Genomic DNA, 144,179 nt, shown 5'->3' on the forward strand with positions numbered 1-144,179 from the left:
GGCAAACACTAACCAACTAAGTATTTACTTAGCTCCCTACAGAGAAAGGGCTGGTGTATGGTTATAACATAGTCCTACTTTTCTCTAAGGCCTGAGGTTGATGTGTCCTATGCTATATAGAATAAATGAGGGGTGACAATGCATCTAAATACCAGGGTCTCTGAGGGAGGATCATAGGACTTGGCCTTCTACATTGTGAAATGTGTTTTACTAATGGGAATACAGCTGTAAACAGGTTGAGGGCAATTGCAATTCAGAAGGAAATGGAAATTAGACTAGTGGCTCACGCCTATGATCGCAGCATTCTGGAGGCTAAAGCCGTGAATTTGGAGCTAACTTGGACTAGACAGTGAGTTCTAGACCAGCATGGGCTAGAGTGTGAGACCTTACTTTAAACAAGAAAAACAAAAAAGTAAAGGGTATTTCTGCAGTAAGATTTACCTTAAAAGATTTATTCATAAAAATGAAGTGCAAACATGTACCTTATACTTTAATTCAAGATGAAGGTAAAGGTGTATAGTCACATCAGCTCCATGGTGGAAAGATACTGTGTTCAGGGTCAATACTATCAGAATGGAATATGGCTGCTTCCTGTTCTCCTCTGCTTGTAAATGAATCCCATGATCCTCCTGCCAATGGCATCGCCCATATGAGTTATACAAAACAGGCCTAATAGGTGTTTTTGTTCTCAAAATAAGCTTTGTAAAACTTTCAGAATGGAACATTTGACCCTGGAAAGAAATTCCCCACTTAGTACTGCAGAGTCTACCAGCAGATACCAATGTTAAGGATATTGCTTAGTAAGATAATTACCAGAAATAAACATGTAAGCCTAACTCAGATACTCATCTTCACCCAGTGTTAACAGTGTTTTATTCTCAAATCAAGTGGCATGTTAACTTCAATTCTTGTAGTTTACTCAAGTTTCAAGTGTAAGAATTGCCTGTTCTCAAAACCAAGATAACAGGTTTGTACATGTAAGTACATGTTATTTGAGCATTGAACAGTAACACTGCTTTCTATATAGCGAGTAAGGCACTAAATGGTGGTAAAATAAACAAAGGTATGATGATTTACAACTTCTTTAGAATCCTAAAAAAGGCGATCGCTTAGAATTGATACTATTAAGTCTTCTTCACAAACAAGGCATCCTGTTGGCAACAAAAATAAACAACACAAGGTCATGAACCTCATACATTCACTGTATCAGCTAAACCACTTGAAATGCTATCAAACGTAAGAAAGCTACACTAGTGTGTGTAAGGGTTAAAGGCACCAAAATAGAAGTCCACTTCCAGTTCTGAGAGCTACGAGAGCTGTGTGTAACACTGCATACCACCTGTGTGTGTGTGTGTGTGTGTGTGCGTGTGTGTGTGTGTGCATGCACACATAGGCGCACGTGCACATCTCCACGCGCATGTACATAACTTCTGCAGAAGTTGGCTCTCTTCTTCCACAGTATGGGTCTTGGAAATCAACTCAGGTTGTCGGGCTTGGGTGCACATGCCTTTACCCACTGGGTCATCAAAATGTAGTAGTAATTAATTTTTTTTCTTGGGAGAGGGGGAAACAAGGTCTCAGTATGTAGTCCTGGCTGACATGGAGCTCACTATGTAGACCTGGCCGGCCTTGAGCTCACAGAGATCTATCTGCCTGCCTCTGCCTCCCAAGGGCTGGGATCAAAGGCATGTGCTACTATGCCTGGCAATAGTTAGTTTTTACTTTGACAAATCAGTATAAATCAAGTGCTAGTTTGGTAAGAAATTTATTTTATGAAGTATGAAATTAAATGCAGTGTTTCACACAGTCCTATTTATAAAGCTAAACTAATTCTAGCACCGAATGAATATTCTGAGTAACACGAGGGCAAAACTGTATCAACAAAAATGGTCACTTCAAGACAGAATCTCCGATGCTAACGACATGTACCTACGGAGGGTTTACTGAAAACAATGAAGTACAGAGAGAACAATTAAAACCACATTTTCTTTGTGAAAAATACAACTATTAGTAAAATAAAATGTACAATTGAAAACTCTCCAAAGGAAAAACACTATTAAAAAAAATACTTTTCTTTGAAACTGGGAAAATAGTACATACGTCACTTTCTCATCACAATTCAACTTGACACAAAAAGCAGTCACAGGATTGCACAGTTCCACACCCAGTTTCCTGGACATGTTAAAGGAGTCCATGGAGCAGAGCACGGCTTCTGAGTTCACGTTTTACACTGAAGACATTCTCCTACGGGATGCCACAGCATACCAGATCTGTTCACACAATGCACAACGCTTTCTGCATTGTGGCCAGACACAAATGCTTTATGCCACCTTTCATTCTGATACCAGTCACAGGGGAAAGTCCAGTCACTTCAATGTTATTTCTCTAGCAATAAAATTATACTTAGTGCATGCTTTATCATTTGCCAAAAGATGTTTCTGAAAATAAAAACTCAATCACCCCACAGCTTTGAAAGTAAAAAAATCATTCATTAGGATAAAAGGACTGGCTTCCATGGCAGCACTACTGTTCTCACCAGAGGTCTGGTCCAAGTTCCCCATGCAGTGGGGATGCTGAAAGAGGCCACTGCAGGAGATTTGATTATCTGTGACACTATCCCTCCACATTTCATTAGTGCTATAAAAGGTGGGATTTTGTGGAAATGTTAGGAACATTTCTGTTGTACATGATTTAGAAGTTCTCCAAATTTTTCAAATAGGTCCTCCACCCACTTTACATTTTTCATACAAAGCTGAACAATTTCTTCCTGTCCTAAATCTTCATTTTTTTTCTGCACAGATGATATCTAAAATAAATAAATAGTTGTATTAGTTTATGCATATCACTTGAAACTTAAATCCTTTCTAAGACCTTACAAACATACCACAGGTACTATCTTTGTTTTGTTTTAATGAGACAGAAGGACAGGAGAAATGGCTCAGAGGTTAAGACCACTGACTATTCTTCCACAGGTCCTGAGTTCAATTCCCAACAACCACATGGTGGCTCACAACCATCTATAATGAGATCTGGTGCTCTCTTCTGTCGTGCAAGTGTACATGCAGGCAAACTATTGTATCCATAATAAATAAATCTTAAATAAATAAATGAGACAGGGCCTCATTATGTAGTCTGTGCTGGTCCAGAACCCATTATATAGACCAGTGTTTGAACTCACAGCGATCCTCTTGCCTCTGCCTCCTGAAAGCTAGGACTAAAGGTGTGAACCTACTTTTGGACTGATCATTTTCATGCACCCCAATTCCCAGCCACAGCAAATGATTTTTTTTCTGATAAATTTAGATGAGATCAATTCCTGTTATTCTGGCTACAAAGGGCAGAATAAAATCTTAGAGAAGTACTTCATGCTCTTTTTTCTTTTGGCTTTTTAAGACAGGGTTTCTCTGTGTAGCCCTGGCTATCTTGGAACTAGCTCTGTAAACCTGGTTGTCCTCAAACTCACAGAGATCCTCCTACTTCTGCCTGGGATTAAAGGTGTGAGCCACCACTGCTAGCTACTTCATGCTTTCTTAATTCCTTCCAATTTTATTAAAGGGCAATGACAAATACTACTTTATATAAATGGGTGTTTTGTCTGCATACAACTATATGCATTTATGTGCTTATAATGTCTACAGAAGCCGTAGGAGGATGTCAGATTCCTCGGAATTGGAGTTATACATGGTCGACACATGGGTGCTAGAGAACCCAGGTCCTCTGGTAGAACAACCAGTGCTCTAACCCTCTGAGCTATGTCTCTAGCACTCCCAAATGACAAATGCTGATGTCATCTCTATCTCAGGGCACTATAAAAATAGGCAATATCGTTTGCATCTCCTTTAGATTTAAGAGCTTCTTTCTATTCAAGGTTGTTACCTAATATGTCAGGTACAGCGCTGTGTTAATGTAATCTGATAATTATTAAACTCAGTACTATGAAGCTGGAGAGGGCTCAGCAGTTAAGAGCAGTTGTTGCTCTCAAAAACCTGAGTTTGGTTCCCAGAGCATCACAACTATTTGTCCTCTAGTTCTGTAGGATCTAATGACCTCTTCTGACCTCTGAAAACACATTGCATACACACAGGCATATATACAGGCAAAACACTTAAACACGTAGAATGAAATTAAATCTTAAAAACAAAACAAAACACCTTATAGTACTGATTGGAATAGGTTTTACTGAGGCAGGCAGATCTCTGTGAGTTTTAGGCTAACATGGTCTAGAGAGTGAGTTTCAGGGCAGCCACCCAGGGTTCTCTACACAGAGAAACCCTGTCTCAAACAAACAAACTAACAAACAAACAAACAATGAGATTTCAGAAAAACATGTTATTTCATTTTAAACAAATAAAAAATTACCTCATTCTTACATATCAGATAAACATGGTATTTATAATGATGGAGTGAATGATATAATGAATACAACTGTATTTTCTCTGGATCAACAGCAAACTCCTGAAAAAGAAAGAAGTTTACAGGAACTTTTCATACAACATCAGAGCTAAGAATCCTAGAGCCAAAGTTGAATGACAACCTGGAAAATGTCTTATATGGCTAGGACTGAGGCTGTATTAATATACATAGGAGCTTAAATTAATTTTAACTCATCTTTTGTTATATACGCTATTTGAAAAACAAACTAGCATTATAAGACACTCTAAATAGAAACATTTCAGGTAACAGAAGAGAGAAGCTACCTCCTCCTGCTGGGACTCAGATCCACCTGCCTCTGTGAGATCTCTGTCTCCTTAAAACAGCCATGAAGCTGGGTGTGGTGGCGCATGCCTTTAATCCTAGCACTTGGGAGGCAGAGGCAGGTGGATCTCTATGAGTTCGAGGCCAGCCTGGTCTACAAAGAGAAAACCTGTCTCAAAAAACTTTAAAAAGCCATGAGAGGTTGAGGCTGGCCTTGAACTCCTGATCCTGCCATTTGCCTCCCAAGTACTTGGATTATTAAGAATGTAATTGTAACCAGACACTATCATTCCAGGTGCAGAGTAAAAGATTTTTCTTATGGCTTTAGAGATAAATGTGGCTGATGGCATGTTACACAGCCTTTCCTCTTTTCCTCTAGGCTAGGTTTAAATATATACATTTAAGTAACATTAATTTTCTGACGAGAAAGGAATCACTCAGAACAAATTGACCCACAACATCCACTTTACACTAGTTCTAACGTATTTTTCACCTACCTACAATCTGGTTAATTTTGTGACTATTGAACATATATCATTCCATCCTTATCCCCTAAATAGAAATTATATTAAAGCATGGATTTTTTTTTTACCAGCTTTTACTATGGTACCCCTAGTGCTTTGGATTTATTATTTTTGATTATGTATAAAACTGTGACTGAGCCATCTCTCTAGTCCCCCAGTACTTAGAACTGTATTTGACACACTATAAATACACAAAGTATTTTGTTGTAGTTGTCTGAGAGACAATCGATGGGTCTATTCTTCTTTGAATAAATTAAATACTTTTGAAACAAGGGTGGTATATAGCATATGAATCCCAGCACTCCAGAAGCCTATCTGTGAATTTTAAAGCCAGCCTGGTTTATACAGCAAGTTCCAGGCTAGCGTCTTAAGACCTTGTCTCAAACAAACAAACAAACAAAAAAAAATAAACACCAAAGTTTTGTTTTGTTTTCTAAGATAGGGTCTCTCTACATAGCCCTGGCCTGTCTTAGAACTCACAGAGATCCCACAGTCTCTCTCTGGAATTAAAGATGTGACACACCAGGTCTAGCCCTCTGGATCTTTTTTATTTTGGCCACCCTGTTTACTTTATTGAGTCCACAGTAGACAGATGTGTGAGGGTAACATTTGCAAATGTGTATGGTCAAGGTCTGAGGCTAAGGATAGGGCCAGATGTGGACAGTGGAGCATGGGACAGGATCAGAATCCAGAATGTGGTTTCTTTGTGAAAAGGCTTGAAAGCCTGCCACAGAGGTGGCGGGGACAATCACATTGCAGACAACGATGCCGAAGATTAGGGAGCTGATGTTCAGGCACTTGGCAGTGGAGGCGTAAGCCTGGGCTCCATTCACGTTGCCCACATCCTCCTGTCTCTGGACTTTACAGATAGGACAGGCAATGAAACCCAGGCAGCAGAAGTTCAAGAAGAGTGCGTTGAACAGGCCCAGACTACACAGTCAGGCACAGAGACCTCTCTGGATATGTTGACCACGGTGGTTCTCACAACAGCTGAGTTGTGGGGTTCCCCCAGCTCAGTCACCCCATGCTTTTTGATTGTCTCAGAGCTTGGACGAAGTTCACCATTGGGGGTCAAGAAGGCTCATAGCAAAAACTCTGGAACCTGGATTGTTGTCCATATAAACTATTTTGCAGTAACTTCATACCTTTTGCATTTGTAAATGTATTTCTAAAGAAAATAGGGGTTTTTGTTTTGTTTTGTTTTGAGACAGGGTCTCATATAGCCAAGGCTACTCTTGAAATTATTACATTGCTGAGGCCATCGTGAAACTCCTGGTCTTTCTGTTTCCAGCTACCAAATGCTGGGATTCAGGCATGCACCACCATGCCTGGCTTACAGAATATTCATTTTATTGCTGTTCATTTTTCTATTTTAAGACATGGTTTCTTTGTATAGCCCTGGCTGCCCTGGAACTCGCTCTGTACACCAGGCTGGTCTCTAACTCAGAGATCCACCCACCTTTGCATCCTGAGTGCTGGGATTAAAGATGTGCCCCACCATCAACCAGCCCTGAATAAATTTTTTATACTTCAAAACATGTTACACAAATATTTTTAATAAATTAAAAATATTTTAAAACTATACAAACACCTAACCTTCAACATGGGATACTTTCACTTGCAGTCACAATTTGCCAGGTACAGTTCCAGGCATACACAGAACAGAAACAACAGTGTGCCTCTTCCTCACACCGCAACTGCATATTCCTGCCTCACAGACTTGACCCTTCATGGTAACATATTTATTTGTTTCAGTGGGTTCATAGGAGCTGTGTTAAGTGGAAAAGGTATACATTCATTAAGCAGTATGTTCTTACCTGTGCAGACTTAGTGGTTGTTTTAGAAGTCCTTAGAGTTTTCTTATTATAAGTTTTGCCATTCATTTTGATTTTAGAAATAGCAGATCCTCCACTTTTTGCTTTAGAGTCTCGAGTAATAATTGTTAGTTCAGGAAAACTTTCCAAAGCATTCTTTAAAATAATGAAGGATAATGGACATCAGAAGAAATTGAACCTGACTTTCTAGCGAATCACAATTTATATACACACAAGCACACACATACACACATGTGGATGGTTACAGCTGGGAGGCAGTTACAAATTCACTGTGCCTTCTCCCACAGGGTGTGGATTCTGTCTCCCCACTCCTTGAATCTGGACTAATTACATGGCCTGAATCATTAAACAACAATAGCACAGCATGCTGAAGAGCTCCTGAGTTACTGCTAATAATGCCTCTCTGATTAGAAACTAGGGAAACCAGGGGCATTCACATTTCTTCAAAGCACACACCACTTAAACCATGACTAGCACCGCAAAGTAGCTACAGTGAAGTCATCGGATTCTAAATGAGGATGAGGACAGAAGACAGTGAGACTAAGGCTGTATTTTTCCTGCACTGCTTTTCTTGCTTCCATGGGCTGCACAGAAAGCACTTGTGAGGTAAGATCGATCCTGAACCAGAATTTGATGGTATTGTGTCCACTGCCAGGGAGCCACCACTAATGTACAGTGGCCACATGGCAGAACCAGTCTTGGTCTGTTCTTTAAAACCCACTGACATTTATGCCCTTACCTGCTGGGTAAATCAGTGTGACCTGAAAAACTGTACACAACAACAGAATAATCCCTGCAGACAATTGTGACTACTTTGGTCAATTTTCTATGAGTCCATTTAGTTAGCAGCAGTAATGGATTACACGTGCTGTTGTTATACTTAAATCACAATGCAAATTAACTTCCACTGTTCTCTTCCAGACTGACACTATCTATAAACTAGTATTGTGAACCTGAAAACAGTACTTTTTTTTTTTCAAGACAGGGTTTCTCTGTGTAGCCTTGGCTGTCCTAAACTCACTTTGTAGACCAGGCTGGCCTCGAACTCACAGTGAACTGCCTACCTCTGCCTCCCAAGTGCTGGGATTAAAGGCGTGCGAAAACAGTATATTTTAAAAACGAAAATATTTCTTAGGTCTAAGTGTAACTGGGAAATGTTATTTGAAAAACATAAAACTTTTGATATCTACTAAAGTGCTATCATCAGTTTTCTACCTCATTCCTTTCTCACGTTACTTGTGCTCTGCACTTAAAAAACAAAAACAAAAAACACTGCTTAAGGCAGGCATGGTGGCACATGCCTTTAATCCCAGCACTTGGAGGTAAAAACAGAAAGATCCCTGAGTTCAAGGCTAGTCTGGTCTACAGAGTGAGTTCCAGGCTAGCCAGGGATACACAGAGAAACCATGTCTTGAAAAACGAAAAAACTAACAAAATAACAGAAATAAAACAAGTCAAAAGCAAACAAACCAAAACACAGACTATAAATTTGAAATCTATTGGCACTAGGCCATTGGAGACAAAAGGAGAAAACTTCTATTTTCCAACAAGGACAAGATGCTTAAGATCCTGAAGGGTGAAGACACAGTACCACTAACTCTAGAAGATGCTTAAGATCCTGAAGGGTGGACAGAGCACCACTAACTCTAGAAGCTTTAGGACATACTTTTAAAGTTACAACCTTGGCACTAGAAAGGTGTCAGTGGTTAAACACTACCTGCACAGAGGACCAGGATTGGTTCCTAGCTTACACATGGAAGCTTGCAACTGTTTGCAATTACAGTTCTAGGGAGATCAAACACTGTATTCGGACCTCGGAGGGCACTGCATGTCTGTGGTGCACTTATATGCATGTAAAGTAAAACACTCAGAAACGTAACAGATAAATAAATCTATATTGAAAAGGCACCAAGTTTATCATAGCAAGTGGTGTTAATATTTTACTTTTCTTTTCTTTACTTTATTTGGGAGTTGTACAGAGCATTGAACCTGGAACCTAATGTATTTTCGGCAAATATTCCACTAAACTATATACCCCTACTCTATTCTACACATTTCTTTAGTTTGTTTGTTTACTTTTTAAAGATAAAGATTATGGAGGCCACTCAGGCCTGGAAGCCATGGTCATGCTCTTGCCTCAGCCTCTGAAATGCTGGACTTACAGCTGTGATCCAACATGTTCTCATGATGCTAATTATTTCTAAAGAAAATGTTTCTTAATTTTCTATCTGAAGCATTTCAAGATTAACTTTTCTTACAAATGAATGTAATTACCACCAATGGAGACAATAACAAGCCTTTGCCTAAGAAGATATATCCAGATAGTTTATGGTGTTGTTACACATGAAAAAGGAAACCTGCCAAGTTTTCTGGACTGAGTAGCTTTTATGATAAATTTTAAGAGTTCAGATTATCTTTCATTTCTGTATTCCAGGTAACAAAAATAGCAACTTATGTTGCTAATATACTTTGATAGTAAAAACTAGAATTCCTCATCTTACTGCTTCCACCTTGCAAGTGTTAGGATTATAGGTATGTTCCCACATACCCAGTTAACCTTTAATTACAGATACAGTGTTAAGTTTTAAATTTCTTAAACTTATTTTTAAGATTTTATTTTTACTATTTTATGTATTTGAGTATTTTGCCTGAATGTATATCTGTGTATCATGTGTATGGCAGAAGAGGGCATTGGATCTCCTGGAGACTGGAGTTACAGATGGCTGTGAGGCACCATGTGGGTGCTGGGAATCCAGCCCGGGACCTCTGGAAGAGCAGTGGGTGCTCTTATATGCTGAGACATCTCTCTAGCCCAAAATATTGTTTTTAGAAATTTTATGAGAATTGCACATACATTTTGCAGAAAGTACTTGTAAGCAAAACACCAATCCATACACAGAAAATAAAAATATGTCTTTGGAAAAAAAAGATATAAAAGGAATACAAGACTTGAATTAAGAGAATTACTTTTGGGAAACATGAAAATATTTTATATTACATTACATATAAATGACTGAAAAATGAATTTAAACATAAAATACACACAAAAAACTAAAAGCGTGCTAAACAGACTCATTATGAATAAATAGCATATCTTGTTACATTAAAAAAAAATTGCAGGGAGCTGGAAACATGGCTCAGCGGTTAAGAGCACTGGCTACTCTACAGAGGTCCTGAGTTCAATTCCAAGTACTCACGACCATCTATATGGGATTTGATGCTCTCTTCTGTCATTCAACCACACATGCGAAGAGAGCACTCATATGCATAAATTACATAAATCTTTTAAAAATGCAGAAATGAGAATGACTTTATAGTCAATTTATCTTTCTATTTGTTTGGGACTGATTGCCCTGAGGTTTGGTAATGCATCATCAAGTGGAGGTACCTTGAATGACTGGTCCAAATGAAGATTCACAAGAAGTCTTTTCCGGTTATCATTCAGCATTCCATCTATTTTTTTCATATGTGGTAAAAGTAGTTCATCTGAAATGTCAATTTAATAAAATAAACTATCAACATAAAAATGTGCTAACACTCTCCTTTCCCCCTTCAAACCGTATGTATCTTAGAAGACACTACGTTTGTTGGCTTATGTAAAATACAGCTTTTAAGACACAGGCATTTAGCTGGGTAGTGGTGGCGCATGCCTTTAATCCCAGGACTTGGAAGAGGCAGGAGATTTTCTGTGAGTTCGAGGCCTGCCTGGTCTATAGAGTGAGTTCTAGGCCAGCTAGAGCTATACCCAGCCTTGACTAACCCACTAGCCCTCAAACGAAACAGGCATTTAATTAAGCTGGAGGTGGTGGCATAGGCCTTCAATAGCATGCTGGAGGCAGAGGCAGGCAGATCTGTGAGCTTGAAGTCAACCTGGTCTACAGAGTGAGTTCCAGGACAGCCAGAGCCATACCGAGAAACCCTGTCTCCAAAAAACAAAACAAAAGGCTTTCAGAGCAAAGGTCAGCCTGCAAAGCAGGTTTATCAAAACAACAAGAAAGCAACTCTGCACAATAGTGGCACTGTTGCCAAAGTTCTGCTTTTTACTTCTTTTTTGGGGGGACAAGTTCTCATTTTGTAGCTGGCGGGCACAGAATATGCTATGTAGATTAGCTCCCATCTATCTGCTTCTTCCTCTCAAGTGCTGGGATTAAATTTGTACACCACCACACCTCACACCTTAGCTCACTTAATATATATATGGGGAGAGAGGAGACAGAGGGGAGAGAGAGCGGAGAGGAGAGAAATGGGAGAGAGAGGAGAGAGAGAAGAAATGGGAGAGAGAGGAGAGAGGGGAGAAATGGGGGAGAGAGGGAAGAAATGGGAGAGAGAAGGGAGAGAGGAGAGAAATGAGAGGGAGAGGGGAGGAGAGAGAAGGGGGAAGAGGAGAGAGAAGATGGGGGAAGAGAGAGAGAGAGGGAAGAGAGAGAAAGAGAGGGGGCATGGGGGAGAGAGGGAGACCACTAAGGTGATGATTAATTTCTCTAAACCTCATTTATGATCTAACAATAGCACTGCTACAAAATACAAACAAACTAAAATTCTGTAAAACACTGAGTATGAACAAGACTTGTTCTTCTGGCTAGTACTAGAGACGGAGGCAGGGCCTTGACACACTAGTTAGTAAGTGCCTTGCTATTCGTTAACTACAGTCCCACTCAAAGACTTCATTTGTTGTTTGAGACCGGGTCTCACTATGTAATTCCAACTGGCCTAGAACTCACAGAGATAACCTGTCCCTGACTCCTAAATGCTGTGACTAAAGGTGTGTACCACCACACCCAGCTGAGATATTCTTAGTTCATTCTAATTTGGGGCAAAGACAAAGTAGGGGAAGAAAAATAATTATAGTCCATTGTCAAAAATGAGTCAAAAAATGTTAGAAAAGGGGAGAGTAAAAATGACAGTAATAAATTACTCATTTTTGATAATGTATTAAATACTTGCAGTTATTAGACTGTTAATTTACCGGTACAGTGCTGGCATATATTACATATACCATATACATATAAATAAGTAACAGGCAAGCATTAGGGGGGAAACGTCAAGTATGGTGGCATACACGATACCTAGCACTTGGGAGGCAGAGACATGGGGATCTCTGAGTTCAAGGCCAGCCTTGTCTACACACAAGACACTTTTCCAAAACAAACTTAAAAAAACACGAAAGAGACAATAGTGAGAAAATTCAATTAACAAACAAAGAAGTTTTGAGTGTGCCTCTCAACAGGCCATACCATTGCTCTTCTCTAGGGCTTGCATGGTGTCAGGATCCAGAGCAATGCTAACAAGCAATTCCATGTAACTTTTGAAAGTTTCCTTCATAGCTCTTGTGTTCAGAAATCGAGTGACAAAGGGAGCTGGAGGATCAAATTCTAGGATGAATAAGAGATAGGATACTAAATTTTTCCTTCTGTGTTGTGGTTAATTTATAACCATGGTCTAATAAATGTTTATTATTAGGCTAATTATTGTCAGGGCAGTATTTTCTAACCCATATCAATCAATGAAAACACAGACACCTGATGTATTTTATAACCAGCTTTTACCTGGGGCAAGGCAGATGCTACCTCCTAAGCCATCCTCCAATAACTCCCAGTCTCCATCCCATTCCATCTGCTTCTAATGATTTCTTTCTGGGCTAACTCCCATCCATAATCCCAAAATACTTGCTAATGTTCTGCATCTCTTTCCATGTGGAGCTTCAGATCCATTCTCTGGGCAATGTGGCTCTATTTTGGTCCCATAGCAATTCTCCTCCATCCTCTTCCTCTGTCCTGTCTCTCCTCTCTCAAGATTCTCTCTGTCCAAAGAACCTTTACTCTGCATCCTTCTTTTGCCTTGCCCAGGTATAGTTATTCAGCCAATCAGGAGGCAAGGTTCCGGGCAGTAACAAGATCTTAGGAGCCAGCAATTAGCATCAGAATGCATCAGACCCATCTCCAACACTTTCTGACAATTTTAATATTATTTTTCTTTATATTAGTAGCCTGAAGACAAGACTGAAGACATGATTTCTCCTATTGAGCCTTCCTGATTCTTTGTGTAGGGATAACCGAGGCAGGGTTGGGGAGATGGCTCAGTCAGTAAAGTGTTGTCCGTGAGGCATGAAGATCTAAATTCAGATCCCCAGTTACCCACATTAAAAAGCCAAGGGTAATGGCACACACTTTTAATCCTAGTGCTGGAAAGGTGGAGACAGGAAGATCCTTGGAAGTTTGCTAACCAGCCAGTCTTGCCCAATCATTAGGTTCCAGGTTCAATGGAAGTCATAAAAAATAAGGAGACACCAATCTCTGGTCTACATGTGCACATCAACACACACATGAATATTCAAACACAGAGACAAAAACATCACAGATGAATTGAATTGTGGTGGTGCACACCTGCAATCCCAGCACTTAGTAGGTAAGGCAGGAAGATCAGGAGTTCAAGGTCATCAACAGCAACTTACCAAGTTTAAGGCTAGCCTGGTATATATAACACTCACATTCACTGCAGGGCTTGTTTTGTTCTGTGCACTCAGCAGTCTTCAAAAGCATCAACCTCCCAAGTGCTGAGATTATAGGTGTGTGTCATCAGGCCAGCACTGTGGAGCTTGTAATACAGAACAAAGCCCAGACTGGTAGCTTTCAGAAACGGAGCATTGGTAGTGGTGGAGTTAAGAATGGTGTTAAAGCTTATCCATATAAAAAGCTTCCCAGGTGACTGAGGCCTGGCACCACTGTAGCATCTGTCACAGGCCAGGTGAGAGCCATTTTCTCTTCTGACCTGTCTCACCACAGACACCTGGCTGTAGTCTCAATGACTTGTCTAGTACAGAATCCAAGAGTTGACATGGTGATGGGAGGCAGAGGCAGGAAGAATTCTATAAATCCAAGGCCAACCTGGTTTGCATGAGTTCCGGCCAGCTAAGACGCTTGTTTCAAGAAACCAAACAAACAAAACACTACCAGCCACCCACAAACAAAGATATTTCTTCTTTATTTCTACACTTAAAATTATTACAGAATCCTAGTGACATGTATAGCCTATTCATATATAAATTCCATGGCAAAACTTCAGGGTTAAATGGGATTGGTGGTGCATGACTATAATCCCAGCACTCAGGAGGCCTCTAGAGACACGAGGATTAAGAGTCCAATAAAGGCCAGAACTGGAGAGATGGCTCCGCGGTTAAGGGCACTGGATGCTCTTCCAGAGGATCTGGCTGAAACTGGAATTCTAAGAGAGCCAATGTCCTCTTCTCACCTCTGTGGGCAGGAGGCCTGAATGGTGTGCATATAAATAAATGCAAGCAAAACAGTCATATATATAAAATTAAAATAAATCGTAAAACAAGACAAAAACCAGTACAGGAAAGATAGATCAGCATATACTGTTCCTGGAGAGCATGCAATTTTGGTTCATAACACCCATGGTGAGCAGGTCACAACTGCCTGTAACTCCAGTTCCAAGGGATTCAATGCACCCTTTTGACCTCTGCAAGCACAGTATTCAAATGCACAAACCCATATTTGGACACCAGCCAATCATGGATAAGAGACACACACACACACACAGCAGTGAAGTTCATTATAATACTGATATATACACTTTTACCTTGAATATTTAATTTACACTTATCTCAGATGTGTGCACACACTGCATGTTTGTCATAACATATATGTGCTGATTGGGGGACAGCTAAAAATAACACCACCACAAACACACTTAATCCCAGCATTCAGGAGGCAAAGGCAGAAGGATCTCTGTGAGTTCTAAGACAGCCTGGTTTACATAGTAAGCTCCATGACAACCAAAACTACTTAGAGAGACTCTGTTGCAAAACAGAACATTTAAAGTAGATTTCAATACAGAGGATTTTATATATATTATGGCTCTAATTCTAATCAAATATCTTCCATGAATAGCTCTCAGACAATGACACTTGTAACTCAGAAGCCATTCTAGATATCAACTCCAACTATGTCCCAAACAACCAATCAATTCCTCGTTTAAGAACTAGAAGAGTATGCTCTCAACTTCAGTTGTCTCCTCTTCCATTCTGTTTTCACTACTTAGGTTCTGGCACCATTTATGCCTGAAACTAGGTCTAATAATTAAATTTCAAATTTCATCATGTTGCTTTCTACTTGAGTTCCTCCAAAAATTCTTCTTTATTTATAAAGATCCTAAACTTTTCAGCTTTGGTATGGCTTGAATGGCCTTTCACTTTCCCTTCATCTTTCTTCACTATTATGATTTAGAGGAATAAAAGTAAAATTTCCTATAGTGGATACTTTTTGTGTTTTTCTGGTCAAATGGTCTCTGTAACAGCAACTCAAAGCTGCAACTATATAAATCATGTATTTCCAAACAGTGTCTGTGGGGTTGTATTCCAATACAATTATTCATGAAAGTTGGATAACAATCAGACATGCCTGCAAACCAGTCTGCCAACTTCTGTCCTCTGCTGAACTGTTTGACATTTCTTATTTATACTATATTCTGTGTTTTGGTAGCTAATGGAATGCGTGCTGTATATTCTTGCATTGTACATGTTTTAAATTCTAATATAGCAAATATTGATAGATATGCTTAATATATCATGCTATCATATTATATTAGTTAATTATAGCTTGGATTGTTTCATCCTAGATTTGTTTCCTTTTTTCTTTTAGCATAAACACAGATATAAAATTTAGGGACTAAGGATTTCTTTCTTTTTGTAAAGATTTATTTGTTTATTACACACACACACACACACACACACACACACACACACACACACAGAGTGTTTGGCCTGCATTTACACTTTCCTGCCAGAAGAGTGCAACAGATCTCACTATAGATGGTTGTGAGCTAGCATGTGGTTGATAGGAATTGAACTCAGGGACCTTTGGAAGAGCAGCTGGTGCTCATAACCTCTGAGCCATCTCTCTAGCCCAAGGATTTTTTTAAAAATTTATTTCTTTTTGCTTATGTGCATATATATGTGTGCCTCCATGAGTTTATGTGCACCATGTGTGTGCAGGAATTGGAGTTATAGCTGTTGTGAGTTGCCTGATATGGGTGCTGGGAACTCCACAGCTTCTCTTGGCCACTGAGCCATCTCATCAGTGTGAGGACCAGACAATTCTTAGTAATCCCCAGACACAGAAGATAATTGGCATTCCTCAAGCTAGAGCACACCAAGGTGAATTCTGCCTTTCTTACTTTACAGAGCCAAATGTGTTCTATAGGGTGTGATTTGTACAAAGCATAAGGAACTGTACAATAGCATCAATTTGCTAGTAACAAATCTGATCTGAACTGTCACCATCATTGTCTCCCTCCATTCCTACACATTGTCTGAAAGTCTCAAAATAATAATTTCTTGGGGAACTCACCCTCATCCTCACTATTGATAGAACGGACCTCAGGAGATGATTCAGATTGTGATGATGAAAATTCTTCTTTCCATTTCTTCCTTTTCTTTGGTGGTGGCTCAGCCTTTATTTTGAGCTGTTTAACTTTGGGTTTTGTGGAAGGGGTTTTTGTAGTTGTTGTTTTTGATACTGATGGGTCAGAAGTTTTACTGACACTACTTGGCTTAGACAGAACATTTCTGCAATGTTAAAACAAATTTCAGTTAACATCATTAAATCTTTTGAAGACTTAAAATAAGAAAAAGGACTTTTATGATTAATAAGAAAAGAGCAAACACAGTCAAACCAACACTTCTAAAATAAAGTCCAAGAACTCCCATAGCATTTTCATGAACATCAACATCAATACTCTATGTTCAGTTATTAAGGAGCTATTAACTCAATCTTTACCCCGTCAAATGCCTTATAAATTGACTTTCCAGAGACTATGAAGTATGGAAGGGCAAATCTAGCTGTCTGGTAGCACTAAGTTTTGATGTAGAAATGCAAATGTATCTGTCTGAGAATTCCTGAAGATTTATCCTATGCTGAATTTAAAATTTTATATGGTTAAAATCTACCATGACAACTGGGCCAGCAGCTTGAAAACAGGTGATGGTCTTAATTAAACTAACCTGATAACACTGGATTGATTCTTGAGAGGATGTAGGGTCATGCCCAGGCACACTGATCTGTGATAGGAATTCTACTGTGTGCTGACCTAGTAACACACAGGTCTGTGTGTCCCTCAACCCCCAGTTAATTACTCTGCTGTAAACAACATTCATTTATTACTTTCACTTTATGTATGGAAAAGAGGGCTTCAGAGAAGTTCTGTCACAAAGAACTAGATTCAAAACAATTTTACACCTTCTGTTGTTTCTATTTACTACAGGGACACCAGATAAAGTGACTAGCTTTACAATGCCCACCTCATTCTTTGAAAAGCACTCACTTACTACAATAGGTACTACAGCATTCTTAGTCTCTTCAACTGATGACATCATTTAAACTATAGCAATACCCAAGTCCGTAAAGGACATAAGAAAACAATACCTGATAGTTTGTGCAGGCTTATTTCTTGGCTTTTTGGAACATACTCTGACATACTCCTTTTTGTTTGCATTTTCAATGAACTTCACATAGATCCGTTTGTATTTAGTTTTTGCATCTCCAAAATACCCAAGGTACTAAAGAAAGAAGCATCTGATTATACAATTACATAATCTACACGTACATCTTACTTTGTTGACCTCATTGCCAGCTATGCTTTGCATTTTACAAAACATAACATAACCCTAGCCAGAATGGTTTTATCCTGATTTTGGGAAGGGGCAGGTGGAGAGAGAGAGAGAGAAAGAGAGAGAGAGAGAGAGAGAGAGAGAGAGAGAGAGAGAGAGAGAGAGAGAGAGAGAGAAAGAGAGAGAGAGAGAGAGAAAGAGAGAGAGAGAAAGAGAGAGAGAGAGAGAGAGAGAGAGAGAGAGAGAGGGGAAGCACGAGCAAGGTCATGTTGCAAGTGAGTGCAGGTACCTGAAGAGGAGCTGGAGTTACAGGCAGTTGTGAGCAACATCATTTCGTCCCTGAGGGTTGGTTTAGAAAGGCTGATGGAATCAAGCATTTTACTTACACTATTTGTAGCTGCAAATTCTCTTTGCCCATCTCGAATTTCAGGAACAAATTTCTGTAATAAAGCTTTCTGGACTTTCCAAATAGCTGGGGGCTCTTTTCCCATATGTAAAGCTTCCTATAATAGGCAAAATTAAATACATTTATGAAAATACCAACATGCTTATATTTATAGAATGATACTGTGGGGAGGAATCTTGAAGGCCTACCTTAACTCAACTTTTCATTCTTCTTACTGGGGTGGGGGGGGGGGGTGGAGGAGGAGTCTCTATGTAGCCCTGGCTGGGCTAGAATTTGTATGTAGACAAGGCTGACTTCAAATCTACAGAGATGACCTGCCTCTGCCTGCTGAGTGCTGGTATTAAGGGTTTATTTTATTTTTTTAATATTTTATTTAATTTTACTTTATGTGCGCTGGTGTGAGAGTGTCAGATCTTGGAGTTACAGACAGTTGTAAGCTGCCATGTGGGTGCTGGGAATTGAACCCAGGTCCTTTGGAAGAGCAGACAGTGCTCTTAACCACTGAGCCATCTCTCCAGCCCCCTGTATTAAGGGTTTATATCACCACATAACTTTTCAATTTTTATCTTCTATGTTTGAGTTTCTACAATAATCAACCATCCACTACACCTACACACTCTCTCTCTCTCTCTCTCTCTCTCTCTCTCTCTCTCTCTCTCTGTAGAGGTATAAAACCCAAGGCTTTGATTAAACATGCTAAAGGGGGGGTTGCCATATAGCTAAACACAACCCCTAAAAATTCAGTCTCTGTTTCAAGTTTTCCTAAGAAAACGGAGTTCACTGACACAAATCCCATTGTCTTTTTACTAACTAAAATGACTGTGCTAATAGTATTATCTTGTCGTTTATAGAGTTTTACAATAGCCCAAAGAAACATGCTACAGTTGTAACAGGAGTTAAGTGTGAACGGTAGGCTCACTGACAGTTAAAATGTTACAGACGTCCTTGCTCTATCTAACCCCATTGCTTTCCATCACAATTTAAAAACAGTATCAGCAGAAACAAATGAACAAAATTCCAAAAATTTGTAAATATGGTTATCTATGCATGGTGGCTCAACTTGTTATCCCAAAACTTGGAAGGCTGAGTCAAGAGAATTGCCACTAGTTCAAGGCTCTCCTGGACTATACAGAGCAAGGATCAGGCTGACTGTGTAACCAGAGCCTATCTCACTAACCCAAAGAAGTATGACTTAGATAGCTCTGTATTAATTGTGCCATTCATGGCACTACAATCTAAATTATGAAATTAAATCTAATTTCATGTTTATGTTAGTTTTGCTATTTTCTTTAAATTATATAAAGATTTTCTTATACTCCTTAATAATATTTTCATTCGGATGTCTTGAAAATAAAATTACCAAAAGTGCTGAAATTTGGACTCGAGATGTAGCTTAGTTGGTAAAGTGACTGCCTGGCACATACAAAGCCCTGATCAGTCCTAAGGGCTACATAAAACTATGTAAGGGGGCATGTGCCTATAATCCCAGCATTTCAGTGGTGGAGGCTAAAGTTCAAGGTCATCCTCAGCTTCATGGCATGTCCATGGCCAGCCTGAACTATGTGAGACCCCATCTCGAAAACACCATGCGCGTGACAACCCCTGCAACAGCGCCAATCTTTGCTACAGAGTAAGGGGCTAAATTAATTAATTAATTAAAGTATAAATACATCCATTCTGACTTTATCAAACACAGTAACAGGATACTCATAAAAAATTTAATGGTTTGTAGGGCATTACAGGTGTGCTATGAAAGTCATCATGAAAACACAAGAGCTCCAACTACACTAGACCCTTTAAACCTGCAAACAGTCACTCACCTTAAACGTTTCTATGTCTTCTATCTTTACTACAAATTCATCACGTTCTCTGTATTGACCTTCCCCTCCACTATCAATATTTTCATCATCTGTAAAACCTTCTATTGCAACTGTGTCCTGTCCTTTCGCCAGCTGGTCTGAAGGAAGACTATCAAGTCTGATGGACGTAGGGGGTTCTGTGGAGTTTGCATTTTCCGGGGTGTTTCCAGCTGATGAAGTCAGATGAAAGTCTTGTTTAACTGCACCAACATTGGAGGAAGTGGGAGCAGCACCAGCAGTCTCGGAAGATGCAGCAGGATTTGCTACAGATAGAGCTTCTGAAATTAAACCACACAAATATACCAGTACAAATATTTAAACAGTTACATGTTTGACGTAAAGTCTGGAACATTTACATAAGTTATTTTTGCAATCAATTGCTAAGAAACAACTCCATGGAAAGAAACTAAGCATTGGCTACTTTTCCAGATGACCCTGCTTAGATTTCCAGTCCCTATAGGGCAACTCAGTGCTGTCTCTAATTCCAGTTCCAGAAGCTCTGACACCCTATCTGGTATCCATGGGCACTGGGTATGCACATGGTGCAGACTTAGTACAGCTAACTCCAACCTCCATAACACACACACACACACACGCCAAACAAATACTTTAAAACAGCACCAGAAACCTCTAAAATAAACTTAAAAAATAATAAATACTCCCCAACTCACTTTATTAGGACACAGTATCACTATAATCTAGACAGGCCTTGAACTCGGAGATCTACTTCCTCTGCCTCCAGAGTACTGAAATTAAAAAGCATGAGCCACGGGCTGGAGAGATGGCTCAGCAATTAAAAATCACTATCTGCTCTTCCAGAAGTCCTCAGTTCAATTCCCAGCAACCACATGGTGGCTGACAACCATCTATACTCTCTAATGCCCTCTTTTGGCGTGCAGGTAGAGCACTCATATACATAAAACAAATAAATAAAACCTTAAAAAAAAAAGCATGAGCCACTATGCCTAGCAAATACAATGTTAGTCTAATAACAAAACTAGACAACGTAATAATAGTGATAATAATGAGAAAATTACAGGGATATATCCCTAATGATATAAACAAAAAAGTATTCAACAAAATCCAGTAAGTACATCAACATGCAAAGAGTTATACAAGGGTAATTGTTGTAGTCAGTGGTAGAGTTCATTCCATCAGGCACAAGCCAGAGTGTCGATCCATAGCACAAAAATAAATAAATAGCAAGAACAAATAAATACACATGTCAAAGTGTACATTGTATTTGTTTGTTTCTGTTTTTTGAGATAGGGTTTCTCTGTGTAGCCCTGGCTGTCCTTCAACTCAGAGATCTGCCTGCTTCTGCCTCCCAAGTGCTGGGATTAAAGGTGTGTGCCAACAATGCTAATTATTATTTATTATATTTATTTTAGGACTATAGTTCACATAATATACTATATTAGCAGTACAATGGGAGAAAAAAAGAGAATCACAGGACCATCAAGAGTACTTTTTCATGCTAAAAAATTCATCATCACCTTAAAATAGAAGTTTGCCAACTGCAAAGGATATTTATAAAAACCCACAGCTAACATTATACCTAATGAAAAAAATCTGGATATTGTTATTTTTTAATTATCTGTATGACCTATTATTATTACATCAGTATAACCCGCTGGCAATCAATCAATCAAGACACAGACACCTGTTATATTTTTACATAGCCTTATTTAACCAGGGCAGACATTAATCCTCTAAACTACTTCCCATAGTAGGGCAGGTATAGGATCCCTGCCTCAATCCCAAGCCATCTATTTTTTTTTTTTTTTTAGACAGGATTTCTCTGTGTAGCCTTGGCTGTCTTGGACTCCCTTTGTAGACCAGGCTGGCCTTGAACTCACAGTGATCTGCCTGCCTCTGCCTCCCGAGTGCTGGGATTAAAGGCGTGCACCACCACGCCTGGCCTAAGCCATCTATTTTTAATAATTTCTATCAAGCTACCTCCCATTCATAATCTCTCCTCTTCTTTTTCCCAAGATTCTGTCTCAATTCTGGGACCTTTAGCCACAACTATCTCATTTGCTCTGACTAGGTATGATGGCTTTTTATTAATTAGCATCAAAATACATCAGACCAATGCCCAACAGGATATGTTCCTCTGCTAATATTGAAACAAATTATTTGTAGATGATAGAATCTTGTATACACAGAAAATCCTAACAATAAATAAGGTCAGAAAGATTATAGAGCACATTAAGACCAATATACAATAATCAAATGTATCTCTATCCAGTTGCAATGAACAAACCAAAAATGATATTGGAAAAATAATTTTATTTAAAATAGCATTGAATGAATAAAATATTTAGGATCAAATTTATAGAAGTATAAAGGTTATAATGTAGAAAGTATCAAATATTGTTTGAAAGCATTATAAAGTAGCAGTAGTCAAGAAAATATGAACAGGTGTATTTGTTTACCCACATTAAAATGCTTTCTCTGTGTAGTCCTAGCTGTCCTTGAACTCATAGAGATCCACTTGCCTCTGCCTCCTGAATGCTGGGATTAAAAGCATACACTACCATGCCCAGCCTATTTATTTATGTTTTGAGATAGGGGCTCAAAAGGTGTTGCTATAGTGATACAGCAACTCTGTATATAGACCAAGATAGGCTTGAACTCACAATTAAAGATATGTGCCACTATGCCCAATTTATTGATAATTTTTAATATTGTGTTCAAATGTTTATATCCTATGTCTATTCCCCACCCGCCCAAGACAGGGTTTCTCTGTGTAATAGTCCTGACTGTCCTGGACTCATTTTGTAGACCAGGCAAGCCTCCAACACACCGAGATCCATCTGCCTCTGCCTCCCAAGTACTGGGATTAAAAGCGTGTGCTTCTACGCCTGGCTCCTTTGTCCTTTTTTTTTTTTTTTTTTTAAAGGCCCGAAGACTTTGGAGCTGGAATTACAGGGGTTTGTGATGTACGCAATGAGGGTACTGGAATTTGTCCTCTGGTAGAGCAGTAAGTACCCTTAATCACTAAACCACCTCTTTAGCTCCCTTTGCTCATTTTAAAAACTGATTAATTTATTTGCTTAAAATGGAACTGTAAGTGTTCTATTTGACTGGTGACAGCAGTTACCACAGAAGTATTACATATGTAATGGAGTCTAGTTTGTTTTTCTTTGATACCAAGGGCTCTTGGTGGTATGTTAAAGTCATGAACTAACTCAGATCGTAAAATACAGGTGGCTATTAGTTGCTCTGATACCATTTGTTGAAAAGACACATCTTTTGCCAGTAAATGATCTGTCATTTTGTTGAAAGTCACTTGGTCACAAATATAGGGATGTGTCCGGTGTGGTGGTGCACACTTTTAATCCCAGCGCACAGGAGGCATAGACAAGTGGATCTCTGTGAGCTGAAAGCCAGCCTGGTCTATAAAGTGAGTCCAGGACAGCCAGGGCTCTGTTATACACAGAGAAACCCTGTCTTGAAAAGTCAGGTGTCCCGGGCGGTGGTGGCATACACGCACTTGGGACGCAGAGGCAGGCGGATCACTGTGAGTTCGAGGCCAGCCTGGTCTACAAAATAAGTCTAGGATAGTCAAGGCTACACGGAGAAAGAAACCCTGTGTTGGAAAACCGAAAGAGAAAAAAAGAAAGAAAGAAAGAAAGAAAAGCCAAAAATATCAAACCAAAACAAAACCCAAAAGAACAATATAGGGATGTTTGCTAGGAAGGAGGCAAAGGCAGTCAGATTTCTGTGAGTTCAAAGTCAGCTTGGTCTACACAGTAAATTCCAGGACAGCCAGGGTTATGTAGAGAAACTCTTTATCTCAAAATAGATAAATACCAACAAACACACAAAAGCTCACTCAACACAAATGAGAAAAATGCATTCAGAAGGTGGAGGCAGCAAGATCAGTAGTAGGTCAAGGCCATCTTCTGCTATACAGTAAGTTCCAGGTCAGTCTAGGATACTCAAGGCCCCATCTCAAAACAAAGTAAGGATGTAAATAAATCAATCTCTCTCTGTCTTTGTCTCTGTCTCTCTGAGACAGGATCTACTCAACCCCATGTAGACCAGCCTTGAACTCAAGAGATTCACGTGCCTGTGCCTCAATAAAGTTCTGAGACCAAAGCACCTGTCACCATACCTGCCTAGATCCCAAAGCAATTCTTAAAAGAATATGTAACTACCAAATAAGTAAGCAGAAAAAAATGTAGCAATAATAATGTGGTACTAGGGATAATTAAAGATGAAACCTTAATGCTAAGTATAGTGTATCTACATGGTTAATACATAAATCTAAAAGCAAGGCCTATCACTTAGTGGGTTTCTCAACAGGTTATGTGGTGAGTTTAACTTACTAAGTATTTGCTTTCTAGAGAATAGCATTTACTCTGAACATTTTTCTTGTTAAATTTACATTCTAGCCACTTTCTGTTGCTTTCAGTGCTTCCCTGTCTGTTCCAAGTCCACTCAGTTTTAGTTTCTGTTTTAAGCAGAGAACTATTTAGGAAGGTGAGGGTCTTGTTGTTCCTTTCCTTGTTAAACTAGCTTATGAAATTGCTACATGGTGTTCAGAAAATATGGATAGCTTTTTATGAAAAACTCACTGAGTACTTTGTTCTGCATATTTGAATATTTCCATATATGATTTATGTTGCATGGGAAAATATTCCAAAAAATGGAAAAATAAATTTTAAAATGCTAGAAATAACAAAATTAGAAACAAAAATCATGAAAATGTGAGAAAGATTTTATATGGAAAAGAAAACCTTGACTAGGAAGGAACATTTTATGCACCTGGGCTGGGCATGGTGAAAAACAGCTTCAATCCTGGCACTGGGAGGCAGACAAGTGGATGCTGAAGGGCTGTAACAGACCCAAGCATGGCAAACATGGCATAGCAGGTAATGCCCTTCATCTTCATCTTGCCTCTCCCTGTTGCTAATGACCATTAGATTACATTTCTAAAGCTACCTACCAAGGTCTGTTTGCTTATTTGGCCATTTCCTCTTCCTACGGCTGAACACCAAGCTCCAGCTATTAAAGTATTGAAGTCCAGCAATTAAAAGCCCCCATTTGACTAACATGTCCAATAAAAATTAAACACCTCATCCTAATACAGTATTTCTCCTTGTCCCTTTATGAATTGACTTCTGCCTATGTCTCTCTCCTCTCTACCCAGAAGCAGTATGCTGTCTGAGGCAAATACACCTCCTTTGTGCTGAGAACTTGGTCTTGGTGTATCCTGTGCCGACTCTGGTCCTTTCAGATGCCTGAGTTTGAGGCTAGTCAGGGTGCCATAGTAAGACTTTGTCTCAAAATAACAATAATAGGGCTGGAGAGATGATGGCTAAGCAGTTAAGAGCACTGTCTGCTCTTCCAGAGGTCCTGACTTCAATTCCCAGCAACAACCACATGGTGGCTCACAATAATCTATAATGTGATCTGATGCCCTCTTCTGGTGTATATGCAGGCAGAGCACTGTATATATAATAGTAAATAAATAAACCTTAAAAAAAAAAACATAATGAATAATTAAAATGGAAAAATATATAATTATAATCTCAAAAGAAAAAATATGCACCCAATCACACAAGTTCAAAATATATCAAGTAGTAGACAGTGGTGATGCATGTCTTTAATCCCAGCACTCGGGAGGCAGAGGTAGGCAGATCTCTGTGAGTTTAAAGCCAGTCTGGTCTATAGAGTAAGTTCAGGACAGCCAGGGCTATTATACAGAGAAACCCAGTCTTGGAGGAAAACACAAACAAAGAAAAAAAATCACACATATTTTGACACACCACCTGCTTTTTTTTTTTTTTTTTTTTTTTGAGACAGTGTTTCTCTGTGTATCCTTGGTTGTCCTGGACTCGCTTTGTAGACCAGGCTGGCCTCGAACTCACAGCCTGCTTCTGCCTCCCGAGTGCTGGGATTAAAGGTGTGTGCCACCACGCCTGGCATCACACCACCTGTTTTAACTACCCATTTTCATAGTTCCTGAAGTATTTACATTTCTTTTACCTTTACTTGTGTATTGTTTTGTGTGGTGTGCCCCCCACACACACATGCATGGTACAGGGCTTCTTTGGAGGAGTCAGTTCTTTCCTTCCACCTTTGCATTACATTTGAGTTCCAGGATTGAACTCAAATAGTCACACTTCTTGGTAAGTCTGAGCCTTATTCACTGAACTATTTCATCTGACCTCATGGGAAATTCTAGGTGGAATGTTTTCCTCCAAGGATATACATTTATTTTCTTTCCTCTGAAATTTTCTATTTATTTTTCCCCAAGATAAGGGGTGGTGGTGTCTCACTATATACAGCTCCAGCTGTCATGGACCTAACTATGTAGGTCAGGCTGGCCGCAAACTCGCAGATATCTGCCTGCCTCTGTCTCCCAAGTTCTGGAATTAAAGATATGTACCACTACGTCCGCTGAATTTTTTAGAAAAAAATTTAAAAGATATATAAAAGATTTGAGTAATAATACCAAGTAATATTTGCTTGTACTTTGTATTCATGGAATATTTACCAAGCCAGTTATAAAATTCATAAAATTCTAAAGGATGTGGTATTGTATATCTTTGATCCTTGCACTTGGGAGACAGAGACAGGTAGATCTCTATGAATTCAAGGCCAGCTTAGTCTATATAGTGAGTTCCAGACAGCCAGGGCTACATAGTGAAACCTTGTCTCAAAAGAGAATTTTTTTTACAACATTCTTTTTTTTTAAAGATTTATTTATGTATTATTATATATACAGTGTTCTGCCTGCATATATACCACCTGTAGGCCAGAAGAGGGTATCAGATCACATTACAGATGGTTGTGAACTACCATGTGGTTGCTGGAACTTGAACTCAGGACCTTTGGAAGAGCAGGTGGCGCTCTTAACCACTGAGCCGTCTGTCCAGCCCGTCACAACATTCTTGTTTTGTTTTGTTTCTCGAGACAGGGTCTCTCTGTGTATCCTTGGCTGTCCTTGATTCGCTTTGTAGACCAGGCTGCCCTCGAACTCACAGTGATCTGCCTCCCTCTGCCTCCCAAGTGCTGGGATTAAAGAGGCATGCACCACCAAGCTCAGCTCCTTCACAACATTCTTATGTGTACATTTGAGCTTAAACTAGATAAAACAGAACCGTAATTTTTTTAAAATGGTACTATTTAATAAAAAAACAATGTTTCACCACTACTCACAGCTCTCTGGTTAAAAAGGAAACCAATGAAGCTAGAAAGATGTTTCTGTGGGTACCAGCCATGCAAGTAGTACACAGACATACATACAAGCAAAACACCCATACATACAGAATTTAAAAACAAACAAACCTCAACTGAATTAACAAATCACTTAAGAACAGATTATTATAAATAAAATTAATGGGATATGGCCAGAGTATGGTATAAAGAAATGTAAAAGCAGGCTGGAGAGATGGCTCAGTGGGTAAGAGTACTGTCTACTTCTCCAGAGGTCCTGAGTTCAATTCCCAGCAACCACATGGTGGTTCACAACCATCTACAATATGATCTGATGCCCTCTTCTGGCATGTAGGTGTACATGCAGATAGGGCACTCATAAAAATAAAAAAAAAAAAAAAAAAAAGGAAATGTAAAAGCTTAAGTATCATTCAGTAGACAAAAAATATAATAACTAAGTACTAAAGTAAAAAACCAAAAAGGAGAATATAATACCAACAGAAGACAAGGGAAAGAATTAATATTTTGATATTAAGAAAACAAGACAAAAACCCAGTTTCAAGCTGGGTGTGGTGGTGCACACCTTTAATCCCAGCACTAAGGGAGGCAGAGGCAGGTGGGTTGATGTGAGTTAGGCCAGCCTGGTGTACAAAGTGAGTCCATGACAGAGAAGCCCTGTCTCAAAAAACCAAACCAACCAACCAAGCAACCAACCAACCAAACAAACAAACAAACAAAAACAAAACCAGTTTGATATGGTCACCATCAACAATTCCAAAGATCTACCTGAGGACATACCCGGGTCGGTAGAGTGCTTACTCAGCTTGTACAAAAATCGTGGGTTTCATTGTCAACACTGCATGGGGGGGGGGGGGGCGGTGGAGTGCCTGTAATACCTGCACTCAGGAAGTAGAGGCAGGGAGACCAGAAGTTCAAAGTCATCTTCAAATACATGGCAAATTTTACAAAGACCATCGTAGAATACAAGAGGCCTCATCTAAAACAAAAACAAGACCCCCAAAACATTAAGAGAAATAAAAACAGAAACCCCTGAAATCCATACAGAGCACAAGGACCCCCAAAAGCAAAAGAATGTCTGAGTACAAGAAGCAATGCTAAAAATAACACCATCCTCGATCTCAGATCACACTACGAACCAAAACATGGCACTGACACAATTAGACTCAGCCCACACAGCCAGAGTGAATTCAACAAAGGTGCTAGAAACATTCAATGGAGAACGGACAGCCTCTTCTAGAAACAGTGCTGAAAAAACTGGATATCCACATTTGGAAGAAAAACTACATCATTACCTTTTACCCTATCAAAAATGAATTCATGGCAGACGAAAGAGTTTAACTGAAAACAAGAAACTTTGAAATCATTACAGGGAAAAAACAAACAAACAAAGAAAATACATGAAAGGCAGGTGAGATCACTTAGAAGCAAAGTCACCTGCCAAGCCCAAGAACCTGAGTTCAATCCCTGAGGGAGAAAACAACTCCCACAAGTTGTCCTCTGACTTCCAACAACATGGCACCTGTATATTCCCTCCCAATATGCACACACAAAAGAAATGTAATGAAAGAAAGAAGAGAAAGAGAAGAGAGGGAGAGGGGGGAAGGGGGGGGAGAGAGAGAGAGAGAGAGAGAGAGAGAGAGAGAGAGAGAGAGAGAGAGAGCACTTCAACACATAGAACAGAAACACATAGAAACAGATAAGGATTGTTAATAATACAGGGTAAGAATGGGAAGAAATGACAAGTAGGATTGCACAGAATTAAAAGTCTTCAGTACAGCAAAGTAAACAACTACCAGAGTGAAGAGAAAACCTAAAGAATGAGAGAACAGGGTGGGAAAGACAATTCAGCAGTTAAGAGCAGTGAATGCTTTTCCAGAGGACCAATTTCATCACCCAGGTCAAGTGGTTCACAACTGTCCATAACTCCAGCTCCCAAAGAATCAATGTCCTGTTCTGGCTTCTATAAGCATCAGGCATACACATGGTAGGGTGCACATATATACATTTAGACAAAACATTCATACATTTAAGATAAAAGTAAATCTTGAAAAACAAAAAGAATGGGTCTTTACCAGTTATTCATCCCTATAATCCATGGAGGGAATAACATGTAGAATATAAAAATAACTCCAAGAATTTTACAATTTTACTTTATTGTATGTTCTCTGTATGAGTGCTTTTCTGTATATATGTTTGTGTACCATGTACATTCCTGGTACCCATGGAAGTCAAAAGAGGGCATTAGATCCTCTGAGTGAAGTTACAGGTGGTTGTCAGTTAGGAATTGAATCCCAGTCCTCTGCAAGAGCCGCCAGTTATCTTAACCACCCCCTCCAAGATTTATTTAAACGGTAAAAATTAATTAAATTTAAAATTCAAGCAATAAATGAAAGAATGAACCAGATAGTTCTGAAAAGTATAAATGGTCCACCCATATATGAAAAAAATAAATGTTCAAAATCCTTAGTCATCAAGGAAATGCAAACTAAAACCACATGGAGACTATCTTACCAGTCAGAATAGCTACGAGCATCAAGAAACTAAAGAAGGCAAGTGTGGTTATGTACAACTGAAACCCTACTTGGTAGTCTGAAGTACAAGTTTGTAGGCCAGCCTAGGTGAGTGATTTCCAGGTCATACCCTGTCACAATAACTAAGAGAGAGGCAAAGGGGGTTAGGAAAAGGAGAGAGACATAAGGATGGATGGACAGAGACACACACAGGCACACATGCACACACACACACACACACACACACACACACACACACACACACACAGAGAGAGAGAGAGAGAGAGAATATGAGCGAGATCACATGGGAAGATTTACAATGGAAGTTAGGAATAGCATACACTGTGCTTGCTATTGGGAATATAATAGTGTTAATAAAACCACTAAGGAAATTAAGATCCATGTTCCTCAAAAAACGAAAGTAAAAACGTCTATGTAACTAAACTAGAACCGTATGGTCCTACTGTATCATTCCCAGATGTCTGCCTGCAAATACTCGATCAGTACATAACAGGTGTCGGTGCTCATGTCGACTGTAGCACTATTCACTGTAACCAAGAGATGAAAGCAGAGTACATGTCCACCAGGAGATGGCAGTGTGCTAGTGTCACCTGAGTTTAGTGCCAGCAATCTGGAGGCAGAGACAGGCAAATTACTGTGAGTTCAAAGCCAGCCTGATCTACAGAGCTAGTTCTAGGACAGCCAAAGCTACTCAAAGAAACTGTTTTGAAAAACAACAACAAAACAGTAACAACAACCCCCCCTAAAAAGGAGGAAAAGGAGAGAGAAGCAGATGAAGCAAATGTGGTGTATACAATGGGGTTTTCCCAATGGGGAGATAAGATGGAGAGAGATTTATGTTTATGTTTATACCGGAAACTACAAAAGGTTTGTTCTATAAAACTAAGAAGAAACAGAATAGTAAACTACAAAGTGTTCTGGATTAAGAGGGGCTTAAAGCTGGGCGTGGTGGCCCATGCCTTTAATCCCAGTAGAAGCAGGTAGATCGCTGTGAGTTTGACCCAGCCTGGTCTACAAAGTGAGTCTAGGACAGTCGAGACCCTGTCCTGGGGGGGGGGGGGGGGGGAGAAGAGGCAGGGGGGGAGCTTACAACCTTACTAGGATTGGACACATCCTCAGCAATATCTTTAAATCTAAATACTGTCTAACTTCATGCTAAATTCTCCTGTGCATAAATTTTTTCCTGTGCTTTTTGTTTGTTTGTGTAATGGAAGTTTTGGTTTCTTTGTAAACTCAGTAAATGTTTTTTATTTTGTTTTTTGAAACAGGGCTTCTCTGTACAACAGCCCTGGCTGTCCTAGACTCACTCTGTAGACCAGGCTGGACTTGAACTCACAGAGATCTGCCTGCCTCTACCTCCCTAGAGTGCTTGGATTAAAGGTGTGTACCACCATGCCCTGCTGTTTTCATTTTAATCCCAAGTGTGGGATTTTAATTTACCTTTTGTTGAGCAGGTAGTCTTTGCCAGCTGGTAATGGGCCTGCCTCCTGCACCATGGAGAGGGGCATGGTCTAGGATTCTGAGGAAAATAAATGAGAGCCTGGGGAGAGAACGTGTGGCGTGCAGTGGTAGCATGTGGCACGTAGTGGTTTGGAGACCAGAGACAGGGGGTGTGGTGGATTGGAAATAGACTGAAACACAGCAGCTTAGAGGAGACTGCTTGTTGCGTTTGCTGTTGACAGAGAGTGGTATTGCCCCCACCACCACCACAAAACCCAACTGACCATAGACAGCTGGGAGAAGTGAAGAGGTCTGTGCCCCCTCTCTCCACTAACCTTCTTTCTCTCTTACCCAGGGTTAAGGGATTGGTGGAAGAGAGGTAAAGACTTCAATACCCTAAATAAAATAGAGTTTAAAAATGAGCATCACCAGTGTGTCTTTGTTTTTTTCAGACAGTCTCACACCGAGCAGCCCTGGCTAGTCTGGAACTCACCATGTAGACCAGGCTGACCTTGAATTCACAGATATCCTCCTGCCTCTGCCTCCTAAATGCTGAGACTGAAGGTATGAACCACTACACAAGGCTTGTTTTGGTTTTTGAGGGGCTCACACACTTCCAAGTGAGAATCCTTTAGATATACTTAGTACCAGACATTTATGTTAACTATGTAGGGTACCAGTTACTTCACATCACCTTATTGAAGACAGCCTCGAGTCTAGACACTGAGAAGCATATTAAAAAAGTCTTAAAACTCCTGCTTACAAAAGAGCTTAGCAGGAATACAGGCTCTAAAATCAGGCAAACTAGGTTCAGATGCCACCCTGTCACTTACTAGTCATTATAAAATCAGACAAACGAGGTTCAGATGCCACCCTGTCACTTACTAGTCACTAGTCTCATGGGTTTCAGTAGTTCACTTACCAGTAAGCACCCAATCTTGTGTGTACATCTCCTAACCCTTGTTCCTGGCACAGAGGTAGTTGCTATATAAACTGTTTTAATTTTTTTTCCCCTTAAAATAGTAAACTTTGGCTGGATTGATAGCTTATAACTTTAATCTCAGCACAGAGTTCAAAGTCAGTCTGGTCCACATACTGAGACCCAACTCAAACATAAATAAAAAAAAATAAAGTGTACTTACCTGTCAACTGTTTACTGAAGGTGGTGCTTCTCAAAATCTTTCTTCTGCTAATTGAAAGAAAAAGTGAAGTCTCTATCCCAAGATTTGGGAATACAGTTACGAGCCAGCACAGAATTCTGAAGGTCTCTTTTTGCCAGATTCATCTGCATTTTCTATGTAATCACATCTAATATTAAAATGCTAATCTTTGGGTAATACTGGCAAACAAGAGGGCCTACCTATATCATAATGCTTCCTATTCCAAAGCTGACTTAAGATGTCTATGCTTAGAGAAATGCAGACAGCAGACGGTGTAAGATGATTCTTTGTGGCATAACCAAAATCCCACATGCAAAGAAATGTCAAAAAGCAAATCCCTGCCAGGTGTGGTAGCGCATGCCTTTAATTTCAGCACTCTGGAGGCAGAGGCAGGCATAGAGCTGTGAGTTCAAGGCCAGCCTGGTCTACAAAGTGAGTCCAGGACCGCCAAGGCTACACAGAGAGACCCTGTCTCAAAAAAAAAAAAAAAAAAAAAAAAGCAAAGCCCAAGACATCTTCTTGTCCATAAGATGTATTTGTATAACGACATAGCAAGAAAACTAATGGTACAATGTGGTAGCTGTAAATCCGTTTAAAACTTACCTGTTTTCTTCGTTTTATCAGAAGTAGCATCCAATGTAGTTAAGGGAGCAGAAGTGTTCTTATAGATATCATGGCCACCCATGCCAGGATCTTCCTCATCAGAAGAAAATGAAGATAATGGTTCTAAATTTTTAAGTTCACTGTCAACTTTTTCTGATGGACTGACCACTGCAGTCTCAGGCACTAATAGCACAGGTGTTGCAGGTGACGCCTTTGCAAGTGGTTGAGGACAGAAGGTACGGGTGACCTGGGTTCCTGATCGTCTGGTCCTATTAGGTATTCGAACAGCAAGGGTAGAAAACTGCTGCTTGGGCCCACACTTCAGGAAATCTAAAAAAGAAGCAATAAATCCTGTTTTGACCTCTGGTTGCTTTTCCTCTACTTCTTTAATCTTCCGCCTCATCTTTTCTTGATGCTGGTAACCTTCATCACAGCCTTCCGAGGAGGGGGGAGTATATGGTAAATATATGTCTGTCCCCCTGGGGTTCTGGCGCTTGCCTTGGGAAGACTTTTTCGGTTGTTTTTGACTGTCCTCTTCCTCTTTACCTTGTCCACTTCCTTTAGCTTTTTTCTTTGGAAGGTTAAAATATGTTACATCTTGCTTTTCATCTTCAGTCTTCCCACTGGCTGCATCCCCAGGCTGGCCCATGGTCAGCAGTGCAAGTGTGCCCCTTCTATGGTTCACTGACATTCCACTGTCATCACCCACTAGGGTAAAATCACTCTCAGATGCTGCATTCTCTCCACTCACGCTCTGACTATTAGAGACAAACTCTTGATGTCTGTTATTACTCAGTGCACTGTCAACAGCAATTTTACCATCTTCTTTAGACTCATGATTTATAGCCAACTGTTTCTTGAATAGATCAGAACTTTGCTCCTGGACTTCATGACCTGGTCCAACCATGGCTGATGGTACTTTAGTTGGCATATTTTGACTAGGTGTTTCCATGTGCTGTTGATCAAGGACTGTTTTTGACTGAAGGGTGGGTACTGACGAAAGGTTTACAGTAACCTGATTTCCATTTAAGGAAATGTCATTAATATTCTGTGGCTTTCCTACTGTAGCTGTTATAGAGTTAAAATCTGAATTCACATGCCTGACATCTAATGACTGCTGAAAATGAGACTTAGAATCACTACCTTCAACAGCCTGCATGGTTTCATTTGAAGCTGACTTGGAAAAGTCAGAAGGTGTAACCCCACAGGCCGCTGCTGTAGCTGCTAAGATGTCATCTACATTTGACAAAATATTTCTTTCGTCACTAAGAAGCATTGCCTCTGGGAAGCATATTGATCCCAAAGAAACAAACTGATTCTTTGAATCGTGTTGATTGGTTTCACCAAAAGGGCCCTTTGCTGTTAGCTGTTGCAAAGGTTTTGAAGGTTCAGGGAGGTCTAGAGAATTCTGAGGATGGAGCTGCTGCTGAGGATGCTCCCCATTGCTCTGTATGATAGGACCATCCAGCTGAAGAAAAGGGTGGACTATCTGTTGAGGACTCTGAACACGCTGCTGTACTTGTAAGGGTGCCTTTGCTTGTCCCAGGCTGGCCTGTAGAATCCCAGCCTGCTGAAGAATCTGTAAGTCACAGGCAGAATCTAAAAGGACTGGTGTATTAGCAAGAGCCTGATGACTGTGCCCTAAAGCATGGTTTGGAATCTGTATCTGAGATGAGGCACCAATTATTTGATCATGCTGTTCCTGAAGCTTCGCTTCATGCATCTTGTGTAAGAGAGAATGCTGCTGGTTGAGGTCTTTATTATTCAAACGTATCTGTGGAGTCTGCATTACATTAGCTGCCTTCTTAAGATCGGAGGCTACTGCATTATTGGGCTGGCCACTTCGCTGGGGAAGCTGTGTCACTGAACCAACCATGTTTTCTTCTTGTTCTGAACCCTGGAGAGCAACTCCTACCACTTGATCTTCAAGGTGGGAGGTACTTCTGGTTACACTCTGAGAATAGCGGTCATCCGCCTTGGATGTCTTATAAAGTGACTCTTGAGCATTTACTTCCCCATCAGGTAACCTTTGGCTTGAGGATTCAAGAGATGGTTGTGACTGCAATGCTTGTAATTTCTGCATTGGGAAATCATCTTGCTTTGAAGATGTATACACATTTGAGTCAAGTTTTCTCTCAGCATAAGACTTCGGATCAGGGGAAGGTATGCTATTCTGTAATGGCTGACCATGAGTAGAGGATACAAAAGACGACTGTACAGTAGGCAAAAACTTTTGGGGCTGAGGAGGTGATGATCCTTGGGTCTGAGCATTTGGGGATGAATGCACAGAAATATAATTTGGTGTTGCACTAGAATCTGGCAAGCTCTGACCCCGAGAGGCAGAAGAATAAGAGAGAGAAGGGGCTGTTAATGTCAGAGACTGTCCCGATGCATAGCTTTCTGAAGGGCTAACAACAGATAAAACTTGTGATTGAGATGAGTAACTGTCCGGTGTTTGGCTAACTGGTGATAAATCCTGAGAGTGACCAGATGAATAATTTTGAGACTGACTGACTGATGACAGGTCTCTTGTTTGAGCAGGGTAATTCTCATTTGGAACTAAAGATAATACTTCTTGCTGATTGGATGAATAACTAAGTGTCTGATTTTCAGAGGTTACAGGCTGTGATGACCCAGAAAAAGTCAATGTTTTGTATAAGGATGGCAATTTCTCAACCCTGTTGGACCTATAAACCTGTGAATGAACAATCGATGGCACATTATGTGGCTGTACTAAACCATAATTTTGGGATTGGCTGACTGATAAAAGGCTTGGTAGCTGTGCTGTAGAATAAATTTGTGCTTGACCTGATATCACAGAACTCTGGTTATGTAAAGGTTTAGAATAGTTTAGTGTTTGCACAGGAGGAATTACACTTTGAGACTTCGGAATTGTAGTTGACGTTAGTGGTTGTTTTGTAGAACAGCCATCTACTTTTGTAGCAGAAGGAACATACCCTGATGATGGAATTACAGATGAGTAAGACTGAGCAAGTTCTGCTGAGACAAGAGGGGTCTTCTGCTGCAATACGCCATTGCTCACCTGAGTAGAATCTCGAATTGAGCTACAGGATAAAGATGACTGCCTCGATGTTTCCTGAAAATTACCAATACTTGCACTTGATAGGTAACTATGTAAGGGATGCTGTGAACCAGTCAGTTGTGCTTGAATAGACTGGGTAACTGAAGGCCGCTGGTGGTGTTTAATAACGCTACATTCTCGAAGAAGGGCTCTTTCAATGGAAGCAGCAGAACTAGTAAACAGAGCTGAACTGTAGGCTTGAGGGGTTTGCTGGGCTCCCCCAAGTGTTGAAGGCAACAAACTAAATTGAGGTTGTAAGAGATGGGGTGCTGACTCTTGAGCTGAGCGATATGTTGAAGACTGAGGTGGGATGCTATTACTTAGTGCAGAACTGCCCAGGCGTTCAAATGCCAAAGCAGCTGGAACAGTTCCCTGCGAAGTCTTAATTTGTAGCAAAGGATCATGAGGGTTTAAAATTCCATTTGATGTAGTGTTAAAAGATGAATCCTGAAGCACCAAAGGTGACGTGGTCACAAAATTTCTATTGCTAAAGGTAGCTGGATGTTGATAAGCGGACAGGGTAGGTGGTGGCAGTGTTCCAGTGGTCGGCAAGGGTCCTGTAACAAACAGCTCGGTTGCTGCTGAGGAATGCATGCCTATAAAGAGAACACACAACAATCCTTACATAACTATAGCACAGATATTTAAATAAATGTTGCCATAACAGTGATACAACTCTCAGCACATTGAAATGTCTATCTATGGGCTAAAAAGCCTACAAATTGTGATCTGTATGTAAAATTTTTAAATTATATTTAAAATCAGCTTGCTTTCTTAAAGCAAAATCAAAGTTCTGAAAGATGCAGCAGTTTATATCTATAACATTTAAAAACAGATGTTGGGGGATGGTCTGATGGCCGGCATGGATGGAGAATCCGGCCCAGATGAAGAACATGAACAGGTATATGGGATTATAGATGGGAGGTAGCTTGATAGAAGTTATTAGAAGCAGATGGCATGGGATTGAGAAGAGATCCCATGCCTGAGGCCCTACTATGAAAAGTAGTTTAAAGGATTAATATCTGCCCTGCCCCAGGTTAACTAAGGCTATTTTAAAATATAACAAGTGTCTGTGTCTTGACTGATTGCTAGCCGGGCCTATTGGTAATACAGATAATTTTAAAAAAACAATAAATAGGTGAGTTTGCATACGGAATTGGGCAAATGCCATGAAAACTAAGAAGCCAGTAATAACCTCTGGCATTAATTTACTCAAAATTCTTCAAACAAAATAAAGTAAAATGTACAAAACATCAAAATTAAGACACTAAATATTGCCTATATCTAACATAATAAATAAAAAATAAAACAGGGATGTTAACTCTGTAAGGTTTTCTTCTGTTTTGTTTTTTAACCAAACCAAATTATATTCACTCAAGAAATCTCTTGCACTTCAAGTACTGACTTTTCATAAACTATCCAACCACAAAAGATGTAACTGTTATGAAAAAAATCAAAAGATTATTAATAAGATAATGTCAAGAAGAGGCACATTTCAGGACAGCATTCTTTTCTCTTTAAGATGTTTTTATTTGTTTTAATTATTTATAGGAGTGTGTCTGTGTGCATGCATATGTGTGCATGTGCCAAATGAGGCCAGAAACATCAGACCCTTGGAGCTGGAATTACAGATAGCTGTGAGCCACTTGATGTGTGCTAAATTCCTTGGGAAAAACAGGAAGTTTTCTCAACTGCTACGGTATACTATTACCAATTTACCCATGAAGACATTAAAATAAAGCTTAATTTCTGTTCCTGTCAAACTGACAAGTAGCTACTTTAAGTATAAAATATAAATTGTTTATCTTTCATAATTATCAAACCTTCAATATTAACTTGTTAGGTTTTTCTGTTTGTTTAGTTTGGTTTTTGAATACAGGGTTTCTCTGTGTGCAGCTTTAGCTGTGCTTGAACTCACTTGAACTTGGAGATCTACCTACATGCCTCCGCCTCCCATGTACTGGGATTAAAAGTGTGAACCACCACTGCCTGGCAAACTTGTTAGTTTCTTTCCCCCTGAGACAGGGTTTGTCTGTGTAACCTTGGCGGTACTGTACTCATTTTGTAGACCAGGCTGCCCTCGAACTCACAGAGATGTGCTTGCCTCTGCCTCCGGAGTGCTAGGATTAAAGGTGCATGCCACCACGCTTGGCCTAAACTTTGTTAGATTTTAATCAATGTGAAAAAGAATTTCTAAGCTGGGTGTGATGATTCCTGCAAGTCACTGAAGGCAGGAAAATCATCAATTGAAAGCTAAAAACTGAGACCTGTAACAATTAATAAAAAACAAAAACTGAAGTTCATCTATTAATAAATTCTTTCATTTTCTTAAAAGTATCCCAAGTTCTAGACATTAATGTGCATTAGAAAACCAACAGTTAATATCCCTCACAGTCACACTACTATGTCACAAGCCTGTAAAAGCATCTAAAAAAAAAATCAGTGTTATTTAGATGATTTAAAAATTCTGAAAGTGGGGGGTTAAAACAAAAACAAAAAACAAAACAAACCTCCTGTCTGCCATGATGGAGCCCTGAATTGTGGTAAAGAGCTCCTGATGAAGCAGCCTGAGCATGTTGGGACTCAACAGAGGAGAGAAAATCCATCAGGGAAGAGTCTTGAGTGTAAGTGCTAGTGCTGCTTGCACTAGTATCAAGTGTTCCCAAAAGACCTAAGATAGAGCAAGGTATCTCCAAGTAAAAATGCTCACTGGTCCTGGTCTTATTTTAAGAAGTAATCTCTGAGAAGCCGGCCTAGAAGTTCCATATACCAAGTCTGTTTAATTTTGAAACAGCAAACAAATACTTCATTGGCTGTGGGTGGGTGTTTGTTGCTGTTTTCCAACAGCAACAGTACAGAGCTCACTATGTAGCTCTGGCTGTCCTGGAACTCATAATCTAGACCAGGGTAGCTTTGAACTCAGATTTATCTGCCTCTGTCTCTCGAGTACTGAGATTAAAGGTGTGTGCCACTAGCCTGGCTATGGCTAGATATATTTTAAACTTCCAAAGGTGCAAGAAAGAAAAATGTGTCTGTTATTAGTTACATAGATGCTGTTATCATTAAAGCCAAACTTTATTTCATTTTCATTTTAACAGTCCCATGGCATAGATGTCTTACACATTATACATCAAAATATAAAAGCTGATTTTCCTTCTTATTCACTCATTATACCCAGAACCACAATATATTTAACAAAAGACCTATTACCAGTTGCTTGAGGCGTGGAGGCGTATCCAGGAAGCTGATGGGAGGATGGGAACGTCTGTCTTTGAAGGATATCTGATTCAGACTGTGAAGCATGTCCATCTTCATAGCTTAAATGAGAAAGGACAGTATTTTAAAAAAATAAAACCAAAACATAGCCCAAATGAGATAATCAAAATATTTACAGGGGAACAACTAGCAGTTGCAAGTTGCTTTACCCAAAGAACACATGGAACTAGCAAAAACCAAAAGCATAAAACAGAAATAAACTTCACAGGCAGGGATGGAGGTACAACTCTGAGTAAGGCCCTAAGTTGGATGAGCACTAAAAATAAGTTTACTATGGTTTATAATTAAGGAACAGAGCCGGGCGTGGTGGCGCACGCCTTTAATCCCAGCACTCGGGAGGCAGAGGCAGGCGGATCGCTGTGAGTTCGAGGCCACCCTGGTCTACAAAGTGAGTCCAGGATGGCCAAGGCTACACAGAGAAACCCTGTCTTGGAAAAAAAAAAAAAAAAAAAAAAAAAAAAGGAACAGGTTCACTGAGTGTGATAATATGCTAGTCTAATAAGCACAATGCAACTTAATCATTATGTAGACAGCACCAAAACAAAGATGTTTTAAAATTACTATTTCAGTTAGATAGAACAATGCTTTGCACTTCCATTTTCATTGGAGTCCCATCTTCCATCCCTCTCTCCAACCTAGTTGTTACCTTCCTCTTTGAAAATAATCCCATATCATGTCTTATACTTTTCTGAATATATTGAATTTAAACTGCTGAAACTACTGTAGAAAACAATGGTTTCACAATAACATTTTTGTGTATGTATCGTATGTACTTATATCACATCTTCATTATCCACTCATCCACTGTGAGGCTATTGTGAATACTGACAGTCTAAATGAGATACCAAACACTTCCGGAATCTCTGCTCTATGCTGACTTTGATACCTTAAGAGTTTACCACCCAGGAGTAGTATAGAATAACAGGATGACATGTAGTTTAGTTACTTGAGGAATCTCAATAATGACTTCACACCACAGGCACTGATGCATATTCCCACAAACAGATATGCAGTGCTCGTCCCCTTCCACCAAGCCCCTCTGTGTACATTTCATTTTCTAGATGATAGCCTGGGTAAGAGACAGTCTCAGAGTCAGGCATGGTGGCGCACGCCTGTAATCCCAGCACTTAGGAGGCAGAGGCAAGCAGATCACTGCGTGGTCTATAAAGAGAGTCCAGGACAGCCAGGGTGACATAGAGAAACCTTGTCTCGAAGGGGGGAAAAAGATGCAGTTTCAGTGTGGTTTTGATGGCTAAGGATATTAGAAATGTTTAAAGCACTGGTATTTATTGATTGAGTTACCTCTTAAGGTGTAGTTTTAGATTTATTATTTTTATGTGTAGCTATCTATGCCTGTGCTAATTTATGTGTTTTGGGTACATATAGGAGCTCCAGGAAGCTAGAATAGAGTGTGGAATCCCCAGACCTGGAATTATAGACAGTCGTGAAGTATCATGTTGGTGCTGGAAACAACGCTGGTCCTCTGTAAGAACAGTAGGTGCTCTTAAAGTCTGAGCTATCTCTCCAGACCTAGTGTAGGCAGTATTTAATTTTTTTGATGTTTTAATATAATCTGGTTATATGCATAAATAAGGACTTTCTGAATGGGTCTCGAATAGCGCAGGAAAGAATAGACAGCTTATAAAGCAGGAGACACACATCTGGCAGAGTAAACATCCAGAGACTATAAAAAGTAAAGTCTTACCCAAGTCTTTTGACCTTGGTGGCATGGTGGTGTACACCTTCAACCCCAGAATTGGCAGAAGCAGGAAGATCTTTCTAAGTTTTAGGCCAGCAAGGGCTAAAGTGAGCTCCTGTCTCAACAAAAACAAAACACAAAATTGCCCACTCTTATTTGAGTTGTTTGGCAGTTTCATGTTCTTGGGTTTCACTTATGCACGGTCAACCTTAGCTTAAATTTCTAAATGGAAAATCCTCAGAAATAAATTGCTTATGTTTTTAAAAATGTATTAGAATATATTAATTGTAAAAAATAAGGGATTTTGTGATAATTTTCTGGTCTATACTGTACCTACCTACTCCTCCACCTCACTCTTTGAGATAATGTCTTGCTATATAGGCCTGACTGGCCTGGAACTCTCTATGTTGACCAGGCTAGCCTCGAACTCACAGAAATCCACTTGCTTCTGTGTGCACGCATACACACACACACACACACACACACACACACACACACACACACGGGCACTCACACACGGGCACTCACACACGGGCACTCCCCACATACTTCCTGGGTAATTCCAGTTGATTTACAGTGATACCTCATTATATGTAATAATTAACAATGTTGAACATCTTCCTCATCTGGCATGAAGAAATTTCTAGCCATGTTTTACTCAAAGCTTTTGCCCAATTTTATTTGTGCTGTTTTCTTATTAAAGCTTACATATTCTAGAATCATCTCCTTAGAGAGATACAAATATTTTCTCCTAATCCATAGCTTTCATTGTTCTAAAAACATCTTCAAAATAGCAATATTTATTTTTAATCCAATTTTAATTTATTGAATACAGTTTGTCATTTTGGCTATAATAAAAATTATTGTCTAACCCAATGTCTCAAAGAATTTTTTCCCTAGAGTTTTCTTATGCAAATTTTAGAGTACAACTGGAAAGTCCATCGGTATCTAACATCAATTAAGGATGTAGCAGATAGTGTACTTAACATGTATGAGGCCCTTTATTCAATTCCTGAAAGAAAAAAGAAAGTGAAAAGATGAAGACTCAGAGTTTCTTTTATTGCTGTGATAAAATACCCTGGGAGATAGAAGTGGGACGATTTCAGCTAGGACTATGAGGAAGATGTATGCATGAAACCGAGGAGAGGCAATCAGCAATGTGGCACACATAATAAAGGACAAACAGGTAATTTAAGTTATGAGTTTGTCGGAGAATGAGATAAAGCTTATGGCCTAGGCATTTATTCATAAATACTGCAGTTTCAAAGTTGATGTTTTGTGAACTAGGGTATAGGAGGAAAACCCTTAGAATAAAAGTGGCATACCAAACCTGGGTCAAAAACTTATACAGAATCCAAGCTTAGACACTAGATTCTGGCATTAGGCCAAGAGTAGACACAGGACCTAGACCAGAAAACCCTAACAGCTTCATACTGCCCAAAGCTGGGACTAGTGGAGTAGCTGAGGTCTGCCCAGAGACAGCAGTAGGGGTAAGGAACTGGAGCATGGCTACTTTAAAAATCCCCTACAGTGCAGCACTTGAGAGACAGCTGTGAGCAGGAAGGCTGGGGCAAGGCCAGCAACTTCCCAGAACTGGAGTGAAAAGGGGTGGCTCTTTTCAGAGACTGGTGAGCTAACTCAGTTGGTGGATGCCATACTGGAGCCTCAATACTGTGGCTTCTCCCAAGTGCAGCACAGTTCTAGAGAAGGGTTGGAGAAGATGCTAGAAAAAGCAGTAGCCCAGTCTGGGCCCACTGTGTCCCCAGAAAGGCTCCGGGTGCCTGTTGAGAGGTGCCAGCCTGGCCCAGCACAGCCCAGCATGGGAAGGCACATATGCCTAAGACTACAGGCCGATCGATGCCCACGGGGAAGGATTGGAAAGGCACAGCAGCATGGCAGGTTGAAAGGTTGGCCAAGGCCGGCAGAAGGGGCAGCCGCCAGTGCAAGGTGCTAGCTGTACAGCAGGAGGAGCTCCAGAGACACCACACAGAAGAATCCCCAGCCCAAACATGAGCCTCTGATCAGGTTTTTCTTGTTGTTTTTGGTTTTTCGAGACAGAGTTTCTCTGTGTAGCCTTGGCTGTCCTGGACTTGCTTGGTAGACCAGGCTGTCGTCGAACTCACAGTAATCCACCTGCCTCTGCCTCCCAAGTGCTGGGACTAAAGGCATGAGCCACCATACCCGGCTGCTGATCAAGTATTTTTGAAATTGTGCTAAATGCTAAGGAAAAAAAGAGCTGGATATGAAAATTCAACTAGATATAAATAATTTAAGTTGATAAATTTAAAGAAAATAGACACAAGAAGATGAAAGATTCAATAACAGAATTTTTGGACCTTAAATGATGCTATTTTAAACAGATTAAAGATAGAAACAAGAGAAAGATAAATAACCTGAGATGGACACCTTAACAATTATGATTGTTATCATGCTGGTAATAGTTATCTTGGTAATCATAATGGCTTCTATGCCTTCTTAAAGATAAAAGCTCTAGAGATACAAGAAAAATAAAATAATAAAAATGGGAGGCAAACTTTAGAAGATACTAGAACACTAGAGATACAAGAAAAAGAAAAGAATGAAAGTTGGAGACAAACCTTAAGAAAGTTACATGCCCTTTCTGGCAGTAACAACCTCCCTATGAGAACATGCCTCTCGGGAAGGAGCTCCTCCTTCATCCGTCTCCAACACAAGAAAAAGCGCCTGGTGCAGAGCCCCAATTCCTACTTTATGGATGTGAAGTGCCCAGGATGCTATAAAATCACCACGGTCTTTAGCCATGCACAAACAGCAGTCTTGTGTGTTGGCTACTCTACTGTTCTCTGTCAGCCTACAGAAGGAAAAGCAAGGTTGACAGAAGGATGCACCTTCAGGAGGAAGCAGCACTGAAAGTACCTAATTCAAGATGAGAGGGAAACCACCCCAATAAACACATTTTGGATTAAAAAAAAGAAAGAAAATTAAATGCAAATAGACACCTACGTGGTACACGCACGCACGCACATATAATACATAAAACTTTCTTTCTTTCTTTCTTTAATTTTCTTTCTTTTTTTTTTTTTTTTTTTTTTTTTTGAGACACAGTTTCTCTGTTTAGCATTGGCTATCGTGGACTCACTCTTTTTGGTTTCTCTGTTATTCTTGGCTGTCCTGGACTCGCACTGTAGACCAGGCTGGCCTCAAACTCACAGGGATCCACCTGCCTCTGCCTCCCAAGTGCTAGGATTAAAGGCATGTGCCACCACCGCCCGGCCTAAAACCATGATTCAGCTGTCAAAAAAGAGTACTGTTCTTGCATAGGATCTGAGTTTAGATCCAGTACCCATTCCAGTTAGCTCAAAACTGCCCATAACTCCAGCTCCAGAGAATCTGATTCTGACTTCCTCTTCTAAACTCTTATTGGCACCTGCACTTAAATATACATATGCACGTGCATGCGCGCACACACACACACATAAAATAAATATATTTTTAAAAAATCTGTACAAAAATCAATACTGGCCAGGCAAAGTCACACACACCTTTAATCCCAGCACTTGGAAGGCAAAGGTAGGGGGATCTCTGTGAGTTCGAGGCCAGCCTGGTCTACAGAGTGAGTGTGCTAAAGTTACACAGAGAAACCCTGTTTTGAAAAATCACAGCCCAAACCAACAAAGCAAAACAAACTGAAAACCAAACAAACAAACAAAAAACCCAACACTAAATCCAATGAGTTAACCTGGTATTTGTACTCTAGAATGACCTTCACACTTAAACCCAAAGATTCTAGAGAACTCTATTTTGGCTAACCATAATCTGAGACTTAAAATCATTCATAAGCCCTATAGTTTATGAATAATTATTTATTAAAATTTGAAAAAATTAAATATTCTTTGAAACAATTTTTATTCATTTATTTTATGTACATTGGTGTTTTGCCTACATGCATGTCTGGATTCCCTGAAACTGGAGTCACAGACAGTTGTGGGCTACCATGTAGATCCTATAGAACAGTAGCCAGTGATCCCACTGCAGAACCGTCTCTCCAGCTCCTTGTTTTTGTTTTTTAATGTACAGGCTCTGCAATTAAACTGCAGAACATAAACTCACTTCTTATGAATTATGTGACTTGAGGCCAACCACAGAAGCTTTAGTTTCCTCAACTATAAAACATGGGCAGTAACAACACCTGCCCCTGCCAGGCTGTTGTGACAGTAACCTGATGAAGCACATAAGGTGACAGTAGCCTGATGAAGCACATAAGCAGCATTTTACACATTTCTACATTTGCCACATCATTAATGCTCAACCAATGCCATTATTGCACCTAAGGTCTATATCTATACAAATGACACTTATTGATTGACAAGTGTTAGACCAGAGACTAAAAAAATAAATAAAAAAGCATGAGGAACAGAAAAAGCACAATACAAGCGTGGTGGTACACGCCTTTAATCCCAGGAGGCAGAGGCAGGTGGATCACTGTGAGTTCGAGGCCAGCCTGGTCTACAAAATGAGACCAGGACAGCCAAGGCTACACAAAGAAACCCTGTCTCAAAAAAAAAAAAAAAAAAAAAAAAAAAAAAAGGAAGGAAGGAAAGGAAAGAAAAGAAAAAGAAAAAGAAACGCAAACAACCCCCCCCCCCCACACACACACACTACTGTATGGGAAGACTGTCCCTGGGAAATGATACCTGAATACTGAAAGGTAAAGACAAAACTACCTAAAAAGACGCAACAATATATACAAAGGTGTAGTGGGAATTTCAGTTTCTTTAAAAAACACAGAAATATTATGGGAATAAGTTTTTGTTTTAATGCCAAGTGTGGGGATAAGAGGCTGCTTCACAACAGGTGACTATGATTTACCTCAGGCTCGGGTGGGTGAGGGTGGGGGTGGCCAGCTGCAGATAAGTTTTTGCTAGTGTGTGACAACATTCTGGGGACTTTCCAGAGGGTGGGTGGCTGGCTGGGTTGGATGATACTGGTTGCAGTCTATCAAGTAATTGTGTGCAAACAATCGAGAAGAAGAAATCAGATACCCTGACAGCGAAGAACGAACCTGCTCCTCGGAACTCATCACCAAGAAGTGGTCTGATGGCAACTTTACCCTCCTTCCTCCCTATCCTTTCCCTTCTCTCCTATCTAGTGTTAGGGGTTGAAAGGGAAGAAGTAAGGGGTGGAGAAGGGTGGAAGAGAGAAAGGAACCCACTAAGTAGCAATTACCAGCTACTCAAAGGCTGGAAATGAAATTCTAACAACGTACTAGTAGATCTGTAATGGATTCTACATGCTTCTACTAGAGGATGCTATGAGGTTATCAGGGGTCAGACAATGAAAAATAAGGAGACGTGCCAATTTATCATCAAAAGGCTCTAAAACTCTGTATTCGCATAAATGAATACATTTTACAAGTCTGGGCCGGGCATGGTGGCGCACGCCTGGAATCCCAGCACTCGAGAGGCAGAGGCAGGTGGATCCCTGTGAGTTCGACGACAGCTAAAAAAAATTCACTGGAAGATAAACTGATACCTGGAGAAAACAATAAAGCATCAAAGCAAAAATCTAGGACCTTCCTGAACATATGGGTTCTAAGGACAGAGCAGCTACACCGGAACTCCCTCAGAGTACAACTGAGGGCCACTGTTCAGAATAATTTATGGGAAAGACGACTCCAAAAAAGTCAAGGTGGAAGTTGGATCATTACCATTTAGGGTTTACTGAAGATGTGTTACGTACGTGAAAATGTTTGAGCATGGCACATAACAAGCGGACTGGGAGCAGAGTTTGTGAGATACACCTATGATCAACAATAATACTCCCCACACTCAAGGATGTTTCTGAGTTCAAACTAAAGTCTCACTTTTCCTTATATCCACTTAAACTACCACTAAAGTGCAAACCATAGTGGCACACACTTTTAATCCCAATACTTAGAAGGCAGAGGCAAGTGGATCTCTGTAAATTCAAGACCAGCCTGGTCTACATAGAGAGTTTCTGGACAGCCTGGGCTACACAGAGAAACCGTCTTTAAAAAAAAATCATGAGGAGCTGGAGAGATAGCTCAGCAGTTAAGAGCACTGACTGCTCTTCCAAAGGACCCAGGTTCAATACCCAGCACCCACATGGCAGCTCACAACTGTCTGTAACTCCAAGATAATCTGACACTCTCACACAGACACACATGCAGGCAAAACCACCAATGCACATACAATAAATATAAATTATGAAAAAAAAATCATGAAAATATGTAAGCATTAGAATTAGAGGGACAGGTCTATTCTATTTAAAGAAAGCAAGCCACCATTTATAGTTCGTGTTTTTACAATCAATCACGTTAAATGCAGATTTAAGGAAGAGACAGAGAATGAACCTACAAGGAAAATGAGAAAGCAGAACTAAAACTTGGAAGAAAAACTGGGAATTAGTGCCTCAAAAAATTATAACTTCTACACTGAGCTCAGACACAAAGAGGAAGTGCAGAGAGAGTAATCATAACCAAAATATGTATGTATTACCCATGTTACATAGCTCCTCTTCACCCTCCTGAGAAGACAAAGAGCAAGAAACAAAATGAAGGTATAAAGGATGAAGGGAAAGGTGAGAGCAGGCAGAAAAAAAGTGTAAAATGTTAATTGACGGTCTATACCTAAGTGCCTTTTTTGTTTTAAATTCTATTTAGCCTTGATTTTAAATTTGTTTTAAAACTCTTATGAGGCCAGAGCAAGATGACTCAGTGTGTAAATACACCTGCCAGTTTGATCCCTGAGACTTAAATAGTTGAAGCAAAGAACTAACTCCCACAAGTTGTTCCCTGACTTCTACACACACACACACACACACAATATATATATATATATATATATATATATATATATATATATGGGCTGAAGAGGAGCTGGAAAGATAGTTCAGCAGTTAAGAGCATTTGACATTCTTGTAGAATATCTGAGTTCAATACCTAGCACTCAGGTGACTCCCAGATTTATCTAACTAATTTCCAGGGTCATCTGGTGACTTTTGTCTTCTGTGGGCACTGCACACTTGTGGTACACATACAAACAAGTATGTACACACACATGCACACATGCTCACTCACACAAATAAAAATCTGAAAACCAAATTACAGTGGGAGGTGGAGGCTCAAGAGATGAGCCAGTGGTTAAGAGTGTATACTGCTCTTAGAAAGAACCTAGCAGGGGCTGGAGAGATGGCTCAGAGGTTAAGGGCACTGTCTGCTCCTCCAGAGGTCCTGAGTTCAATTCCCATCAACAACATGGTGGCTTACAGCCATCTATAATGTGATCTAATGCCCTCTTCTGGCATGCAGGTGTACATGCAGGCAGAGCACCATACACATGATAATAAAAAAATAATAAATCTTTTTTTTTTTTTTTTTTTTTTAAAGAAAGAACCGGGAAAAGATGCAACTCCCATGTCAGGTGGTTTATAATCACCTGTAACTCCAGTTCCAGGTAACATCTTCTTCTAGCCTTCGAGAGTACAAATGTATACATATGTACACACACACACAAGTAAGTATACTAAAAGCCTTAAAAAAATATATTCACAAACCTCCTATATTGGAAGTACAGCTCTAAATTATTTCTTTTGTACCCATTTAGCTTTTTTTTTTTTTTTTTTTTTTAGTTTTTTCCCAAGGGAAAATTTCAGCTCAAGTGCCTATGCACTTACTCAGTATGTATGTATCTTTGCATGTATGTATGTATGTATGTACTAGTGTAAGGCATACACAAGATTTCTGTCATATAATACATACCTCAGTGTAGTCTATAAGATATAATGAAATAAGTACTAGTAGAAAAGGATAAATTTATTTCTTTTTTTATTTTGTGTTTTTTTTTTTTTTTTTTTTTTCCAATAGGGTTTCTCTGTGTAGCCTTGGCTTTCCTAGACTCGCTTTGTAGACCAGGCTGGCCTCAAACTCACAACAATCTGCCTGCCTCTGCCTCTGCCTCCCGAGTGCTGGGATTAAAGGTGTGTGCTACCATGCCCAGTTAATTTATTTCTTTGTTCAACAAATATATGCTATTACAGGGTACTGGAGAAGTAACAGAAAAAGATAAGTCAAGGTCAGAGAGACAGTTCAGCAAGAACCACCTCTTATTTGTCCTCTGATCACAAAAGTACTGTGGTATAGACACCCATACATATATGTATAAAAAATATTTTAAGCTGAGTGTGGTAGTGCATGCCTTTAATCCAGCACTTGGAAAGCAGAGGCGGGAAGATCTTTATGGGTTCAAGGCCACCCAGGGGTACACATCTCAATACCAGCATATGTATATCTACACTACTTGCATGGGACTTCAGAAGATCTGAGACTAGAGTTATGGATACTTGTGAGCAGATATGTGAGTGCTGGGAACCAAACCTGAGTCCTCTTCAAGAGCAACAAGTGCCTATCAACTGTGGAGCCTTCTTTCCAGCCCCTAGGATTGATTCTGATTGTCCATGGGAAGAAGCCTTATAGAAGTTAGGTCACTGGAGTTGTGCCCTTTGAAGGGCATAATGGAACTCAACCGTTTTCCCCTCCAGTCTCTTTGTTTTCTAGCAATGAAGTAGTGCCTTTGATCTACCACATGTTCTTACCATGATATTCTGTGGCACCACAGGCCCAAGGTGAAAGTTTAAGCTACCGTGGACTGAAACCATGAGCCAAAATAAACTCTTTCTCATTATTAACTAATAATATGCTCAGGCATTCTGCCACAGAGATCGATAGCTAACACATACCTTCACAGAGTTATAGTTTAGTTGCAGGATCTGCTTTTTTCCTTGATGGGTTTTGGTCTTCCTTTCATCCATTATTAAATCATTGTTTCTTCTTCCTCATAACATATAATTTAGTTTTATGCTTACTAATGTTTTACTCACATTGTATATATGTCTGTGTGAGGTTGTCAAATCCCCTGGTACTGGAGTTACAGACAACTGTGATCTGGTTCTGGGAATTGAACCAGGATCCTCTAGAAGAGCAGCCAGTGCTCTTAACTGCTGAGCCATCTCTCCAGTCCTGATTCAATCATTCCTCACTGTGCCCTGTTCTTCCGTTTTGGAGTGAGAATGTTTGCTGTGTCATTGCATATTTAAAGAGTCTAACTTTTTTTTAAGCTCATAGGCACTCACAGTTATGAGGGTGCCTTCAGTCAAAGATAAGATTTGAACTCTGGACTTTTAAACAATGTTGAAACTGCCAAATATTATGTGCGCTTTTGGAGTTGGACTGAATACATTTTTTCAACGAGATGGCAATGAGCCTGTGGGGACAGAGAGTGGGAAAGTCATAGCTTAAAAGTGATGTTTGAGTGCCAGGTTGACAAGGGATAAAATTGTAGTGGTCCACTTCATTGTCAATTTGATGAGATTTTTAAAGCAAGATTTATTTATTTATTATGTATACAGTGTTCTGTCTGCAGGCCAGAAGAGTGCACCAGATCTCATTATAGATGGTTGTGAGCCACCATGTGGTTGAAGGGAATTAAACTCAGGACCTCTGAAAGAGCAGCCAGTGCTCTTAACCGCTAAACCATCTCTCCAGCCCCTTGATAAGATTTTTTAATCAAATCAAATTTGAAGCAAATTTCTAGGCATGTCAGTAAGAAATTATCTAGATTAATTACGATAGGAAGACTCACCTCATCTGAGTGGTCCTTTCTATAGGGTGGGGTCTTGGAACAAATTCCTGACTGTGGATGCAAGTACTAGCCTCCCCTGCTTCTGCCACCAACTCTTCCCTGACACAGTGGACTGACCATAATCCAAAACAAACGTTTTCTTAAGATAAATGTTTCTTTTCTTTTCTTTCTTTCTTTCTTCCCTTCCCCAGACAGGGTTTCTCTGTATAATAGCCCTGGCTGTCCTAGAACTCTCTGTAGACCAGACTGTCCTCAAACTCAGAGATCAGCCTGCCTCTGCCTCCTGAGTGTTGGGATTAAAGGCATGTACTACCATGCCTAGCATTAAAATGAAATTTTCAAGTATTTTTACATAGGAATGAAACAAGTAATTAACACACAGTGAAAAATTGGTGTGTCCACTCAAGATGAGCAGATCAGGTAGAATTTGTGGACATGGTTCCATAAAAAATCAAAAGCAGGAACTGGAGAGATGGCTCAGTGGTTAAGAGCACTGTCTGCTCTTCCAGAGGTCCTGAGTTTAATTCCCAGCAACCACAGGATGGCTCATAACCATCTATAATGAGATCTGATGCCCTATTCTGGCGTGCAGACACAACACTGTATATGTAATAAATAACAAATAAATAAATAAATCTTTAAAAAAAGAAATCAAAAGCGAATTTAAAAAGCTATATATGGAACAGGACTTTAAATATGAGGTACTTAGTAAATACTTCTGAATTTTTCAGATATTATGACAGATTGTTCAATCTGGTACAAAGCCATGGCCTTGTCTCTAAAAAGTTTTATCAAAAGTATGCTGTAGGAAAAACAACCCCAATTCTTTTGAACAAACAGGAGCCTAGCCTCTCTGTTAAGTCCCAAAGGCCTAATATAACCTTCTTCAGTCTTCTATCCTTAACTTTCCTTTTTACTTCATTTAACAGTTCTGCTTCCTCCTATATCCTCAAAAGCACAAAAGGAATTTTCCTAAAACACCTTGTGATATTCTCCCACATCACATTTTCAGAGTTCAAATACTGCCTCAGCCACGTAACAGCTTTATGGGCTTAGGAAAACTCACCTCTCTATGGTTCAGTTTTATTGTAAGTTAGTTAACAACAATATCTACTACAGTTAGTCAGTGGAACTGAAATTATACAACAAAAATTATTAGAGCAGTGCACTGAGTAACCACTGTAGTTGTCAGGCAAAGGCTGAGAATAAATATATCACTCAATAAAACCTTCATCTCTGAGCATCCTTTACTGTCTCTATATAGACCCCTAAACTCACTTCTTGGGCTTTTTAGCTAAGAGCACACACTTGAAAGTAATTAAGGGCTTTATGTAAATTGGGGGAAGGGCGCTGGAGAGGTAGTTTGGAGGTAAATAATAACTCTGCTTTTTCAGGAGGATCACAAATTGGGGATTTATTTGTTTTTGGTTTTTTGAGACAGGGTTTCTTTGTGTAGCCTTGGCTGTCCTGGAACTCCTTCTGTAGACCAGTCTGGCCTCGAACTCAGAGATCTGCCTGCCTCTGTTTCCTGAGTGCTGGGATTGAAATTGTGTGCCAACAACAACAAGAGGAGGAGGAGGAGGAGGGGAGGGGGAGGAGGGGAGGAGGAGGAGAAGATGAAGAAGAGAGAAAAGGTGTGTGCCAGTACCATCCGAAAAGGATGGCAACTTTTTCTAACTCCAGCTCCAAGGGTCTGACATCTCTTATGGCATCTGCAATCACATATCCACATGCAGACACCTACACATAATTAAAAATAAATTTAGTAGTCAGGAAAGCTCTGTGAAGAGGTAGCTCTAACTCAAACAAGCTGCCAAGAGAGATAAGATCCACATCAGTTTCTCAGTGTGGCCCTTAAACAAGCAGCAATAGAAATCACTTAGGAACTTGTTAGGAATGCAAATTACAGGGCTGTATCCCAGATGTACTGACTGATTCAGAAAACTCTGGATCTGGGCCAGCAACCAATGGGGGGCCGGGTTGTTTGTTGTTGTTTTTCAGCAAGTCTTCCAGGTGACTATGCAGGAGCATTAAGATTGTATCAGGGAAGGTAACTGTCAAACTCCTTGCCTTAGGACATTTGCACATGCTGCTTCCTTAGCTACTTCCTCAAAGAGGAACTGTTCTTAACTGCTCCTCTGCCTCCCTAATGGCTAGGGAGTTAAGCTCAACAAAGACAAAGACTTCTGCCAGACACATGGTAACACATATATTTGTGATCCCAACACTTATGAAGTAGGAGGATCAATCTCAAGGCTATTCTCAGCTACACAGACAGATCGAGGCAAGCTTGAGCTAAATGACTCTACACCTCAAATTAAACAAACAGACAAACAAAAACCCCACAGAACTTTCACTTTGTTCTTTAAGACAGGGTCTTCCCACATTGGTCAGCTACCCTGGAACTTAAGATCCTTCTACCTGAGCCTAAGCATGCTAGACTTATAAGAACAGAGATTTTTTTTCTTCTACATTAACTGCCACTGGATCTTTAATGCCTACAAGAGTTGTACAGCATTTACTGACAAAAGTGAACCAGCATTTGTTTATGCAATGTATACATAGATCAAAACAGATTGGAGGGTAGGGAGATGGCTCAGCTAGTAAAGTACTTGGTATGCAGTCATGAGAAACTGAATTGGGATACACAGCACCCACAAAAAAGCTAAGCATGGGGGACTAAAGAGATGGCTCAGTGGTTAAGAGTACTGGCTGTTCTTCCAGGAGACCTGGGTTCAATTCCCAGCACCCACATGGCCATCTGTAGCTTTAGTTCCAGGGGATCCTACACTCTGGCATAGACATACATGCAGGCAAAACACCAACGCATATAAAATAAAAATAAATCTTTGAAGAAAAAAAGTAAAAAAGCCAAGCATGGTGGCATGCGTCTTTTACCACAGCATTTTAAGAGGAAGGAACAGGCAGATTTTAGGCTCATTAGTCAGACAGATAGTTCAACAATGAGCTCCAGGTATAGTGACAGACACTGTCACAAAAAACTAAGGTAGAGAGTGGTAAAAGTACCATTTACCTCTGGCTTCCATGTACACATACATGTGCACAATAACATGAATACATTTTATAACACAAACACACACTCATGTTGACAAACCTATGAACAATTTCTGCCACTTAAAAAACAATATTGAATGGGGGCTGGAGAGATGGCTCAGAGGTTAAGAGCACTGACTGTTCCTCCAGAGGTCCTGAGTTCAATTCCCAGCAACCACATGGTGGCTCACAACCATCTATAATGTGATCTGATGCCTTCTTCTGGCACTGCAGGACTGCTTGCAGGCAGCACACTGTAACGTGATAATAAATAAGTAAATATTAAAACAACAACAACAATGGTGGTGGGGGTGGAAAGATGGCTTAGTAGTAAAAGTACAGACTGCCATTCCAGATGACCCAGGTTTGACCCCTGGTATCCATATGGCAGCTAACAACAGTCTATGACTCCAGTTCTGGGTGATGCCCTCTTTGGCTCAACAAGCAGTGCATACATATGCTACACAAACAAAACACCCACACACAATAAAAATAAATAGGCCTTTAGAAAAAGAAAAGTGACACATGCCTTTAATCCCAGTAATTGGGAGGCAGGAGTAGGTGGATCTCTGTGAGTACAGGCCAGTTGGTTTGTGTAGAGAATTCCAGGGTAGCCAGCAGACTATATAGTAAGACTCTACCTCAAAATATAAGAGTTGAAAAAAAAAGATAAGAGTTGAGGGAAAAGGCGCATGAGTATGATCAAAACACAGTGTGTGAAATTCTCAAACTGATCCAAATGTAACTTTCTCTTATCCTTTAATATGTAGGCTACCAACAACCCTGGTAATGTTATCTTTCTGTTTACTCAGTCATTGAGACCCTCTTTACGGTAGAAGAGGCAAATGTACCATGGGGCACTCAGGGTGGTCAGTGAACAACTTAATGCAGTCAGTTCTCTCTTGCCCCCATTACAGTTCTGGGGATTGAACTCAGGCCACCAGGCTTACAAGCATCTTTACAGATTGAGCACCTCACCAACCTATGGCCCCATCCTTTCTATGCCAGTATCACTATAAAACTCTACCGCCTCCCTCTTGTCTGATGTGGTACACTGCTTCTCATCTCACAATCTGTTTCCTACTTCTGCTAATTCTAGACAGTTCTAACCAATTCTGTAGTTAACTGCCAAGTTAATCTTATTAAACCAATTCACAGGTGTTAAAGAATGGCGCTTAAGAACACTCCCTGTTCTTCCAAAGGATACAGGTTCAATTCCCAGTACCCATATGGCAGCTCACAACCATCTGTGACTCCAGTTGGTAGGGATCCAACACCCTCTTCAGGCCTCTGAGGGTGCCACATGGTGCACAGACATACATGGAAGAAACACCCAAGCTAAAATTATTAGGCCAGTGCACTGACATCTGTCACTTAATAAAGACTACAGTTTTCACAATATCATCCTTCTATAAGATCCTTTCAAATTCCCTAATCTAGTATTCACCCTGTGGTACTATAACTCTGGTGAGTCCCCACAATGAAAACATACCCTGGTTTAGACTCCCTCCCATAATGACTGCACTTACCCAGAGACTGCACAGACTGACAGACTGTGACAGAACTGATGCTATACCAGTTCAAAGGCTAGCCCTAAACAAGCAGAGGGAGCAGAGTCCATGTCCTTCCTCTTGGACTCTTGTTCGTGGAAGCTCCTCCTTTGTGTTAATCCTTTCTATTAGGTAACACTAACAATGCAAGTCAGTTTGTGTGCAGTCTAATTGACAAACGCTCCATGATCATCGTAACTAGAAAGCCTTACTTGTACCTCTCCCAAAAAGAAACCGTGTTCCTGGAGCAGTTATTATTCCATTCCCTGAATGTTCGCCAGCAATACATGCTGCAGTGTGCGCTATTCTATATACCAACATGGCTCTAGATGCTTTTCTAAGCCAGGCGGTGGTGGCGCACGACTTTAATCCCAGCACTCGGGAGGCAGAGGCAAGTGGATCGCTGTAAATTCGAGGCCAGCCTGGTCTACAAAGCAGAGTCCAGGACAGTCAAGGTTATACAGAGAAATTCTGTCTCAAAAAAACAAAAATAAATAAATAAATAAATAAATAAATAAAATAAAAGTCAAAATACAAACCCAAACATTCTTACTCTTTAGTTTATGCTATCAATTACTAAATGAATCCTAGTCTCATGAAAGAGTAGCAATACTAGTTGGGAAATAGTGGCGTACGCCTTTAATCCCAGCACTCGAGAGGCAGAGGGAGGCGGATTGCTGTGAGTTCGAGGCCAGCCTGGTCTACGAAGTGAGTCCAGGACAGAGAAACTCTGTCTTGAAAAAGCAAAAAAAAAAAAAAAAAAGGTAGTAATACTAAAACGTTACAAGAAAACCAGTAGAATGAATTCAAAGATGATGCTGCTGTGATGGACAAACTACATTCTGACAGTGATGAGCACTACTGATCCTGAGACCCTCCATCAGGAAAACATCTGGGAAAGAGCAGAAATACCCAGAAAGAGCAAAGCAAAGACAACTCCAGGTGAAAAGAACAGTCTGCACAGACATCATAAACTCAGCATGTTTCTGGAGAAAAAGCCAATCTGACTGCAAGGATGGTGCAATGCGAGAGACCAGTGGTAAGATTTCAGAGTTAGTTGAGGCTCAGCCAACAGAGAGCCCCACAGGCCAACAAGGATCTGACTCTGACTGTGAGTAACATTGGAAGTTTTTAATCAAGATAATGCATCACCTGGTTTGAGTTTTGAAAAGTTAACTCTGCCCAATCTATACCTAATAAAATAGGCAGAGGGGGGCCTGCACACGCAGCTCAGAGGTTAAAAGCACTGGCTGCTCTCACAGAGACTGGGTTTGATTCCCAGTACCCATACGGTGGCTCACAATCACCTGTAACTCCAGTTCCAAGGCCTTCTTCTCACCTCTAAGAGCACTGAATGGCTGTGAGGCGCACACATATATGCAGGCAAAACATTTATACACACAAAATATAAATAAAACAAAATCTAGAGGGCCTAAAACAGAAGCATGAAAAGCAACAAAAAACAGCTACAATAATTCCTATGAGGATTATGGTAAACAGTGGCAGCACTTACTAAGATGGAAAAGATAATCATGTTTTAGAATTACTATGTTTGAAACATGGGTTCAATGGCAGGCACTAGATGTAAAAATAAAGATATAAATTTGAATGTCACCTCATTTGTATCAAGTTCAGCTAGAGAACTTGAGAAGAGAGATGAAAAGGATGAAACTCTAAGCCCAGCTCATGTCAGCATTTAGAAGCCAAGCAGAGAAGTAACAAGTATATTAATTATCCTGTCACCCTTGTAGATCACCTTTAAAGAGGCAGGACAGTGTCTTCCCTATTTCTACAGTACCCTGTAGAACTTGGCCTAGTATCAGGAACTCAGATGCTCAGTACATTCTAATGAGTGAATGAATGCAAATCATTACATTTCTTGAGCTTTCACTGAAGAAATATATTTAAAGATAAAGTCAACATTCCCTCACACCTATCAGGTACTGAGATACCGGTTTAATGAAAAAAAGAAAAAAACCTGTGCTGGGCATGGGGAGGCGCATACCTTTAATACCAGCACTTGGGAAGCAGAGGCAGGCAGATCGCTGTGAGTTCGAGGCCAGCCTGGTCAACAAAGTGAGTCTAAGAGAGGACAGCAAGAGCTACATAGAGAAACCCTGTCTAAAAAACAAAAAAAAAACAAAACAAAAAACAAACAAAAAAAAAAAAAAAAGGAAGAAATAACGTGTGTTACTCCAGAAAACACAGCAAGGACATATGAAGGTTAAGCAGCAGTCCATATACTTCAATAATCACAAACATCCAAACCCTTCATCTCTCTCCTGCTATAGGGGCAAGGAGGAATGAGATGCACATAAATCAATCACTCCAACCCCCACCTTACCCCACACAAAGTCATGTGCCACCATACATGGTTTTTATGTGGTGTTAGAGACTGAACTCAAAGCCTACAGAAATCTAGGCAAGCAATCCACTCATTGAACTATTTCCCCAGCCTCTGAGTGAGTCTTAAGGCTTCTCTGTGTAGACTTGGCTATCCTGGAACTTGCTCTGTAGACCAGGCTGGCCTTAAACTCAAGAAATCTTCCAGGAGCTGCACGCCTTTAATCCCAGCACTCGGGAGGCAGAGGTAGGTAGATCTCTGTGAGTGCAAAGCTAGCCAACTCTACAAAGTGAGTCCAAAACAGCCACAGCTACACAGAGAAGCCCTGTCTCGAAAAACAAAAACAAACAAACAGCAAACAATTTATAAGTAAAGACAATCCTAAATTAGCAAAAGATTATTTCAACCAAACTTCTGCTATTAGAGTTCAAAAAGCATTAGCTCAGGGAAACAGTAGTGCTGCTGTAGCTATAATTTATTTAATGAGCTAATTTTTACTAGCCACTGTTTTAAGCCACATTTAATAATTTATTTTTTACAAAAAATTCTTTGCAATAAGTGATTCTAAAACAATTTTATCTGTACCCGTGTTTTACCTGCATATATATGCATATATGCAAATACGTGTGTGTGCGCGTGCGCATCAATATAGTGTGTGTGTGTGTGTGTGTGTGTGTGTGTGTGTGCGCGCACGCGCATTATGTGTATGCATGGTGCCCTCAGAGAAGAGCATCAAATCTGAAACGAGATTTGTGTGATGCTATGTGGGTGGTAGGAACCAAGTCAAGCCTGGGTTCCCTACAAGAGCAATAAATGCTCATAACTGCTGAGCCATCTCTCCAGCCCTACAGTAGGTATTCTTTCTATGTTTCTTCTATGGATGAGGAAACTGAGGCACAGACATATTAAGCAACACATCTGCAGCTACAAAGCTTCTAGGTCACTTGGGCATTGTTAGTCTTGAACCTCTCTGTTTAGCCATTATACTGCACTGCTGAATGTCACCCACATGACGGTTAAACAGCGCTCATGATTTGGCCTAGAAACAACGTCAATATCCTATTTCAGTGTCCTTTTTACTACAGACAAACATTCTTCTTTCAACCACACTAAACTTTCCTGGTCCTCCTTCACCATCTCTGGCCCACAGCCTTTCCTTGTTCTTGACCAGCTTTTAATTCCTCTTCTAACTAATCCCCCATGTTTACTCAACGCTGGGGATTGATGTGTTTTTAAATGCCATCTCAAAGGAGATGACCTTATTTGTTTTCAGTTCAAACCTCCTTTGAGTACCTAGTCACATATTCCACTATCTCTCTGACCTTTTACTTGAGTATGTAAAGGTCATTTAATGATGAGCTCATATTTTTACAGCCATCTCACCTCTATTTCTCTTATAGATTCATCTCTATCCACACCTCTAGTCATCTAGCTGCTCAGTTGAGAAACCTGAGAGTTCTGTGTGTTGTCATCAAGCCTTAATTGCCTTTTGTAGGGCTGAGACGCTGTAAACCAGGTTGGCCTTGAACTCAGAAGCTACCCTCCTCTGTACAGGGATTATAGGTGCAAGTTTCCATGCCTATCTAGCCTGCTACTGTTAAATATATCTCCTCCTCCTCCTTTTTCTTCTTGGTTTTTTTCCCCCATTTTGTATGGATACAAGCTCCTATTATCTTTCACTTACACGATTTATAAAGCTCCCATAACCTTTTTGTTTGTTTGTTTGTTTGTTTTTGTTTTGTTTTTCAAGACAGGGTTTCTCTGTGTAGCCTTGGCTGTCCTGGACTCGATCTGTAGACCAGACTGGCCTTGAACTCAGAGATCGGCCTGCCTCTGCCTCCTAGAGTGCTGGGATTCTAGGCATGAATCCCTTCAGTTTATTCCCTTTTATAGCATCCATATTGAAAACACAAAAGCAAACAACCCCTCAAACAACCTCCTAAAAGGTCATGACGATGTGTAAAGTGCATGATCAATTGGTTTCTAAAACTGAGGCACACAAACAAGTAGAAATGTACAAGACCAGCTCCTAGCCTCAAACTACACAACTACCAAATGCTATTTTAGAAACACTTAGGGCCCAAAATCCTCTCCATAAATCCTTTTTAAAGAAGACAAACAAACAAATGAGTTTCTCATCATTTCCCAACCGTTAGAACAATCAAATACGGCCACCTTTAATCCCAATACTTGGGAGACAGAGACAGGCAAGATCTCTCTGAGTTTGAGGCTAGCCTGGTCTACATAGTAAGTTCCAGGACAGCCCTGTCTTGAAAAAAACAAAACAACAACAACAACAACAAAAACCCAATCAACCAATCAAAACAAACAAATAATCTAACAGCTGATGGAGCTGTTGTATCAAAAAAATATTGTTTCAAATTCATGATTTACCAGGCACCTCCCTGTTCAGTGATGAAAATGCATCTTAGGAGCAAGCAAAGACATAAAGTAGAATGTTAAATCCCATGTCAGTAACAAGTGAATGCCATTACCATCTGTCAGTTTCTGAGTAAGTTACAGGAAATAAGGTGGCAGACAAGCTAATTCTTTATGGATAAATATCCACATTACATCATCACAGCCAGTGTTCATTTGCACATTCAGAAGAAACTGCCACAAAAGGGAAACAAAAACGTTCAACCAATAACAAATTATGAAACAGCTTTTTCAAAATGTTGTAAAAATATGATTAAGCTTCTGAAATGCCTGATATTGAGGACTCTGAAAGTCCATTCCAGATACAATAGTTCTGATGTCACTGAAATCAAAGAGGACAATTTGCCTGGTTTGAAGAAAAGTAAAGTACAATTAAGAAGTGTGAGCAGCCCTGTACAGATGGCCTGATCCTAGCACAACATGTTAACAAAGCAGGTTTTGTGGGGGAGGGGGAAAGCCTGAATTTTCTATGCTATAATTTGGCTGGCCACACCCCTCCAAAATGTTTTAAAAGCAATGGGGAGGGAGTGTTTGCATTTAAGTACCAGTAACATACAAGAAACAATAACAAAAATCTTTTAAACTTGTTTTCAAACATGCTTCGGGAGCATTCTGTGTTACTCTGATAAAATGTGGAAAATATGACCAGCCAGTTCTTGTTTCTTGCTTCAGAGGTACTCCATTCAAAGAAATAACAGACAATAACTAGGCAGCATTTCAGTGTCATTCACCCAATAAAACATTTTTACTTGAGATTTAAGAAATGAAAAAAAAGAGAGATAAGAAATGCTGCAATTATCATTGCTGCTCACAGAAGAGAAAATTAATTTGTAAATTATCATAGATAATGCAACTGTGCTCTGTAAAATGATAGTTAAACTATCACCAAAAGTAACCAAGGATGGGTCAAATAATATCCTTCCTAAAATTCTTCAAAATGGCTTACTTACAATAACACAAAACTATAGCTATTTCTGAAAGACCTCAGCATCTCACCAGTTAGCTCTAAACTGGAAAAAATCGCTTAAAAAAAAATCCCGGCTCTTTTCAACAAACAGGCCAAGATTTTCTAAGATTTGTTATTATCCTTTTGTTGAAGCATTATTTCTTTCATTCCTTCAAAATAATTCCAAGGTACAATCTAAGACAAAGACCAGTTACTCTTTACACATCTACTTCAAATCATGAAAGCGGCACTTTCACAAAAACAAAGGTAATTAGAATACCGTAATGTGGAAAGTGAATTGAAAAGTTCACTTGCCATTAAAATCATTTTATAAACCTGGTGAGATCACAGAGGCACGAAGCTTCCTGTTGGTAGCAGAGGATGAAGTCATTAGCAAGCCAGGATTTCCCTGTTCTTGGGTCAGAAGCTGTACCTACCAGATTCAGTATTGTTCAGGGGAGGTGGCTTTAAAAATAGCCCGATCCCAAAGCCTCCAAAACCAAACCACGCCTTCCAGTTATTCGAATGGGACCGTTTCAAAAACGGCTACACGTTTCCCGCGAGCTTAAGTATCAAACAGAGTGCACATTTTGTGGTCCTTTAGCCAGGCTGGAGCAAAGATGAACTCTCGAAGCCCAGCACTATAGAATGAAGCCGAGATGGAGAAACATGCTTTGGGTCTTCGACATTGAGAGCCTTCTTTGACCACCAGCCCTCAATGCTTCCCAACACTCAGTCACCCACAGGCACAGAGAGCAAAGAGGGATTCTTGACTTCCTGTCGTTGTTAACGGATAGGAAACCTAAGAGCAACTTTGAACGCGTGGAACAGAGCCACCACTGCAAACATATGTCACCCAGCCCCTGCTCTGCATTCGCGTCCCACCCTGGAGCGGAGGGGGGGGGTCCCTTGTAGCCCAGCCATCCCAGCCCCCCACCCCCAGCGTCAGCGACACGGCCCCGCTCCTCATCCCCTGTCACCGCCCCCCACCTTCACACTGCCGAGGCCCCCAAACACCACATTGTCGGCCACCCAGGCTCCAATACAATGGAATGTCACTGCCCCGGACTCTGCGGCGCGCCGCTAGGCCTTCTCCGGGAGTCGGTCACGGTTCCCCAGATACCGACTTCAACCTGGAAGCCTAAAACTTCACCATGTGGGAGTCCAGTACCGAGAAGCAGCTGCGCTCGGCCATCCCGCCCAACCATCCCTTCAACCGCGCGCCCCGACTCGTCCCGGGCGCGGATCCCGCACCACGCGCCCCCCCCTCATCCCCGCTTCCCAGCCCGGACCACCCTCCAGGAGTTGTCCACCGCTTCTCACCCGGGAGAGATGAAGGGCACCCCCAAGGCTCCCTACCCGGTCCGGGCCCCCCAAGAAGGGCGGCACAGGCCCCAGAGCATCCGCGGCCTTTCCTGGCCCAGTGAGACCCCGCGCCCACCCTCCCTACCTGGCCTTGAGGCTGGGGCTGCTGCCGCGGCCGCTACCGCTGCAGCTCGGGCTGGAGGCGGCGGCCGGGACCCGGGCTTCGTAGGCCCAGGAGGGGGCAGCGGGCTGCGTGGAGACGCTGGCGGGGGGCGCGGGAGGCTCGGCGAAGCCCGCGGGCGCGTAATGCGCGTCCATGGCGGGGGCTGAGGCGGCGGGGGCGGACGGGCGGGAGGCGCGGGGAGGAAGAGGCGGCGGCGGCGGCGGGAGCAGCCCCCTCACATGGCGTGGCCGTGGGGCGGGGGCGCCTGGGGAAGGCTGGGCGGAGGAACCCGGCTGCAGCGGGCGGGCCTCGGCTCGGACGTCAGGCAAGCGGAGGCGCCTGCGGCCGGGACTCTCGGCGGCCACAGCGCCCGCAGCCCCGTCGCCCCATGTTGTTGGATTTCCCAGGATGCACCTCCCGCTCCCTCCGCCCGTCCTCGCCCCGCCCCCTCGGCGCCCCGCGCTTGGGGGCTGCGGATTCAGGCGCGGAGGCTGCTCGGCGGGCACCCTGGCGGAGGAGACGAGGCCTGCGCGCCTGAGCACCCCACTTGGGTGCGGGGTGGGGCGGGCTTGCCACACGCTACGCCTTGGAGTTCGTTACTCAGCCCTCCCGGGATCTTTGAACGGACTCAGGCACCCAGCCTGTGCTTTCTTTCCCGGCCTGCTTGCTTTACAGTCCTTGCTTCCTACCCAAAGTTTGCTGGGCTTAGAGGATCTGGTTCCTGCTTCCTGGGGGAGATTTCTATTCAAATTGATTCAAATTCAAACGATTTTTTTCAGCCTTCGCTGAATGGGTCTTTCCCAGGGGCGCTTATTAACTCTCCCCACCCCCCACCTTGGGGATTTTCTCACTCTGGAGTTCGGAATCCTCTATCTCTAGACAAATACTGCTTCATCATTGATTAATCCAGCTACCATCTGGATGACTTTAATTACAATACATTTGAACTCACTAGGCACTCTGTGTTGGAGCTTTCTGCTAGAGATTTGTAATCTCTGTAGGACTCTACCCCAACACTGCCTTATCTGACTTCCAAGCTGTGTGCTGTGTGTAATTTAATGACTTGGAGGCTATGCCTATCCGAACTATTTCTCCTTACGAGTTATGAAATTCAGGGATCATAAATTGAAAGTTAAAATTTAAGTAACCGGGAAGCTTAGACTTAATGACTACCTCCCTTAAAAAACAAAAAAAAAGTCAATATTGGTTTAACACCTATCACGTGCTTAGCGAAGAGCTCTATCCCTCAAGATAAAGACCAACACAAAGGTTTAAGCCAATCCGACAGGCGTAAGTGGAAGACCTAATAAAATTGATACACTATCTCTGGTGAGTAAATTTCTGTAAAAACTGGTATTAGATCTGCTATCCCTCCGGAGACTGATTTTGTTCTGCGAAGCTATGTTTTGCTCCTATCTCCCACATCCTTTTGTTTCTATGCAGTCTTTAGTTTCAGCCCTTCCGCACCTGTGTGGGAGCCTGGCCGCTGAGTGAGGAAGCAAAGAAAGTAGAGGTTATTTACAAATGAATCCGAAGGTGTGGACACAAGTGATCTTTCCAGTTTTATGTTAATCCCAGAAAACACTTACCAAGGTTGTCTTTGGAAAGTGGTTTTCCTTGGGGAAGAAATTTGCCAAATCTCAGAGCCCTTTGAGAAGGACCTCAACTATCCTCTACAACAATTTTCTTCCAGTAGGTAAGAGAGATCCAGAATCTAAATGAAACAAGTTTTCACAACTAGCTATTATATTTATAAGCACTTTTATGAGCACTAACTTTTTGTCTCTGTGCAAAGTGTAGGAAACAGGAGCGGCATGCTGTAAATGTTTTATGAAACTTAGTTTGAGATACCCACAACTGGTACTCAGGGTAATTTTGACAGGCAAAACTCAAACAAGTGCCAATAAAAACCTTTACAGTCTCTCACACCGTTATGTAGTTTGTTTATGTCACATAAATCAGAGAAAAGATATTAAGGAAAAATTTTAGTATTTTGAAATAATACAACTCCTATCACCATATGTCCCTTTGCCTGCTGAATATAAATTTGTTTAACCTAAAACCAATACAAGCATATTCTCAACTGTTAAATGTCTATGACTATCACCATTAAATTTTTTATTTTATTTATTTATTTATTTATTTATTTATTTATTTATTTATTTTGGCTTTTTTTCAAGACAGGGTTTCTCTGTGTAGCCTTGGCTGTCCTGGACTCACTTTGTAGACCAGGCTAGCCTCAAACTCCCAGTGAGCCACCTGCCTCTGCCTCTCGAGTGCTGGGATTAAAGGCATGCGCCACCACCACCTGGCTCACAATTAATTTTTTTGTTTGTTTGTTTGTTTTTTGAGACAGGGTTTACCATTAAATATTTTAATATAACAAATACATACATTTATAGAGCACAATGTGGTGCTCTGACATAGGTAAGCAAATATTTTAAAAGTGTAAAGCCATGTACAATTGACTTCTGAACTCATTCTGAATGAGTGGGGATCTTCAGAAGGATGTCCCAGCACTACAAACCTTTCATGTCTATGTCAAGTCATGCCGAACCAAGCTATTTCAAGCCTTCTCCAGGACCAAGAATTTAGAATGAGCACTGTTGTCCTTGTTTTAAATAAGATATCCATGGCCACCACCACCCGGCTTGAGGCAGGAGGATCTTTCTTGTGAATATGTAGGCTAGCCTGGTCTACAGAGCAAGTTCCAGGACAGCCAAAGTGAGAAATCAATCAATCAATAAAAATAAGGCTTTTATTTTAGTATGTGGATGGGTGTTTTGTACGCCTGTGTAGCATGTGCATGCCAGGTGCCAGAAGAGGCCAGAAGGTGGCATCCAATTGCCTAGAACTGGAGTTACAAGCAATTCTGAGCTGCTATGTGGGTGCCGAGAATTGAACCCAGGCCCTCTGCAAGAGCAGCCAGTGCTCTTAACCTCTATAACTTTGAAAAGTAGATTTCTTTTTAAATCCATATTTTCTTTACTATAAAAATATCTATCCAGGGGCTGGAGAGATGGCTCAGAGGTTAAGAGGACTGGCTGGTCTTCCAGAGGTCCTGAGTTCAATTTCCAACAATCACATGATGGCTCACAACCATCTATAATGAGATCTGGTGCCCTCTTCTGGTGTGCAGGTGTACTTGCAGGAGAGTACTAGATAATAATAATAAATAAATGCTGAGTGTGGTGGCTCACACCTTTAATCCCAGTACTCGGGAGGCAGAGGCAGGCGGATCACTGTGAGTTGAGGCCAGCCTGGTCAACAAAGCTAGTCCAGGACAGCCAAGGCTAACACAGAGAGACTCTGTCTCGAAAAACCAAAAAAATTAAAAATATAAATAAATAAATATACCTACTCATTAATTAACTGCTTAAAGACACATTTGAAATGATAAACCTTCCATGATGGTTTCCCCAACTCCTCCAGGAAAAATCAGTTGCGTAAATTTCAATTGTGTCATGACGCTTTATTTTAATTTCTACTACATGTCTTGTTGATTTATTGGTTGGCTGCTCTTGTTGACAAAGATTTCACTATGCTTCCCAAACTAGCCTGGAACTCACTATGTATTATAACTCTCAATGTTGAAATAAAAGAAGATATGACAACTCCTAAAGTATGGGGAAGATTTTTATTGTAGATATAAAAGAGAAAGCAGGCAGAGGGAAGAGTCCAGGCTGAACATGGCTGACAGAGTAAACTAGACCAGGAGAGGAGAAAGGGATAGATAAGGAGAGCAAGAGAGGCGCCTCTGGCTAAGGAAGGCAGCAGGGGCCATGACACCAAAAGGCCTTGCAAAGCCAAAATGTCTGAGTTATATAGAGGTGGGAGGGGGAGTAGGGGAATCTCAGCCTCCAGGAGGGAGAGGTTTGGGGAGGGGGAGGGGTGAGAAGTGCTGGGAGGGGCCATAGGTACCGAGTGACTGGGGAGAGCTGGCCAATGTTCACTTTGATATGTTAATGAGCACCTCAGCCATTTGTGTGGGAGTGGGGTGGGGTGGAGGTGGGGGTCCTGTGACCCAATAAGCTCCTGACAATCTTGCCTGTGTCTTTCAAGTGCTAGAATTACTGGTGTAATCGCCTCATGGCTCTAATTTCTACTATAGTTAACACTAGCACTGAATTGCAACAGGTTGTCTAGCCACCCACCATTTCCCTCACAGATCTTGGGTTCCATCAAAGCAAGGGTTATGTGGTGGTTTGAATAGAAATGCCCCTCCCCCCCCCAGGCTGATATATGTTTGAATGCTTGGTCATCAAGGAGTGGCACTATCTGGGAAGAGCTCGGAGGAGTGGCCCTGTTGGGGTAGGTGTGACTTTGTTGGAGAAAGCATGTAATTGGGGGGGGGGGGGGCGGGGGAGGCAGCCTTTGAGGGTTCAGAAGCCCAAGCCAAACCCTGTGTATCTCTTCCTGCTGTCTGCCAATCTGGATGTAGAACTCTCAGCTACCTCTCCAGGACCCTGTCTGCCTACCCACTGCCTTGCTTCCTGACGTGATGCTAATGGACTAAACCTCTGAACTGTAAGCCAGCCCCAATGAAATGCTTTCCTTTAGAAGAGTTGCTGTGGTCGAGCCAGGCATGGTGGTGTACACCTTTAATCTCAACATTCGGGAGGCAGAGGCAGGTGGATCGCTGTCAGTTCAAGGCCAACCTGGTCTACAAAGGGAGTCCAGGACAACCAAGTCTACACAGAGAAACCCTATAGCAAAAAACAACAACAACAAAACAAAAACAAGAGTTGCTGTGGTCACGGCATCCCTTCACAGCAATGGAACCCTGACTGAGACAGACTACTTTTAATTCTGTACCTGTAGCACTAAGCTTTCTCTAGCCCCTTCTGTCGGCTAACACCTGAAGTTGTGGGGAGCCCTACCTGGGCTGTCATATGCATCCTAGGAAATTGGGGTTTCTTTGTAGAGTTCTGATTCATGATAATAAAAGAACTTGAGAAGAAGAAAAAAAAATCGAGAACAGAATTGGATGCTTGAAAACAATTTTAATAATATTTAAAGCAACCCCCAGGGGGTTAGGTGAGCTCTAGATCTCAGCAGCTGCCTGAAGGAGAGAAAGAGAGAACCATGCAGTTTGTAAATAGCCACATTACAGGTTGGAAGTGAGGAGTGGAAACAACTTCAGTGAGAAAATTCGGAGTATTTGGGAAAGCTTGCCCAGGTATAAACCAGCCTGTGAGGGGAAGGGGCAGGGAGTGGAGTGGGGAGAGAGAGAGAGAGAGAGAGAGAGAGAGAGAGAGAGAGAGAGAGAGAGAGAGAGAGAGAGAAAATGTTTATAATTTTCAGAGTTAGGATGCAGAAAAGTCAGCAGACCTTAGCAGAGCCAAAGGTATATAGATCGATAATTAACTACACTAGAGCCAGAGTTAGGAATGAAACGTACATTATCCATGTAAAGGGATAATTCCTCCTCCTATCTCTTTCACAGAGCATAAAGTGAGTCAGGCAGGATCTCCTGGCCAGGTGACTGACAGGTCTAGCTGGAACTCTTATGATTTTAGTAGCTTGGAATGTTAGGTCATATATTTGAATGCTTGGTCAACAGTTAGTGGACCTGTCTAGGAAGGATTAGAAGGTGTTGCCTTGTTGGAAGAAGTGTGGCACTTGGGGGTGGGCTTTAAGGTTTCAAAAGCCCATGTCAATCATAATTAGCTCTCTCTCTCTCTGCCTTGTGGTTTTTGTAACAACACACAAGCTGTCAGCTACTGTTTCGTCAGCATGCCCTGCTCCCATGTTGTGGGCTCTGATGATCATGGGCTCACCCTATTAAACTGTAAGCAAGCCCCCCAATAAACTCTTTCTGTTATAAGTTGCCTTAATTAAAAAAAATAGTTGCCTTAATCACGGTATTTCTTCATAGCAATAGAAAGCTAACTAATACACTTGTGAGGAATTAAAAATCTCCAAACTTCCACATTTTCAATGTATGAAGAAAATAAGTGGGGTGGAGAGATGGCTCAGTGGTTAAGAGCCCCCGTCTGCTCTTTCAAAGGACCCTGGTTCAATTCCCAGCACCTACATGGCAGCTCACAACTGTCTGTAACTCCAAGATCTGACACCCTTACACCAATGCACATAAATTAAAATTAAATAAAGAAAATAAGTGCAGTACATTGACAGACTGTGACATTTTAATGCTGCCCTCATGCATTTTGATGACTCTCCTGTCAGTAGATAACTCTCTTTCAACATGTGTGGTATACAAGTGATGGGATAACAATTGAGTTGTAATCTGAAAAAATTAATTAAAAAATTAAAAAATGGACAGCAGCAGCCTACAGACCCAGGGATGGAACAGCCATTGCTGAGGAAGGAACCACAAAATCAGCGCAGCACTATTGGCTACAAACAAACAACTAGGAAAGCAAAATAAAAATCTTGATTTTCTGCAATTCATGGTGCACCTGCAATGATATGGCTATATTGTCATCAAAATGGAAACCCACTAGCTGCCAGATAAATGGCAAAGATACCCAGTCATAAGACACATGGATGGACATGGCAAAACCTGGCAAAACTTAACAAAGACATCAAATTTGTACATAGCTCATACAGGCACAGGAGAAAAAGGTCTGAAAATACTGAAATAGTGGACAAATCAGCATCATGTTTAATTAAGACTAGAATATTAAAATTTGCCAGGGACCAAATTCATAATAAATCAGTAAGAATGAGAGATCACACATTCAAAAACTTGGAAGTTTACCCCTAACACTAAAAAATAAGAAGAAATGGAAAACCAAATTAAATCAGGACAACCCTATAAGAATAACTATTATAAAGAGTCCATAGCCAGGTAGTGGTTCACACCTTTAATCCCAACACTTGGGAGGCAGAGGCAGGTACATAAGAATTACAGTGATTGTTTTGTTGTATGTTTGAGACAGGGTTTCTCTGTGTAGCTCTGGCTGTTCTGGTCTTGCTTTGTAGACCAGGCTGGCCTGGAACTCATAGAGATCCACCTGCCTCTGCCTCTTAAGTGCTGGGATTAAAGGCATGCACCACCATGCCTGGCAAGAATTACAGTGATTTGGGCTGGAGAGATGGCTCAGAGGTTAAGAGTTCAATTTCCAGGGCTGGAGAGATGGCTCAGTTAAGAGCGCTGCCTGCTCTTCCAGAGGTCCTGAGTTCAATTCCCAGCAACCACATGGTGGCTCACAACCATCTATAATGTGATCTGATGCCCTCTTCTGGCCTATTGGTGTACATGTAGGCAGAGCACTATATACATAATAATGAATAAATAAATCTTTAAAAACTTAAAAAAAAAAAGTTCAATTTCCAGCAACTACATGGTGGCTCACAACCATGTATAATGAGACCTGGTGCCCTCTTCTGGCCTGCATGCTTATATGTAGGCAGAACACTGTATAAAGAATAAATAAATAAATAAATCTTTAGCGGGACGCGGTGCCTCATAGCACTCTCAGATCTCTGGGAATTTGAGGCTGGCCTGGTCTACAAAGTGAGTCCAGGAAAGCCAAGACTGCACAGAGATATCCTGTCTCAAAAAATCAAAACTAACCAACCAACATTTTTGTCCTAGGAAATACATAACCTGTTAAAGAAAAGAAAAGAAAAGAAAAAGAAAAAAAGAACCCTAGGGGCTGGAGAGGCAGCTCAGAGGTTAAGAGCACTAACTGCTCTTCCAGAGGTTCTGAGTTCAATACCCATGGTGGCTCACACCATCTATAATGTGATCTGATGCTCTCTTCTGGCCTGCATGTGTACATGCAGGCAGAACACTCTATATACATAATAAATAAATCTTTAAAAATATTATTTTTTTTAAAAAGGAACCCCACAGAGTTAGGGTTGGGGCAGCGTTTTGTTTTTATCTTTCCAGAAGAATAAAAGCAGCTGGGCATGGTGGCACACACCTGTAATCCCAGCATTCTGCGAGACAGAGGCAGGAAGATCTCTGGGAGTTAGAGACCAGACTGGTTCCCAAAGCAAGTCCAGGACAGCCAAGACTACACAGAGAAACCCTGTCTCAGAAAAAAAAATAGTAAAAAGAATAAAAGCATCCAGCTAAGGAGTCTGGAGACCACTGGACAAATATACATTTGAAGAAAATGCATCAAGAGGAAAATGTCCCAAGAGAAAGTAACTTGGCCAAATGGTGTTCTCTACTCCCAGCTTGTCTCTGCTGCCCTCTACAGACATAAATGGCAAATGGCCTGCATGGGGCTCCAGTGCAATTGAAAGTGAAAGCAGGAGCTGGGCCTGTTGGCGCACACCTTTAATCCTAGCACTCTGGAGGCAGAGGCTGGAGGATCGCTGTGAGTTCGAGGCCAGCCTGGTCTACAAAGTTAGTCCAGGACATCCAAGGCTACACAGAGAAACCCTGTCTTGAAAAAAGTAAAAAAAAAGAAAGAAAGAAAGAAAGCTGGCTTTGGGGTTGAAGTATGGCTCTCTCCTCTAAAACCCATGTACGCTTGCTTGTTAAAGGAAAATAACGGCTGTTCCTAACAGTAACCTTTGAGGTCTCCAAGAAGATGATGGAGCCCTGTAATAACAAATCCTCCTGGATTGTGGTAATGCTAACTGAAAGGACCAGACAAACTCCATTTTGAGAAAGAAACTCCATTTTATGTTAAACCTAGCCAAGGGCTGAAGCCAGATTCCAGAAAAAACACAAACTAGTCTAAACAGAAAAATACTCCCTAGCAACACAATCAGCTCACCTGGGGAAAGTCCAAATATACTCTCTGCTGACCAAGCTGACCAGCAGGTGGTCTGGCACGTAGCAACAACCAATTAGGAGAAGCCAGGCCAAAGTTCCTAACGCCCCTGTGACTGCTTCAACCAATCTTTTCTGTAGACCAACCTGCCCCTACGCCTATTACCCAACCACGAAATGCCAAGGCTTGTAACTCCCTGTTTGCAGCTTTTCTGCCCAAATGCCATCCAATCATATACTGTAAAATTCATTTCTTTGTCTAAAACCTACAAAAACCCCTCTCAAGTGAGACATGAGGCCACTTCCCTGCATCTGCTGTGCCAGTGCATGGGAGGGGTAGCCTGGGTTTGAACCCGCAATGAAGACTTCCTTGTCATTGCATTTGGACTCGGCACTTGGGTGGGCTGTTTGGGGAGAAACTTGGGCATAACCCTAACTATGCCAGTGCATCTTCTGCCACCAGGTTCCATATAAACAGTGGACACCTTTGGGTTGACTGCTGCATTCTACATAGCTAGGATTGCCACTAAGCTGACAAATATTGCCCAAAGATCAGCTTTGGACTACAAACTGCTCAGAACGTTCAAATTGCTGAGTTCATAGGAGACTGATGTGAACATTTTACAGAATTCTGAACTTAAAAATACTTAATCCTAAAACCGCCAAACAACCAAGCTGGACATTATGGGTTAGAGTTAAAAATCTTTCCTTTTGGAGCTCGGTGTGGTGGCCCACGCCTTTCATCCCAGAACTCGGGAGGCAGAGGCAGGTGGATCAAAGTGAGTTCGAGGACAGACTGGCCTACAAAGTGAGTCCAGGACAGCCACGGCTACACAGAGAAATCCTGTTTCAGAAAAAACAAAACAAAAAATCTTTCCTTTTTATTTAGACAAAAAGGGAGGGAAATGTTGCAGGATATTTAATCACACTTTGAATCCCAAGGTTGTGTTGTTAACTGGGAAAACCTGTTTCTAGTTGTGGTGTGGCTCCACCCTAGCACATACCATTAATTCAAGAGCTTTCTGCTTGAATATTGTAAATAGTATTAAATCAAGTCAACCATACGCCAAGAGGCAGGGCAAGCAACCAGTTGACAGGAAGTTACATTGGAAAAAACATAGAGCGGAAGAGGAAGTCGGGAGGACAGATAGAGAGATGCACAGGAAGTAGGAGGGACATTGAGTTTGAGGGGATGTTGGCTGAGGAGGAAGGTCAGCTGGTTCTTTCTCTGCCTCTCTAAGCTAGCAAGCTTTCACCCCAGTATTTTAATCCCACGTCTTTATTGGTAAAATTGAATGATTGAAATTCTGTTAAAAATAGGCTGGAGAGATGGCTTAGAGGTTAAGAGCACTGGCTGTTCTTCCAGAGCTCCTGAGTTTAATTTCCAGCAACCAAATGGTGGCTCATATCCATCTGTGCTGTAATCTGATGCCCTCTTCTGACATGCAGGTGTACATGCAGATAGAGCACTCACAGGCAAAAGATAATTAAATCTTTATTTTTTAAAATGTTGTTTAAAACAACAAACCACCTCATGTGCTCTCTGATGGGATACACTGAGTGAATGTATGTCTCTGTATATTCAATTGTTGATTGCTAAACCAGCAGACAGCTAAGTACTAGCCAGATTTTGGTACAGTTATTTCTTTTTCTTTTCTTATTTTATTTTATTTTGTTTTGTTTTTCAAGACAAGATTTCACTGTGTAGCTTTAGCTGTCTTAGACTCCCTTTGTAGACCAAGCTGGCCTTGAATTCACAGCGATTTGGCTGCCTCTCGAATGCTGGGATTAAAGACATGTGCCATCATGCCTGGCCCATCACCGTTCTACTGGTTGTCGACTGGTTGTAATAAAGAGCTGACAGCCAATAGCTGGGCAAGAGGTGGAGCACGGAACTTCCAAGAGAGAAGGGCGCTGGGAGAAAGAAAGTAAAGCAGGAGATTCGCCAGTGGACATGGGAGTGAATGCACGGAAGGACCAGAGCAGAGCAGAGACATGGAGTTAGCCATGTGGCAGGAGGTAGTTGGGTCAAGTAAGTTAGCTGGCTGGGAGACTGCCCCAGCTAAAAGGCCTAAGCTTTAAATATCAGGTCTTTGTCATTTACACTGCTATCAGGTCCAAATGTCCTGCTAAAGCTCTCAACCATGTCTTTCCCGCCAGGATGAACTGAGGTGGGGTGGGGTGGGGTGGAGGGGGGAAAGGAGGGGAGGGGCAGCAAATAAACATTTCCCTCCTTAAATTGCTTTAGCTGGGTATTCTGTTTCAACGGGGAGAAAAGTAATGGATACAGATCACTAAACTGGTATACTGAGACAATACTTTTATTTATTTATTTATTTTAAACAAGGTCTCTCTACATTGCTCTGGCTGTCCTGGAACTCACTATATAGGCCAGGCTGGCCAAACAAAAGACTATTATTTAATGCTCTTTACTTTGCAAGCACAATAGTTATAAAACAGCAGTTGTTGGCCAGGTTGTTAAGTCATGGGTACACTTATTTTCTACAAATGGCTATTTATAGTGTCTTAGTTTTGTTTGTTTGTTTGTTTTGTTTTGTTTTTTTTAATTTTATTTTATGTGCATTAGTGTGGAGGTGTCAGATCCTTTGGAACTGAAATTACAGACAGTTGTGAGCTGCCATGTGGGTGCTGGGAATTGAACCCCGGTCCTTTGGAAGAGCAGGCAGTACTCTTAACCACTGAGCCATCCCTCCAGCCCCTATTTATAGTGTCTTTATGTACAGTTTCCGAACCTGAAGGCAAGTGTGATGTTCTTCAGAGTGTTAATGTGTCCGTCCAGACAAGGGGTTATCATTCAGCTGTGAGAAGAGCTGACTCTTAAGCCTACAGAGAGGAAGAAGTGTATTTGGTTTGGGGCTGAGTTTTAAGGGTCAAATGCAGGCTTTCGCACACACTAGGCCACATCCCAGCACACATAGATTTACTTTTAAGGAGTAGTTTCTTTGCCTCAAATGGTATATTAAATATTAAAACTTTATTAAACAATAACACCCATACAACTACAGCTCAGTTGTTTAAACAGGATACTGGCCCAGTCAAATGAAAGATACATATGCTATAAACATTATTTTGAAAACATGCAATTAGTTGTTTAGGCTTAACTTGCATTAATATCATATGTGAGTCATTATAAAATAAGCAATAAATATCGTTTAGTATAAAGTTTATTCGCATGTATAAAAAGTCACTGTAAGAAGAGGCTCATTAAAATAAAACACAGTTATGTTTTAGGAAGGCTATGCATTAGAAAATGGGTTGCTTTTTCCAGATAATACAAATACTGACACATTTGTACTGGTTAACCTCAAACTGTTACAGAAATGTTTGTAAACCCAAAGCATGGAAGAAACACAATCCATCAGACTGAAGGCATCAACATATATCATACATGTTTCAGATGATCACAGACAATATCTACAAAAGGCCAAAAGGTAATGGTTTTTATTTTTATCTTTATTTTATTTTATTTTTTATTTACTTTCTTTATTTTTATTTTATTTTATTTTTCTGGTTTTTATTTTCAAAACAGGGTGTGTGTGTGTGTGTGTGTGTGTGTGTGTGTGTGTGTGTGTGTGTGTATATATATATATATATATATATATATATATATATATATATATATATATATATACACTTTTTTTTTTTTTTTGCCCTGGCTGTCCTAGACTCACTTTGTAGACCAGGCTGGCCTCGAACTCATATTGATCCACTTGCTTCTGCCTCCCAAGTGCTGGGATGAAAGGAGCTTGTGCTTTTTTTTTTTTTTTTTTTTTTTTTTTTTTTTCTGTACCAAAGGCTGAGTTTTATAACTGTGTCTTTGTCTCTTTCAAATCTAATTGCCATATTCTATTCATTTCCTAATTGTAACGGAAAGAAAAACTGGTCTAGTCATTTTTTAAAAACCTATGTGAAAACAGATTTATATTCAGCACCCATCCCTTGAGGAGAACCAAAAAACAAAACAACAAACTAAAAAGCCCAAGCTGGGCTCTGTTACAACACAGAGAAACCTCATCTGGAAAACAACGACAAACAAAACTAAGAAGCCCCACAGTAATGACACAAATCAACTCAGTGCCTAACACACCACAGGAAAAAAACAAGGCAAGTGGGACAGAAATCAGTGTCGGGGCTGTAGGCTGAGATGCTCCCCTCTGGCTTCCAGGTGCCTGTAGCGATGCTCCTAATACATTTCCCTTTCAGTATTCAGAGTGTCGTGACGTCAGCACTGGATGCTCTAGAAACACCCGTGACTTCACAGTTTCAGTGATGAATACGAGATGCCCTCCAAGTTAGGGCAGATGACAAATGTAAGGCTCCTAGTGGGACCACAAGAGGCTGTCACAGGTCCTGAAGTGATTAGACTTAGGGAGTTAACAGAACATTTCAAATTAGGATTCAGTAAAAGAGATGGAGTATGGAGGTGTGTGTAGCTCAGGGATAGAACTTTTCCCTACCCTGAGCAAGGTGGTGAGCTCTGGTCCCCAGCACTGTAAATTTACAAGACATACATTATATATATATATTTTTTTTAAATGATATATTTTAAAGCCAGGTGTAGTGGTACACAACTTTAATGCTAGCACTTAGAAGGCAGAGGCAGGCGGATCTCTGAATTTGAGGCCTGTTTGGTCTACAGAGCAAGTTCTAAGACAGTCAAGGCTATACAGAGAAACTCTGTTTCAAAAAACTAAAATTAAAAAAAAGAAAATTTAAAATTTTAAATATCTTTTTTTTATTTATATGTATGTGTGCAGTCAGTGCATGCCATAAGAGTGCAGTACCGTCAAAGACCAGAAGAGGAAACTAGATCCCCTTGAGATGGAACTGGTAGTTGTGCTTGGATCCAAACTTGGGTCCCCTGGAGGCGCAGCAAATGCTCTTAACCACTGAACAATCTCTCCATCCTTCCTATGTTTTTATATCTCTACTTGTCCAAAGTATAATTCTGTAAATTATGAGATGGAACTCGATAAGTGGGTTCACTCATTGCAAACCCAGGTCTCACCAACCTATTAGATTTCAGGCAAGTAGTGCCTTAAACAGGACGTTGCAAAAGGGCGTTTTCTTGTTAACTTCAAGGAAAAGGAGTTGAAGCTTCTTACCAAGATGACAGTGATCCAGTTCAGGTCTGAGCTGGAAGCAGAACAATGGGGAATTCTATTCCGGATGTATCGCTCTTTATTCCTTGAGGTTTGCCTTACAAAGGTGAGCAGGCAAATCTTCTTTGCTTCAGGGAGAACAAGCTCTCCAAACCACACGAGTGAATGTCTCACAGCAAGGCAGCACACTGGGCTTAGTGAGATGGGAGCGACATGGACTTTTTAAATACCCTAAATCCTTTTGCTGGTCCAGGGTATGGAGGTGGTGGCGAGACACTGTGTTTTCTGGTCAGTGCTACTGCCTGTTCATAGGAAGGCAGTCCTGCATCCTCTGACGATGACAGAGGAGACAACACGGCCTCATCATGTGTTCTGAAAATGATGGAGGGTGTGTGTCTGGCCCTTCTTGTGTAGGCAGCTGAAGACCTAAACAGAGAGAAAACATTTAGGTTTAAGAGAGGTGAACTTCTGGGTTCACATAGTGACTCTAAGAAATTCTACGACAGTCTGGCAGTGGTGATGCAAGCCTGTAAGCTCAGCACTTGGGAGGCAGGTGGATCTCTGTGAGTTCGAGGCCAGCCTGGTCTGCAAAGTGAGTCCAGGACAGCCAAGGCTACACAGAGAAACCCCGTCTGGAAAATAAACAAATATTCTAGAAGCTCAAGTGAATTCATAAATAAATAAATTAATTTTTAAAAAATTCTAGAAGCCAGGCTGTGGTGGCACACACCTTTAATCCAGTACTCTGGAGGCATGTTGGATCTCTGAGTTCAAGGCCAGTCTGGTCTACAGAATGAGTTCAGGACAGCCAGGACTACACAGAGAAACCCTGTCTGGATAAATAAATAATTAAAAACTCTAAACTTCCACTGGGTATGGTGGCAAACCACTCTGGAGGCAGAGGCAGGTATATCTCTGTGAGTTCAAGGCCAACCTGGTCTACAGAGTTCCAGGGAAAACAGTGTCACGCAGAGAAAGCCTGTCTCAAGTTTAAAAAAAAGAAAGAAAGAAGAAAAGAAAAAAAATGCAACTCACCATTTGAGCTAGGTTGTACCTAGGATCCAAGTGCCTCTACCTCTAGCACAGTAACAAATATCACTACATGCTCAGCTTTTTGAATGTATTTATTTATATTTTTATGGGTTTGACTGTCTAACTTGCACATGTGTATGTGCAACACTTGAATCCATGTGCTCTCATAGCAAGCATCTCATCTACTAACTGTCTTCTCAGGCCCAGTTCATAATTTGTTTGCTTGAGACACAGTCTCTCTACAGAACCCTGGTTCCCCTGGAACTCCCTATGTGGTCCAGGCTGGTCCTGAACTCAAGGAGATCTGTCTGCCCTTGCCTCCCAAGTCCTGGGATCAAAGGCATGTGCCACCGAGCCCATTTTTAGCAAGAGACCCTGTCTCAAAAAAATAAGGCAGAGAAGCAATTGAGAAAAACATCTGATGTTGACCTCTGGCCTCCACACATACCCATATATGAGAGTGAACCAGCACATGTGCACACATCCATGTAACACACACACGCACGCACGCACGCACGCACATGGGAGAGGAGGAATAATCCTAAGCTAGAGATAGTGGCTCATTTCTAAAATCAAAATGCCCAGCCTGGTTTACAAAGTGAGTCCAGGACAGCCAAGGCTAATACAGAGAGACCCTGTCTCAACCCCCCCCCCCCAAAACAAAACAAAACCCCAAAACCAAACCAAACCAAACCAAATAAGCAATCAAACAAAACCCAAAAAACAACCCCCCGAAAAACCCCAATAAATAAATAAATAAAATAAAATCATACACTTGGGAGTAGAAGCAGGAGGGTTAGGAGTTTAAAGCCATCCTTGGCTACATAGCAAATTCAATGCAGCCTGGTATCCATGAGGCCTTGTCTTTAAAAAAAAAAAAATTCCAGCTTGGCATTGTGATAAAAACCTTTAATCCCAGCACTCAGGAGGCAGGAGGATCTCTGAGTTTGGGGCCAGCCTGGTCTACAGAGTAGTGAGTTCCAGGATAGCCAGGGCTACAGAGAAATGCTGTCTTGAAAAACAAACAGACAAAAAAACCCCAACTGTTTTTGATAAGTGTACAACCCATTTCATTAAAGCAAGTTTACTTTACACATGGAGGCCCAAAGTAGCTTTCTATTACGTGGCATAGTAGAAACAATAACAGCTTTGAAGTCTTTCTTGGGTCAGACGTGGATCTGAAACTATACTCTGTCATCCCATGATCAAAGTTAAGCTCCCTGACTCAGTTTCCTCCTTTCTAAAATGGGGATAATAGAGCTGCCTCCACCGAGTTGCTGGTGTGGACTGAGTGGGCGTTTGCTGTAAGGCTCCCAGCAGAGTGAATCCCTCTTTTTCCCATTGAGCTGTATACCTGGTCTGGAGGCTAGGTTTTAAAAAGCATAAACAGCACATGGGAAGATAGGAACACTCTTTCTCAAACTTTTGGAACCACCTAGGTTCACAAATGAATGATCACAACAAAAGTTAATATGGATTCTATAATATATGCAGAGTACTTAGTGATCTGGGCCGCCCTACGGAACAATGCCAAAAGGCACCATTCACACGTATCTGTGTAAACATTGATCCCATGGGACTACAGCATGATGGCTTTGATGTACATGTAAGTAACATGTCCAAGGACAAACGCCTTAGTCAGTTGTGTACTCAAGATCTCAGCATCGGCATCCCAGCTCCCACGCTGTATCACATCCTGTTTAGGACGGGAATAGTACACTTTGGTCTCTTTCGGAAACAAATGCTGGCCTAAGACTGCTGCTATTTTGGGACGGATTCACATCTTGGAGTAATACACCAGAATATGTAAATCAAGTGGCGAATACAAATTTACAAGGAGGTATTCAATGCTTTGGAAATACTGCACCAGACTAACCAGTCAAACTGATACTGTGTGATTCCACGTGTGTGAGTGCAGAGTAGTAAAATTCACAGAGGTGAAAGGCAGGATGGCAGTGAGCGGGGGCTGGGTACTTGAGCAGAAGATGGGGGAGGGGTGGGGTGGCTGAGTTCACAGTCATGGAGCTGGAGGCCATTGTAAAGTCATGGGACTGAGATGGATTCTGAACTTGAACAACCTACTTATAAATAAAGAGGATAGATCTTATTTTTATGTAAACTACTATTCTGGAAATGCATTTAAATTATAATATTTTAAATACAAAAATTAAGTTGCAAATGGAACATATAGTATGCATACCAAATCCATAGCAGTAATTTCTTTCTTTCTTTCTTTCTTTTTTTTTTTTTTTTTTTTTTCCGAGACAGGGTTTCTCTGTGTAGCCTTGGCCATCCAAGACTCACTTTGTAGACCAGGCTGGCCTCGAACTCACAGCGATCCGCCTGCCTCTGCCTCCCGAGTGCTGGGATTAAAGGCGTGCGCCACCACGCCCGGCTTTTTTTGGTTTTCTTAAGACAGGGTCTCTCTCTTAGCCTTGGCTGTCTTGGACTCTAGACCAGGCTGGCATCGAAGTCACAGGGATCCAGCTGTGTCTGCCTAGTAATTTTCTTTTTAAAGTCTTTTCTCTCTCTCTCTCTCTCTCTCTCTCTCTGTGTGTGTCTGTGTGCATCACATGTATATATGGAGGGCAGAGGACAATTTAGGGGGTTATTCCTCAGGAGCCGTCCATTTGGGGGAGTTTTTGTTTAAGACAGGGTCTCTGTGTACCCCTGGCTATCCTGGAACTCTGTATGTACGTGGACAGAGGTCCATCTTGTCTTTTGAGACAAGTCTCTCACTGAGATCACATCTCACTAGTTAGGCTAGGCTGGGTGGCCAGAGGGCCCCAAGCAGCCTCCTGTGTCTCTGCGCGGGTACTGGGACTGCACACACTCACACCACGGACCGGCGTTTTGCATGGGTGCTGGGGTCCAATTCAGACTCTCTTGCTCGTCTAACAAGCACATTACTGACTGAATTATCTCGCCAGCTCAGTGGTTATTTCTAAAGCAGGAAGATTCTGAGACTTTAAAAAAAGTTTTTATTTATTTACTTATTTGTGACAGGGTCTCACAACCATTTATAGTGAGATCTGGTGCCCTCTTCTGGTCTGCAGGTGTATGTACAGGCAGAGTACTTTTTTTTTTTTTTTTTTTTTTTTTTAATGATGTTACTGTGTGTGTGTGTGTGTGTGTGTGTGTGTGTGTGTGTGTAGGTCAGGGGTTAACACCAGTGTTTTTCTCAAGTACTCTCCACTGTAGTTTTTGAGACAAGGCCTCTCACTGAACTGGAACTTTCTGATTAAGCCAGCCTGGCAAGCTTGGGGAGCCTCTGTCCCCACCTCCCCGAAATTGGATTGCAGAACTGAGGTCGGAGGTTTGTGCAGAAAGGACTTTGCTGACTGAGCCATGTCTCTGGCGCTATCTCTTAATTTTGACAAAGCTACCATGACAACATGGTAGTGGGAAAAAGTGAGTAAAGGATGCAGGAAAACTCTTTGTATACTATGTTTGCAATCTTTGTGATTATCTAAGATTATTGTAAATGCCTAAAAACAAAAAGGTATCAGTTTGATCCACATAAAAATAACAATACAGAATGCACATTAATGAAGCTAATATTTTGACTTACCCCGGGTATGGCTGCCTATTACACTTGGTGATACACAGATAGTAACCAAGTAAGCCAAAAATAACCAAGAGTACTCCAGCAGCAATTAATCCAGTCAGAAGGCCCATAACATCAATTTTCTCTTTGTTAACATCTTTTAAAAAATTAAAATTAATTATTAGTATGACTGAAAAGCATCATCCATAATATCAATACATTTAACACATTATTAAGAATCTCATCATTAGCTGGGCGTGGTGGCACATGCCTTTAATCCCAACATTCAAAGAGGCAGAGGGAGGCGGATCTCTGTGAGTTTGGGGCCAGCCTGGTCTACAAAGTGAGTCCAGGACAGCCAACGCTATACAGAGAAAACCCTGTTTCAAAAAAACAAAAAACAAACAAACAAAAATCTCATCATTGCTAAATCATTTATCTTTTTTCTTTTGTGTTAATGAATCTACCTGAAAAATATATTTGTTTTTAAATTTTTTATTTTTTAAAAGATTTTCTTTATTTATTATGTATACAATGTTTTGCCTGAATGTACACCTGCAAGCCAGAAGAGGGCACCAGATTTCAGTATAGATGGTTGTGAGCCACCATGTGGTTGCTGGGAATTGAACTCAGGACCTTTGGAACAGCAGACAGTGCTCTTAACCTCTGAGCCATCTCTCCAGCCCCTGAGAACAATTTGTGAGAGCTGGTTTTTCTCCTTCTACCATGCAAGCCCTGAGAGTTGAACTTAGGTTTGATGGCAAGCATTTTTACCCACTGAGCCATCTTGCCAGCTCTTAAATAGTATTTCTTAGACACTTAACTATGTTTATTATTTTATTTATTTAAGTAGGCCATATTATATGAATAATATCTAACAGGACGTGGAATAGACATGTACTTTGCACTGTGAGAAACATTTTGGTTCATTTATCAGGCAATCTTGTAACAGTCTCCTATGGGAGGAGCCTATCTAAGAGGAATGAAAGAACGGAGGGCAAGACTAATTAAACAAATGACCGAAATGCAGCTAGAGGGGGAAATGGATGGAAAGAAGTAAAAAGGAATTGACTGAGCAGGAACCAAATGACAATCCGAACCAGTGGGTTCCACTGTTCTGTAGCACGCTGGGGTAGCCATTGCTAATACTTTATTGGATATTTCAAGATAGAAGATTTTGTATATTATCACCTCAAATGACAAAGGTTTGATGTGATAGATATGCTAATTGCCCTGATTTGATTACCACACATTGAATATAGGTGTTAAAATACCACACTGTAGTCTGTAAATAGGTACAATTATTATGTATCAAATTATTAAAAAGGAAAGAAAGCAGCTTGAGATGACCAACACAGGCAAGACAAATGCTTTTTCTTCTCCAGAAGTTACTTATTTCTAATATTCTCCTCCTTTTTTTTGTTTCTTTCTTTCTTTTTTTTTTTTTGGTTTCTTGAGACAGGGTTTCTCTGTGTAGCCTTGTCTGTCTACCTGTCTCTGCCTCCCAAGTGCTGGGATTAAAGGTGTGCCCTACCATACCCAACTCTCCTCCTTTCCCCCCCCCCCCCCACTGGAGATTGAACCCAGACTTTAGTACATGCATTCTGAGTATCTTTAGTCATTCTCTTCTTCCTGCTCCCAGGGTGTTGTGCGGTTTCCTAGAGCTGGCCTGGAATTCACTATGTAGCCATGGAAGGTGACCAATGAGATTACAGCTGTACACCACCATACCCGGTTTTTATGCTATGCTGAGGCTCAAACCCGAGGCTTCAGGCAAGCACAGCTGGGCTATCCACCTTCAGCTGTGTGTGTGTGTGTGTGTGTGTGTGTGTGTGTGTGTGTGTGTTGCTGGGGATCAAGCTGAGGGGTGTGAGCTTGCTTAACTTAAACTGTAGCCCCAGCCCATATCTAGCAATCTCATAGGTGTCCTGCTAACTTGAAATGGTAAAAGAAGAAAACGTCATCCTAATGTATAAATTGGAGCTAACAAAGTCTTACTTTTGTGCAAGTTTCCACTCTGCTGAGCTGCTCAAAACACCTTTCTACCCATTACCTCATTTCCCTAATATCTTGCCAAACTTGATTTTCAGTATGGAAAGAGGTGAAGGGAGCCTTCTGTCTCCCACAGCCCAGCGTATAATTGAGAAACCATCCTTGGTATGCTCGTTGAGCAATAGCCAAACTCAGACATCAAAACCGAACGGTGCTACAACGGCAAGAGGTGAGAGGAAAGCATCACACACCAGCAGTTCTTCACCTTACCTGATCTTGTGGTTGGTCCTTTAATTGAATAATCCTTCCAAAATGTAATCTAAGGAAAAGAAAAAGGAAAAAAAAAAGATGAAACATTTCAAGTTTATGTAATTTATTATCATTTCATTTGTTCCCAGTGGCCTAGATTGGAGGTGGCAAGCTCTTGGCACTTGACCCAGGTAGGACACCAGTTCATTCAAGCTCAAGAGAGTGATTCATCTTGCTGTTTCTGCCGTCTGGCTAGCTGGTGAAGGGATGGCTGCCAGTCCCAGCTCTCTACACCACGCCCTGTTAGTCTCCCCATTACCCAGCCGAGACAGTAGGGGGACTGCCACATTTGAGAGGCAGCAAGAGTACCAAAAGGAGAAGTTGAGGTCGGCCATCTTTGAAAAGCCATCTCGCTTTCTGCCCTGGGGGTGTCTCTAGGAGAGCTGAGTTTACCGACTTGCAAAGTTATCTCTGCAGCAGTTTGAATTCTATGTGCTTTGGATGAATAGAAGAATCAGAATTTTTTAATGATGAAAAACATGATTGAATCCCAACAGGCACACTACAAAGTATATTCTTTGCTTTTCCCACCTTAATACATGTAGTAAATATTTGCAAGAAATGAGGGCCTGGGAAGGACCGTGGGAGAATGAATAACTAGGTTTCCTCACTAGGACTGAAGGATCCCTGGGGAGCTTCGTGTTCAGCAAAAGTGAAGAAGGATGCTGGAGAAAACAGCAGGAGCTGGCACTATTTACAAACAGAGCAAAGAAGCACTAGCATTCCCCAAGAAGGTCCCATATTACACCTCTCTGTGCTCTCTATTCCTAGGTTAACAGGCAGGATTTAATTATATTTAAATAGAGAATTTTTAAAACCCTGGGGGCTGGAGAGATGGCTCAGTGGCTTAAGAGCACTGGTTGCTCTTGCAGAAGACCCAGGTTCAGTTCCCAGCAGCCACATGGCTCACGGTCATCCGTAACTCCAGTTCTGGAGGACTGGAAGCCTTCCTCTGACCTCCTCCAGCACCAGCAAGCATGTGATGCACAGACAAGCATGCAGACAAAACACTCATACCTATAAAAAATAGGGAACTAGGCTGGGCATGGTGGCACACTCCTTTAATCCCAGCACTCGGGGAGGCAGAGGCAGGTGGATCTCTGTGAGTTCGAGGCCAGCCTGGTCTACATAGTGAGTCCAGGACAGCCAGAGCTACACAGAGAAACCCTGACCCTCTCCCCCCCCCCCAGAAAAAAAGGAAGTAATTTTTAAAATAATCTTTTTTCTTCCTTAGGCCAGATATAGTGGTGTATGCTTTTAACTCCAGCATTCAGGAGGCTGAGGCAAGAAGATCTCCACTTACTGAGACCCTTCAACTCAAAAAAAATTCCTCCCTTAAATTACATAGACAAATCAATGAGATCTTACACACCAGAAGCCACTTTACATCCTCAATGCCAGCAGCCTAGAGAGATGGCTCAGTGGTTGAGAGAGCTTGCTGTGCAATCATGAGGACCAGAGTTCAGATCCCAGCACTCAGACAATAAACACTACATCCCCTAAACACCTTTAACTCCAACTCCATGGAATCTGACACTTTCTTCTAGCCACGTGTACACAGGTACTCACTTTCTTCTAGCCACGTGTACACAGGTAACCATACCCACACATCTGTGCATGGCTACACGCACTCATACAGACACACATGTACATAAAAATAAGTAAAATATCCTTAAAAAAAACACCCAGATAATATCCTCAGTGCCTGGCACATAAGAGAGTGTCAATAAATAGCTTAAATATAGATATAGGCAATCAAAAAAAGGCAAGGTCACTGAGAGGAAAATTTGTGCTGCCTTAACTGATTGATGCTTAAGGCAAAGCAACACTCTGTGAGTGGTGTTGCTGGGGGTGGAACCCAATGGCTTGTGTTTTCTAGTGCTGTGGCCTCTGAGCCACCTCCAAATAACATTATTGACTTAAAATCCACCTGCTCTGAAACTATTTTTGAATATAATAAACACTGAAAACGTAGTCAGGCATGGCAGCACAGCACTTGAGAGGGTGAGGCAGGAGGAGCTCTGTGAGTTTGAGTCCAGCCTGGTCTACATAGGAAGTTCTAAGATACCCAGGTTTATACAAAGAGACCATGCCTCAAAACAAAGAAACAAACAAACAAACAATAAAAAAAGTTAAACACAAAACCACAGCGTAGCGGATAATTTGATAATCACCATAAACCCAGTTAATTAAGCACAGAACCAACTTTAAAGAGGCTTACTTAGCATTTTAAGAAGAGGAAAGAGGGAACAGGCATACAATCTTGATTTTCTTTAAAGCACACAGGTCTGTAATGTATTTAGTGCCACTTTTTCAAAGTATAATGAAGTAACTTCCCAGGTGATTGACCTCACTAAACAAATTACCGTTTTTTCGTCATCCCCGAAAATCTCTCTGGCTTCTTCATAATTACAGAACTCCTCGTAGCACTCTCTCTCCAGGTCCCCGGGAGTGAAGAGTTCTAAATCAAACCTATTGTACAGGAGGCGGCGATGCATAAAGATGTTTGCTGCTTCTTTTGATGCAAAAACTAATGAAGAAATTTAAAAAAAAAAAAAGATTTCAAACACAATAAAGAGAAGGCAGAAACTTCCTGTTCAAACTGGAGATAAAAAAAAAAAAAAACCATTTTCTTGACGAGGGTAAACTGTACCAGCATCTCCTGGGTGACTTTCACACTGGCCCTTACAAGTGGCAGCCTCAGGGGAAATGTTGGCAGTTTCAGATAATATTGGAAATGCTTATGCCTCAAATTATTAACAAATAAATATTATTAAAGTTTCAGTTATCCTTCCAGGCGATTATTTTTTTTTCCCTGTAAATAGATAGGAAAACTCTATTTCCAAATGTTTCCTTATTAATTTTCCTTCCTTCCTTTTCTTCTTTATAGTGCTAGGATACAACCTAGGACCTCAATGATGTTACTATGGTTTTTTGTTTTTTTTTTTTTGGTGTGTGTGTGTGTGTGTGTGTGTGTGTATGTGTGTGTGTGTGTGTGTATTTGTGTGAAATGTGTGTGCTTCTGTATTGGCACATCGACCCATTTGGAGGCCAGAAAAGAATGTTAATCTCCATTGTATTCTTTGGAGGCAGGGTCTCTCACTGACCCTGAAACGCATAACTTTGCCTATCCTGGCTGCCCAGCAAACTCCCAGACTCCACGTGTCTCCACTTCCAGTGCTGGGGTTTACTGGTGTATGGATGGCCATTCTTGGCTTTTACGTGAGTGAAGTTGTCAGGCTCGCAATAACAAGAGCTCTTACCCACTAAGCTGTCTCCCAGCCCCACATTAACATTTCTATATTGGAGATTTTATACACGCTTATGCTAAAAGAATTCTAAACTCCTAAGTTTATAAAATTATAGGCTAATTAGAAGATTAATTTAGAGCCAGGTGGTGGTAGCATACGCCTTTAATCCCAGCACTAGGGAGGCAGAGGACAGCCTGGTCTACAGAGCTAGTTCCAGGACAGCCAAGGCTAACACAGAAACCTTGTCTTGAAAAACCAAAAAACCAACAAAAACAAACAAAGAAGATGAACTTAAAGCCATTCAGTCCATACCAAAGGAATAGTTCATTTTACCCGTTCATCCTACCCTCCCTGCATTGTGGGGTTTCTTCCATATTTATTAAAAAATCGATGAGAAATATAATAAGGTGAAGCATGTGATAGCAAAAAAATGAGAGAGGGGGCAGGACTATAATTTGTGAGTTTTGTAACCTCTGGTTGGCTATTATTATTATTATTATTAGTTTTTTAGAGACAGGGTTTTCTCTGTATAGCCTTGGGCTGGAGCTACAGACTCATTTTATAGATCAGGCTGGCCTCAAAGAGCAATCAGCCTGCCTCTGCTTCCCTGAGTGCTGGGATTAAAGGCGTGTGCCACCATGCCCAGCTTGGCCATTCTTCTTTATTTTTTGGTTTTTCGAGACAGGGTTTCTCTGTGTAACAGCTCTGGCTATCTTGGAACTCGCTCTGTAGACCAGGCTGGCCTCAAACTCAGAGATCTGCTTCTGCCTCGCAAGTGTTGGGCATTAAAGGTGTGTGCCACCACCACCTGGCCATTATTCTTAATGTCATAAGAATACTCATGTTTTCCCCAAGACCTTTTTCTATACATTAACTATCTAAGTAGGTTAAAAATCTTCTAGATCTGTCTTGGCCAACGCAGGAGTTTCTGGTCACATATGGCTACCAAGCACTAGAAAACTGGTTAGTCTACCTGCGATCGAAAACACACAGAGAATTTTAGAATTTGTGTCGAAAAATGTGTGAAAGAACACAGGTAAGTTTTAGGTTGTATATACTTTGGAAAGGCATCTTGGATATTAGGTAAAATTAAAACCACTATTAAACCTACTATTTAAACAAATTAAAACATTATTTCACAGCCAGGTGATAGTGGCGCACACCTTTAATCCCAGCACTTGGGAGGCAGAGTCAGGTGGATCTCTGCAAGTTTGAGGCCAGCCTGGTCTACAAAGCGAGTCCAGGACAGCCATGGCTGTCATAGAGAAACCCTGTCTCAAAAAACCAAAAACCAAACCAAAACAAAACAGAAAAAAAAAAACAAAAAAAACCCACCATTATTTCATCTACTTCTTTTTGCTTGTTTCTTTTTTTTTTTTTTTTTTTTTTGGTTTTTCGAGACAGGGTTTCTCTGTGTAGCCTTGGCCATCCTGGACTCACTTTGTAGACCAGGCTGGTCTTGAACTCACAGCGATCCGCCTGCCTCTGCCTCCCGAGTGCTGGGATTAAAGGCGTGCGCCACCACGCCCGGCTTTGCTTGTTTCTTTTATTATTTGCTTTAATTAATTAATTTTTGTGGCATGGTCTTCCTATGCAGTTCTGGCTGGCCTGGAACTTGCTCTGTAGATTAAGCTGGTCTTGAACTTAGATACACCAGAAGTGCTGGGATCAAAGGTGCAGACCACTACACCTGGCTTCTTTTTGCTTTTTAAATTATGCATACTAGAAAAAAAAATCATTTAGGTGATTCACATAGATTCCAGAGTGTCAGTTTCTTACTCTTTTTTTCCTGTCAGTGCTGGAGATGGAAGCCAGCGATGCACATACTGGGCCAGCACTCTATCATGGCGCCACAGCCCTACTGCCAGTCTCTCTGTTAGGACGACATACAGGTTGTTGGAACCAAGGGGAAATGATAATGGAACAAATGAGGAGAATTGCTTTACCTCTCAAGGCAGAGAGGCCAGAATGCTTGAACACGTTTGCTCTTTCTCCACTGTCCCCTCAGAGATCCTTACCCTGTCATACGGAGGTGAGATGACAACTATCTGAAGTCTCCATTGTCCCCCCGCCCCCTCCAGGCTCTCCTGCGGTGGCTTGCAAGTGGTCTCCTCCTTCCTTTAACATGACGCTAACACAATAGCCAGAGAGAGTCTTTCTAAGAAATGTTTTAACTGGGAGTGGTGGTGCATGCCTTTAATCCCAGCTCTTAGGAGACAGAGGCAAATAGACCTCTGTGAGTTCTAGGACAGCCAAAGAAATGTAGAGAGACCTTGTCTAAAAAAAGGAGAAGAAGAAGAAGAAGAAGAAGAAGAAGAAGAAGAAGAAGAAGAAGTTTTAAATTGTTTTCATATTCATTTTTGTTTTGTGCATGTGTTTTGTTTTTTTTGTATAGTGTGTGCATATTAGGTGCTCCTGCCATGGCATCTGCGGATGTCAGAGGCCTAATAGTCTATGCAGCAAGTTGTAGGGTATCCAGGGCTATATGGAGAGACCCTGTCTCAAAAAAAAAAAAAAAAAAAAATCCACAACTTTTTCTGGGGATGGTGGCAAAAACCTTTAATCCCAGCACTCGGAAGGCACGGGGAAGTGGATCTCTGTGACTTTGAGGCCAGCCAGGTCTACATAGCAAGTTCCAGGCCAGTCTGGGCTCCATAGTGAGACCTTGTCTGAAAAGACAAAAACAAATGTTTTTTCTTACTTTGCCTTCTCAAAAATTTCTAGTAGCAGTCTCAAAGAGTTAATAAAAAATATTACATTAAAAAAAAAAAACCCGCAATCCCGCCTCCCACAGGATAAAAGGCAAAACCCTTTGACCCAGTGTTCCTTTCTATGTGATCCCCCTGCCTTGCTGGGCTGGGCTCCTGCCACTTCCTGTCCTGTGTGCACTGCAGCTGTGCACTTCCTCCACCCTGGGTCCTCCCTACCTGTGTGCTTGCTGCTTTTCTGCAGTAGACCTTCCTTTTTCAGTCTGTTCTTTCGCCTCCCTGGGATTCAGCTCAGTGTTAATGTGACCTCCATCCTATCTGATCAACATATTTTGCCACATTCTGCTTTTCCTGCAGCACTTAGCCCCAGCCTGCTTGTCACATGCTTCACTTACTTATCTGTTACCATAATGTTTGCTTCAAAGTGTTTTAAATGAACCATGTGTGCCTAGGGGAGTTTATGTGTACCATGTATGTGCAGGTGCCTGGAAAGGCCAGACCTGGAATTACAAACAATTTTGACATGCCATGTGGGTGCTGGAAAGCAAACCCGGTTTTCTTTGCAAGAGCAACAAGTGCTCTTAACCACAGAGCCATCTATTTAGCCTCCATGTTCTCTTCATGAATGGGAAGGATCCACAAAAGGGGAGATGCTGGTTACTGGCACATAAGAGAGGCCAAAAATACGGTGAGAACAAACTCACCTTTCTTAACTGTGGGAAAATACTCTTGGGTCTATATTCTTTTTTCTTTTCTTTCTTTCTTTCTATCTATCTATCTATCTATCTATCTATAGTTTGTGTGTGTGTGTGTGAGAGAGAGAGACAGACAGACAGACAGACAGGCAGGCAGGCAGGCAGGCAGACAGACAGACAGGCAGGCAGACAGACAGGCAGGCAGGCAGGCAGGCAGACAGACAGACAGACAGACAGGCAGGCAGGCAGACAGAGATAGACAGAGAGTGCAGAATGCACCACATATGTATATGAATACAAATGCACAGAGGCCAGAAGGGGGCACCTGGTGTCCTTTCTATCTCTTAGCCTATTTCTTTGTAGCAAGGTTTGGCCCTGAACCCAGGGGATTCATATTTTCTCTGCTGGGCCTAAAGCCAGCAGGCTTCAGCTGTCCTGCCTGCCCTACTCAGGGCAGGGGTGTAGAGTTACTGGCTTGTTATTGTGGGCGTTAGGATCTGAACTTGGGTCCACATGATTGTACAGCAAGCGCTTGTCACCATCTCCCCAGCCTTTACCCTTGGACCTAAGTTCTACAGGTAGAAGCGATTCATAGGAAAAGTTTGTGTTAAAGACGAGGCAGCTCCAAGCCTGCACAGCTGAGCTGCGTGAGCCTGTTGTGTGTTGCTGCTTCTCACATGAGCTCAGATCTTTACATTTTCCTGGCTAGAGAAAGAGTGCCAAGCAGCCATGGTGGGTCACACCTCAATCTCAGCACTGGAAAGGCTGAGGCCAGGATCAGTTACCATGCATGTGACATAGACTGGGTTATAGAGTGAGATCATAGCTTACTTTCCAAAGCAAAGTAAAAAGAACCACTGCCAACTTTCTCATAGATAAACCCATCATCTGATTCCTGAATACGCGTCCAGCTTACTCTGAGACCCAGTAAAGCTACTTTTTTGTATAAGGTGTTTCTATATATCCCAGCCTGGTCCGGAACTTACTGTGTAGCCAAGGCTGGCTTTGAAGCCACAAAGATCCTCCTAAGTGCTAGGATTATAGGTGTGTGCCACCACACCAGGCTATTAAAACTACTTTAATTAAGAGACAAAAGAAAAAGAGCTACAAACATTTTTATTTCTCCTGAAATGATGCTTATGACAATGTCATAAATACGACCTATGATTAATGACACTGCAATTGAACTTCACTTGGTGTGCTTTCCTAGATCTGCAGCTTGCCTCTCTCTGACCTCAGGAGAAACACTGTTGAGTTTTCTTTTCTTTAGAAAGCAGAAAATATCCCTGGTGCACCTAGGGCTCCCAGTGGGAGCTACTACCTTCCTTTCCCTGGACTACTGCATGTGTATGGGGGTGGGGGGGGGTGGTGTCACTGGCTTTTGAGCCTGTGTTTTTCTTGTCCTGAATCCTCTGAAGAGGTTGGCTGTCCGTGCAGTCCGCTATTACAGTCCTACCACTCAGATACTCCATTCTTCTCTTCTCTTCTGTTTCTTAGTTAAGATCCTTCTGTTTCGACAGTGTCCTAGGATTTTGAGCAGAGCTCTGCTGGAGGTCCCCTTCCCTACCCCCAGTTTCAGTAGTACTTACTTCCAAATTCATAATCTCACTTTCTATAGTTTCAGCTCAACCAATGTCTAAAAAAAAATATGGAATGGAAAAACTGCTCGGCATTCTGATGAAATCTCCTGTCCTTTCATTTAGTTCTGCCCAGAATATGAGTCATCCCTTTGTTCACAGTGTCCACGGGATATGCACTACCTGCCCATTAGTCAGCTAGTAGCCATTGGAACGGTCTGCTAATATGCCCAGACCTAGCCACAGGTTTCAGGCATCCGCTGGGGCTTTTGGAATGCCCACTGAAGATACAGGGAGGGATACTGTGCCTTTAACAGCTCCACTTATTTTGTGTCACTTGCAGATGGGAAGCCTTGCCCGTGTCTCATTGCTCTCCCAGCGCGAGCCTCTACCTCTGTTTCTACCTCTGGTACTGAGCTTATGCAGAGTGTCTGTTTACCCCGCCTCAGCCAGCAAGGCAAGAGTTTCTCTGACACAAGAATGATGATAGTCCTCTCTCCATCTTTAGCAGCCCGACACACAGTGGCTCCTGACTCATTTTCATTCCCCGCAAACATCTGTAGCCTTCTGCACTTGGGTCTGACTTCTAAATTCCTTTCCGGTGTTTGTGGCAGTAACTCCAGTGCCTGCTGTGTGGATGAAAGCAGTCACCCTCACCCCAGAGGGTAGTGTCTGGGTCTTACTGAGCACGGACCATCACCACAGCTGGACTTAGGGATAGTGGGTGGCCTGGAAAGCACATAACCTCTATCTGTTTCAAATTTGTCTATCCAATTGCCTAGAATTTGATTACTGGAATTACCAGAATTTGATTTCTTTAGGCTATTGTCCTTTCCTAACACACACACACACACACACACACACACACACACACACACACACACACACGGTAGGGGGTACACTTCATTGATCATTAATAAGCCTATTAAGAGAATTATAACAGATCCTACACAAGTGAAAATGAACAGAGAACTGGATCTGATAAAAAGGGATAAGGGAGCCGGGCATGGTGGCACACACCTTTAATCCCAGCACTCTTGGGAGGTAGAGGCAGGCGGATCGCTGTGAGTTTGAGGCCAGCCTGGTCTACAAAGCGAGTCTAGGACAGCCAAGGCTATAAGAGAAACTATGTCTTGAAAAGCAAAACAAAACAAAACAGCAACAACAAAAAGGGATAAGGGACAGGAATGTGTGAGTAAATTCAAAAGTGCTATTGCTGGTGGCAAAACACCACGGCTAAGTAGGAGGAAGGATGGGGAGAGCCTAGGGCCCTTTCCTCCCTTTCTGGTTTTGCTAGGTTGGGCTTTTAAAATAGAAGCAGGAACCAATCTGTTTGTGACCTGTAACCGAAAATTCTGGGCTAGCAAGCCACACGCTTAATCTCCTAACCATCTGCTTTTATCTTGACATTTGGAAAACTTACCAGAAGGGACACTTGGCCCCCCTATCCCATCATTCTACAGAGGAAGCAGGTCAAGACTACCAGGGTAGAGTTCCTTGCTCAGGGTCTCACAAGTCTAGACTAGCGGACAGGATGTCGATCAGTGGCAGAGCACTTGTCAGTTGGGGTGGTGGCAGCGTCAGCGCTGGGGTTGGGGGAGGGCAGGACCGCGATTCCCAGTGGTGCCACAGACAAGTCCTGACAAGCGTTTGGCCTCCCTGTCAGTCTTTTCAAGAAGCAGCCGGCTCTTTACAACTAACAAGCACAGAGCTTTATCTAGGAAAAGGCAACTCATTGATTTTCGGACTTCGAAATAGGCTTTCATTTCAGTTGACCACAAACCAGGTGTTAAACATGTTTACCAAGGGTAACTCGGAGACGCGTTTGTACTTACTGTAGTTAAAAACCCACGGGCCTAAACCAGAAAGCCACAAGTTTAAAACAAAGGATATGCTGTTGCTCGGCGGTTCACCGGGGCGTGTAAGTCCCCTTACTACACTTTGCCTTGAGATCTATACAGTAGACCGCTTCTGGTTTCCAGACTTACCTTCTTCTGGGGCATGTTCGGAATCCTTTAGGCTTCTTGAACAATGAGGAACCGCGAGAGTAAGTGTGGGCAGCTGGCTGAGTAGGATCAGAAGTAGAAACATAGTCTAGCAACTGTCAAACGAACTGAAACAAAAGTAACAAAGACACATCAAAAGAAGAAGAAAAAGAAGCCCCTGTCTCATCCGGATGCGTTTGAGTCGAAACTGAGTCAACTACCTGTTGTACTCAAAGCCACCGTGCCACTGCTCCCCACGCGCGGGTTTTAATCTATCTGACCCAAGGCGCTCCGGACAGGTGGCACCCCCGGAGCGCCTGGGAACAAAAGCTGCTCCCCGGAATCTACGGAGGAGAAGTAGAACACTGGCCCTGGCAGACGCGACTCTCGCCCGCGCAGACGGGCAGCTAGGTGCTGGAATGCCACGGCCGAGGTCTCATCTCCCAGTGAACTCCCGCCCTTCCTCCCCGCTCCGCCTCGCCTCGCCTCTCTGTGCCACACCTGAGTCTCTCGGCACATGTTCCAGCAGCCCCTGGGCGGGAGCCGAGATATCTGTTTGTCCCCGAGGCAGCCCGGCCCCTGCCTTGGTGACGCGCCTGGATCTCGGCTACAGTCGGAGCCTGGCCCTTCGCTGCGCCCGGGTGACACCAGCGCGCAGAGGAGGCGCCTAGGATCCGCGTAGGGGCGCTCGGGGAACGTGCGCCTCACGGGGCCCAGCTAGTGTCCCTGGGGCCGCACCCACCGCTGCGGGACAGGGAGGAGAGGCGGGCCTTCGGCGGTCACCTGGCCGCGTCCTCCTCCCCAACCTCCCCCCACCCCTCGCCTTAGCGACCAGGACGCTCTCAGTTTGGCGGCTAAATAGATCGCCCTAGGCACAACAGGCAGTTTTGCTAATTTAGAAGGGAAGCTTGGGATCCTGAGGTTACCTTCGATCAGCTGCTCTCACAGGGGGGTCCCGGGGTGAGAACACAGTATTCATCCGGGGAAAACAGACTTTGTTCGTGAGTTGCACTGTCACACGTGACCAAAAATTAATCAATTACTTTAGTTCTCAGACGTGTTTTTATAACAGATCTGGGATGTCTACAAAATCCTTTCAAGATGTCTCCGAGTTAAAAGTGTTTCCACAATAACGATGTATGGTTTCACCTCTTTTACTTTCATTTTTCCCTCGAGTTTATAGTGGAAATTTCCAGAAGCTATTTGACATGTAATGATATCATCACTCTGCCAACTAATAAAACACCAATGGATGAACACTTGTGATGTTTAAAAGTATCTTCCACACTACTAGAGTAGTCGGTATGTAAATTTAAACAGAATTTAACAAATTGCACTTGTTCTCAGTATATTTCTGCTTTTATTAGGTTATCTTTGGTCATAACTACTTGGACAGCTAATAACGTCATAATAACTTCATAATCTTAGATCTTGAACTTTTCGTTGTCCCCCCCCCCCCCCCCCCCCGAGAAACAGAAAGAACAATGAACAAACTTCATTGTCATGAGATGAAATAAAGTTTTGGAGATGTCTCTATTTTAAATTGTTATGTGAGAGATATAATTAGGAATAATTCAAAAGGCCCTGAGCTCACAGTTTGAGGATGAAGATAGGGAAACAGTGTATTCCCACATCCTTTATGCCCAAACAATATGCTCTCTGTCTCTTGGCAATGATATTTTAAGTTCTGTTCTTTGGCCAGAGTAGCCTGGAACTTGGTACAGTTGGGTCAACAAAATTAAATACCATTTTTTGACTCCTTTCTAGTCTTCAGTTAATTCACTTTTCACCACATTCATTTTTCTTCCCTACAAGTCTATTATCTGTTTTATTGTGATTAATGGAGTGAAGTAAAATTTTCCAGATTATTCTGCAGACATTGTTTTTGTTTCCCTTTAAACAGTAACCGTGCCCCACACCCTTGCCCTTGCCCTTTCCATCTTGAGGGTTAAGCCTTTTGGATAATAGAGTCTGCTCTAGTCCCTTATCTAAGCCTTCGAGCTGAGATGGTGGGGAAGCTAGAAATACCTTCCTGTGGAGCACAGGAACCAGAAATATCCAGAACACCCATTCTTCTGCTCACACATTTAGTCAAGTTACTGCTGGAAGCCCTGGGAATAGAGGGCTAAACACAAGTTTCCTTCTGGGAGAACTGGGTCTTCTGAGATCTGTATCTAAGAATGCAGACTTCTGTCACCGTGCTCAGAAAAGGGCCCTTCCAGTGCATTTCCATAGGTGTCAGGTATTTATTGTTAGGAACAAGTGCTTCACATTATTTTTATTATTTATTTATTTACTTTGGCAGGGGGAGGGTGTTTAAGACAGGGTTTCTCTGTATAGTCCTACCTGTCCTGGACCTCACTCTGTAGACCAGGTTATCCTGGAACTCAGAGATCTGCCTGCCTCTGCCTCCTGAGTGCTGGGATTAAAGGCGTGCACTACCACCACCTGGCCACACATTTTTTTTTCTTAAAGATTTATTTATTATGTATACAGTATGCATCAGATCACATTATAGATGGTTGTGAGCCACCATGTGGTTGCTGAGAATTGAACTCAGGACCTCTGGAAGAACAGTCAGTACTCTTAACCACTGAGCCATCCTCTAGCCCCTTTTTTTAATTTTTAAAAAATTTGTCTATTTAAAAAAATATATTTATACACTGGTGTCAGAGTATCAGATCCCCTGGAACTGGAGCTACAGACAATGTGACCTGCCATGTAGGTGGTAGGAATTGAACCCAGGTCCTCTGGAAGAGCTCTTAACCCCTACGCCATCTCTCTAGCTACCCATGCCTTTAATTTTTTTTCCACGCTATTTTTCACATATTTTGTTAATTCTTTGAGAATTTCATACAGTGCATTTTGATCACATTCACCTCTCCTCCCCCAACTCCTCCCACATCTACCCTCACCTCTCTACCCACCCAACTTTGAGCCACCACCCCAAGTCTAATCCAGTTTATGTTGTCCAATCCAGTTTAGGTTTTCCTGCCCTATCAGGAGTCACAAGTCATTAAAGAAAGCTGACAAATGCCCCTTGCTTCTCAGCCAGTATTGGGCTTTGGAAGTAAGGACTTGTGCTTGCTGTCAGCTTCACACTATTTTAGGGAGAGGCTTCCTGCTGTGAAGTCAGCGGGTGGGAATCTGAGAGTGCTCGGTGGGAGAGTGAGTCCACCCACGTCGCTGAAAATTTGGGCTCAAACAAATGAGGCTTTGTGCTCACATCAAATACCAGCACTTATTGACTAGCTGTGAGGGGAGCCAGAAAGGACTGTTTCTCAGTGGTGAGTTACAGGCTACATGTTTTCTTCGTGATATGGGGCCTAAGAATGATTTGGCAGGACACAAGCTTGACTACTATGGAACAGAAAAATATTCTGAGGTTAGGAGAGAGAGAGAGATACTAACTGACACTTAATTTCTTCTGTTGTTTACTTTCTACATTTGATTTCTTATTTTATAATGACAATATTCATACACTTTTTTCCCCCTAAAGTATTTTAAACTCTCTCCTAGATAGCATTTCTCTGGTCATCTGTGAAGTTGGGCCAGATCCTCTCAGTCTCATTTCACACAGAGGGATGGATACTAAAGCACGGCAAAGCGAACGCAAAGGAGCCAGGTCCTTGACCTCGTCCAGTGCTGTCTTTGAATTATTAAGCAATGAAGGGTGATGGGTAAAGAATTATTTAATTTCAAAGTGAATAAGAAAAAAATCAGAGCAATGAGATGCTAGAGTTGGAAGATGTGTTAACGCATCTCTGGGTTTGAGCACATCCATACCCACCCACTTACCTATGTGAATTCAAGAATGAAATGGAAACTGGTTCCTGTGTGGGCATGAGGATGGACTCAAGGTCTGTGACAGAAAATGTTTAAGTCATAGCCATGAAGCTCTTCTGTGTAAGGTCACATTTGCGTCCTTAGAGACACACGGCTGGTTGTAGCACTGCAGTGCGTGGAACAGGAGAGGAACTGCACTAATGTTTCTGTGACATTTAGCCTTGACATTTCAATAGCAATTGGCTGCTGTTTTAATTTATCCCTGTAAAATCAGGAAGCAGAAACAAAATGACTCCTACTCCTCGATGTTAATTATGTACCCATGTGCAGGTATTTTTCTGTTATTGCATAGAGGTTAAAGACTCTCGGGGTTGTTTTGTTGTTGTTGTTTTTTTTTTTGTTTTTCGAGACAGGGCTTCTCTGTGTAAACTTGGCTGTCCTGGATTCACTTTGTAGACCAGGCTGGCCTCAAACTCACAGTAGTCCACCTGCCTCTGCCTCCCGAGTGCTGGGGTGCATGAGCCACCACACCCGGCTAGACTCTCTGTCTTAAACATTTGTGTGGAGCCTCTTGAGAAATTTTTGACAAAGTTTAGATTTAATTTCATTGTTGATGAACAGTGATTATTCATAGCAAAATAATTCAATAAAATCAAGAACCCCGGGAAATGTCATTTATTTCCTGTCATGGGCCAAGATGAGAACAATATGTTCTGACCAAAAAAAAAAAAAAAAAAGGCGTGATTCTGAGCTGCCCCCAGGGCCCTGTGACAAGGACTTTTGTCACAGTTTGTCATAGAGCTGTTATGTGTGTGTGGACATTGCATTTTTACAGCTGTAATTTGTTCATTGCTCATCACACATTTGTTATCATAACCTTACTGACTACAAAAGATTTTTCTTTCTGTTTGTTGTTTGTTGTGTGCTTGTTTTTACTGTGTCTCACTGTGTAGCCCTGGCTGGCCTTCTGTTCCAATCTTGTTCCTCCTCCCTTAACCTCTCAAATTGATTACAGGTGTTTACCACTCACTGCTGCTGCCACACAACTATTCTGGCCTCTTTTGTAAACTCATATCCAAGTAATTGTAGTATTCCACATGAGATGATTTTTTCCCATGCAGATTTATGCAGGATAACTTGCAAAACCATACTTCCATATATGACTTGTATAGGAAATGAAACAAACCATGCATTTCCACCTATAACTCATAGCGCTGATGAGTTAGCATGGGAGAGAAACGCAGCTCACTAGGAGATCACATCTCTTCCTTCTGCGCCAATAGGGTGAGGAAGAAAGAACATAGCAAGCACCTATAATCTCAGTTGATCTGGAAGCTGAGGCAGGAGGATCATGAGCTTTAAGTCATCCTGGGCAACATAGCTGCACAACACAATAATGCAGTGGCCATGGAGCTGCTACTGATACACACACACACACACACACACACACACACACACACACACGCACACACCACACACTCACACATAGAGATACAAATACACACACATACACACAGACAGACACATACACATACACACACAGACACACATACATACACACACATACACAGACAGACAGATACACATATACACAGAAACACACACATAACCAGGAGTGGTGGCGCACGCCTTTAATCCCAGCATTATGGGAGGCAGAGGCAGGCAGATGGATGTGAGTTCGAGGTCAGCCTGGTCTATAAAGTGAGTCCAGGACAGCCAAGGCTACACAGAGAAACCCTGTCTTGAAAAACAAAAAAACAAAACAAAATAGAAACACACACATACACAGACACAGTCATACACACAGACACACACACACAGAATAGAAAGCACATGTAATGTGGCAGTGCTTCCAGGAAATACACAAACAGGATTCCCTTTGTTCTCTTTGACTTAGTCCTGTGTTATTTCGCCTAACATCTTGTCTCTAACCTCTCAAATGTGTAGATTTTTTAAAAGTAATTTGCTAATTATTCTTCTCAGTCTGCATAGTCTAGAATTACCAAGTGTGTGTGTGTGTGTGTGTGTGTGTGTGTGTGTGTGTGTGTGTGTGTGTAATTTTGGGATTTTTTTTTTTTTTGGTTGTTGTTTTTTGCTTTTGACATACGATTTTACTTTGAACCCTAAACTATCCTTGAATGCTAAAGGAGATGAACGCTGGGATTATAGGTAGACACCACCACATGAGGTATCATTAAGAATTTCTACTATTTTTAGCTGGTTGAATTCCTCTTTTTTTTTTTTTTTTTTTTTTTTTTTTTTTTTTTTTTGGTTTTTCAAGACAGGGTATAAACCCAATTTTTAAAATTTAAATTTTAGTTTTGCTTTATTTTTCAAAACAGGCTTTAAATTTTTGTTTGTTTTATTTTTCAAGACAGGGTTTCTCTGTGTAACTCTGCCTATCCTGGAACTCACTCTGTAGACCAGGTTGGCCTCCAACTCACAGAGATTGGCCTGCCTCTGCCTCCTGAGTGCTGTGCTTAAAGGCCTGTGCCACCACCACCTGGTTTAAATTTAAGACTTTTATGTGGTGCCAGACATGGTAGTGCAGGCCTTTAAGCCCAGCACTCAGGGAGGCAGACGCAGGTGGATCACTGTGAATTCGAGGCCAGCCTGGTCTATAAAGCGAGTCTAGGACAGCCAAGGCTACTCAGAGAAACCCTACCTCAAAAAAGAAAAGGAAAGAAAGAAAGAAAGAAAGAAAGAAAGAAAGAAAGAAAAAAGCTGGGTGTGGTAGAGCATGTCTTTAATCCCAGCACCTGGGAGGCAGAGGCAGGCAGATCGCTGTGAGTTCAAGGCCAGCCTGATCTACAAAGAGAGTCCAGGACAGCCAGGGCTATTACATAGAGAAACCTTGTCTTGAAAAACCGTTGAAAAAAAAAGAAGAAGAAGAAAAAAAAAAGTTATGTGTATGAGTGTTTTGCCTGTGTATATGTCTTTGCACCGCACATGTGCCTGGTGTTTGGAGATACTAGAAGAGGGTGTCTGGATCCCCTGAACTAGAGTTAGACAATTATAAGCTGCCATGTGAGTACTGGGAATCAAACACAGGTCCTCTGGAAAAACAGTCAGTGCTTTTTTTTCTTTTTTCTTTTTTTTTTTTTTTTTTTTTTTTTTTTTGAGACAGGGTTTTTCTGTGTAGTTTTGGCTGTCCTAGACTTGCTTTGTAGACCAGGCTGGCCTCAAACTCACAGAGAAGTGCCTACCTCTGCCTTCTGAGTGCTGAGATTAAAGGCATGTACCATCACAGCCAGTGCTTTTTTTTTTTTTTAATAATTTTTTTATTAATTTATTCTTGTTACATCTCAATGGTTATCCCATCCCTTGTATCCTCCCATTCTTCCCTCCCTCCCATTTTCCCCTTATTCCCCTCCCCTATGACTGTTCCTGAAGGGGATTACCTCCCCCTGTATATGCTCCTAGGGTATCAAGTCTCTTCTTGGTAACCTGCTGTCCTTCCTCTGAGTGCCTCCAGGTCTCCCCCTCCAGGGGACATGGTCAAATGTGAGGCACCAGAGTATGTGAGAAAGTCATATCCCACTCTCCACTCAACTGTGGAGAATGTTCGGACCGTTGGCTAGATCTGGGTAGGGGTTTAAAGTTTACCGCCTGTATTGTCTTTGGCTGGTGTCTTAGTTTGAGCGGGACACCTGGGCCCGAATCTGCCTATCATAATGTTCTACTTGTAGGTTTCTAGGACCCTCTGGATCCTTCTACTTTGCTATTCTCCCATGCTTCTCTCATCTAGAGTCCTCCCCTCTGTCCCTGTTTCCTGGTAAGTGAAGGCTTTCATGGGACATGCCCCTTGGGCTAGTATGCAGATATAAGTGAGTATATACCATTTGAGTCTTTCTGCTTCTGGGATAACTCACTCATTATGATCATTTCTAGCTCAATCCATTTATCCACAAATTTCGGGAATTCCTTGTTTTTAATAGCTGAATAGTATTCCATAGTGTATATGTACCACAGTTTCTTTATCCATTCTTCTACTGATGGACACTTAGGCTGTTTCCATGTTCTGGCTATTATGAATAAGGCTGCTATGAACATGGTTGAGCAAATTTTCTTGTTGTGTGCTGGAGCATCTTCTGGGTATATTCTAAGGAGTGGAATAGCTGGTTCTTGAGGAAGCCCTATTCCCATTTTTCTGAGATAGTCACCTTGCACAAAACTCAAATCCAAGTGGATTAAAGACCTCAACATAAAACCAGAGACACTAAGTCACTTAGAAGAAAAAGTAGGGAAGAGCCTGGAACATATTGGCACAGGAGACAACTTCCTGAACAGAACACCATCAGCCCAGGCCTTAATGTCAACAATTAATAAATGGGACCTCATGAGGCTGAGAAGCTCCTGTAAGGCAGGAGACACTGTCAAGAGAACAAAGCGACAGCCTACAGACTGGGAAAAGATCTTCACCAACCCTTCATCTGACAAAGGTCTAATATCCAAAATATATAAAGAACTCAAGAAATTAAACACCACCAAACCAAATAACCCAATTGAGAAATGGGGCTTGGAACTAAACAGAGAATTCTCAACAGAGGAATATCAAATGGCTGAGAAACACTTAAAGAAATGCTCAACCTCCTTAGTCATCAGGGAAATGCAAATCAAAACAACTCTGAGATTCCATCTTACACCCATCAGAATGGCTAAGATCAAAAATTCAAGCGACACCACATGCTGGCGAGGATGTGGAGAGAGAGGAACACTCCTTCATTGCTGGTGGGAATGCAAACTAGTACAGCCACTTTGGAAATCTATCTGGTGCTATCACAGCCAGTGCTTTTAACCATTGTGCCTTCGCTCCATTTTACTTACTTAATATCCCCTTCTCTTTTTGTTTTTGTATATTCCTTTTCCTCTCTTTCCAATTTTATCTTTTTCTTTCTTTTTTTCCTTTGAGTCTCCTTAAAGTTGCCCTTGTAAACATTTTTATGATTGTAAATTTTTCCTCTCTGCTTGCTTGCCTGGCTGCCTGTTGGGTTTGATGTGGGGGTTCACTCCAGGGTTTCATGCGTGCTACTATGCTCTACCACAAAGCTGCACCCCCAGCATCTGAATCCTTTTCCTTTCATTCTTTCCCTTTCTAAGGGTCTGTGTAACTTTCTTAGGTTGAACTCTCTGAAATTACTTCTTTTTGTACACTCAATGTTCAAACCCGAACAGGACAGTCAAATGTTTGTAATTTCACACAGTTTAGCCTAAGAGTTTTCCTCAGCACTCAGTATTCGCTGAGTGATGACTCAGCAAAGCCTTCTCTGTTCTAGGAAATTTATATTTCAGAGCCTGAGGGTCTAGATTAAATTAGAGAACTTTGTATCGACTGTGAACTCAGAGCTGTGTTTGTGTTTTTTTTTTGTTTTCGTCAAGTATTACAGGCTCTCCTCAAACTTGTCATCATCCTGCTTTTCCCTCCAGAATTCTGGGATTAAAAACAACAACAACAACAACAATAACAACAACAACAAAAACCCCAAACAAACAGAATTCTGGAGTTGTAAGCATGTGCCACCACAGCTGGATGCAGAGTCTGCAACCACAGACAGTTAAAATACATTTTTTTTCTCCTTCTTCTTCTTCTTCTTCTTCTTCTTCTTCTTCTTCTTCTTCTTCTTCTTCTTCTTCTTCTTTTTTGGTTTTTCGAGACAAGTTTCTCTGTGTAACCTTGGCTGTCCTAGACTCGCTTTGTAGACCAGGCTGTCCTCGAACTCACATCAATCCGCCTGCCTTCTGAGTGCTGGGATTAAAGGCTTGCGCCACCACGCCGGACTATAATACGTTTTCTGATTCCTTCGTCTCATCACCCTTACCATTAGTGAGCTGCAGGGAAGGCTCAGGATCGCCTTGCGGTTTCCTGCATCAGTGTTATTCTCTGCATATTTGAATGGTGGTGAACAAAGTTACACACATACATCTTCTCGTGCGCATCTATATATGCACACATACACAGACTAGCATCTCACAAAAGCTGAACTATTTAGGGAAAGGATAAAAGGCTTGTTCATATATCACAGGCGGTGGAAGGAAGGGTCGGGTTCTAAAAACGAATTATCGTTCCAGTCTCATTAGCAGTAATTTGGCATATCTGCACTTCGCAAACCATTCCCTCTGGCATTCTGCTATCCTCAGTGGGCCTCAGAGCATCGAAATAACGGCGGCAGCGACAGCGGCGGGGCTTGAAAAGGAGACTTCCTAATTAGGGAAAACATCGAAGTCACCCGAGTTGGTGAGGGTTGCCGACCCTGTCTGTGGAGATTTGACTACAAGATGCTTTTAGTATTCTAAGATGGTTACTCATAAACTCGTAGCTTCTAATGAACCGAATGAGAGCTTTGTTTAACGCACGGGCAACAGGTGCAGAAATTGTGAGAGATTAGTTTAAGGAAACTGGGCGAATGAGTTCAGAGGGACAATGAAACCAGGGTTTCTGGTTTCTACCCTAGCAGGATTTCGACTTCACCCCCTTGGCATTTGAGTTCTACTTAATCAGTCAGTAATTGCTCCTGTGATTCATGCCCTATGAATCATGAAGAGAGGCTTTTGTTCCCTGTCAGTCACAAAAAAGGTGAAATTTAAGCTTAGCTCTGACATGGGCATCACCCTCTCATGCAATGAAGGGCATACTTTATATTTTCATTTTAAAAAGAAAAAAGAAAAGAAAATCCCAAGTATTTGATGTCAAAGCAACTGTACATTTCGAGAGATATGAAATAATATAGAAGGACTGTTAGAAGGATACTTTTCCTAAAATGAAACTATTAAAGTAAGTTTTGGGAAACATACTTCTGTTTAGATTTATTTATTTTAGGTCTGTGGTTGTTTTGCCTGCATATGTGTATGCACCACAAGCACACCTAGTGGCCGCAGAGGGTGCTGGATCCCCATGAACCGGAAGTCTGAACAGATGGAATTGTGAGCCATCATGTGAGCGCCGGGAATTGGACCCGAGGCATCTATACATTGGAACAAGTGCTCTTAACGGCCAAGCCATCTCTCCAGCCCTAAAGGAAAAAAAAAAATGTGCAAAGCTCACACCTTTTAAAACAAACTCTGAAGAACTAGTATGTTTTGTTTTGTTGGGTTTTTGAGACAGGGACTCACTATGTAGCTCTGGCTGGCCTGGAATTTGCTATGCAGACCAGGCTGGCCTCCAGTTCAGAGATCCACCAGCCTCTGCTTCCTGAAGTGCTGGCATTATACGGCTATGTTATAGGAAAATTTGCTCTGTGATCCCTTGGACAGATTTCATATTGTAATGATTTTCTTTGTATAGCATTCTGTTGTGATGCAAAAGGCTCTAAGTGTCTATAGGTTTGTTTGTTTGTTTGTTTTAAATATTTTATTTTTGTTATATTTCAAACCTGGGACAAATGGCTGAGGTGCCTATTTAACATACCAAAGAAGACCTGGCCACCAGGTTCTCCCAGCATCCTTCAGTCCTTATTCATTACAGGGTATGGCTTGCACACCCCACCCTCTGTGCTGAAGACTCTAGCCTAAGGGGTGGCTGCCTTTTCCCAGAGGCTCTTCCCTACAGCATCCAGCCAGTACTCAGCCCCTTTGTGCCCTTGGCCTCCTGGCTGCTGCACCTGATTTCCCTCTCTACTCTTCCCCTCCCCTCTCTCCCCACAGGGCCCAGCTCAGCTTGGTCACGGCCACTCTGGGATCTCCCAGATATCTCTGATTCTGGCTGTGCTCTCCCTTCTATCTGTAATAAACTTTCCCCACCGTACCTAGAAGAAATCCTGTCTTTTCCTTTCCTTTTATCTTTTTTTTTTCATTCAATTTTATATGAATAGATGTTTTGCCTTCATGTTGTCTGTGTACCTCTTTGTGCCTGGTGCCGGGGCCAGAAATGGTGTTGGATCCCCTGGAACTGGAGTTACAGATGGTTGTGAGCTGCCATGTAGGTGCTGGGAGTTGAACCCAGGTCCTTTGGAAAATAAAAAAAGCCTCTTACCTACTGAACTGTCTCTCCAGCCCTTCTAAATGGGTTTTAAGACACATTTTTAGTGGCTACTCCAAAATAAATTAATTCCAGATGGTTTTAACAATTGAACAAATAAATGAAATTTTTAAAAATTGGAGAGTAAATGAAACACTAGGAGAAACGTATCTATGACTATATTCTGAGCCAAGCAACTACCTTCTTGGGGAGTTCAGGTGTGCTTATAAAAGGATGATCCCACCTGGCCTTTTTAACTATTTTTATCCTCTTACAGAGTGGTGGTAGAGAGGGTCACAAGACTCTTGTCTGAGTATCTAGCCACTCCCTACCATCTGCTGTGTGTAACTTTGCTATAATTGCATGAGGCCTCAGGGAGGGACTGCAGTAGATACGCCTGACGGGCTAGGGGACAGGGTCTGTCTGGGCAGTTACACAGAAGCTCCCATCTCTCCTGTGTAAAGGGCTTTCCAGGTGTGGCCTCTTGGACAAGGAGCACCCACACCTTTATAAGTCATCCTTCTAAGCTCTGCAGATAAGCTCAATAAACTCATTGGGCTTCTCAAGTAAACTTTGGTGGAATTGTGCTTGGGTTCGGGACCCTGGGGAAAGGAGTAGATGTTGTTACATCTCTCCCAAGGAAGGAATTTCAGCAGCAAAAATGCAAGTCATGAATGAATATTATTCATGTACAGAGAAGAAAAACTCTGATAATAAAAATCATAAGAAAAATATCAAGGAAAGTAATAATGGGTTTTACCTCGTAAGAGTCAAATATGCGGGCTGGAGAGATGGCTCAGAGGTTAAGAGCACTGCCTGTTCTTCCAGAGGTCCTGAGTTCAATTTCCAGGAACCATGTGGTGGCTCACAACCATCTATCATGAGATCTGGTGCCCTCTTCTGGTGTGCAGGCATACATGCAGGCAGAACACTGTATGTGTAATATGTAATAAATAAATAAATAAATAAATAAAAGAGTCAAATATACTTAGGTTTTATAATAAGCCACTAAAACAAATGACAAATAGAAAACTATTAGCATCATATATGAGAAATGGAGGGTGAAGCCAATTACTCTTTAAAGTACAGAATCACCAAGTGGTTAAGAGAGCTTGCTACTCCTGCTGGGGACCAAGATTTCCATCCCCAGCACATCCTAGCACCTCACCGATGCCTGGAACTCTAACTCCAGGGCAGGGTCTTTTCTGGCCTCTATGGGCACCCACACACACGTCATATACATACAAATAAATAAATTATAAAATAAATCTCAAAATGAATAACGAGCCAGGCATTGTGACAGATGCCCTTAATCCCAGCATTTAGGAGGTAGAGATAGATGGGTCTCTGTGAGTTCGAGGTCAGTCTGGTCTACATTTCAAGGTCCAGGCTTACAAAGAAATAGACAACTCATAAAAGAATAAATAGAAATGGTCAATAATCTTAGGAAATATTTGTATAATTATATAAGTTTATTTCCTAAGTTTCCCAGAGTAAACTTTGGTGGAAGTTTATGTACATGTTTAGGTAAATGCCCCCATTCACGCTCATTCAAGTAGGTCTGGGAAGCTTAGGAATTTATTAGGAAATTGTAATCTTTTGTAGTAACAAAGGAGCTAAACATTAAGACCCATTTTTGCCGCTTTGATTGGCATTGAAAAGAGTGAGCTGGGGAGGGTGTGGCTAGAAGGCACTCTCAGTTCACTCTGGTGTAACCACTTCAGAGGCAGCGGTGCACTTCAGCAGCTGTAGCGATTTTGCTCTTAGACACCTCAGCATGGCCTCACCTGTTCCCGTGAACAACCACTGCAGTTTTGTGATGATTTCCTTAGGCAGCTCATGAGTCATTGCTTAATTACAGACCCAGTGCCTCCTCGCTTCATTCTGTATTTTACATCTTCATTTTCTAGGCATAAAATCGGGCAGAGGAGGAGGGTTCTGCAGAGACTGATGCACCAACCAAGGACCAAGAATGGTGTGGACCTAGACCCTCTGCTCAGACGTAGTAGATAGGCAGCACAGTCTCCTTGTGGGTCCCACAATATGGGGAGTAGGGAACTACTTCTGACAATGGACTCTGCCCCGCCGCCCCCCCCCAACGTTGATCACTTCCCCCTGGCGGGGCAGCCTTGCCAGGCCACAGAGGAAGAGGATACAGGCAGTCCAGAGGAGACTTGATAGGCTGAGGTCAGATGTGAGGGGAGGAAGGCTCCCTTTCTGAGGACTAGGGGAGGGAGGGAGAAGGTTTTAGGGAGGGAGGGTGAGATTGGGAGGGGGCTACAATGGGGATGTAAAGTAAATTAAAAATTTAAAAATTTAAAAAAATTGCAAGCTCAAAATTGTTCTATTTTATTCATGAATTAAAGAAAAAATTACAGAATGACCTTAGTAAAATTGAGCTGGTTCAATCCTGGCCTACAGGAACCTTCAAAACCTTAATTATATTTTATCAGCCTCATTTGGTAGCAAAGGCTGAGATCCCAGTACTTAGAATTGACAACTTCTAGACTACATGATTTACATAACAAGCTCCAGGATGGCCAGGACTACAGACCTATTCAAAACAAACAAACAAACAAACCTTACCTCTAAAACTCTGAAACTAAAAAAAAAACAAAAACAAAAACAAAAACAAAAAAACCCTGAACAATCCTTTTACCATTTTTATTGTAAAAGCAATAGTTGCATTTAGTATAGAAAATTAGAAAGATAAAAGCTGGGTGCAATGGTGCACACCTATAGTCAATCCCAGCACTCAGGGAAACAGAGGCAGGCGGATCTCTGTGAGTTCAAGGCCAGCCTGGTCTACAAAGCAAGTCCAGGACAGCCAAGGCTACACAGAGAAACTCTGTCTAAAAAGCAAACAGACAAACAAAGAAACAAACAAACAAAAAGAAAGAAAGACAGTTAAAGGGGGAAAAAGGACAAAATGCCGCATCTAAGTACACTCCTGGGAGATGATCATTCCAGGCCTTTCCCTAGTCATATGTGTGTATAGCATACATACTTTCAAATCAACCTCAGGAACGGATGATAAATGTTTATGTAACAAAAACTGACAAAGGAGAACATGACTTCCCACGTCAATGTGGGACATTAACACCTGTACTTTTGAGAGTGTATATATGCGGTTTTGGCATATGCTTTGATTTTTTACAAACCTGCTTTATTTGGGGTCTTTTAATGCCTATACCTCCCTTCCAAACCACCTACCCTAGACAGGAGACAAAAGAGGTTTGTGGGACAGGAGAAGTAGACCTTTATAGACTCAGTTCCTTGGGTGGATTCCACTCCTCACTCAGGATTCCAGCAGACCTGTTAAACAGAAAACCAGAAACTCAGCAAAAGTGACCACAAGCCATTCAGCAGCTGGAAGTGGGAGCAGCAGCTGGAACCTGGAACCTCAAAGTGTTCTCTGGAGTGTTTTTGTCTAGGAGCACGTTGAAGTGATGAACAGCCAAGTGATGGATGTAACGTGGAAAAAAAAAAATGCCAAAAGCCAGGCCTCTGGTTTGGGGCTTAAATATATCTCCTCTAAGAATCTGTAGCAGGTTGTTTAACAGCTGGCAAAGACCACGCCCCTGCATGAGGCACTTCCTCTATCTGAGAAACATCGTGCACCCTCTCACAAGTCTGTTTCCATCCCACATTTGTGGTCAAAACAAAAGCATGCTCACATCCACTACTGTTGGGATATGCATGCTTACATGGGTGCATGTGTATGTGTGAGTGCATGCATGCTGAGGACCAAAGTCCACCTTGGGTGTCTTCCTAGATCACTCTCCATTTTATTGAGGCAAGGTCTCTCCTTGAATGCAGCGCTCACCAATTCCAGTTAGTCTAGCTAACTGGGACAGGGGACAGGGGACTTCCCTGGGGCGATCTGGCTACCCTACCTTTCCCTGAAGAGCGACAGACCATTGTTAATGATAGCCAGGGGGAGAGGAGCATAGTCCTCAGCTGGGCAGCAACTAGCATAAGGCTTTGAACTTTTTTCAAACCTACTTTGTTTGGGGTTCTTTAATCCTTATACCTCCCTCCCAACCCACCTATCCTAGATAGGAGAGAAAAGAGGTTAGTGGGAACAGGAGAAGTAGACTTTTTTAGACTCAGTTCCTTGGAGCAATTCTCCATCAATAAACTCCAGAAGAGGAGCCAGGGCGAATGCCAAACACCTGGGAAGTTAGTTTCACTTCAAGTGCTCCTCCTTTCAGTTCATCAGTAGCCACCGCCTGTGCCTTTACGGTAAGACATTGTATCCCCGCTCAGTGGGAAAGGCCCGGATGATTAATTGGCAGTGAGGGAGGGGGAGGTGTGTCATGCTGGTGACGGGAGTTTTCATCACTGGCTGATGGCAAAGAGGTGAGAAAGGATGGATCATGCTTTAGGAGAGAATGATGAGCCTGTGACCCGGACTGAGCCCTACAGTATGTGTAGGAAGGTGGAAGCTGAGGTGAGAAATCGGCAGCGAGGACACGCTGCGGGGCATTACATAACAGGCTAACGAGTTCACACTCGGTTCACAGACAGTGAACTGAAACTTTCTGAGCGGGATCTAAGACCACAGGAGCCCTGATGTAGAACTGATGGGGGCATGCAAGATGAAGTGATATGGAGAAGGAGTAAAAACAAGGGGAAAATGCTACGTAGGGCAATATTAAACAAAATTAGCAGTTGGGAATAAAGCCCCATGAAAAGAGGGAACTACCCTTTACCTGGTAAGTTTGATAGAGGTTAAAATATAAATATGAGAAATGAATAGTGAATATTCTCCTAGTAATACATTGGTCTAACTTTTCCCAAGGGAAACTTAGAAACTTAGAAACATGTATACAAAGCCTTTAAAACTATCTAGTCCTGTTACAGGTGGTGACCCACGCCTGTTATGTGGAGGCACATGCCTGTAATTCCATTGTCTGGGAGGCTGATGGAACTACAGCCACAAATTCAGTCAGTTTGGCTTCTACATAGTGAGTTCAAAACCAACTCACACTGCATAATTTTATAGGGGAGATGGAAGAAAAACTTCTTTCAAAACGTTGGGGCTACACATGCTGCCTAGTTGTAGAGTGAAAGTTTAGTATAGAGATGAGATCTAAGTACTACAAGGAACAAATGGAAGAATAAATATGAAAAAAGCTAACATGCAGCTTGAGGTTTTCTCTTTGTCCATCCTTCTGTGCTGGAATCAACATTCCTGTGACTCTGTTCTGTATACCCACTGGCTTCGTCTCTCTCTCTCTCTCTCTCTCTCTCTCTCTCTCTCTCTCTCTCTCTCTCTCTCTCTCTCTCTCTCCCTCTCTCCCTCTCTAGCCCTGTAGACCAGGCTGGCCTCAGGGTCTCAGAGATCTGCCTTCCTCTGCCTCCCAACGTCTGGGATTAAAGGCGTGTGACATCACCACCCAGCTCATTATCTCTATTTTTCCAAGACAGGGTCTCTTTGTGTTAGCCTCAGCTGTTCTGGACTTGCTTTGTAGACCACACTGGCCTTAAACTCACAGCGATCCCCCTGCCTCTGCCTCCCTACTGCTGGGATTAAAGGCGTGCGCCACCACGCCCGGCATTCATTCTCTCTTTTAGTTTAAGGATTTTCATTTTTCCCATTTGAGTTTGGATATAAAGTCTAGTCTTTAAAAAGTTGGTTTCAGGTAGTAATGCATGCCTTTTATCCCAGCACTTGAGAGACAGAGGCAGGCAGGAGGTTCAAGGCCAGTCTGGTTTGCAGAGTGAGTTCTAGGGCAACCAGGGCTACACAGAGAAACTCTCTCTTGAAACAAATGAACAAAATGTTGGTTCCTCTTGAGAAAACTGTTATAAATATTTGTATAATATGTAAAAATTACTCAAAAAAGACACAAGGACGGTGGACTGGAGCATACACCTATAACCTTTGAATTTGGGTGTTTGAAGAAGAAGTTTTAGAAGTTTAAGGCTGACATAAGCCATGTAGTAAAACTGTCTCAAGTAAAACAAAGGAGTGGTGGAAATAAGAGGAGTTGTATAAAACCTTGGAACATCTACAAGCTTAACAAAACAAAGCAGAACAATTGTACTGGGAATAGTGGTGCATGCTTGTAATTCCTAAATTTGAGAGGTGAAGGCAGGAGGATTAGAAATGCAAAGTCAGGAGCAATGCCATGGGTCAGTTGTCCTGTGAGCATGAAGACCCAGGTTCAACCCTCAGCACTTGTGAAAAAGCCAGGAGCAGCAGCCTATACCTGTCATCTCAACACTGAGGAGGCAGAGTCCTGATGGCCAGCTAGTCTAGCTGAGTTGGCAAACTTTGGATGCACAATGAAAGACTCTGGCTCAAAGAAAGAAAAAAAAGCACTCACTGTCAACCCCTGATTCCCCTCCACATATTTACCCATGTGCAAATTTATTCATACATACACATGTATTTATATACAGTTATGCATACATATATACTCAAATGTATGCACAATGCATGTGTGCTGGCATACACACACACACACAGGAAATTCAAGGCCATCCTTGGCTATAATGCAAGTTCAAAAAAAGTTCAATCTGGAGTTTGAGGCCATCCTGGAATTCATAAGGCTCTGTTAAGAAAAAGAAAGAAAGAAAGACGAAGGAAAAAAGAAAGGAAAAAGAGGGTGTTAGTGGTAGTGAGATCCTGTCTCAAATAATCTAAAACTAAATGAATAAATAATAAAATGAGAGATTTGTTAAGCAAAATCCAAAGGAATTTGTTACAGCTTGTACTTACTGAGGTTTCATGGACAAGTTTTCCTTCCTAGTCACTTTCTACCTATCTATCTATCTATCTATCTATCTATCTATCTATCTATGTTGTTAAATTTGAGGCAGGGTCCCACTCTTCCTCAAACTGACATTAAACTTTCCATTCTCCTGCCTCAGCCTCTTAAATGCGAGGGTTACTAGGCCTAGCTTCATTTTCATGTTTTTTTTCGGGGGGGGGGTTGTTTTGTTTTTTTCTAGACAGGTTTTCTCTATGTAGCCCTGACTCTCCTGGACTCACTTTGTAGACCAGGATGGCCTCAAACTGACAGAGATCTGCCTGTCTCTGCCTCCTGAGTGCTGGGATTAAAGGCGTGCACTACCATGCCTGGCCAATTTTCATGGGTTTTATGTGTATGGGTGTTTTGTACACATGTATGTCTGTGCACCTCATGATTGTCTTGCACCTGCAGAGGCCAGAAGAGAGTATTGGAAGTAACTAGAACCTAGAACCTCAGCAGGAACCGGAGCCCCAAAGCCTTCCCTCGAGCGGTTCTCTCTAGGAGTGTCTCAAAGTGCAGTGATGAACAGCCAAAACTATCCCAAGTCTCCATAAAGCCTCTCCACCAGCTCTGGGCTTATTTATATATCTCCTCCCAGAGTCTGTTCATGGGATCTTTTCAGCTGGCAACAATTGGATCCCCTGGAACTGGAGTTACAGCCAATTACCAGTAATGTGGGTGCTGAAGATTGAACCTCAGTCCTCTGGAAGATCAGCCAGCGCTCTTAACCAGTGAGCTATAGCTACTGCCCTAATTTCCATGGTTTTAAATATGTCTTCTGTACTGACAACTCCCAGATTTGGCCTTTTAGTGCATGTCTTTCCTGTGTCACCAAGTTTGTCTGTCAATGCTGGATATTGACGTCTTAGACCCATGGCATTGTACCTGGTCTTCTCCAACCCTGTGTTCCAACACTGAGAAAATGACAGTACCATCTACAAAATTACTATGATCAGAAACTTAGTAACCCTTCTTAACTCTTTCTCTATCAGTCTACTAACAAGCCTATTAGTGTCCCCAAAATATAGCTTTCAATTTCTTCCTGCATCCCCAGTCCAGAAGGGTTCATCTGGATGATCAGAGATGATCAGGCACAAAGGCACAGAGACCTAAGATGGTCAGGTTGTCTGAGGAACAGCCAGTGGAGAAGAGCAGTAAGATGTAGTTTTGAGGAGATGAGAGCAGAAAGAAGGTACCCAGGGAGGCTGGAGAGGATGGTGTTGAAGAGCAAAGGTAGCAGGCTTGGGTGAGATGAGGAAGAAGAAACTGGTCTCTTTGTAGAAATTTCAGTGAGTCAAGTATGGCAGTACATGCCTTTAATCCCAGCACTTGGGAGACAGAGGCAGGCAGATCTCTGTGAGTTCAAAGCCAGGGCAGCCAGAGAAACTTTGTTTTGAAAAAAAACAAAACAAAAAACAAAAAAACAAAACAAACAAACAAAAAATTGCAGTAAAGAAAAGAGCATATGGATTTGAGGAAATGCAAGGTATATATAGCCAGACTGGAGGCTACCTTATTGGGATATTTTTCCTACCTCCCTACACCATTCTTATCTCTTCAAAACCCCAACATTAGATAGGAGAGAAGGAAGGTTAGAGGGGAAAGGGGGCATCAATATCATTACACAACTTCCTACAGATTGGAAGTGTCAAGTTCTTTTGGGGCAAATTTGATATTCACTGTCAGAATATGTCCAACTACCCTAGAAATCCAGAAAACAGCAACTAGGAGCAACAGCAGGAACAGGAGCAGCAGCAGCAGCAGCAGGAGCATCAAGAGCAGCAGCAGCAGCAGGAGCAGCAGCAGCAGCAGGAACAGCAGCAGCAGCAGGAGCTATATAAAGCTGCTCCTGCTGCTGTTGCCTCTCTTGGAGCTCTGACATTTATCTACCCTCTGAAGAGTCCCCAGATTTTGAAACATAAACTATCCTCAGATGGCAAAATCACACTCCTACTAGAGCATGAGGCAAATCATAGTCAGCTGCTCTGAAGCAACCCTATATGCCACACCTGGGATTAAAACAAAAACATATTTACATAACATTTCTGTGTTTTTAAAAAACCCAAAATTCTCAGCTGGGTGATGGTGGCACATGCCTTTAATCCCAGCACTCGGGAGGCAGAGGCAGGTGGACCACTGTGAGTTTGAGGCCAGCATGGTCTATAAAGTAAGTCCAGAACAGTCAAGGTTATACAGAGAAACCCTGTCTCGAAAAACCAACCCCCCAAACAAACAAACGAACAAACAAAAAAACCAAACAAAACCAAAAAACAAACCCAAAATTCTCACCACAGGCACAGACTTTTTGTTGTTTGTGACAAGGGCAAGCTAGCCTCTCACTCTCAATTCTCCTGTCTCAGGATGCTTAGATTACAGACACATGCTATTATGCTCAGTTTTACACACACACACACACACACACACACACACACGGGAGAAGGAGAGAGAGGGAGAGAGAAGGAAGGAGAGGGAGAAAGAGGAACAGAGAAGGAAAAGGGGAAGGACCTGGGTTTGGTTCCCAGCACCCACATAGCAGGTCACAATCATCTGTAATTGAAGTTCTAGGGGATCTGACACTGTTTTCTGGTCTCCTCAGGCACTGACACACAGAGATAGACAGACAGACAGACAGACAGACACACACACACACACACACACACACACGCACACACACACACTGCGTTCAGGTAAAATACCAACACACATAAAATACATTTTATTTATTTTTTTAAATATTTATTTATTTTTATGTATATGAGTACACTGTCTTCATGCACACCAGAAGAGGGGCATCAGATCCTATTACAGATGCTTGTGAGCCACCATGCAGTTGCTGGGGATTGAACTCAGGACCTCTGGAAGAACAGCCAATTCTCTTAACCACTGAGCCATCTCTCCAGCCCATAAAATACATTTTAAAAATTAAAAATTAAAGATAGGCTAGAGAGAAGCCTCAGTGGCTAAAAGCATTGATGTGAGTTCAATTCTTAGCACCCACATGGAGGTTCACAATCCTCTGTAACTCCAGTTCCAAGGGATCTGATACTATCTTCTGACCTCTGAAGGTACCAAGCACACATGTGGTATGCGTACATATATGCAGGCAAAACACTCACACATAACATAAAATGAATAGATCAAATTAAGATTTTTAAAAGACTCATTAACTTAATTTATTTGTGTATGTGTCTCAGTGGGTTAATGTTCACATGTATGTGCAGACATGTACACCTATGTGTACGTGGGTGATAGGAAGAAGGTGCTTGTATCCTCCTCAACCATTTTCTTCCTATTCCTTTGAGGCAGGGTCTCTCTCTGACCCTGGAGCTTATGTTTTTCTTGGCTGCGCTGGAAGCCAAAACATCTCTCAGTCCTTCTGTCTCCATCTTCCTTCAAACTGTGGCTCCAAGCATGTGAAGGATGCCTTCGTACATGTTTCAGGGTCTGAACTCCAGTTCTCGAAACTGCACAGCAGGTGCTTTTAACTGCTTGGCTATCTGTCTAGGTTCCTCAGTGCCAGACTTTTGTGAAGTGAAAAGATGACTAGTTGTTTCCATATCTTTTAAAAAAGACCTTTTATTATTTATACAGGGGTTTACATGTACACCTGAAGGCCAGAAGAGGGCATCAGGTCACATTATAGATGGTTGTGAGCCACCATGTGGTTGTTGGGTGTCAGGAGCCATAGGACCTTGCCTGACCTGCCCCAGTGGCTGAGAGGCCCTGCTGCCTGAAAGCCACAGCTGTCTGCATACTTGAGATAATTATTCTGCCTGGCTACCACAAAGATCCAGCCTGACCTTGAGAAAGAGAACATTCGGTGTATCGAGACTTCTGTATAATCGCCCCACTCCACACCTGCTGTCCTTGGGCCTGGCCCAGAAGATTTTGTAACTTTCCACTGCATTCCTTCCCACCCCCCGCCCTTTCAGAAGCTTACTATAAATTTGGATACCCCCTTACAATAAACGGCCCTCGATAAGCAAAGTTTTCCTGGGCTCGTGCCTTTCTTTCGTCCATTCTTTATTCACAGGTTGCGACCCTCCTCGCCACTCCACGAATAACTGAACCCGCGGGTCGGGAACAGTTGGGAATTGAACTCAGGAGCTCTGGAAGAGCAGTCAGTGCTCTTAACCTCTGAGCCATCTCTCCAGCCCTTGTTTCCATATCTTTTGAGAACATGGGTCTTGCTAAATTTACATGACTCAAGGTGTTTCTGCTAAAAGCACTTTATTAGAGAAGCAGAAACTCTTTCAGAGGACCAGAGTTCGGTTCCAAACATTCAAGTTGGGTGGCTCATAATGGCCTGTAAATCCACTCAGCAGGAAGCTTCTGGGGACACTGGGCTCTTGTGCCCCAAACCACTCAAAGGCACATATATACACACAATTAAATAATAAAGAAAATCTTTAAAGGAAGAAAAGCAAGAATCCAGTCACAGATGGTCACTTTGGGGCATAGGAGAATGTATTTTATCTTAAAGTTAAAACTAGATTACACTGGTAGAATTAAACTTCGAGAGGACACTGTGAACCTTTGTAGTCGAGATGATCAGTGAGTAAAGGCACTTGCTGCTGTACCTGACAACTTGAGTTCAGGTTCTAAGACTTAGACAGTGGAAGGAGAAAACAGACTCTTCCAAGCTGCACTCTGACCCTATGTGCACCGTGGTATGCTGGCACTTACACACAAATGCACACGCAAATATAATTTAAAATTTTTAGTTAAGATAGCGTTTATGTATCACAAAATTAAACTTTTTAGTATTTACAACTCAGTGGTCTTGGTATTTTCACAGAGTTTTGAAACTACTGAACTATCTTTTTCCGGGGTATTTTTAGCTCTCTCAGATGAACCCCTCTTTTAGCCACAACTCTTCTCTCTCCAGTTCCCATGGACTACTAACGGACTTCCTGTCTCTATGATGTACGTGCTCTGGATGTGCTGTGTAACTGGGATCCTACAACTAGCCTAACTGTCTAGAACTGTCAAACTAGCCGGGTGTGGTGGCCCACGCACGTAATCTCAGCACTAGGGAGGCAAGGGGCAGGCAGATCTCTGTAAGTTTGAAGAGCAAGTCCAGGACGGCCAAGGCTGCACAGAGAAACCCTGTCTCGAAAAACCAACCAACCAGACAAAGAAAAAAAAACCCGCCAAACTATTTTCCAAAATGACAGAACCAATGTATATTCCCACCCAAAACTTCTCCATAGACTTGTCTGCACAGTTATCTATTCTTTGCAGTTGCTGTTACTGACAAAGCAATGTCTTTCTTCCTTCTCTGATATCTGTCCTCCTACCTCACTTGCTGGCCATATCCTGTTGTTTTTCTTCCTTTCCTCCAATTTCTCCCTTCTTTCCTCCTTTCTGCCTTTTTTCTTTTTTTCCTGGCAACTGGACCTAGGAACTCCCACACAATAGGCAATTACTCTCACCAAGTCTACCTACAGCCTTCTTTTTTATTTTTTATTTTGAAAGGCAGCCCTGGGAGTTACCCAGGCTAGCCTTGAAATCACTTTGTAGCCTAAGCAGGCCTTGAACATGTAATTCTCTAGCCTCCGTATCTCAGGTAATGAGTCACTGGTATTACAGGTCGTGCCACTAGGCAAGTTGTATTTCATTTTCCATTGTTTATTTCAGATCATCTGTAGGTGATTGAAACTAGCAACCTACACAATGTTTTAAAAGTCAGAACATTTCTAATTAGCCTGACATATTGGAGGCGCTTGAAACAATAATAATTGCCTAGTGATAGGCAGAGGCATTCAACGCTCGTTTGCTTCTGTCTTACTCCTGGGCTGCTGTGTTAGGTTGCTGTGATAAACACCATGACCCAAAGCAACTTGGGAAGGAAAGGGTTTGTTTCATTGTACAGTGTACAGTCCGTCGTGATGAGAATTCAGGGCAGAAACTCAAGCAAGGCAGGACCCTGGAGGCAGGAACTGAAACAGAGGCCATGAAAGAATGCCGCTTCCCGGCTTCTTCCCCATGGCTCATTCAGTTTGCTTTCTTATACAATCCAGACCACCTGCCCAGAGGTGGCACTGCCAGTGCTGGGCTGTGCCCTCTTATGTCATCAATTACCAAGAAGGTACCCACAGACTGGCCTAAGGGATCCTAAAGCCCAGTCTGATGGAGGCAAATTCAGTCTTACAAATCTAGCTTGTGTCAAGTTAACAACAACAAACAACTGCTGCAGCAGCAGTAACAAAATAACCAACACAGCTTTCTTTTGTATTTATTTTTAAGAATTTCTTTTTTTCGAGACAGGGTTTCTCTGTGTAGCCTTGGCTGTCCTGGACTGGCTTTGTAGACCAGTCTGGCCTTGAACTCACAGTGATCCACCTGCCTCTGCCTCCCGAGTGCTGGGATTAAAGGTGTGCGCCACCACCACCCGGCTATTTTTAAGATGTTTTTATTATTTATTTATTTTTAAAGATTTATTTACTATTTATACAGTGTTCTTGTCTGTATGTACACCTGCACACCAGAAGAGGACACCAGATCTCATTTTAGATGGTTGTGAGCCACCACGTGGTTGCAGGGAATTGAACTCAAGACTTTTGGACAAGCAGCCAGAGCTCTTAACCACTGAGCCATCTCTCCAGTCCCCTATTTTTAAGATTTGTATGTGTGTATGTGTGCCACAGCGTGCATGTGGAAGTCAGAGAAAAATTTGTAGTTGTGTTTTCTCCTCCCTCCATGTGGGTCCACGGGGCTCAGGGATTGAACTCGGGTTGTCAAGTTTGGCTGCAGGCACCTCTACTTGCTAAGCCTTCTAGCCAGTTCTACGTGTATCTTTATACTGACCCCACAGATAATTGAGTTCAAGGCTCCTGATTAAAATTATTTGGCGTAACTTGATTGAGAAGTCTTGAATTCACCCTAGAAATAAACTTAACCAGAGTTGGACATAACGTAAACTCTATGAGGAAAACTAGAAAACTTCACTGAAAGGAGTAAAAGAGCACTGGGAATGAAGGGAAATACCACGCTTGAGCAGAGAAAGGTAGGACTCTTCCCAAGGTAGTCCGATGCAACCTGATAGAATAAGCATCCAACTGGGTCATTTGTGAAGAGTTGACATTAGCAATTTTAAAATTCATCTGGAAAAACAGAAGGTCAAGAATAGTCAAGGGTGGGGTTGGAGAGATGGCTCAGGTGCTCCTCCAGAAGTCCCGAGTTCAATTCCCAGCAACCACAAGATTGCTGTGATCTGATGCCCTCTTCTGGCCTGCAGGTTTATGTGCTGGCAGAGCACTGTATACATAATAAATAAATAAATCTTAAAAAAACAAAACAAACCCCTACCCAGATCTAGCCAATGGGCAGAACATTCTCCACAGTTGAGTGGAGAATGGGATATGACTTTCACACGTACTCTGGTGCCTCATATTTGACCACGCCCCCTGGAGGGGGAGACCTGGTGGCACTCAGAGGAAGGATAGCAGGTTACCAAGAAGAGACTTGATACCCTATGAGCATATACAGGGGGAGGAGGTCCCCCTCAGGAATAGTCATAGGAGAGGGGAATAAGGGGAAAATGGGAGGGAGGGAAGAATGGGAGGATACAAGGGATGGGATAACCATTGAGATGTAACAAGAATAAATTAATAAAAATAAATAAAAATTAAAAAGAGAGAGAGAGAGAGAGAGAGAAAAACAACAACAACAACAACAACAACAACAACAAGGGGCTGGAGAGATAGCTCAGAGGTTAAGAACACTGTGTGCTCTTCCAGAGGTCCTGAGTTCAATTCCCAGCAACCACATGGAGGCTCAGAACCATCTATAATGAGATCTGATGCCCTCTTCTGGCGTGCAGGTATACATGCAGATAGAACACTCATACACAAAATAGATAAAAGAAAAGAAAAAAGATTTAAAAACATACAAACAAGGCTCTGTTAAAGAAAAATATGGTGGAAGGAAAATTCCCTGATCAGATAATAATGTGACTTACAAAGCTACAGTGACTAAGACAGTATGATATCAGACTGACATAATTAATGGAACTGAATATACGACTGGCAACAGACACAGGGAGAATTCATGACTTTAAACCACATCTCGCCTGGCATGATAGCCCACACCTTTAATCCCAGCATTTGAGAGGGAGAGGCAGGTGGATCATTGTGAGTTTGAGGCCAGCCTGGTCTACAGAGTGAGTCCAGGACAGCCAAGGCTACACAGAAAGACCCTATCTCGAACCCCCCCCCCAAAAAACCCCCACATCTCAACAGATTTGGCATTGACATCATAAAGACTCTTTTTTTTGTTGTTTTGTTTGTTTTGTTTTTTGAGACAGGGTTTCTCTATGTAGCCTTGGCTGTCCTGGACTTGCTTTGTAGACCAGGCTGGCCTCGAACTCACAGTGCTCCACCTGCTTGTGCCTCCTGAGTGCTGGGATTAAAGGTGTGTGCCACCACTGCCCAGCTAACATCATAAAGATTTAAAGGGCTGCTTCAGATACCATACCAGATAATTAATTTTTCACATGGGAAAAGTTCAATCCTCATACAATATATGAAAATATATTTTGGGCTGTTTAAAGACTTATATGTGAACAATAAAAACAAAAAAATAATTGGAAATAGCTAGGCATGCTGGAACATGCCTTCAATCCCAGGGGTCTGGCTGTGGAGCCAGGAAGATCTCTTGAGATTGAGGCCAGCTTGGTCTACATATCAAGCTCCAGGACAGTCAGGGCTACATAGTGAGACTCTCAAAAAAAAATTATTTCCAGCAAAATAAATGTGAAAAAAATGAAAATAAGTCACAAAAGAAAAGAAAAGGGAAAAAAAAAAAAAAAAAAAAACAAAAAAAAAAAAACAAAACACCTCAAAACAGATAACTGAGAAACAGCATTCAAAATGTGTAAAGAACTCTTACAAATTGCTAAGAAAAAGGTAATTCAATAAAAATGGTCTCAGAGTCATTTTGATTTGCATTTCTCTGATGACACAGCATTTCTTTAAGTGCTTCTTGGCCATTTGAGATTCCTCTGTTGAGAATTCTCTGTTTAGCTCTGTGCCCCATTTTTAAATTGGGTTATTTTGTTTGTTGGTGTTTATTTTATTTTATTTTTTTTTTTAGTTTTTTATATATTTTGGATATTATCCCTTTATTGGATATGGGGTTGGTGAAGATCTTTTTCTAATCTGTAGACTGCTGTTTCATTCTATTGACAGTTTCCTTTGTCTTGCAGAAGATTTTCGGTTTCAAGAGGTGACATTTATTGATTATTGATCTTAGAGCCTAAGCTGTTGGACTCTGAGATTCCATCTTACATCTTTCAGAATGGCTAAGATAAAAAACTTAAGTGACAACACATGCTGGCAAGGATATGGAGAAAGGGGAACACTCTTCCATTGCTGGTGGGAGTGCAACCTTGTACAACCACTTTGGAAATTAATCTGGTGCTTTCTCAGAAAATTGGGAATAGTTCTACCTCAAGACCCAGCTGTACTACTCCTGGGAATATACCAAAAATATGCTCTACCATATACAAGGTCATTTGCTCAACTATGTTCATAGCAGCTTTACTCATAATAGCCAGAAGCTGGAAACAACCTATATGTCTCTCAACTGAAGAATGAATAAAGAAACTGGTGTACATTTATACAATGGAATACTACTCAGCTGTTAAATACAAGGAAATCATGCAATTTTCAGGCAAATGGGTGGAACTAAAAAAGATCATCCTGAGTGAAGTGACCCACACCTAGAAAGACACACATGGTATGTATTCATGTATAAGTGGACTTTGGCCATGTAGTACAGGATTAACATACTACAATACACAGACCCAAAGAAGATAAGCAACAAAGAGAACCCAAGGGAAGATGCTTAAATCTCACTCAGAAGGGAAAATAGAATAGACAGAGGTAGTGGTTGGAGAGAGGAAACAGGGTAGGAGGGGGAGTGCAGAGAGAAGTGAGGGTTGAGATCAGACCTGGAAAGAGCGGGAGTGGGAGGACAGAAGGCCTGTGGAGAAAAGATAAACTGGGTGACGGCATCTCTGTGACAAGCTGGAGACCTAAGTCAGAATAGGCCTCTGGAAGGCTATGAGGGAGACTTTAGCTGAGACTTTAAGTAGCAGAAGCCATGGAGACTGAGGACGACACCCTCTAACTAGACAGGACTCCTAGTAGAGGGAGGGGAACACCAACCCACCCACAAAAACTTCGACCCAAAACTCACCCGGCCTATAAGATGTGCAGGGATAAAGATAGAGCAGATAGAGCAGAGATTGAGGGAATGTCCAACCAATGCCTGGCCCAACCCAGACCTACCCCACGGGAGAGAGCCAACCCCTGACACTATTAAATGATACTCTGTTATGCTTGCAGACGGGAACCTAGCAGTGTTGTCCTCTGAGAGGCTCCACTCAGCAGCAGTCCAAATCAAATGTTGAGACTCACAGCCAAACATTGTGGGAAGCTTAGGGAGTCTTGTGGAAAAATTGAGGGAAGGATAAAAGGATCTAGAAGTGACAGGAGCTCCTCAAGAAGACCAACAGAGCCAACTAACCATGGCCCAGAGGGTCTTGTGGAAACTGAAGCACAAACCAAGGACCGTGCATAGACTGGGCCTAGGCCCCATACTCAGATGTAGCCGATGAACAGCTCAGACTTCATGTGGGCCCCCTAGTAAGGGGAGCAGGGGCTGTCTCTAACATGGACTCTGTTGCCTGCTTTTTGATCATTTCCCCCTGGAGGGGCTGCCTTGCCAGGCCACAGGGGAAGAGGATGCACTTAGTCCTAATAGGACTTGATGAGCTGGGTGTGTGGGTGGGGGGGTGGGTGGAGGCCCCCCTTTTCGGAGGAACAGGAGAGGAAAGATGAGGGAAGAGGGAGGGAGGATGGGACTGGGAGGAGAAGAGGGAGGGGGCTAGGACCAGGATGTAAAGTGAATAAATAAATAAATTTTAAAAAATGGCCACCAGGGGCTGGAGAGATGGGTTAGAGGTTAAGAGAACTGACTGCTCTTCCGGAGGTCAGGAGTTCAATTCCCAGCAACCACATGGTGGCTCACAACTATCTATAGTGAGATCTGATGCCCTTGTCTGGCCTGTAGGCGTATATGCAGGCAGAGCATTGTATATATAGTAAGTAAATAAATCTAAAAAAAAAAAAATGGCCACCAGACAAATTATAACAGCCAATGAGGATATGACAACACAATCAGTCAGTAGTAATCAGATAATATAAAATAAAACTTCTGAAATAATTGAAACACTGACATGCTTCAGTGTTTAGAGAGATGCAAATAAATGACTGTGAAGTGGAGGGAAACTGGCAAAAACACCTCCAGAAAGTAATTTGACATGACTGAAAAGCTGAAGTTGCCCTGCTAGACTGTCCAGCAAGTCCAACTGGGATGCTCTTGCCCCAACCCCACAACAGGAGGTGGGCACAGGAACATTCTCACTAGCATGGCTTATGATGGAAAGAAGTATAAATAAAGACATTTTGCCATATACACTTACAGCCACGCATCAGGCCACTGAAGGCACAGTCACCTGTAACTTCAGCTCCAATTCTTTTTCTGGCTTTTGTGAGCATTGCACACTCATGGTGTACATACATATATGTGGGCAAAACACTTATTTTTTTTTAAAACATTTATTTATTATGTATACAGTGTTCTGCCTGCATGTAGGCATGCTGGCCAGAAGAGGGCACCAGATTTCACTGTAGATGGTTGTGAGCCACCATGTGGTTGCTGGGAATTGAACTCAGGACCTTTGGAACAGCAGGCAGTGCTCTTAACCTCTGAGGCATCTTTCTAGGCCGCAAAAACACTTATTTACACGAGAGAAAATAAATCTTACCAAAAAAAAAAAAAAAAAAAAAAAAAAAAAAAAAAAAAAAAAGGACTAATTCAAAACCTAACTTCCGTGTGCATGGGAAGGAATAAGAGGACTTGCTGCACAAGCACCAGGACCTGACCCTGAATATCTAACATTTGTGTAAAAAGCTGGATATGGCTGCGCATGCCTGTAACACCAGTACCCTGGGAGGCAGAGGAAGGAGGATGGCTGGCTGGGCTTTTCTGGCTGCCAGCCTAGCTCCAGGTTCAGTGAGAGATCCTTCCTCAAGGGAATAAGGTAGAGAATGGTGGAGCAGGACACTCTACGTCCTCCTCTGGCCTCTTCCTACCCGTGTACTCATACACAAACATGCACACACACATGCACACACACACTCACACACATGCACACACACTCACACACACCTGCACACACACACTCACACACATGCACACACATGCACACACACACTCACACACATGCACACACATGCACACACACTCACACACATGCATACACACTCACACACACACTCACACACACATGCACACACACATGCACATACACACACACACCTCAAAAGAAAAAAAATTGGAGAAAAGACAGGCCCAGCCTCCTATTGACTGTGCTCGCTATTATTTGTGTGACTTTGAATAAATAACTAGGCCTTGTTGAACTCGAGTTTTCAGACAAGGCTCAGGCTTAAGTTGAGTCATCCCTTGTGTAAAAAGCCTCTCAAGCAAAAAAAAAAAAAAAAAAAAAAAAAAAAAAAAAAAAAAAAAGTAGGCATACACATCCATCATTTTAATAAAGATATATTCTATTAATTTGGAAAAGCTGAGCAGAGTATTAATTTTCCTCCCACGGTCTTAATGAAGAAATAAAGAAGCTAATTTCCCATTACCATTCAAGGAGCAACCCATCCCTTCACAGGCTGGGAAATTAATGTAACAGACAGAGCAACTGAAGCATTGGTGCATCCGTCTTCCTCTCTCCAATCTAAGGCTCTGAGCTTTTTCTGTAGTATAAACAACAGTTTAAAAGTAAGCATAAAGCTGGGCATGGTGGCGCACGCCTTTAATCCCAGTACTCGGGAGGCAGAGGCAGGTGGATCTCTGTGAGTTCAAGGCCAGTCTGCTCTACAAAGCGAGTCCAGGACAGTCAAGGCTACACAGAGAAACCCTATCTCAAAAAAGAAAACCAAAGAGGGATGGTGTTTCCTCTCCCAGATTTAGACAGCCAAAGCACAGGCACCTTATTTAAGTGCTAAGAGCTGGATACATTATTTGTAATGGTAAAGGCAGCAAGAGCACACAGTGGCGTGAGGTGTGTGCTGTCAGTCATATGTCCCAGCACGACCCCACCCCATCACCCCGCTCTCTATCCCCACCCCTTTCCAATTTGGATTTAACCCTGATTCTTGGGTGGCTCTGGATTATGCCTTTTCCTAAATTTCCTCCAGATTACATGCCATTTTTGTGTATTTCCCAATAGTCTTTTAATAAATTCCTTTTCTGCTTTTCTGAGTCAAATTTGTTTTCAATTACTAACACACAAGCACATAGAATCCCTTAATCTTATTACTTTCCAAAGCATAACATTTTATTCCCTAAACTGTTCTGTGTATAGTTTTAACATTAAATTTTGTATTAAAATAAAACACTTTTCTACCATATTAATCGAATCTAGATGTTCATCACATTTCAGTATGCTGTCTAGAGAATGCCTAACACATTTTTTCTGTGTTTCTCTGTGTAGCCTTGGCTGTCCTGGACTCGCTTTGTAGACCAGGCTGGCCTCGAACTCACAGTCATCCACTTGCCTTTGCCTCCTAACACATTTTTTAAAATCTAGGTTTAACTAGCGGATTTGAAATGGAATTACAGATTGAAAACATTACTCTGCTGGCTAGTTTCAACAAGCCAGGGTCATCTGAGCGAGGGAACCTTTACTGAGAAAATTCCTCTCTCAATTAATCTGTAGGCAAGACTGTAGGGGGCATTTTCTTGATTAATGATTGATGTGGAAGAGCTCAGTCTACTGTGGGCTATGCCATCCCTGGACTGGAGATCTTGGGTTGTATAAAAAAGGAAGCTGAGCTAGCTATGGAGAGTAAGCCAGTGAGCAGCGCTCCTCCATGATGTCTGACTTGGTTTCTGCTTCCAGCTTCCTTGGATGATGGACTGTAAACCGTAAGCCAGATAAACTTGTTCCTCCCCCAAGTTGGTCATGTGTTTCATCATAGCAATATAGATAGATGCAAACTAGTACAGTTTCTCTAATACATTAATATTATATAAAGCAAGGAAAACAAGATACAAGAAGTATACATAAGAAGATTTTAATGGCATAGACTTATACATGTTTATAAAAATGTACTTGAGGTCTGCAGAGGAGGCTGTGTGGGTAAAATGCTAGTCGCGCAAGCGTGAAGACTTGAGTTCCAATCCACAGCACTCACAACAAGCTGGAGATGGGGATGTGCGTCTGCAAAGCCCAGTGCTGGGGTGGGAACGCGGACACAGGCAGATCTTGGGGGCTGTCTGGCTAGGAAGTCTGAGATGACGAGCTCCTGGTTCAGTCAAAGACCCCATCTCAAACATTAAAGTGGATGGATGTAGAGAAGGCTCTCAGATAAGAGCACTGGCGCTCTTCCAGAGGACTGAGATTTGATTCCCAGCACCCCATGGTGGCTCACAACCTCTGTAACTCCGGTCCTAGGGGATTCCATGCCCTCTTCTGGCATCCTCAGGCACCAGGCACACATGTGGTGCCCATACATACATGCAGGCAAAACACCCACTCACCTAAAGTACGTAAACTTTTAAGATATCTTTTAAAAGCTAAAGTATATTATTTAGATAATTAAGAGATGCTAATAATAATTTAAAATAGTTTCTTGCAGAACATTTACAAAAACAGAGCGATAGTATCCATCTTATACTTACTTGGGTTTTGCTCTTTATTCATGCTAACATATCAGTTCAGAAAGTTTTTGGTTTGTTTGTTTAATTACTAAATAGTTAACTAATACATATGTGTTCTATATACATGTGTGTATTACTTTTCCTTTTAGGATTTTTTTTTTCTCAAAAAGGACCTTTTATTTGTCACTGTTAAAAATTACTGCTTAAAATCAGATTTTAAGCAGGTCCTTGCAGGTTCTTGCACTGCGGGTTCCTATCCATCAGCTTGTTCAACTTTATCATCTGTCTCACCACCAGCAGTTTTTCCAGAACTACCACCTTCACCATGACGCTCCAGCTCAAACCTGCGTTTCTCTGTCATTTCTTTACTTTCCTAAGGATGATAGTGTGAAGAGGATAATGCATTTCCTGTCTTTCCCCACACTGTCTGGGATCAGTTTACTCACCTCTTTCTTTGAGTCAGATTTCTGCCTTCTCGGGTCACGACTTCCATCATCATCATCTTCCAGATCTGGCAGATCTGCTGGTGCTACGCACAGGAATCTGTTGGCTCTAGTTGTTTGTTTGTTTGTTCTTAATGAAACCAACACAGGACAGACAGAGCCAATAACCTTCAATTGTCTTGACAGCAACATGAGCCATTTTTTGACCATGGAACTCATTTAGTCCCAGGTAAGATCCATGGCGTAAAAGTTAGTCAGACAGTATTTGGATTTTTTTTTTTTTTTTTTACAATGTCTCTCTGTGTTATTTAGGCTGATTTGGAACTCCTGGGCACAAGCAGGTCAGGCGGCAACATGGATGTAAACACCACCATGCCTGACAACCTGATTCCTAGGAATCACATGGTGGACAGCGAAAAACAATACTCACAAGTTGTTCTCTGACTTTCACACATGGCTCCGACACACATGCAGCCTCTCTGTATATAATAAATGAACAAACAAATAAATAAACACAGGAGCCAAGTTGCTGGGACGATCTACACACACAGCTGTGTCTGGTTCCATTTAGGAAATCTTACTTGAAACCTCTTCCTTCTGTGTATGCCCTTCTTGTTCTCATACCTTTCTTTCTTTTCTCTTGGATTTCATTCTTTTACTTAAACTTATGAGTTCAACTCCTGATTAATTCCATTTCCAATTTGCACACTGCTTTCAACGCAATTTTAATTTGTGTGTGTCTGTGATCATAGTGTCTGAGTTGTAAAATATTCGAATCTGCGTGTGCCAAGTTTGCACCTGAGCAGTTGTGGCAGAGATGGTATGTCCTACAAACCTGAGATATTTACTCTCTGGCTCTTTTCCAGAAAAGAAACCAACCCAAAACCAACCAACCAAACAGAAACCCAAAAAACAAAAAGAAAAAACAAACAACAATAAGAACAACAAAAAACCCACAAAAACAAATGAAAACCAAAACCAAAGCATTATTTCCTCCTTTTCTATGTGAGTTTGTTACCAAAAACTTTGGGGAACCCCACTTGGGATTCCACATGTTACAGGTGAAACTGAGGACCGCTCTGTGGGTTCTAAGTCTTTTAAATAAAAGAACGTAAGAGTAGACCCGGAAGGAAGCGCAAGGACAATTACATTAGAGTTAAAAGAAAAACAACAGGACAGGCAAGTTACAACAGTTGGCAGCCATCAGCAGAAAGATGGAGAGGAGAAAAAAAAAAAGTCATGTCTTTTAAGATAAACATGGGGGTCAGCAAGCAGCCACATAGTAGGGTGCTGGGAGAAGCTTCAGAGAAAGATTGAAGAACTGGCTCTGGCCAGTTTCTAAAAGAAAGAAACTCAGAAAGTCCAGAAGGCTTAGCAGATCTGTGTAGCAAAGGTTCTGTAAGCAAGTTCGAGTTTCTGCAAAGGAAAGTATATTATCTCATTAAGGGAATAATTATTCCTCCCATTCTTTCATATGGTTTAAGATGAATCAGCCTTCCTAGGGGTGGTCTCTTGATCAGGTGATTGACAGTCCCAGCTGGATTAATTCTTCAGGGAGGAGACAATAGTATGCAATGTTCTAATCTTTTGGGCAGATCAGAATGTTTTGTCTCCACCCAGGGCCAGAGGTAGATTCCATTCTGTTGACCAAGAGGAAATAACTTTCCTCCTAGGAACCTCCTCAGAGTCCTGATAACCTCAATGCCCTGTAAGATGACTGACATTTCCCCCTAAGAGGGGAGACGCTAAAATCGTTGGGAGATGGAGCGAAACTAAGGAATAGATAGAACCCATTTCCACCCTGCGCATCCAGTGGTACCATCCCAATGCTGATTCCTGGACCAGAGATCAGTGTCTGGACTGAGTTTCAGTCCCATCCTCGTTTATAGTTTCCAGGCAGGAGGACTCATTGAGGAAGAAGAAAGAAAGGACAGCTCCTTCTGAAATTCCTGGCCAGAGAAGCAACATCATTTCCTGCTTCTGGCCGTGGACTGCCCTGCAGTGCTTAGCCAGTTTCTATCTCCTAGCCTTCTTGAATTTCAGAATGTCTTCATACATTTTAGCTGAGGATGACTTTAAACCCTGGATTGTCTTGCTTCCCCCTCCTAAGTGTTAGGATTGTAGACAGGCACCATCACACCTGGCTTTACGAAGTGTTGGGAGTTGAACCCACGCCTTGTGCATTGTAGACAAGAAGTCTGCCATCTGAGCTGCATCTTCAGCTCAAGAATTTTTCCTTTACAAATGTTGGATTTCTACTTTACATAGTATGTGTATGTGTGTATCTGTGTGGGTATGTGCATGTGAGCGCAGGTTCCTGCAGAGGCAGGAAGAGCACATTAGATCCCCTGGAGTTGGAGTTACAGGCAGTTGGTTGTGAGCTGACCAACATGGGTGTTGGAAACCAAATTCGGGTCCTGTGCAAGAGTAGTGTATGCTCTTAATGACGGTCATCTCCCCAGCTCTGTGGAGACTTTTCTTTCTTTGCATGTCATTGTTTATTAACAGGGGTGAGTAGCAGAATTGAATGGTGGCTGTTTAGAATTTTGCCTCTCTGGACCCTCCCCTCATAGACCTCCTGAATGAGGAATGAGAATTCTCAACCCTGCTAGCTGTCTTCCTCGTGGGCTCTGCTTGTCCTGTCTATGAGGTCCCCAAGATTCCTTCACCTTTCCGGCTTTCTGGGCTGTTCTGTGACTTGGACTTTGGGAAGCTAATCATGTTGGAAAAATATACTTAGAAGACTAAAGATTTTTCTTCTTATGTAATCCTGTTTCTCCTGTATGTTAACAGCTGAGAAGAATCAAAGCATCATTTTAAGAGGTTTTAGTTTGATAGAAATATCTACAATTAGCAATGGAAGTAAGCTTGCATTTTAAAACTTTCTTTGGTCTCCTGCTCACGGTATAGATAATATACACAGTAGCCAGGAAATTTATATAGGGCAAAATGATATAGCCATTTATTATGTTAGATCTAATCAGTGAGTCTTTGGCCCTGACAAAGCACAGATGAACATACATTTGGAAGGGGCTTATTTGACTTTGGGAAGAGTGTTGAATACTCTGGCCTTCTGATTTAAAAAAAAAAAAAGTTGGTGTTGGCTGGGCGTGGTGGCACACACCTTTAATCCCAGAACTCAGAAGGCAGAGGCAGGTGGATCTCTGTGAGTTCGAGGCCAGCCTGGTCTACAAAGCGAGTCCAGGACAGCCAAGGATACACAGAGAAACCCTGTCTGAAAAACCAAACCAAACCAAACAAAAAACCCAAAAAAAAAAAGAAAAAAAAAGTTGGTGTCAGAATTTTGTTTCCTTCTGGCTCTAAAACATTTGGTGTTACAGTTGAGTGCAGATCTTGAGGCTGCCTCTGGTCAGGCCCAGTGATTGACAGATTGGCACTTGGTGGCACAGAGGGCAGCCCAGAACAGGAGGACAGTATATGAAGACGGGAAATGAGATGAGAAGTGATGGTTTTTCTCAACAGTGCTTGCTCTAGCTCTCACTTGCTGCTCCAGATGGCTGCTTCAGATTATTATTATTGTCTGCATGTGTGCATGATACGGATGTGTGAGTGTGTGTGTGCCACAGTTGTGCTCGTGAAGGTCAGAGGCCAACTCTGTGGAGGCGGTTCTCTCTTTCCACCTTTCCATGTGTTCTGAAGATTGAAGTTAGGTTCCCAGGCTTGAAACAGCAAGTGTCTTTACTCCCTGACCCAACATCTTGCTGGTCCCCATTGGATGTTTTAAGCAACATTCCATCCAATTGAATTTGAATTTGCATGTTAGAGAAATGAGGTCCGAAAACTTTTCTTGATAAACTACCTCAAATTGGCCTTGTGCTGTGCTTTGCTTAAGTTGGACTCACATTTCCGATACGGTTTCTTACACTTGAGTTGACAGAGAAGCCCAGAAAATATTCTGGGCACTTTATAGCAGTGTATAAATTTTAAGAGCTCTTTCATCCTTTTCCTTCTCGTGTAAAATTTCTATTAATGTCACAGGGATTTACTGTGATTGAGAGGAGTCTGTGTCCTTGAAAAGTTGGTGAGCAGTGCTTCATCATAAAAAAGGTCCTGCATGTTTATGAATATCACATAGAGCTTTGAGTCATATAAAGACAGACAAATAAGGTGTTGGGGATATATTTAGTTAAGCAACTGAACAGAGTTGGAGGGCAAATGAGTTAACTATCTGGGTAGCTGCTTCATTGTTTCCTGTAAGGCTGTGAGACTCACTATTCATGGGGAGGAAGGGATCACTTTTTTTCCTCCTCCATAAAAGGCTCTTTATGGGGCTGGAGAGATGGCTGACTCAGTGGTTAAGAGCACTGGCTGCTCTCCTTGAGGACCTGGGTTCAACTCCCAGCATCTACATGGCAGCTTAATTCCTCTAACTCCAGTCATAAGAGATCCAGTGCCCTCTTCTGGCCTTCCTGTGTAGGAGACACACATGTGGTACACATATATATATATGTGGGCAAAACACCCATGCATATAGAGTTTCGTTCTTTGATGCTTTGTTGCTGTATCCACTCCTCTCTCCAGCAGTTGGAGTAATTGGGGGGGGGGGGGCTACTCCTCAATCAATCATGTGCTTTATCTGCACCATGTAACTTATATTCAAGGAAGAAGGGGACATCAGTTGGACAGGGATAAACATGGTTCGCATGCTTCGGCCTAAGTGGAGGCTCTTTTTAATCAGAGAGGAAAAACCCAGTAAGAGACGAATATCCCTACTCCATTCATCAAAGGTTTGCAGACAGGGCTCAATAAGCCTTTGTCTTGAGGTTGTGATCTACCTCTTCAATCGAGGTATACTAGAGAGAAGAAGAAAAGGAATCCGGGAGGTTCCGCACAACCTGTACACTTTCTGGGAAAACCCCTAATTAATGAAACAGAATGACAATGCAGTATTTGAGTGCCTGGGCATAAGGTAGGGAGGGTCAACAGGCTGTGAACGTAGATGAAGCTCATCCCAAACCCCCAGTCCTCACTAGCGCTTTATTTTAACTATTATTTTGTTGTTGTTATTTTTTTTCAGGTATATGAGCATTTTGTTTGAATATATGTTTGTAGGGAGCCCTGCTCGGGCATGTTGTTTTTCGTAAGGCCATACACTCAGAGTTTGTACTGTGTGTACCTTTCCACTGGTTACATTTGGTGTTTTTTCCTATATCCTGTTTAGATATACCCAGTGTTTTTGCGGAACCTGAACACCTGCTTCCCTTGCTCCACCCCGCCACGCCCCCCTCCCCCCCCCCCCCCCCCCCCCCCCCCCCCTCCGCCGCATCCGCATCCGGCCCTTCCTTCTGCTGACTATATATACTGTTGCTCTGCCGCACGATAAACGGAGATTTGATCAGACAACCATCTTGTCTCCATTTCTCACGTTTCTTGTCCCAACCGTTCCCACTCGCCCTTTCAGGTATTCCTGTTGACTGACCTGCTGGCCAGGTCATATGTCTATGGGCAACATGTGTGCCTGGTAACGTTGGAGACCAGAAAAAGGGGGTAAAATGTTCCTGGAGCTGGAATAACAGATGGGTGAAAACTGACATATGAATGCTGGGAATAGAATCGGGGTTCTCTGGAAGAGCAGGCAGTACTCTTAACCACTGAGCCCTCTCTCCAGCCCTTCCTTGGTATTGTAACTAGTTCTAGTTAGTAAATAAAACTCCTGACCATGAAGAAAAAGGTGACTGGAAATTACAGCCTTTAATCTGATAAGACCACAAGATTTAGGGTCACATATTAGAATTAAAGAGAGCCAGTCCTACAAGCGGGCATGGTGGTACATGCCTCTAACCCAGCACTCGGGGAGGCAGAGGCAGGTGGATCTCTGTGAGTTTGAGGCCAGACTGGTCTATAAAGTGAGTCCAGGACAGGCAAGGCTACACAGAGAAACCCTGTCTTGAAAAACCAAAAAAAAAAAAAAAAAAAATCATTTAATGGAAACCCTGTCAACCCATTTTAAAACTCATTGTTCCTCTTTCTTTTACTTATTCTATCCAAAAATCTATGAGGAAGACTTGATCTTAAAGGAGAGGACTAAAAGGAGAAAGACATTGTTATTAAAGCATCAGTAAGGAAGCCAGAATGAGGATCCAGAATGAGGATTTAGTCCACAGTGCTAAGAAGGTACACTTTATAAAATTGTCGTTACTCTTTTATATCTTTATTAATCGTTCATTACATTTTATTCTTTTTTTCCCTGCCTCCTTCCCTTTCTTTCTTCTCCCTCTCTTTCTTCCTTTCTCCTCTCTCTCTCTCTCTCTCTCTCTCTCTCTCGTGTGTGTGTGTGTGTGTGTGTGTGTGTGTGTGTGTGTGTATGTGTATATGTGAGCATGAATGAGTCAGTTCCCTCCTTCTACCAGGTGGGTCCTGTTATAAGCCTTGGTGGCTGGCACTTGATATATTGAGTGTTCTTGCTGGCCCTTCATTAAGTTTGATTTAGAAGTTCAAACAAACAGAATACCAACAAAGATGGATCATTGTGTGTGGGAGGCCAAAGTCTGGGGAGGGATCTAGAAGAGTAAAGTAATATGAAACAATTCTGTCTAAGTCACTCTTCTATTGCTGTGAGGAAGCACTATCCCTCAGAAGAGGCCACACCATCCGTAGACTGAACTTGGAGTTATTCACCGAGACTGCAAATCATGAAAACTCCTGGCACTGTGGGCAGGAACCTCTGATCTCCTTGTCTGGTTCCTCCATCTTCTCGCCTCCTCCTCCAAATCGGTGGTCATTTTTGAATAGAATACCCAGGCTGGAATCGCCAGCCCCTCGCTTTTGTCTTGGGCTAATACTTCCTTTCTCTGAGTCTATACTAAGATGCTTATCTGTTTGTAGAGACAAAGTCTCAGTGGGGTCAAGCATCCCAAGACGGTTGGGCCCAGACTAAGGCAAGATTTCATTCTCTTCACATTGCTGTTCTCCCTCCCCCGCCACCACAGGGTCTCTCTGTGTAGCCTTGGCTATCCTGGACTCTCTTTGCAGACCAGGCTGGCCTCGAACTCACAGAGATCCTCCTGCCTCTCAGTGCTTGGATTAAAAGTGTGTGTCACCACACCCAACTCACATTTTGATAGGCTTAAAAGTTAAACGATTAAAAATGAGCCGGCCATGGTGGCGCATGCCTGTAACCCCAGCACTTGGGAGGCAGAGGCAGGCAGATCTCTCTGAGTTCAAGGCTAGCCAGGTCTACAAAGTGAGTCCAGGACAGTCAGGACATAAGAGAAACCCTGTCTCAAAAAAATGTTAATTATGTGTATGTTCATGTGTCTGTGTGTGCATACAAGTGCAGATTTCTGAGGAGGTCAGAGGCATGTTGGAGTTACAGGTGGTAGATATACACCTGGTATGGGTGCTCTTACATGCTGAAACATCTCTCTAGTCCCAATTTTCATTTTTCTTTCCATGTGTAACATTTGTGTGTGTGTGTGCGTGTATAATCAATAAACCATAAATTCACAGTAGAACCTTTTTCATATATAGCACATGATATAGATGCTGTCTTATAGTAGATTCCTCCATGATATCTTAAATTTTATAGATGACTGACATGTTAAATGCACCAGAGTGAAAAGTCAACAAATGCAGCATTTTTTTTTTTTTTTTTTTTTTAGAGATTTCAGCCAGAGCTGATACTACCAACTGTTAAATGAAAGGTTGTAAGTTGTAAGTATTTACTAACCCTGTGTTCTACAGAGAGCACTGGGCTGAGACTATAGGCACAGAATGACTAAAGAGTCACAATCTGCTTGCCAGGCTTGGTGGCGTATGCCTATAGTTGCTACAGTTTGGGAGGCTGAGTTGGGATGACTAACTGGCATTATGCATTCTGTTCTATTATTGACAACACAGCAAGGACCGTCCCCTCCCTCAAAAAGGGGCGGGGGAATTGAACTTTGTCCACGAGCATAAACGTAAATAACTATAATGAAGGGTGTTACAGCTGTGTAATTGTAACGAGCTTCAGTACATGGCTTCACTGCCGTGTGTAGGTAGGCTGTAGAAACCTGTTCATTTGCTTTGTATAGATATCATCTCTTGTTATCCTCTTAGGGAGTCGTTGTGTTTATTCACAACACACTCTAGATATGTAGGATGTGAAAACCGTGATATGAGAGAGACTAGTTTGGGAGACATGTAAATATGATCACTCCCTTTATTACATCAAGGAAAAACAACATGTTTTCACCCTTTGACAGTTATGGCAAGAACTAGATTAAGACAGTGTGAGGCTTTAATCTATATCAAGTGCAAAAAGAATTCTGCATTATAAATACAGAGCATGCACTCTGTATTTGTTTTTTAAAAAGCCCATAGGTTTTGTAATCAGGAAAGCTCTTAGTTGCATATATGTAAAACTACATTAAATTGATTGATTAGGTAAAACAGGACAGAAAACAAAAAGGAAGAAAGAGCACTCAAAAGGTGAAGACCCACCCATCAGCTAGACATTGAATTACATGGAGTTAGGAATATTTTGTATTTATTAGCTGGGCATAGTGACATATGCTTTATTTCCAATACTCAGGAGGCCGATGGAGGTGGATCTCTGTGAGTTTGAGGCCAGCCTGTTGTACATAGTGAGTTCCACATCAGTCAGGATACACAGTGAGACTATGTCTTGAAGATTTTAGTGTGTGTGTGTGTGTGTGTGTGTGTGTGTGTGTGTGTGTGTGTGCATGTAGAGGTCAGAGAACAGCTTTTTGAAGCTATCTCCTCCTCCTTGGTCACATGTATGGAGGCCAGAAAACACTGTTTTGAGTAAGTTGTCTCCTTCCACCTTTAGATTACTTGTGTGATATCCTGGTTAAGAAATAAGGTAAGAGCTGGGCGTGGTGGCGGCGCACGCCTTTAATCCCAGCACTTGGGAGGCAGAGGATGGTGGATCGTTGTGAGTTTGAGGCCAGCCTAGTCTACAAAGTGAGTCCAGGACAGCCAAGGCTACACAGAGAGACCCTGTCTTGAAAAAAAAAAAAGAAATAAGATAAGAGAAATAAACACAGTTTTATATGAATAACTTCAAGAGGAGGAGTGGCTCCCCTGGGATTAGAGGAGATAACAGTTAACTTTGAGCTGCCATGTGGGTGCTGGGAACCAAACTCTTGGTTCTCTGCCAGAGCAACAGTGCTCTTAACCACTGAGCCAACTCACCAGCCTTAAGATTTGTCTTGTTTTTAGTAATGTGTGCATATACGTGTGCATGAGTGCAGGTACTTGAGAAGGCCAGAAGCATCGAATCTCCCTGACACTGAAATGATAGCTGATTGTGAGCCACCAGATGGGAATGCTGGGACCTGAATTCAGATATTCTGCAAGAACCGTATGTGCTTATAACAACTGAGCAAATTTTCCAGCTCCTAAACATGTTTTTATTGATAGTATGGTTAGAAATTTAAGGCCAGAGACCACATCTTTCAGCTTTTGGTAGCATGGACAAATTCTGTAGGCCTGGGACATACTGTACTCATAGATACATTGAATGAATTCTCAACAGTGAGCCATGCTGTTGGGGTCAGAACAGAGGACAGGTTCAAGCATCCGTGTGATTTGGATTTCTTTTTCTTTAAAATTAAAAAAAATATTTTCCGTCCCTACCCGCCCCCCTCATCCCTTCTCTTCTACCTCTCTTCCCTGTTTCCTGCCCCCATGTTTCTTGTCACAGGTAGAGGTAAGAGGACAACTTGTGATAGAACTAAAAGGTCCTCAGGTCTGACAGCAGGTGACTTCATCTGTGGAGCCATCATGTTGGGCCCCACATTTCCTTTCTATTTAATATTTCACTTAAACAAACAAACAAACAAGCAAACAGCAAGACTGTCTTCTTGAATGGATAACACGATCATGCGCATCAAACACCCCCAATCATAAGGTATTAAATGGAAAGTCACCTCCCCTTTCCAGCTCTTCTATTTCTCTTTGTTCCCAATAAATCACGCTGCTGTTTGTTGGTTTCTTTTAAAATCGTTCCAAACACTGTTTAAAATGAATATAACCAGGGCATGGTGGCAAATGCCTTTAATTACAGCACTTTGGATGCAGAGGCAGGTGGATTTCTGTGAATTCCAGGTCAGCGACGGCTATATAGTAAGACGCTGCCTCAACACCTCCCTCAGAGAAGTTCCCCACCCACACACCAAAAGAGAAGATAAGTCGGGTGATGCTTGCACATGCTTTAATCACAGCACTCAGGAGCCAGACAGTTGGATTTTCGTGTTCCAGGCCAGCCTGGAACATCGTGAGTTCAAGGATAGCAAGGGCTACAAAGAGAAACCCTGTTGAAGAACCGGGACAAAAACCCCGAAAACCAAACCAACCAACCAACCAAACAAAAAACCCAAAAGGGAAAGGATATCTAAACATCTTATAAATATCTTCCTAGGTGCTTGTATTTAAACAACAACAAAACAAAAAGGAGTCTAATACAGTCTGCTCCAAGTCCTTAAAGGTGTCCGTTGACCTCAAGTGTGGACCGAAAACCCGGAAGCGCCTTTTGGCAGGAAAAGAAGAACCGGAAGTGCTGAGCGCCAAGCGAGCGCTGAATGGGAGCCCGTGTATTTACCTCAGAGCTCCGTGGGATCCCGTGTTTTTTTTAACCTCAGATCTCCACGCGCGCGGCTTTCCGCTCTAATATTTTTCACTCAGGGTTCTTAGAAAGGTTGCTCTGTACTCAGGTCGCCCACCAATCCTCGCGCAGGCGTTCCGGGGCCTCGACGCCCTTGAGGCTCCTGTCAGATGCGTCTAGAATCTCCCACCACCAGCCTCCGCTCCCCATCAGGCCTGCAGGTTGGTAATGTGATTCTTGGGTTTTCTTCATGGGAAAGCGTGTTGTGTGCTGTAGGGTGTTTGCTTTTGTTTGAACCCGTTTTTACGTTATAAATACAGCGTTATAATGTTGGACATTCTTGTGAAAAGCCGTCGTCGTGTCGTGTGTCCCCCCCCCCCCCCCGCGCCGCGCGCAGACATGTGCCACCAAGCCCGGCTCAACTCTTCTGAAGAGTTTTAACGACGTCGGCTGCTCAAAGTTATGTCACATTTTAATGACTTGGTGAGTTGGTGGGTATTTGCAGAGTAGTTAAAGCATAGGGCAAAAATAACTCTTCAAATCATGGAAGTATTTTCCTTTATTCTGTTTGATTTTGAGTTTTCAGACAGGGCCTTGATTTGTGGTGCAGGATGACGTCCAACTCTTTATCCTATGTCAGCCTCAGTATTTGACAATATTGTTTATTCTTTTTGTTTGTTTTTCGAGACAGGGTTTCTCTGTGTAGCCTTGGCTGTCCTGGACTCGCTTTGTAGACCAGGCTGGCCTCGAACTCACATTGATATGCCTGCCTCTGCTTCCCTAAGTGCTGGAATATTATTTATTCTTTAGGTGTGCTTTTTACAGACAGGTTTAACTGGGAGTTTTCTGGGAATAAAATTACTATCTTCTTAATCCCTATGATGCCGAATTGAATTATGGGTTTATATTGTTCACAAATTGTCTCGATCTTCTACCTCATGTTAAATTTTAGAAAAAGTGAGCGTGAACTGTCCAAGAGTTTATGGGGACTATGTGGAGTCCACGAGAGTCAATCGTTTAGAAGAGGACTTGAACTTTGGTAGTATTTGATTATTTTCTCTTCTGCCTTAGTTGTGACAAATGTCTATGACTATCATTGTTGGTGGAACATAATCCTTAATCTTTTACAGTTCTTCAGCCAAGTATTGACAACACTCCTTGGTTTATAGAGTTAATGGAGGTTGTTAATGGAGTTTGAAAAAATTATATATATACTTTGATGAGTTATGAAGTGTTTTCATGGTTTGAGACAATGCCCAATGACTATGTCTGTTTTTTTTTTATTTTTGAATTTTTGTATTACTGTAATTTATTTATAGTACATCTCGATTGTAATACCCTTGCTCTTCCTGCTCCCACCCTGCCTTCCTCCCTCCCCTATCCCATTCCCCTCCCCTAGACCTCTGACCAGTGGGGTTGTCTGCATCCTCCACCCCTGCCCCCTCCGTGTTCCCCCAGGGTCTCTAGGCCAAGGGGCAGCAATCAACTCGAGGGCACCAGAATTCATGTGAGAGGCAGTCCCTCCGCTTTCACATCCCTTCCCCATGTGGAGAATTAGCTGTCCATCGGCTACATCCGAACAGGGGGTCCAGGCGCTCTGCTTGCAATGTCCTTGGCTGGTGCATCAGTTTATGCGGGGGGCCCCATGGGTCCAGGTCCGCCAGCCTTGGTAGTCTCCCTATGGAGCTTGTCGGTTTGTAAATCACAGTGTCCACTAGGCGGCAGCATGGTGTTTTCAGTTTCTGGAGCTCTGCAAACCATAGGCAGACTGATGCCCTGCTGGTGTTAATCTGACAGTAATGAATATCATATGCTGAGTGCCTCTTGCTGTGCCATGACCTGACTGAACGATTTATATTCATCTCCCAATCATAAAAAATATCCTAGGCCCTAGGATATTGCTGTTTGTTTTTTATTCTCCTTATACCACATAAGGACAAAGAGTGACTAACAAGGAAGACCACTCACTACGTAGCCAGCAATAGAGCCAGAGTTGAACCATGTGCTTAGACACTGTTCATGCCAACCTAACTAAAATTGTTAAGTGCAACCAAATTCTGAGGGGCCCACAGTTAAGACGAGAAACTTCATTTGTACAAATATTTCAAACTCACTTGTATAAATGTCGTTTTGCAGAATATTTTAAGTGGATCGCAAAAATTCTTTTAGCTTGGTCTTCTGAGTCATAGAAGTATATAAATATCCAGCTAAAGTTCTAGATGTTTTTCTTTACTCTTCTGGCAATTATCTTATGTTTAAACTAGGTGTGAGTTATTAAGCATTGTTTAATGTGCCCCAAGACAGTTTGTTCTAAGGCGCATTAGTCCTGTGAGATGTTTCATAAAAGGTTCTTGGGAGTTACTGAGGGCCCTAAGATGTTCTCTAGTAAAGGGACATAACAAACTCAACTTTTTATTAAACTCACAGTTTTCCTAAATTTTGTAGATTACAGCTCATATTAAGAAATCTATTTTAGGACTGGGCGTGGTGGCACATACCTTTAATTCTAGCACTCAGGAGGGCAGAAGCAGGTGGATTTCTACGTAGTGAGTTCCAGGACAACCAGGATGTAGAGGGACTCTGTCTCATTGAATGAATGAATGAATGAATGAATTGAATGAATGAATGTACTTGAGAGCCAGGCTTGGTAACATATGACTGTTGTGTTAGCACTCTGAGGCAGGAGGACTGGGAGTTTGAGGGTATCCTATATTAGACCTTGTCTAAAAAGAAGAACTATCAGGAGCTGAGTACTTAGCTCAGTAGTAGAGCTTATATCCTTAGCACCGAAACACCAAAAAGCCACTTTACATACAGGCCACCTTAAGTATCTATATACGATATCTGGGTGCGCTGGTGTAAAAACCGATCGAGCGACACGATCGCTCGGGGGGGGGGGCGGGGGAGTCTAAAAAAAGAACCCTTTTTTTTTTTTAGGCCAGCTGCGGAGGTCGCAGGCTCCGCATCCCCAGCCGGAGCCTGCCCGGGGGCCCCCTGGCCTTCACCCACCTCAGGCCCTCCGGAGCAGAGGGGCCCTCTCTGCCCGGGAGGCCTGGGGGGAAGTGGAGCTTGCGGCGGCCCCCAGGGGATGCAGCAGCCAGGGCAGCAGGAGCCGCATCCAGAGGCGGCGCCTGCGAGGGAAAAAAAAAAAAAAGTATCTATATACACATCCAAAATACGTGAACAATATACTTGTCTGTCTTAGTTTTTGTAGTCGAGCTTCATCAAAAGAAATCTGGGGGCTGGAGAGATGGCTCAGCGGTTAAGAGCACCGGTTGCTCTTCCAGAGGTCCTGAGTTCAATTCCCAGCAGCCACGTGTTGGCTCATAGCCATCTACCATGAGATCTGGTTCCCTCTTCTGGAATGCAGGTGTACATGCAGGCAGAGCATTGTATATGTAATAAATAAATAAGTCTTAAAAAAAAAAAAAAACTAATAAAAAAAAAAGAAATCTGATCAGGGCCTATTACACTGATTTATTTTTATTAATATCTTGTATTTGTTTTTATTTTCGATGTGGGTGTTTTTGGTACATGTGTGTTTGTGTACCACGTCCCCATGAGTACCTACAGAGGCCAGAAGAAGGTGTAAGATCCTCTTGGAACTGTAGTTCCATACTTTGTAAGTTACCATGAGGATGCTGGGAACTGAACCCAGGTCCTCTGGAAGGAGTAGCAAGTGCTTGTAAACACTAAGCCCCCCTGCATCGATTTTTCTCTTCTTTCTTTCTGTCTGTCTGTCTTTCTTTCTTTCTTTTTTTGGTTTTTCAAAACAGGGCCTCTCTGTGTTAGCCTTGGCTGTCCTGGACTCTCTTTGTAGACCAGGCTGGCCTCGAACTCACAGAGATCCACCTGATCCACAGAGATTGCCTACCTCTGCCTCCTGAGTGCTGGGATTAAAGGCATGTGCCACCACACCTGGTATCTCTTCCTTCTGTTTTTTTTTTTTTTTTTTTTTTTGAGACAGGGTTTCTCTGTGTAGCTTTGGCTGTCCTGGACTCCCTTTGTAGACCAGGCTGCCCTCGAATTCACATTCACAGAGATCCACCAGCCTCTGCCTCCCTGAGTGCTAGGATTACAGGTGTGCACCCAGCTGCATTGATTTCCTGATTGGATGATACTTGTAGTTTTATTACACTGTAGGGTTCTATTTTTTTCGTGAAGATTTGTTAATGGAACACACATTGGAAAATGTGTAAAGGACTATAGTTGAAGGAAGTGAATGGTGTTATGGTTGATACCTTTTTTGACAAACTTTATGTCAGTTGTGGTACAGAACAATGGTATTTATTGGGAAATTATTCTATATAATCAACTTAGGCCAATAGTGAAGTGAAGAAATTGAACAATTTTATAGAGTAGACTTCTCACAGTATCTTCTCAGGAACTTGATGGTACCTTTAGTAGTTTAGCTCACATCATTATGGTTCATATGATCCTTATATGGAAAAGCTTTCAGTTCTGGCCTCGAACTCACAGAGATCCGCCTGCCTCTGCCTTCCCGAGTGCTGGGATCAAAGGCATGTGCCACCACACCTGGCCATCTCAGACTTCATGTTTATTTTATTTTTAAATTTCTAAAATTCATGTTAAATCTCTGTCTCTTCTAACTTACAAGTGTAATTTTTCAAGAAACTCAAAATATCTTTTTATAATTTTTGTAATATAGTAATTTAAACATTTATCAAATATTTACTGTGTTTTCAACATTTGTTTTCCACTTAGATCTGAATAAACCTTTTAAAAATAGCCAGTGAAAGATAGCATTATGACATTATAAAGTAATATAATAAAGAACAGGATTATATAGAATAGGCACTAAGAAAATGGGTATATATATGTAAGGTGATATGGACTATAGGTATATCTCAGAAAAGAAGAGGTTGGTATGTGATGCCTTCATAAGAAAAACTTTAGAGAGGATGGTTGGCTCAGCCATTTAAAGCACTTACTGCTCTTTTAGAGGTCCAGGGTTTGGTTCCCAGCACCCATGTTAGGAGGCTCAAAATTTCCTATAACTCCAGCTCCAGAGGATCCAATGATTCTTCTACCCTGTAAAGGCACCCACACAACCATGCACATACATATACGTACACATAAATAAAAATGAATGTCAAACTTATTTTTCGAGAAAATCTTGTTTATTTCCCTATTTAAAATATTTCTTTTATTTTTCCTTATCTCCTCTCCGACCCCCCCCCCCACCCCCTTCTCTTTTTGGTTTTTTGAGACAGGGTTTCTCTGTGCAGCCTTGACTGTCCTGGACTCGCTTTGTAGACCAGGCTGGCCTCGAGCTTACAGCAACCCACCTGCCTCTGCCTCCCGAGTGTCTCCTTTCTCTTATAAAATAACCTTGCCTGAGTTTTTACTTTGTAATGTTATGACTTTGAAGATTTTAAGCCTCAGCCTAGCTGTCACCTCCTTCTCAAGATATCTTCATTTCCCAGTGTTGGATTTGATGGTCCTTCCTTTTACTGCCATAATATTCTCCACAGATCTTTGCCATCATACACGGTCAATTTGTTACCACTACTACTACTATTATTATTATTATTTTGTTTTTGGGACAGGATTTCTATGTGTAGCTCTGGTGTCTTGGAACTTGTTCTGAAGACTAGGCTGGCCTCAAACTCACAGAGATCCACCTATCTCTTGTCTTCTGAGTGCTGCTGGGATTAAAGATGTGTGCTACCACAGTCCAGCTCTTGTTACACACACACACACACACACACACACACACACACACACACACACATTCACATATATATTTCTTTATTAGAATTTCTTGAAAAAAATTAAGTCTGCCTGCCTGTCTGCTTGTTTATTTATTTAAAGATTAAGTTTTGTTATTTAGCTAAGGCCTCAAATTCTGCATGTAGCTCAGGCTAGTCTTGAACTCAGAGTCCCCCTGCTTCAGTTTCCTGAATGGCAGGTTCTAGAATTACAGACTTCCTCCTCTTCTTTTACTTATTTTTATTTTTAGTATTTTATTTTATGTTTAAGGTTGTTTTCCTCTGTGTGTGTCTCTATGTATGCATGTGTGCCATGTGTATGTCCAGTGCTTTCAGAGCCAGATGAAGGTGTTGGATTCCCTGGAACTGGAAATACAGGTGCTTGTGAGCTGACATGTGGGTGTGGGAACTGAACCTGGTTCCTCTGGAAGAGCAGCCAGTGCTCTTAAGCTCTGGGCCATCTCTGTCCCTGAATGAATTATTTTTTTGCTTCCATTATTTGCCCATGTTAATACTTTAGGCTTTAAGGTTTTCCTTAGTTAAAGTTTTGAAATTTTTAGATCAGGTTTATACCCCGTTCCTCCCTACCCCCTCCCACCTTTGTTGTCATGGCTGGCCTCAAGCTCACAGCCTTCCAGCTTCCCAAGCAGCGGGATTATAGATGCACATTGCTGGGCCTCACTAGGTTTACACTGAGTTTTATAATCTGTTCCTTTTTGGAATTCAGTGATGTTGGAATTTTGGCCTCTACCTTACTTACCCTACTTGTAGGCTAAGTAAGGGAAAAGTAGATTTTCCCCTTTGCCCACAAAGTCCAGCATTTGTTGATATTCATCTAAATGGTCTTGCTTTGATTAGTCTCCCTTTTGTTTTTTAATTGTGTGATGTTTACTGGCTA

At 41.9% G+C, this 144,179-nt stretch overlaps 2 protein-coding genes and 1 pseudogene across 4 annotated transcripts; 1 reads left to right on the forward strand and 2 right to left on the reverse strand.

Moving 5' to 3' along the window:
• Window positions 1-2,288: 2,288 nt before the first annotated feature.
• Window positions 2,289-62,471, reverse strand: Qser1 (glutamine and serine rich 1). 2 transcript variants are annotated; one of them, XM_051144276.1, is made up of 12 exons: window positions 62,353-62,471; window positions 39,167-39,273; window positions 32,875-36,552; window positions 19,908-20,224; window positions 18,068-18,184; window positions 17,497-17,630; window positions 16,423-16,640; window positions 12,289-12,426; window positions 10,443-10,540; window positions 7,037-7,189; window positions 4,360-4,455; window positions 2,289-2,806 (listed from the first exon to the last, which is right to left on the reverse strand). In XM_051144276.1, the coding sequence occupies exons 3-12, from the start codon at window positions 36,548-36,550 to the stop codon at window positions 2,666-2,668; spliced, it is 5,088 nt and encodes a 1,695-aa protein (XP_051000233.1). In that variant the 5' UTR covers window positions 36,551-36,552; window positions 39,167-39,273; window positions 62,353-62,471; the 3' UTR covers window positions 2,289-2,665. The 2 variants fall into 2 exon arrangements, with proteins under 2 accessions (XP_051000233.1, XP_051000235.1); XM_051144278.1 differs by lacking the exons at window positions 2,289-2,806; window positions 4,360-4,455; window positions 7,037-7,189; window positions 10,443-10,540; window positions 12,289-12,426 and adding an exon at window positions 13,034-14,319 and having other exon boundaries at window positions 62,353-62,376.
• Window positions 43,580-43,820, forward strand: LOC127187959 (40S ribosomal protein S27-like; annotated as a pseudogene).
• Window positions 62,472-76,270: 13,799 nt separating the features above from the next.
• Prrg4 (proline rich and Gla domain 4) lies at window positions 76,271-94,025 on the reverse strand. Of its 2 annotated transcripts, none has more exons than XM_051144279.1 (6): window positions 93,792-94,025; window positions 93,294-93,418; window positions 85,441-85,604; window positions 83,036-83,084; window positions 80,798-80,930; window positions 76,271-76,620 (listed from the first exon to the last, which is right to left on the reverse strand). In XM_051144279.1, the coding sequence occupies exons 2-6, from the start codon at window positions 93,394-93,396 to the stop codon at window positions 76,389-76,391; spliced, it is 681 nt and encodes a 226-aa protein (XP_051000236.1). In that variant the 5' UTR covers window positions 93,397-93,418; window positions 93,792-94,025; the 3' UTR covers window positions 76,271-76,388. The 2 variants fall into 2 exon arrangements, with proteins under 2 accessions (XP_051000236.1, XP_051000237.1); XM_051144280.1 differs by lacking the exon at window positions 93,792-94,025 and adding an exon at window positions 93,512-93,737.
• Between the last annotated feature and the right edge of the window lie 50,154 nt (window positions 94,026-144,179).

This window comes from Acomys russatus, chromosome 4, assembly GCF_903995435.1.
Source record: "Acomys russatus chromosome 4, mAcoRus1.1, whole genome shotgun sequence".
In the NCBI taxonomy this organism is placed as follows: Eukaryota; Metazoa; Chordata; class Mammalia; order Rodentia; family Muridae; genus Acomys; species Acomys russatus.

What these genes read in the sequence shown, in the direction of transcription:
- Qser1 (XM_051144276.1), bottom strand. Translation starts at nt 36,550, where the DNA reads ATGCATTCCTCAGCAGCAACCGAGCTGTTTGTTACAGGACCCTTGCCG. An exon ending in AATTTGCAGCTACAAATAGT is followed by an intron (nt 17,631 to 18,067) that starts GTAAGTAAAATG and finishes TTCTTTCTTTAG; the next exon opens with TACCTTGGGTATTTTGGAGA. An exon ending in TATCAATAGTGAGGATGAGG is followed by an intron (nt 12,427 to 16,422) that starts GTGAGTTCCCCA and finishes TATTCATCCTAG; the next exon opens with AATTTGATCCTCCAGCTCCC.
- Prrg4 (XM_051144279.1), bottom strand. Translation starts at nt 93,396, where the DNA reads ATGTTTCTACTTCTGATCCTACTCAGCCAGCTGCCCACACTTACTCTC. An exon ending in CGAACATGCCCCAGAAGAAG is followed by an intron (nt 85,605 to 93,293) that starts GTAAGTCTGGAA and finishes TTTCTTCATTAG; the next exon opens with TTTTTGCATCAAAAGAAGCA. An exon ending in TCGGGGATGACGAAAAAACG is followed by an intron (nt 83,085 to 85,440) that starts GTAATTTGTTTA and finishes TCTTTTCCTTAG; the next exon opens with ATTACATTTTGGAAGGATTA.